Source organism: Cetorhinus maximus, chromosome 16 (genome assembly GCF_964194155.1).
Source record: "Cetorhinus maximus chromosome 16, sCetMax3.hap1.1, whole genome shotgun sequence".
In the NCBI taxonomy this organism is placed as follows: Eukaryota; Metazoa; Chordata; class Chondrichthyes; order Lamniformes; family Cetorhinidae; genus Cetorhinus; species Cetorhinus maximus.
In genome coordinates, this window is record NC_135894.1 from 42,505,491 (window position 1) to 42,627,386 (window position 121,896).

General features: G+C 43.3%; 1 protein-coding gene across 3 annotated transcripts; it reads left to right on the forward strand.

Moving 5' to 3' along the window:
• Nucleotides 1-24,893: 24,893 nt before the first annotated feature.
• On the forward strand, nucleotides 24,894-112,660 carry srpx (sushi-repeat containing protein X-linked). Of its 3 annotated transcripts, none has more exons than XM_078559766.1 (11): nucleotides 24,894-25,161; nucleotides 53,916-53,987; nucleotides 64,381-64,572; nucleotides 65,268-65,444; nucleotides 79,986-80,112; nucleotides 91,411-91,532; nucleotides 94,585-94,764; nucleotides 100,429-100,562; nucleotides 107,633-107,754; nucleotides 111,558-111,787; nucleotides 112,177-112,660. In XM_078559766.1, the coding sequence occupies exons 1-10, from the start codon at nucleotides 25,095-25,097 to the stop codon at nucleotides 111,742-111,744; spliced, it is 1,380 nt and encodes a 459-aa protein (XP_078415892.1). In that variant the 5' UTR covers nucleotides 24,894-25,094; the 3' UTR covers nucleotides 111,745-111,787; nucleotides 112,177-112,660. The 3 variants fall into 3 exon arrangements, with proteins under 3 accessions (XP_078415892.1, XP_078415894.1, XP_078415893.1); XM_078559767.1 differs by having other exon boundaries at nucleotides 24,917-24,978; nucleotides 25,075-25,161; nucleotides 111,558-112,660; XM_078559768.1 differs by lacking the exon at nucleotides 53,916-53,987 and having other exon boundaries at nucleotides 111,558-112,660.
• The last annotated feature ends 9,236 nt before the right edge of the window (nucleotides 112,661-121,896 follow it).

Consider the following 121,896-nt stretch of genomic DNA (forward strand, 5'->3'; position numbering starts at 1 on the left):
TACTACCGTCAAGGGTACTCTCACTGTTTGACCTCTGGAGTGACTTTACATACGCCCCTTGACTTGTATGTCTTCTCCCGTGTAAATTTTCAATTTGTCATTAGTTTTTTCTAAATTCAGCTTACGTTCTCCATGATCCAGGTACTTAAAAGTATGCTCATCCATCACCGTAGTGGCTGCACCAGTATCCAACTCCATTCTGATAGGCTTCGCATTCATTCTCATGGCTGCATAGATAGGTTCTGTTCTTCCCACCTTTATATTATGTAACAAATAGATATCAGGATCTATTACTTCAGGCTTTTCAACGCTGTTTATCTCATTGGGTTTTTTTGTCTGCAAGTTTGCCAGGTCCGGGTGATTTGTGTCCCAGACTGCTGAGGGAGGCAAGGGAGGAGATCGCAGGGGCTCTGACCCGAATTTTTAATTCCTCTCTGGCCACGGGGGAGGTGCTAGAGGACTGGAGAACAGCTAATGTGGTTCCGCTATTTAAGAAAGGTTGTAGAGATAAGCCAGGGAACTACAGGCCAGTGAGTCTCATGTCAGTGGTAGGGAAACTATTGGAGAAATTTCTGAAGGAGAAAATCTATCTCCACTTGGAGAGGCAAGGTTTGATCAGGGATAGTCAGCATAGCTTTGTCAGAGGAAGGTCATGCCTAACAAATTTGATTGAATTTTTTGAGGAGGTGACCAGGTGTGTAGATGACGGTAATGCAGTTGATGCAGTTTATATGGATTTCAGCAAAGCTTTTGACAAGGTCCCACATGGGAGACTTATAAAGAAGGCAAAGGCACATGGGATACAGGGTAATTTGATAAGGTGGATTCAAAATTGGCTTAGTTGTAGGAGGCAGAGGGTGATGACAGAAGGATGCTTTAGTGACTGGAAGCCAGTGTCCAGTGGCATACCACAGGGATCTGTGCTGGGACCCCTATTATTCGTCATTTATATAAATGACATAGATGGCTATGTGGGGGATAGGATTAGTAAGTTTGCGGATGACACAAAGATTGGCCGGGTGATTAACAGTGAGCTTGAGTGTCTTGGGCTACAGGAAGATATAGGTGGGATGGTCAAATGGGCAGATAAGTGGCAGATGGAATTTAACCCTGAAAAGTGTGAGGTGATACACTTTGGAAGGAGTAATTTGACAAGGAAGTATTCAATGAACGGCATGGCACTAGGAAGTTCTGAGGAACAAGGGGACCTTGGCGTGTGTGTCCATAGATCTCTGAAGGCGGAGGGGCATGTTAGTGGGGTGGTGAAAAAGGCATATGGGACACTTGCCTTTACCAATCGAGGCATAGATTACAAAAGTAGGGAGGTCATGTTGGAGTTGTATAGAACCTTGGTGAGGCCACAGCTGGAGTACTGTGTGCAGTTCTGGTCGCCACATTATAGGAAGGATGTGATTGCACTGGAGGGGTTGCAGAGGAGATTCACCAGGATGTTGCCTTGGATGAAACATTTAAGTTATGAAGAGAGGTTGGATAGTCTTGGGTGGTTTTCGTTGGAGCAGAGAAGACTGAGGGGGGACCTGATCGAGGTGTACAAGATTATGAGGGGCATGGACAGGGTGGATAGGGAGCAGCTGTTCCCCTTAGTTGAAGGGTCAGTCACAAGGGGGCATAAGTTCAAGGTCAGGGGCAGGAGGTTTAGGGGGGATATGCGGAAAAACTTTTTTACCCAGAGGGTGGTGATGGTCTGGAATGCACTGCCTGGGAGGGTGGTGGAGGCAGGTTGCCTCACATCCTTTAAAAAGTACCTGGATGAGCACTTGGCACGTCATAACATTCAAGGCTTTGGGCCAAGTACTGGTAAATGGGATTAGGTAGGTAGGTAGGTCAGGTGTTTCTCACGTGTCGGTGCAGACTCGATGGGCCGAAGGGCCTCTTCTGCACTGTGATTCTGTGTGATCCTCTGATTCTATCTTTACAATGTCTCATGAGGTGTCCATATCGATGGCAGAAGACACATTCGATCTTTTTAAACTGTGGCTCATTCCAAGGTTGTCTGCTTCCATCTCTGTTACTATTATGCCATGTTTTTGCTGCTAAGTTATCCCTTTTAATTTGTCTGCTGGTGGTGGCTGCTTCCCGCTTCTGAGTAAAGCTCTGCAATTTAGTGGTTTTTGGTTGAGGCTCCACGCCCAACATGGAGGACGGCGCCTTTTTGCTTTCCTCATATGGCATCTGAGTCTCACACTGCACCTTCTATTGCTAGAGCAATTTCCAATGCCTTCTGAAAATCCAAATTTGTTTCAGCCAGTAATGTGGTCTGAATCGCATTTTCATATATACAACACACCAAACGATCTCTAAGCTTATCATTGATAGATGTACCGAACTTGCAATATTCCGTTAATTGATTCAGACTTGCCACATAACAAGCAACTGCCTCCCCTGAAACTCTAATTCTTGAGTCAAATTTAAACCGTTGCATCTTCACCGACGGCTTGGGCTGGTAATGATTCTTTATGAGGCTCACTAAGCCATCAAAACTTTTTGAGTCTAGGGCACTCAGCGCCAACAGATTTCGAATTAGTCCGTATGTCTTACTCCCACTTGTGGACAGAGGATCACGCACCTCTTCTCCTCCCCAGCAATGTCGTTCACCTGGAAGAAGAACGCGAGGCATTCAACATAGTAAGACCAGTCACCTGAGTTTGGGTCGAAAGGCTCCACTCTTCTAAGTTGCGGCATGCTCCGAGGGGATTACTTTGATCAAGAAGGAAATTTTCTTTTGCTTACAACTACCATGCGAGGTATGGCCTGATTTCAGTTCTTCTGATTTCCTTCGTTCTTCCTCGCTTTTTATCTCATTTTTTTCGTGGCTTTTCATGCTTTTACACTTGTCGCCAGTTTGTTGGATCCAGTGCCCTTTGGTTTAATGAGACTAAAGGATCCAGGTTGCACGCTTGATTCAGGGTGACTGAATTGGTACAGAGACCTCGAACATTGGGAGATCGTTGTTAGAATAAATACATGCTGTTTATTTACAAATGAAACTCAGCAGCTACAGTTGTGTGCTCACAACTCAGAACTCTCTTCAATCTTCAATGTCTAATTCAAGACTCACCCACAGAGGTAGCCTGCACTACTCTGCTATTGGGTATTAAGATCATGTGATCTTACATTACAACACTTGTCTTAAAGGTACTTTACATATCAGATTACTACAATATGCTGAAGCATACTTCATACACTTCTAATATTTGCAGTTTTCTTCTGCATTCTTGGGTTGAAGAGGAAAAATATGAGCAAAGCTCTTACCTGTGATTACTATCCAGCCACTCCTGTTTGAAAGCACATGTCAATGGATAGTTCATTGGGTCTAGCTTTGATGGCTGCAACTAGAAATATGCTGTAAAATAAAAAAAGTGACTAAAAAGCATTTTGTTAATATAGTTACTATTCTTGGGGGAAAAAAAGTATTATAAGTTATTGAAAAAATGTTCTGTGAAATTTATCACAACTCATTTCAGATATCACCCCCCCCCAATTATCTGTCCCATCAATATGTCATTGAATTCCTATCTCTTTCAGAATTCATATTATTGTCTCTTAACCCTATTTTATGGTGTATAGATGTGAATAGTTTTCCTTTCTAGCTTGCACTTTCATTCCTTGCTCCAGTACTAGTTATTTTTCATATATCCACATTATATCCAACTTCTTCACTCAAAGGGTAGTAGAAGTGCAGAACTCTTCCACAAATAGCAATGGATGCTAGCTCAGTTAATAATTTAAGATCTGTGATTGATAGATTTTTGCTAGCTAAGAGTATTAAGGAGTATGGAGCCATGGTGAGTCGATGGAGTTAGGATACAGGACAGGCTTAAGGAGCTGAATGGCCTGTTCCTGTTCCTATGTATTGTGTCTGATGGATATTGGCCTTAGTTGCCTAAAAGATCCAAGTTCTTATGAATTTGGCTGCAATGTCCTCATTATTTACCCAGCCTCCTATTTTTGTATCATCTCTAAACTTTGTTGCCCACAATACCTTAACTCATGGACAGTACGCTGAAATAGGATGGGTCCCATGCTCCCCTGGTCTTGGGGCACCTCCACAATGTTGTTGACTCTTAACTGCTATCTAAAATGGCCTAGCAAGCCACCCATTTGTTACAGAAAAACCAAAAAGGAATAAAACCAGACGAACCACCTGGCATTGACTTATCCACCGGAAACAACAACGGCACAGCCAGCCCTGTAGACCCTGTAAAGTCCCCCTTACTAACATCTAGGGGCTTGTTCCAAAATTGGGAGATTTGTCCCACAGACTAATCAAGCAACAGCCTGACATAGTCATACTCTCAGAATCATACCTCACAGACAATGTCCCAGATACCACCTCACTATCCCTGGGGATGTCAGGTCCCACTGACGAGACAGACCCAGCAGAGAGGGCAGTGCAGTGGTATCCAGTCGAGACGGAGTTCCCTTGGGTGTCCTCAACATTGACTACAGACCTCACGAGGTCTCATGGCATCAGGTCAAACATGGGCAAGGAAACCTCCTACTGATTACCACCTACTCTCCTCCCTCAGCTAATGATCAGGACTCCTCAATGTTGAACACCAATTGGAAGAAGTACTGAGGCTTTCAAGGGTACAAAATGTACTCTGGGTGGGGGACTTCAATGTCAATCACCAAGAGTGTCTCAGTAGCACCACTATTGATCGAGCTGGTCCTGAAGGACATACCAGGCAGAATGGGCATGCAGCAGGTGGTGAGGGAACCAGCAGAAGGGAAAACCTACTAGAGTTTGCCCTCACCAAACCACCTGCCGCAGATGCATCTGTCCTTGACAGTATATGTAGGAGTGACCACAGCACAGTCCTTGTAAAGACGAAGTCCCATCTTCTCACTGAGCATAGCCTCCATTGTGTTGTGTGGCACTGACACTGCTAAATGGGATAGATTCAGAACAGATCTAGCAACTCAAAACTGGGCATTCATGAGGTGCAGTAGGCCACTTTCTGCAGCAGAATTGTATTCGACCACAACCTGTAACCTCATGGCCTGGCATATCCCTCACTCTACCATTACCACCAACTCAAGGGAGCAGTACCAGGTGTACCTAAAAATGAGGTGTCAACCTGGTGAAGCTATAACACAGAATTATTTGCATGCCAAACAGTGGAAGCAGCATAAAATAGACTGAGCTAAGCAATCCCCAACCAACAGATCAGATCAAAGCTCTGCAGTTCCGCCAGGTCCAGTCGTGAATGGTGGTGGACAATTAAACAACTAACCGGAGGAGGAGGCTCCAGAAATAACCCCATTCTCAATGATGAGGGAGCCCAGCACATCAGCACAAAAGACAAGGCTGAAGTATTTTCAAACATCTTCAGCCAGACGTGCCAAGCAGATGATCAATTTCAGCCTCTTCCTGAGATCCTCAGCATCACTGATGCCAATCTTCAATCAATTCCATTCACTCCACATGATATCAAGAAATGGCTGAAGACGCTGGATACTGCAAAGGCTATTTGGCCCTGACAACATCCCAGCAATAGCACTGAAGACTTGTGCTTCAGAACTAGCTGCACCCTAAGCAAAGCTGCTCCAGTACAGCTATAACACTGGCATCCACCTGACAATGTGGAAAATTGCCCAGGTTTGTCCTGTCCACAAAAAGCAGCCAAATACCACCCCATCAGCCTCCTCTCGATCATCAGAAAAGTGATGGAAGGTATCCTTGACAGTGCTATCAAGCAGCACTTACACAGCAGTAACCTGTTTACTGATGCTCAGTTTGGGTGCCACCAGGGCCACTCAGCTCCTGACTTTGTTACAGCCTTAGTCCAAACATGGAAAAGAGCTGAACACAAGGGAGGTAAGAGTGATTGTTCTTGACATTAAGGCAGCATATATCCAAGTGTGCCATCAAGGAACCTTGGCAAAATTGAAGTAATTGGGAATCAGTGGAAAAACTCTCCATTGATTAGAGTCATATCTAGCCTAAAGGAGAATGGTTGCAGTTGTTGGAGGCCAATCATCTCAGTCCCAGGACTTTGATGCAGGAGTTTCTCTGGGAAGTGCCCTTTGCCCAACCATCTTAGGCTGTTTCATCAATGACCTGCCCTCCATCATACTGTCATAAATGGGGATGTTCACTGATGATTGCACAATATTCAGTACTAGAAGCAGTTCATGTCCATACGCAGAAAGACCTGGACAACATTCAGCTTGCTAAGTGACATGTAACACACAAGTTCCAGACAATGACCATCTCCAACTAGAGCGAATCTAACCATTTCTCCATGACATTCAATGGCATTACTGTCACAGGAAATTGTGACTGAGTGAGATCTACCTAAACTTTACCAGCTAACCAAAAACATATTGAACTGTTTAAAGAGGACCTTTTTTTTTAAATACAAGAAAAGACACTGATCAAAGATGGCTACCACCAGTCACCGGATGTTTGACATTGTAAGTTGGCTACTTTTCTGGAAAGTTCCTATGTGGGTGCATTGCAGACTTACCCTGACATGTTGCATGGAATTTCACACCTGAGCAGGTGTCAAAGTCCCGCTTCAAAAAGGGACTCTTGAAATGAAGACATTAAAAATGCAAAGTGTTGCACTTTAATGAGCTATAATTCTGTAAAGACAATGGGAACTGCCAATCAGCCAGATACCTAACAAACAATCAAAGCCCCCTGTGGAGGACGAAATAACTCCGTCTCCTGTTGGTTTCTATTATGTTGAAATGTGTGTAAAAAAAAAAATTTAAAAATTCTGAGATGAACGATCAAAAATCGGATTACATGTTCAAAAACAATGACTGCAAGGCATGTTAATCAAGTTCCTTCTTGGAATATATATACAGGAGGTTTTAGAATTAGTTTTGCCAAGCCAGAAACAGAGAGAAGTAATTTGGAAAAAACTGCTGAAGGAAGCATTAAGGAGTCAGTGACCCTCTCTGTTTCTCTCAAGCTAATATTGTCTCCAGCAAGGTGCAGTTACCAGAACTTCAATTTAACTCCGAGATTTTGAAGGAAACCAGCTAACTTCAAGTAGCCACAACGTTCAACAATCTATGCCTCAAAGGCAAGCAGAGGACTTAATCGTATATTCTTTTAACTTTTATTTGGGCTCTAACTTTTCTTATTTCTGAGATTTATTTGTGAGTGTTGTTGCATTTATTATTATTTTTCTTCTGGTTTAGTAACTAATTAACTTACTCTTTCTTTGATTCAAGAAAACCTGGCTTGATTGGCTCCTTATTAAAAAGTAGATACGTTTGGATTGGAAGAGGCAATTACGGGGATAAGAAATGAAAGAGAAACCTTTGTTGCGACCAACTGAGGGAGCTGAATAAAGGGGAGCCGGTTCACTTCTCCTCACCTGGCCATAACATTACCATCATTGAATCCCCCACTATCAACATCCTGGGGGTTACCATTGACCAGAAACTGAACTCGACCAGCCATTTTAATACAGTGGCTACAAGAGCAGGTCAAATACCGGGAATTATTATGCATGTACCTCACATCCTGATTCCTAAAGCGTGACCACCATCTCCAAGGCACAAGTCAGGAGTGTGATGGATAACTATCCACTCGCCTAGATGAGTGCAGCTCCAACAACATTCAAGGAGCCCAAACATCTAGGACAAAGAAGTCTGCTTGATCGGCACCCCATTCGCCAACATCAACATTCAATCCTTCCACCGCTGACGCACAGTGGAAGCAGTGTGTACCATCTACAAGATGCACTGCAGCAACTTCCCAATGCTCATTCGACAGCTCCTTCCAATCCCTGAACTCTACTACCTAGAAGGACAAGAGCAGCATGGGAACACCACCAACTGCAAGTTCCCCTTTAAGCCATAAAGCATCTTGACTTGGAATTATATCGCCATTTCTTCACTGTCACTGGATCAAAATCCTGGAACTCCCTGCCTAATAACACTGGGTGTGCCTGCAGATGGACTGCTGCAGTTCAAAAAGGAGGCTCACCACCACCTTCTCAAGAGAACTTAGGGATGGGTAACAAAATGCTGGCTTTATCAGCGACATCCGCATTGCATGAAAGACTTTTTTAGAAACCCTGCCTAGAACTGCTTACCAGCCTAAGTAGATCCAATTTATGGCTATCCTTTCTTTCTGGATTTTAAGCCAATTATCCAGCCAATGCCATCATTTTAGCTTTCCTTACCTCAGTTTTTACAAGAACAACTTGTCTTTATTTTGTGCCTGCAACATAGTGAAGCGTCCCAAGTTGTTTCCCAGAATAGTTGTCAAACAAAATTTGATACTGAATTGCATGAGGGAATATTAGGGCAGATGACCAAAAGCTTGGTAAAGAAAGTAGGTCTTAAGGCAAACCTTGTAGAAGGCAAAATAGGTATATAGGCCCAGAGATTTAGGTAGGGAATTCCAGAGTTTAGGGTCTTGGCAGCTGAAAGCACAGCCGCTAACAGTGGAGCAATTAAAATCAGGGATGCGCAAGATATCAGGAAGGCTTTTAGGGTTGGAAGTGGTTACAGAGATAGAGAGGGGAGTGGCCACAGAGGGATGAAAATTTTAAAATCAAGGCATTGCTTAACCAGGAGCCAATGTAGATCAGGAAGCACAGAAGTAATAGGTGTACAGGACTTGATGCAAGTTAGAATATGGGCTGCAGAGATTTGGATGAGCTTAAACTTATGGAGGGTAGAAGATGGAGGCCAGCCAGGAGTATGTTGGAATCGTCAAATCTAGATGTAACAGACATGTTAACAGGCGAATAAGAATGTTAATCAATGTCACCAACAAAACCTGTGGTTAATATTCTTCCCAGATATTAGAAAATATTCATTTGGACTGGAAATAAGTTTACATTTTATTTGATATATCTATTCTTTAATAAACGTATTACCAGCCTCATTAGAAATAATGATTCATGGTGTAATTGCAGATGACACGACTTAAAGGAAATTTCACCAAAGATTCTGAAGCAAAGGAAGTGCACAAGAAAATAAAATCGGAAGTATCAGTCAAAGAAAACTCAACTGGAGATGAAATGAATACTGCAAGTCTGAACAATTCTTCAGAAAATATTGAAGACACCGCTTCATCTAACGTGAACAAAAAAGATTCAATACGGAGTGGTTTTAAAAACAAATATAAATCAATTACTTGTGTGTTGGTGTAAAGACCCAACGGGCAAGGAGCGGTAACAGATTCCTTCTAAACAGTTCACAAGAACAATTTGCACTTTAACTATATGGCATCCCAAAATGTAGCCTTTTTCTACTTATGTACAATCAATAATTATGTGTCTATATAGGCATCAGTGTTACTAGAATCATCGTCTATGGAGACCTGTAATGAAACCTTCGATAGTAAGCAACTTGGTTTTATTCTTACAAGGTTTCAATAATAGTAATGATGTAATGTTTCAATAAATGTTTTGATCAGGATAATGTAAATTGGTATATTTTTATATGATTTGAATGTTTCGGAACTGTGGCTTTAATGGTGCTTTTCTAACTTTGTCACTTGCTAGAAAACTTGCAGTTTTTCAATGTGAATAATTCATAATTTTATGTCAGATGTAAATAGTTTGTCAAATGTTTGAAAATATTGTCCTCAATATAATTTCTTAACAGTACTTTAAAACATTTTATATTAATATTAGATTTTACTTTTTGAATGGAAAACTGTCAAATCAATTTGAGGTCATACATAAAGTGGGATTCTCCACAGTTCTCATGTTTTTCAGAAAGTAAGCAATATAAAGAAATTTAGTATGTGATATTTCAGCAGAATGAAGTGACAAAGTGTCTTTTCACAGTGAAACAATGTTACCATAGATTTCCTGATTTATAGCTGCTGGTTTGAATTTACAATAAGCTGTTAAATATGATAAAATTGTAAGTGCCTTTAAGAACATAAATGTGGAATAAAATGTGAAAAATCACAGTTTTGCTTTTTGTAATACAGCTGCATTTTAGCTGCTTTAGTCTTGTTTTTGCAGCAGTAGTTCCAGCTATAACTGTAATCATATTCTTTTTAGTGAATAGTAATAATTGTGTAGATAGTCAAAATCTTTCACTATATAAAACGCTGGAATTGTGAAACATGTTTTAATGAAGTGGTTCTACTTTATTTGCCATGATTTTTGTACCTCTGTATTTGACTAGTTTGTTACAGCTACATTTCAAACTTCCAAATGCCTAAGCCTGTGGCCATCCATTTACTCCCATAATGCTGCAGCTCCCAGTTTGCTCAACTACTCCCCCACCACTTTTTTGATGACCTTGTCCCCAGCAAAACCTTCACTGTCTTCTACACTGGTCCTTCCCCTGCTTTGGCTTTTAACCTCACTCCCCAAAGCATAAACTTAGACCGTAAGACGTAGGAGCAGAAATAGGCCATTTGGCCCATCGAGACTGCTCCACCATTCAATGAGATCGTGGCTGATCTGATAATCCTCAACTCCACTTTCCTGCCTTTTCTCCATAACCCTTGATTCCCTTACTGATTAAAAATCTGTCTATCTTTGTCATGAATATACTTAACAACCCAGCCTCTATAGCCCTCTGCAGTAAAGAATTCCACAGACTGACTACCCTCCGAGAAAAGAAATTCTCCCACAAGGGGAAACAACCTCTCAGCATCTACCCTGTCAAGCCCCCTATGAATCTTATATGTTTCAATAAGGTCACCATTCATTCTTCTAAACTCCAATGAGTACAGGCTCACCCTCTCCTCATAAGAAAATCCTTCCATACCTGGGATCAACCTATTGAACCTTCTCTGGACTGCCGCCAATGCCAGATAGATAATGCCTAGATAAGGGGACCAAAATTGTTCACAGTATTCTAGGTGTGGTCTAGCTAGTGCTTTGTATAGTTTTAGCAAGACTTCCCTATTTTTATACCCCATTCCCTTTGAAATAAAGGCCAACATTCCATTTGCCTTCCCTATTACCTGTTGAACTTGCATGTTAGCTTTTTGGGATTCATGCACAAGGATCCCAGATCCCTCTGTGCTGCAGACTGCTGCAGTCTTTCTCCATTTAAATAATATTCAGCTCCTCTATTCTTCCTGTCAAAGTGCATAACTTCACATTTTCCCACATTATATTCCATCTGCCAAGTTTTTGCCCACTCACTTAACCTGTCTATATTCCTCTGTAGACTCAGTCATTCTCACCACTTGCCTTCCCACCTATTTTTGTGTCATCTGCAAACTTGGTGATAATACATCTACTTCCCTCCTCTAAGTCATTAATATATATTGTAAATAATTGAGGCCCAGCACTGATCCCTGTGGCACTCCACCAGTTACGGGTTATGTGTATCCAGGGCTGGTATAAGAGTATTAAGCACCTAGGCGAACCTTCAGCCTTGCGTTTCCCCCATCTCCCCCACCCCCCAAACCCACAATTAACATTTGAAAATGAATATTGTGCATTAAAATAATAAATTCTTCACATAATTACAGATTTATTTTACATGAAAAGGGAGAATATTCTGATACCTATTGTACATTCTGGTACACTTTTCACAGGATATGTACTAGAAAAAATGCACATTATAAGTAATATGGCTCATATGATGTAATACCGTTTTCCTCTAATAGTTACTAGGCAATTATATGCACAATTTACCCAATCAATAACCATTCTGATAGAGTGGGCTTGATTAAATTACACTCTTTGATATTGTTTACTGGTTTGCAGTTTTGGAACAGTCATGTATATGTTCAAATTTGTAAAACTGTCACATAAACAGATGAGGAACATAATATGAAATTTCAGGAAAGGCTGCAATGTAAATATATTGAAATCTATATGTATGTCAGCATATGTGGATGGATATCTGTAGATCTAAACCTTTCATTCCTACTGCTGAAGCCTGTATGTTTACTTATGTAGTTTCAAGAATTGTTCATTCAGTTTTTTATCACTCTTGGCGACCGCCTAGTTTGCCTCGACTGGCCCTGAGTGCATCTGGGGAACGAGTGCACCTGGGGAACAAGTGACTTGGCGCCTATCCCTAGATTTAGTAAGATAATTGAGCCGAATTGCCTTCTGCAAAACCCACAAACCCTTGTATCTGGCAAACAAAGATAACCTCCAGGTTATTTTCTTCACCACTCCTTGAACCTGTCTTCCCTACTTCCTCTTAACAGCAAGTGCAAGCAGCTGTTGGACCTCGCTGTTAAGATAGTGAACATCTGTTGAGTTTCCCCTCTCTGATTATCACCTCTAGCTTTCTCTTCCCTTCAACCTGTCATTTGCCAGTAATTCCTTCTGTCATCTAGATCCCATGCTCTCAAATTCCCTCCTTAAATCCCTCCATACCCCTTAAAGCCTACATGGTTACCCCTCTGTTAGAGGATGTTTTTATATTGTTATTCTCAGTACGTCTATGTCGATATTACAAATTGTTAAAGCTATTTTTAAAGACTACAAAAGATAGTGTATAGGGATCACCAGACTTCTCTTGTGGATTGAAACTGCCATGTCTTCACAGAACAAGAGTACATTATTGACTGACTTGACTGGTTGTGGGTCAGATCAAAAGGTAGTCAAAACCCATTACAACCTCATTGATATATGATAGTCAGCCCGTCAAGCACAAAGGCCTTTGGCAGTCTGAAACCACAGGCACAGTCCAGAATGTTTATCGAATTGACCCACCACCTTACTTGAGCAATGACATGGCACTTGTTATGAGGTCATGTCATTAAGGTGGCCATCTTTGCTCCCTGCTTTTAAAATGTAACAGTAGACTTCCAGCAGAATTCCATAAGAGAGTCCACAAAACACCTCAAAGCCATTGGACTGCTGCAGTCTACTAAATAGCCAAGGTACCCAACAGCAATACCTTTGAAAGAGAAAGAAGTATTCTTTTATATTCCGTTCCAAATTCAAGTTCACCTGAGAGATTAACATCACGGCAAGTCAACTACAGAAACCATTGCAGCTACTGGGAAATCTCTGCTTATCAAGACCTTACCTTCAGCCAAAATTTTTTTTAACTCAAGTAACATCAGGCCTATGATGAAAGACAGACTGAGAAATTTCATTTTTATAACTTTTTATCTTCATCTGTATCTAATTTTGTCTGTGTGAGATAGGGTGAATCGAGTGAGTGAGCCCCTCTGGGGCAATTGTGTAAGAAATAAAATAACCTTTGTGTTTAAATGCATAAAAGCCTGCTGCTGATTTATTAAAAATTGAACAAACTACTCTGAAGAGAGAAAACACAGGCAAAAAAAAGGAAACACAAAATATTTGTCCGTGACAATATGCTAAGATGTTGGGGTAGAAAGCACATTTGGCCACAATCCTTGATTCAGGTTCTGTTTACCCCAAAATTGCATTAGTTTTGAACAGTGTTTCTTCAATTCAATTTCCACTTAAATTTATTTCCATATTGCCAAATGCGAAACCTATCATAGCCCAGTGTAGCAGTGTACTTTGGTTCACAGGGAGCTCTGCCAAGCGACCAACACCCTCAGCCAGCCAGTCCCTTAGCTCCATCCAGGTCCTCACCTCAAGCCAAGAGGACACCTCCATTGAAGAGCTGGAAATAAGCAGCCATGAGGACCCGTCACAGCGCTTACCCATAGCCACCACCAGTGCAGGGACACAGATCTTGTTGGGGCCTAGATCTAGAGCAGACTCGAGTTCACAATCTGGTGGTCACTGCACGGACATGTGTCCACAGCAGGAGGAGGCAGATTTAGCTGAGCTCCCCGGCACTTGGAGGACTGCTGGGGAAGAAGCATCTGTGAGGTCCGAGTCAGGTGATGAACCTCTGGTTTAGGCCATACAACTCATCGCAGAGAGTCAGCAGAAGGCGGGGGAACATCACGCAGATCTGCTGGAAGCCCTCAATAGAGTGGCTTGTAAGTCAGAGGAGTGCGTCGCCTGCTCTCTGATGAAGTGGTGCCCACATGTTCACATATGGAGATCTCATGGGGAGGGTGGAGGATGCCATGGAGACCCTGATATCGTAAAATACGGAGATGCGCACAGACCTACAGTCTATCACAGTAGCCATGGGTGAGTTCTTGCAGTGGCAACGTGAGAGGGAAACAGGGCACCTCGAAGTCCCTCCAGGCGCTCTTTCCCATCAACGAGTCAGGCCGGGGCTCTCAGTCACCCGGAGGGAGAAGGAGCGGCAGCTGGACACCCCTGGGTCATCTACTTAGGAATCTCAGAGGCTGCCCATTCCCTTTGAGTCCCCTTTGCCTGTGAGCCCCACAACCTTGTCCTCTGTCACTGCAGAGGGAGCAGCTGGCCCTCGAGTGATTCTGGAGGGAGAAGTGTGTGTGTGTGCGTGTGGCAGGACCTTTCGGAGCCATGTGCAAGCACTCTCCTATGCACACGGATCCTTTCAAATATCACACTCATCTCAGTGTCCTGAGCATTTTGAATGCTGTCTGCTGAGGTTTACTTTCAGCTGTCCATCTGAGCTGACCTGCATCTCCACCCACCCACTGATCACACTCCCATGCAGCACCTGATCTCGCCCACCATGACTCTTATTTCACTTTTGATTTGGACAGCATGGTGCTGATATGGTTTTACTTTCGCACCCCCATCCTTTACCCTCTCCCAGTCACCCATTTCCTTTCCCCTTCCACAGTCACCCATTTCCTTTCTCCCATCATAGTTGACCCCCCCTGGCATCACCTTCCACCTCCCCTCCATGACCTACCAGCCACAACCCTTTTCTTTCGGGGATGTCCAGGTGAATGTGCATGTTCCCTTCCTTCCCAAAAATCTCACCCCCATCCATATTCACCTCCCCGACCTCCTCTTTCCCACCCCCAGAGTCTGTGTCTGCCTCCAAGTCCCACCAACCACTCTTGCCATCCCTTCTACCGCTACCGTCAAACCCTCACCCTCTCACCCTACTGCCTCACTCTGCCCTCGGTCATTCTCATCATTCCCTCGTATCACGCCTACCCTCGGTTTGCTCCCCAGGAGGCAGCCATGGATCTATCAGACCCCTCTATTGCACATTCATCTAGACATCCCCCCCTCCGGATCCCTTCCTCACCCCGGAAGCCCTTGTCACCTCCCCGGCCCCTTCCCCCACTGGAACCCCTCCTGCCTCCGGACCCCTTCCCTCCCAGAACCCCTTCACCCCCGACAGTCATCCCACCCTGTGGGCTCACACCCCGCTTAGTCCCTCCCACTTTCTGACTTCCTCAGACACCCTTACTTCTTCCACCAGCTTTAGTCCTTCCCTCTGACTCCTTTCTCCAGCCTCACCTCTTCCTCCAGCCTCACTTCTTTCTCCAGCCTTACTCCTTCTCCCTTCCCAACTCCTTCCTCCACCTTACCCCTTCCTTTTTATGCACTCCTTCCTCCCCTGGACTCTCTCCCCTCTCTGCACCCCTTCCTCACCCTGGACCCCCGTCTCTCTTAGCACTTTTTCCTCCCCCGAACTCCATCCCCTCTCCGCACTCTTTCCTCCCCCTGGATTCTGTCCCATCTCCACACTCCTTCCTGCCCCTGGTCTCCCTCCTCTCTCTGCACTCCTTCCTCCCCTCTGAACTCCTTCCCTTACACCTTCCACCAACCCCTTGCACCTACCTCCCCAGTTGGCAACTTCTCCCCCCATTACCTCCTCCTCCCCCTACTCCCTCCCCCCGACACCTTCATTCCCTCCTCCCAATCTCATCTCCCTGACATCTTCATTCCCCCGCCAACCTCCCCCCTGACAACTTCATTCCCCCCCTCCCTACCTCACCCCCCCCCACTGACATCTCATCCTCTCCCAGTCGACCCTAGACCTTCCTCTCCCACCCTCTCGACCATCATCCATTGTGAGCATCAATGGTGACTTTCCAATCTTCATGAGCTGCTTTGCAGCAGAGCCATGTCCATGAGAACCCGCTCAGCATGCCATGGACATTCCTCCAGGATCCCGTTGCTGTTGGGTTCCAGCATCATCTGCTTCTTGTATGTCTGCAATGTGAGAAAAGCTCTGGCGGTAAGTCCCGACTTCTGCACGTCGTAGTTGTCAGGACGTGTTCTGCATTGGTGTGTTTTCCCGCCGATGTGGGCGGATGATCCAGCGGGGGCGGGATGAGTCCGGCAGGCTGGCCTTGTAATGATATGCTGATGTATTACAATGGGGTTCCCAACATCCGATGGTGGGGAATGTGGCCCAGCATCGATGGGTTGAGCAGACAATCGTAAACTGGTTTCACTATGTCGTGAAACCAATTTTTGGCCTTCTCGCCATTTTGTCCGCTCACACCAGTGAACACACCCAACACCAGCGGGCACGGATGATTCCGCCCTTTGTGCAGATTGATTTATCACAGCTGAAAATAGGTTTATCACAAAAAAATTAGCATTTTAATCAACTTAATCATAACTCTTATTAATCTTGAAGAAATGTATCTGGTTACTCTTAACTCTTCAGTTCTAGTGAGTGGAGTCCTAATCTCTCAATTCTAACTAAAATCTTTCTGATAAAGTACAAATGAATCTATGCTCTACCATTTCCAATGTTTTTATATCCTTCTAATAGTGGGGTGCCCAAAACTGCACACACTACTTCAACTGAAAGCTGAGGTATTCCACAATTTCATAAATTATCTAAAGAAAATGCTAGAAATACTCAGCAGGTCAGGCAACATCTATGGAGAAAGTGAAAGAGCTAACATTTTAGGGTGATGACCCTTCATCATAACATTGGCACTGTTTCTCTCTCCACAGATGATGCCAGACCTACTGAATATTTCCAGCATTCCTGTTTTTATTTCAGATTTCCAGCACTTCTACTAGTTTGCTCACACATTAACTAGATATAAAACAATGATTCTATTTGTCTTTTTAAAAAATGATCTTAGCTACTTATTATAATATTTTTGACAGCATTTATCTACATAGTTTACTTCACTTATGATCTGTTATGGACGGGATGGGGGTTTAAGTTAAACCGCCCTGATTTTTCCCTTCACCACTCGTCTGTAAAGAGAAAGGTGTTTTCTGGATTTTTTATTTCTCCCCTTTATAAGTGGTGGCGTATTTCCCCAACCCCTCAGTTTTGGAGTGATCCAATCCTCTATTAATAACCCCACAGCAAACTTGACATAGGACAGAATCAGAGGGTTAGTTTATTTTACACAGACTCAAAATGTGGCGAGGGGGTGTTGCTACATAATTCCAGTACACTCACACAATAAAAGTGGAATAAGGGGAAGAAAGAGGTCCAGGGCAAAGACCACAGACAAAATAACAATTATTGTTTCATGTGAGTCCAAAGTCCAATGGTGTATTCTTCCTTCAGAGAGGTTAGCAGGCTGAAGTTGATACAGGTAAATCCACTTTTCCAGTAGCGCTGACTTCCACGATGGGAGAAGCATGTAGGGCTGCATTAGCCTTGGAGTGGACACTGGTACAGAAGTTCCAGTAGAAACAGTGTAGATGAGGCCAAGCAATTTAACCTGGACAGAGCTCTGGTTCTGCTGCTGTTTGGTTGATGGAAGATGGCAGACTGCCTGGATTCAGCCCCACAAAGTAATTTTACAGGTTCTAGCAGATTGTGGAGTGTTGGGGAAGGTGGGGGGATGGGGGGGTCATGTGACATTAATCCCACTTATTCTCCTTGGTTTGGACAGAGGATGTATATTCCTGGTCTGGATTCTTTAGAATCGTTTGCATTTCCTTGGAATTTGATTTCTGTAGTCAGAGGGGCCATCAGCATCTCTTTAGAGATAAAGACATCCCTGCTGTTTTCTGAAGGCTAGAAATTCCTTTTGTGTGAATTGTAGCTAGTCAGGCTTCAGTCAGTGTAAAGCCTTTGTCCATTTAAAAAAATAATTATTTAAAAAAATATATATATGCTCTCCTTCATGTCTTCTGGGCATGACAGGTCATATGTTTTAAATTATATTTTCTTCTATTCATATTTCCAAAATTGTTTCACAATTCTTCTACATTGAACTACATCTGTTACCTATCTGCCCAATCTAATGGCTTTTATTTGTTCCCCTACAGTCTTTCATAATCCTCATCATGATTTCCTATCCCCTCTAATTTGGTGTCCCAGAAAATTTGCATCTTGTTCCCTCAATTTCTGAATCTAAATCATTACATATGCATAATGACTACAGGTGGCCCCAGTTTGAGATGCTTGCTTTTGTCCCAAACTTTGCTTTTTGATCTCTCTCAGTCCCTATCCTCTGACCTTACTATGCACAATTTGTGTTTTCTATATCACAAGAATAAAATAGTACATTGTTTTCTGTAAAGCGCTTTGAGACATCTTGAGGTTGTGAAAGGCACTACGTAAATGCAAGTTATTTCTTTTATCATACTATGCCTATTTCCTAACATATGTTCAACTTTTGTCTGTTTGGGAGACTCAGATGTTTGAATAACTTTGTATATCTGTATTCATAGCACTTGGTTAATGGTGATATGACCACAGAGGCAAATATGCAGTCACAATTGTACCAAACATAAGTGTTGCATTTGGTTGTTACATTTTTGTAACAAATTTATATCTACTCCGTTCTTTCTAACTGAAATTGTAGAGGATTGAGCATACTTTAAGTGAGAAATTTATCATATTTTGAAAATGTTTGTGACATCTGAAGATTCAAAATGGTGGATCTATTACTTAACATTACTTAACATTACTTGACATTACTTAATCCAGAGTGTTATACAGTAAACTAGTCTTACAAGAACAATTGTATGGACAACAAAGTAACATGCAGCTCTCTACACATTTGTCATATTGTGATTCTTACAATCTGTAAATTTTGTTGAGGCACAAAAAATGTATTTGAAAATTCACTGAAATGTTTACAGCCTTTTTATGAAAAATACAATTTTAATTATGAGATTCAGAAAAATTGGATACTATATTTGTTTAAAAAAAACTAACATCACCCTCATTGAAAGTAAATAGGGCTTGACAGATCTGCTTCTTGTCATGTCTGCTTGGTGTCTCTCCTGTAGGTAAATTCTTAATTTTTTTTTGCAAAAATGGTTACCTGTCTCTCCCCCACCCCCACCACCCGCAACCCACCCTCTCACTTCCCCTCTTATATATCATTATTTTACACAGCACTAGTTGTGGTAAGAAAGAAAACTAGTCTAGACATGTGGCTAAACTCATAAGCAATTTCCAAAAATATCCAGCCTGAACGGAACAAACCACTTTAACAAGTTTGGCAAAGATTCAACAGAGTAACTGACAGCAGGATTATATGGTTATGTGGCCTGCCTTCACAAGTGAACTGTTGTAATATTTCACTGCTCTCAAGCATATTTTAGTTACACCATGATGTGGTAGTAGGCATTAATGCTGGTTTTCATGAGAGTAAATGGGATCCTTACATGAATAATCCTAGACCTCTTGTTTTTGTCCTTTTGTTTAGGATGTAACATTTGTGATTTTGTTGTGACTTTAATCTTCCTTCAGGCTAAGGGAGTCAATAAACATAAATTAATTTTATAATAGGTTTTCAGAATAATTGTTGAAGAAAATAGTCATATTGTTCTGCAATCCAGTAATTTAATGATGTCATCAATGATTTTGGAAATAATTTGGAGAAGTTTTGAAGTGTAAACCTAAACATTTAAGTATACTTCACTATACTGATATGTTTGATACATAAGTAATCTTATGTAAACTTTGAAACAATGTAAATATCCATTATGGTCTGCAACGACTTCACTCCTTTTGTTTGTATTTTGGATGCTGCCAATCCTTTTCCTGATTGCTCCCCACTAGTTCCCTTGAAACTCCTCGAAAAGAACATCTTTATGGACCCTCTCAATTCTGTGCAAGTGGTATTTACCTAATTCTTACAAAGTGTTCTTGGGTGTTTATCAACTTTTCCACACTACATCACCTTTGAAAATATTTCACACAATTCTTCAGGCATCTTAAGGTTTTACATTTCCTTTATTTTCTAGAGCTGTACTTCTAATTTTTTTCTTCTTTCTGTTTCGGCTGTGGTCTTTCAGTCCTTCCTGGATTCCCTCATAATAGCCCCTTTTACAATTCAGGAGGTGGAATCGTATTGAGGCATCGGGGTCTCACCTGCCAGCTGGAGAGCTGGCAAGAGATCCGTGGTGCCTCTTTTTGGGAAGGCCTGTTGAACCATATGCCAATCAGGAATGGAATCAAGACCCCAGGGGCAGAAGTCTCGCCTAGCGAGAACTGCCGGCCAATCAAAGGCTGGCAGCTCTTGAGCTCGGCAGTGCCACTGAGGAGGCTGTAGCTGCTGCCAGAAGGACACCCCATCAGAGTCCCAGGATTGTGGAGGATCTAGGCTGCAGGTAAGTAAGGTGGTGGGGGGGTGGAGGGGGTGGTGGGGTGGGGTGGTTCTTGGTGTGGGGGTTGGGGAGGTGAGTGGATAATGGGGGAGTCAGAAGCAAGGGCAGAGGTGTTCCCCCACCCCCTTCCCTATGTCCAGTTCTTTGATCAGGCACTAATTGCCTTTGATTGAGGGTCCTCCTCCCACCCCCTGCAAGGTGACAAGCAGCACACACATTTTCACCTGTCGTGCATGCCACAAGGTGACATGCCCGCTTGAAGGTGGGTTTAATCTCAGTGGACTTGGGATGAGGCCCTTAAGTGGTCATTAATTGGCCACAAAGGCCTCAAATGGTGGAGGGGATGGAAGGTCAACCAAGGGCCTTCCCAGCCAGAGCTTAAATCTGGTGGAGGCAGAAAGGCAGCTGGGTTCAGGTATGTCACCATTCCACCTAAGTAAATGCCCTTCCTGTCTCCAAGCTTGCTACCAGTGAGAGCAGAAGATTCCACCCTGTGTTGTTTTAATCTAATTTACTTTAAGTGTTTGGCTTTCAAATTTTATATCACTCTTATAAGTGAGTCCAAATTCCCTATGCCTATAAGAGTAATTCTATTAGTTTGGAATCTAGTTAAACGTTGTGTGCCCAGGATAATGACAGACCAGTCTTTCTCTTTCTGTTTTTAATTAGTGGAATCATCCTTTACTTCTACAGAACCTCTCTTCAAAAAGCAAAAGAGTATCACAAATTCAGATCTCATTTAAATTATGAGTTTAGTTATGTTTAAATTATTTATCAACTTTATTTTTCAAAAATTAATAAGGAAACAATTGATACGTTTATTTATTTCTATCAAAGTAAAACAACAAACATTACACAATGCAATGCATAGGAGCAGGAGTGGGCCATTCAGCCCTTTGAGCCCGCTCTGCCATTCAATGAGATGGTTATTTTGATAATTCTGAACCAACAAAAAGATTTGAACAGCTTCTTAACACTCCCAGAAAGTATTTGCTTGAACTTCTGCCTTTTTAAAAACCATAGATCTTGAAAATAACTGGCTATACAACAGAAGGAATAATTTTTTTATTCATTCTCAGGATGTGGCATCACTAGCAAGGCCTGCATTCATTGCTGATTCCTATGTGCCTTGAGAAGGTGGTAATGCTGCAGCCATGTGGTGGCTGTCCTACCATAGTACATGCTACAGGATTTTGAGACAGTGACAAGAAAGGAATGGTGATCTATTGCCAAGTCAGGATGGCAGATGACATGAAAGGCAATTTGCAGGTGATGAGACCTTTATTCCACTGCTCTTTTTGATAGATATTTGGTAAAAAGCGCATCTTTTCAGTTTGTAGATAATACAAAAGTTGGAAATGTAATGGGAATACAGCCAGGCTGGCAAAATGGGCAGATGCATGGCAGATGCACTGTATCATTCTATGATTCTGCACACTGCAGCCGTGATGCACTGATGGTGGAGAGAATACTGAGCAATTAGGCTGCTTTGTCTTGGATGCTGCCAAGCTTCTTCATTGTTGCAGCTGCATACATCCAGGCAAGTGGAGAATATTCCACCAGTCTCCAGACATGCCTTGCAGATAGTGGACAGATTTGGCTAAGACATTTGCTGCAGGATACTCAATTTCTGACCTCCTGTAGTAGCCACAGTCTGTTTGCCTGTAAGTGGTTATATCTTCCACTGCCTAGGCCCCACACTGTGGCATTTGTTCTCATCTCACTCTGCCTGCCTGTCCACCTCCAAAACTATCAGAAAAATAACAGCCTATGAAATCCAAGGGCAAGTGGAAAGTTGGATCCAAAATTGGCTTGGTGGCAGGAAGTAAAGGGTAATGGTTGACAGATGCCTTTGTGATTGGAAGGCTGTTTCCAGTGGAGTTTCATAGGACTCAATACTAGGTCTCCTGCTTTTTGTGGTATATGTGAATGATTTAGACTTAAATGTAGGGGGATGTTTCAGGAGTTTGCAGATAATGCAAATATTGGTTCATATTGAGGAAGAAAGCAAGTGCAGAGATACCTAGTTGATGTTCCTCAGCTGTGACCTTCACAACGCGCCCTTGCACACCAGGCCTGGAACACCAAAACTAGCACACAGAGACCAAGGTTGCATTTGGCTTTTAACGCCTTTTCTTATGTATTCTTGGAAGGGAACATGTTTTTCATCCAGAACTGCTTTCTTTTCAACTCACATCATGTCCACAGTCTGGGATATAACTCATAGGAGATGGCTTCTGCTGAGATGGTAATCAGCTTTCCTTATCTCCTCAACCACAGGAGATTTCAGTTCAGTTTTTTCATTGCACCTTTTCCTTTGAAGTGTCTCTGTCTGAAGTAGGCATTAACACCTTTTTAAGTGTGACATTTCATTCTCTGAACTAGTTGGTCGAATGTAATCCACGTAGGAATTTTCCAGCAGATGGTTACTTTACAGTCTCAGCCAGCTTTTGCTTGTATGTCCTTTTTTTTAAAAAAAACACGTCTTACTTAAAAGTTACATATGTCTGTAAGTAATTCAGGCTATGGTCTGCTGTCATGACAATACTGAGAAATGTAGAAGGACACAGGAATTTTGGAGTGCATGCCCACATATCCCTGAAGGTGAGAGGACAGGCAGATAAAGTAGTTATGAAAGCATATGGATACTTTCCTTTATTCGCTGGGGCACAGGATATAAGAGCAGGGAAGTTATACCAGAACTGTATAAAACATGAGTGAAACCACAGTTGGAGTATTGTGTAAAGTTCAGGCCACTGCATTACAGGAAGAATGTATTGTTTACTAGAGAGGATACAGAAAACATTTACCAGGATGTTCCAGGGAATGGCTATTTTTAGATATGGAAAATAACTAGATAGGCTGTGGTTGTTTACTTTGGAAAAAAAGCAGAGATGACTTAACTGGTGTGTATAAAATTATGAGGGTCGTAGATAGACTGGATAGGATAAGTCTATTTCTGTTATCGGGGGTTCGATAACCAGGGGGCATGAATCTAAATTAATTGGTAGATGGATTAGGAGGAAGTTGACGAGAATTTTTTTCACTCAGACGGTGGTGGGGTCTGGAACCCACTGCCTGTAAAGGTGGCGGAGGCAGAAACCCTCATTGCATTTAAAAAAATACTTGGCTATGCACTTGAGGTGCCATAACCTACAGGGCTACGGACCAAGAATAGGAAAGTGAGATTAGGCTGGATTGTTCTTTTTCAGCTGGCACAGACTAGATGGGTCAAATGGCCTCTTTCTGTGCCAGCATTTGTTTTATTCTTTCATGGGATATAGGTATTGCTGGCTAGGCCAGCACTTGTTGCCCATCCCTAAGTGCCCTTGAGAAGGCCTTGGTGAGCTGCCTTCTTGAACCACTGCAGTCCATATGCTATATAGGTACACTGAGTACTGTTAGGAAGGGAATTTTTCTATGTTTCTAAAATCATCTTTAAAATCCACTTTAACCAAGCTTTTGGACACCCCTTGCTATCTGCTTCTTTGGCTCAGCATCCATTTTATTGATGTGATCTGTGATATGCCTTGGGATAGTTTTCTACCTTACAGGGACTATATAAATGCCAGTTGTTGCTAGGAAACATCTCACAACAGGTTAAGGTATAGCTACCTGGGAAGCATTAGGGGGACCAATATCAAGAGCTCCAGTTCTATGCACCAAAATGTATTGGTCATTACTACAATATCTTTCAGAATATTACAGTATGCTACTTTCTGTGGATTCTTTTTTCTTGCAGAATTGGGAAATTTACAATATAGTTCTTTTTGTTACCTCTTAAAACTAGATTCATTACCGATCTGGTTCCAAACATATAACATAAATGTCTACAGATTTTAAAAGCATATTTCATCTTTTGTTTGGTGGTGGCAAGCTGTCTTGTTATTGTTAAAAACAAAAAGCTAAAAGCTACTGCGGATGGTCCTGCCGAAGGGTCGCGAAGGCTCGAAACGTTAACTGATTTCTTCTCCACCGATGCTGCCAGACCTGCTGAGTTTTTCCAGGTAATTCTGTTTTTGTTTTGTCTTGTTATTGTGTTGGTGCTAACATTTCAGTCACAATCAAAAGATATGTGGATAAAAAGATAGCAAATTTAATTGGTACAAGTAACTGCTTGTGGCGAAGTTTATAATGTTTGAGAGAAAGCTGACTAGGCTTGCTGTACCACAAACAAAGTGATGATAAAAAAATAGGAAAATAAATTAATAAATTACAGCTCTTAAGAAGAGTCATACGGACTGGAAATGTTAACTATATCTTTCTCTCCACAGCAGCTGTTAGACCTGCTGAGTTTTTCCAGCATTTTCTGTTTTTGTTTCAGATTTCCAGCATCCGCAGTATTTTGCTTTAAATAAATTACATTATTTAGTTTTATATGTGTATATCCATGCAATTGGAACTTCAGCTATGATTTTTAAAATTGTTTTTCTATTCAATGTTATTTTCTGCATTAAACTGAATCCTTCAACCATAACATCTATATTTTTTAAAATGCAGAAACATATTCCAAACAAGTTTTCCCATTCTTGTTACTCTGGCAGTTACTTTACCATCCAGTTAATACTGGGGTGCCTGTCCCCACCCCCACCCCCCCAGCTCCCAACCCGCCCCCCCCAGCACCCCCAGCTCTCCTCGCTATTACTGCCAGGATGGGGGTTTGATTAGTTGGGTACGGTAGTTGGACATTGTCGGCTGTGATCAGGTAGTTTGGGACTGGCTTGGGGAAGCGGTTTCCGGTAAAGGCGGTGTTTACTCGGAGTGGTTTAATGTAAATCTTTTTTTCTCTTATACGTTGAAGGGGAATTATCCGAGTTCAGGATGGACATTTCTATCAAATGCATTTTTCTGTCCACTCTGTGCATCTTTACAGCGGAGGCATACGGAGGTAGGTCTGAATCCAACTTATGTGTGTACCAGACGGGGTTTTCTTTTGCAAAATTTCTGTTTCTTGTTGAGTATTTTTTGAGTACAAGGTCGGTCTTTATTAATTCATCGCTGGCGTGCGGAACTGCTTCCTGCAGAAAAATGGGGCTGGATGGTGGTTCCAGGGCTGGTTGTATATGTTTTTGAGGGCTGGACCGGTTTGAAGAGAAAAATTAACATTTATAACCCCAAACTTAAACCCCACCACTTTAAGGCGAGTGAACTTGAAGCGAGAGTTTTGTTGAAGTGTCCCGGCTTTCGGTGCTTGCCGCTGAGAGGGAGGGGGCGGGGGACGGAGGAATGGCTCTGAAAAGCTTCAAATAGTTGCTGGTTGTCAGCTTTACTCGCTTGTACAGAGTTAGAAACCCTGCAGGTTGTATTTAGCACTTGGTTTTGAGAGAGAATTGACAGAAATTTAGGATTAACTGTGGAAAGAGAGGCGGTTGTCAATCCTGTGCAGGATGTACCTCAGATCCGCGCGCTCCGGACTAAATGGCATCTCCTTGTGTTCAGCGCGCGCCCCGAGCGGCTCCAGCTCCGCAATTCGCAGCTCAGCAGCCTACTGGCGCGTGGCATTGTTACCCTGCAGAAAGAGGCACTTCAGAAGCATTCACTGTGGGCAACTCACAGCCAGGATCAAATCACCGCGTGTATCCGCTTTCTTGTACCAAAAACAGCTCAAGTTACATTCTTCCACATTTGCAGCCCAGTGAGATAATTTGGACATGTTAAGTGAAAACCTATTGAAATGAGACTCAGCAAGGGCTTCTTCACTGTAAGATGTACGGGAAGATTTTTTGAAAGTGGCCATTGCTGCTGGATAAAATTACATTCTCCGCTGGTCTGTCATAGTTTAGATCTTGCACCAGGTTCTGTTTGTCGACCCTTGCCCCCTGCCTTCTCCCAAATGCACTGAATTTAAAATTCCCAACTTCACATTACAATCTTCCGTGATCATGGGTTCATCTGACCATTGCAAACTCTAGCACTGAATTCCCTTCTGTATGCTTTGGTGCTTTGATTCAGGCCTTCTGAGCAACCTCCCTTCACATTGTTGGTAGACCCTTTTCCCAACTTGGTCACGCTCTAAGCCATTCTTCTCTGCTTCAACCTCACCTCTTGACCAAACTGGTTGTCACCCCCTCCCCACTTAAATTTGAAATAAGACCGTAAGACATAGGAGCAGAAATTAGGCCATTTGGCCCATCGAGTCTGCTCCGCCATTCAATCATGGCTGATAAGTTTCTCAACCCCATTCTCCCGCCTTCTCCCCATAACCTTTGATCCCCATACCAATCAACAACCTACTGCAAATTATCACTGCTACATAATGTCTAAGTGCATTGTTCTGATCTGTAATGATAGCATCCTGACTGTGTTTATGTAAAACATAAGCTGGAGCAGTGATGATTCTTCACCTGCCACCACTAAGCTCAATATCTGTCCCTTCCACTACCAGCACGGTATAACTGCAGTATAAACTACCAACAAGAGGCACTGCAGCAACTCATAAATCTTACTTTGACAGTGGCCCTCAGTTCAGAAGGGGAAAAGCAGCAATGTATGGGAACATCATTACCTACATGCTGTCCTTTAAGTCATGCAGCCTGAAGGATATACATTGCCAAAGGGTGAAATAATGCAGATGCTGGAAATCCAAAATATAAATAGAAACTTCTGGAAATAGCAGGTCAGGCAGTATCTGGGGTGAGAGAAAAACAATTAATACTTCAGATCTGTGACCTGAAAAATGTTACAGATGTAACAGGCTTTAAGCAAGTACAGAGGCGGGGAAAGAAAGGGAAGGTCTGGTGACAGGATGGGTGGCAGCAGTGACTTGCAGGGCAGAAAGGATGATGGTGCAAGGCAAAAAAAGGCTGGCAATGGGACAATCCATTCATGGCAACAAAGAATAAACATAGCACATTTCAAACTTTTCCTTCAGGTACCCAAGCAGTTTTTAAAAAAAAATCATATCATATATTGTGTTTCCAGTGGCAGGTTGGGACAGGCAGCACATCCTGTGATCAGATGACATAATTTGAACTGGAATATTATGCTGACTTGTATTTACTACATGATATTGGGTTTCATTTCATTGTATAATACAAGGGATTATGTTGCAATGCAACCCAAAACTGTGTATCTGTGTGTAACAACAATATATATTATGGTACATCCTTGTAACAATTCACAGAGTTACTCTGTGCCTGATTGAGACATCAATTTCCCCAGCCTAGACTGATCCTCAAACTACTATCTATCAAGCATGGACAAAAATATCTGGCAGACATTTGGCGATTGAAGTAAATGAAGATGTGAAGGCTTTATTCAGAACAGAGGAAGGACCAATAGAGCTTATTCCTTTCTTGTAGCCCTATCCCATCCAACAACATCTTGCATTAATATTGTGCCTTTAAAACAAAAAAATCAAAGCTACTTCACTGAGGCATCAGACAAAAGTAGAGCCAAAGATAGGGATTTTAGGAGTAGTGACAAAGCTTAGCTAAAGTGGCTAGTCTTGAGAAAAGCCTTAAAGAGGATGCAGGTAGATAAGTGAAAAGGCTTAGGGAGAGAATTCCACAGCCTGAAGGCACGGCTGCCAATGGTAGGACAAAAGGAGGAAGGGACTGATGCACAAGAGGTCAGAGTCAAAACAATGCAGAGTTCTTGGGAATTCTATGGCTAGAGATGGCAGAGATAGGGAGGGATGAAACCATGAAAAAGTTTAAACACAAGTATAAATTTGAGGTGCTGGAGGACTGGGAGCCAATTTTGACCAGTAAGAACAGGACTGATGAGTGTGGGATAGGATATGGGCAGCAGAGTTAATGCAGTGTAGTAGCTGCAATAAAAAATCTTTTACAAAGTGTTCTGTGGGATTATGGTTCTGTTTCTAGAAGCAGCATTTGAGATTGTGCAAAACAAATGTGAGCATTTACTAAATTTAAGTTAGCAGTGCAAACAGTAAACAGACAAGAAAAGAAACTATATAAAATGCTGGAAATACTCAGCAAGTTAGGCTACATTTGTGGAGAAAGAAACAGAATTAGAACTAGAAAATGTTAGAAATGTAACAGGATGTAAGCAATTACCAAGGCAGGAAAAAGGGTGGAGGGGAGGAAAGAACAAAAGAAGATCTGTGATTTGGGTAGAAAGTTGGCGAAATTGAATGACAAAAGGGATAATAGTGCAAGTAAAAGGCAAGAGAGAAAAAATGGTATAAAAGATAGGCTTAGAGCAGCTGTTAATGGTAATAACAACCATTTCCAGCACCTGGTGTCTGGAAAAATTGGTTCTGTGGTTATGATCTAAAATTGATGAACCTAGTGTTGAGTCCAGAAGATTTTAAAGCGCTTAACTGAATGATGAGGTGCTGTTTCTCAAGCTTCTGTTGAGCTTCATTGGAACAGTGTATGAGGCCAAGGTCAGGGAGCGAACGTGATGGAGAACTCATGTGACAGGTGACTGGATTTTTTGGAAGCTTTTGGATTGAATGGAGGTTCTCAATCACCTAATCTGCATTTGATCTCCTCAATATAGAGAACATATCATGAACAGCAAATACAGTATATTAAATCGAAAGAAGTACAAATAAATCACTGTTTCACTTGGAAGGAGTGTCTGGGCCCTGGCAGGTGGGCAGAGAGGAGGTGAAAGGGCAAGTGTGCAACTTCAGGCCTGGACAAAATTGCATGTTTGAATCTGGAGTTATACTGAAATCTATTCAAACTCGATGCTGGTGTGTGATTCCCTCCTGGGTGTGGCCTCACACCTCCAAACTTTAGTGCACCCAAAATTACCTGAATTGTAGTGTTATTGTTCTGAAGCTAAAGCTGTTTTAAAAGCTGCCAAAATGAGGAGCTTAGAGGCCGTTAGGCACCAGGGGTGTTCCTGAATTGGGGCCAGGAAGCAGCTTTGAAACAAGCAGAGAGAAATCTGCCAGAGCTGTAGACCACTAAGCAAGAAGACAGTGAAGCTTGAGTTGGGGTGTCCACAATCATGAGGTGCTTGAATAGAGTTAGAGGGTCGCCTGGCTGAATGCTAGTTGAAGGATCCCAAGGAATCTCATTCCTTGGAGAATAGCAGGAACACTGATTAGAATCAAAGTGAATACCTAAAAGCTGTGGCACATCTTGATCTGATCCCAGGAGAAGTGAAAGCATGCCCAAGATCCTGGAAATTACAGGGCACATTCTTGGGAAGAATTATAAATGAAATGAGAAGTGGTCTGTTAAGGTTTTTGTGTTGAAGTAATAAGGGTTTACCAAATATAGTGTTAAATTAGTAGTACTTGCTTTGTTTAATTCTTGTACAGTAAAACATTTTGTTTAAAATGTAAAATATCTTGTGGAGTAATTTTTTTCAGCTAATGACTACGACTTTGAATTTCTTTTTAAAAGTTAACGGTGTCCCTTGAGAATGTAACAGTCCTTACCAGATCTGTTAAGAAGCACCCAAGTTCTTGGCTCATGATAAGAAGGACAGTCCTTGTCAGAGCCTTCTTACACAACCTGACTCACTGCACCACAACATGCTATCCCTGTAACAAAAACAGAAAACGCTGCAAACACTCCACAAGGCGTACACATTATCTCTGGACTGAAATGACAGGTTAACTTACAGGCTTTGTCCTTCACCAGCATCCAATTCTGACAAAGGGCAATGCCTGAAATGTTAACTTGTCACTTCTCTCCACAGATGCTGTGCCTGACTTGCTGAGTGTTTCCATCATTTCCTGTTTTTGTTTCAGATCTCCAGCATCTGCAGGATTTTGTTTATGTTGTCCTTGTGATGGCTGCGGTGATGAAGAGACCATTGTCCACCTTGGCTTAGAATGCACATTTGCAAAGAAAATCTGGAGAGAGACTCAGTGTTTTTTTTAAAGTATACCCCTAGCAGCATCACAATACAGGGTTGTGCAATTTACAGTCTGTTCCCAAAAGGAATATTTTGACACACAAATCAACTTCTGTTTAAAAGCTGCCAATCTAGTGAAAGGTGCCCCTTGGTCTCTCCAAAGCTTGGTGGCTTTTCAGAGCAAAGACATACCTTGAGCATTCCATTGTCCAGAAATATATACTCAAGGATGCACTTAAGTTTAGTGTATGAGCAAAATGTGGAATGACACCACAATGTGACTCTACAAGTACATTAGGTCCTTAATAGACAATTACGTTATTATCAGTAAATATACTTGTGTTGAGAACTGTGTACATATTGCACGTTTTTGAGTTAAATGTTTACATAACAACTGGATGTAATAGTATAATATTCCCTGAAGCTGTGTACTTCACAAAAAGCGCTTTATACTTTATGAATGGCAACATCATTTTATTCTGTTACAAATGTTTTTGGACAGTGTTTTTATATATTTGTTAGGTCAGCAAATAACATTTACTTTTTGGGGGAATAAAGATGATGTTTAATGCACATGTTGAGCACTTTATAAACTTATTTTGAATCATTTTAGTGTTTAGTGCCAGCAGGTATTCCAACCTGCTCTCACCTAATGTTAAAAATTACCTTTGAAGAGCGGAGCATGGCATATAGCTTGGCTATTAAATATTTAGTTGATGCTGAACACTCACTGTTCATAATATATCAAAAAGCGCAGTATGGTTATAATTTTCTTTAATATCTGATATGAATTCAACTTGGAAATAAAGTAGTCTCTAGTTGTATTAGAAAGTTTGAACCTTTACAGTAATCTATTGCACACCCATGATAATGCTACAGAGGGTGATTCATTTTAGCTATTACAGTGTTAGGAATAAAATCTGAGCACATTGGATGTTAAAGCACGAGCAGGCTATCAGTGTGGCACTTGGTTCTACTGTCAAACACAAACAAATATTTTTTGCATGACACATCCAAGCTTTACAATCCTTTTGGAAATGCCCTCCCTGGACCTAAATCAGATCAGTTTGAAAACTGCAATACAATATTTTCATTTTATTGCAAAATTTTTCACTGCCAAACCTATACCTCGCTCATTTTGAAAATGTGTTTGGCTTCAGAGTATCTAGAGTTTGAAATATTTGCTTGCTGTGGATTATCTTAGTGTTGAAAAAAAAGTTCAAAGCATTTTTTGAATGAATTCAGGAATGAGAAATGTTCATAATTATTTGGTAGTTTTCAATTTCTGCATTTAATGGTAGGAATAAGCTGTGAATGTTATCAGCATAACACCAGGACTTTATTCGTTCATCACACGTCACTCCAGAACTGTGGTCGTGTTGTTTATTTTGCATATTTTCATGGTAGTCCAGGACCTTGACAGGAAACTACATCAGGCAGAGTTCAAGTTTGAATAGACTGTCCACATTCATACCTGGCATTTTTTTGCAACACCCACTTGGTCAATTTGTCATCAGTATTTGCCACCAATATTCTTCCCAAATTTTCTTTGTGCTGGGTGGGCTACAAACTCCTGTACCCCTGCAGGATGGGCAGCGGTGTGACCAACTAGGCTTGGAAGGTGGTGGCAGTGGTGATCAGTGCCAGTGCTGCACAGAAGAGGTTGGCCATCCAATGCAGATGGAGGATGAATGATCTCATGATCGTGCATCCAGCATATAGCAACCATCTCATTACTCTAAACTCACACACTCAAGCCCATCACATATTCACTGGCATCTCATTCACTGCCAGCTCAAGGGACATCACCACCCATTCTCAGACACACACCCTCACATGTCCATCTGGCCTCATCTCCTCTGGAGACTGCCTCCTCAGCCCTCACTATATTGAGGCCACTTGTACAGATCAACATGTGCCTCCACACACACCCTAGGATACCCCCCTTCCCCAGTACAGCCCTTTTCCTGGAGCCTCTTCCATTGCCTGAGGCCACTTCACCCATTTTGCCAAGCAAGCTCTAGCCCTGCAGCCATTGAAAAGCCACCCACATATAGCTGATCTGGTAGGTAGACACCTGCCATGAGCCCCACTAAAAGTGACAAGGTGCTGTCTGTGAAGCCTGGCACTGATGACTGCGAGTGGTGACTGAAGCAAGGTAGGCAAACAAACCTTAAAGTCTCGAGTGAAGTGCAGCTCGCCAGGTGCACATTGCTTATGTGCTGTTGTGAAATACGTTGGCGTGTTTTCCTGCTGATGTGGGCGAATGATCCAATGGGTGGGGGGGAATGATTCCGGCCGGCTGGCCTAATAATGATATGCAGATGTATTGCAATGAAGTTGCCGATGTCCGATGGTGGGAAACGCGGCCCGCCATCAGTGTGCTGACTGAACAATTGCACACTGATTTCACGCTGTCATGAAACCGATCTCGCCATACTGTCTGCTCTCGCCACTGAACATGCCCGATGCTGGCGGGCATGGAAAATCCCAGCCCCAGTGTTTACAAGTTGATTTTAACTTCTTTGATCTGGGAAACATACATGATTAAAACCTCCCTGGTTTACTATTCAACTTCAAAGTATTTTCCAAAGATGCCTTGAGGCAAACTGGTTCATCCAGATAGATCCAAAGGAGCCATTATAATCCTAGCTCATCCCAGCAGCACAATAAAACTTCTCCTTTGAACTGTAATTACCCTAGGTCTGTTTGATTTGCACTTATTTCAGAGTTGTTTACCAGTTTCTCAATCAGATGTTTCCATTTATCGTTTAAAATCCAATTCCTAAAACTAAAAGTTATACCTCTAAAACACATGAATTATGAAAATAGATATTATCATAACAATTTAAAGCAAAGGCCACTTGTTAGTGATCAAGAGGAAGAACTCTCATTTCCATTTTCTGAATTCTGAAGTTTTAAAGCTGTTGCCTCTCTGGCTGAAGTGACCTCTTTCACCATAGACTAGGATTAAATTTTGGGATCTCCCTGTTCTGTATGTTTCAGTTTCCTGCTGAGCCATTAGGAAACCATATAGTTAGTCATATTGGTAATACTAAGAACATATCACAGAATATAGTAGTGCAAAAGCAGGTTATTTGCCTCATTAGTGCTGCACCATTGTTCTCCAAAAGCATTTATATCAACTTTAAAGTAAAATGCAAAGATTAGCTGAAGGTATGATCACAAGGAATATTTAAATGAAGAAGACTCTTTGGCCCATTTATTCCCATCCTTGCTGCATACCAACTCATTTTTTCATTAAGAATTTTTGGTTTAACATTTTATCTGCAACACAGCACCTCCAATGCTTCCACAATACTGTATTGAAGGGTTTGGCCTAGATTATATTCTCAAATCCTGCTTTGTAATTTCAGCACTGAGCATCCTGACCCAGAAAAAAAAGATTGTTACCATCCCTGTGCTTGCTGACCCACATTGGTTTCCGGTGCAGCAACTCCTCAATTTTAAAATTCTCATCCTTGGGTTCATCCATGGCTTTACCCCTCCCCTTCACTGTAACCTCCTCTAGTCCCACAGCCCTTCCAAATCTCTGCACTCTCTTGATTCTGGCACCTTGTGCATCCCTGATTTTTTTCCTTTCTATCAGTGGTGGCTGTGCCTTCATCTGCTTGGTCTTTAGCTCTGTAATTACTCCCCCTAAAGCTTTCTGCCTCTCCACCTCTCTCACTCCGTTAAGATTCTCCTTAAAATCTACCTTTTTGCTCCAGCTTTTAGTCATTTGATCTAATGTCTTGGTATGTGGTTCGGTTTAAAATGTTAGATAATCACTCTTGTGAAGCACCTTTGGATGTTTCACTACGGCAAAGGTGCTATATAAATACAAGTTTTTAATATTTTTGGTCAGTGCTTGGATCCTGAAGTCTTTCCATAGAGTCTCTGTGTGATAGCTGCAGTGCCTCCTTCTGGGGGATCTCTTGTGTACTTTTCCAAATGAGTGGGTTGTTATATCTCCTTCTCTGAAAGGAGCCAAGCGGGCTGTCCAACTTTATGTCTCCAGTTGTAGATATTCTGGCGCTCTGATTAATGTGGAAGAATCCCAAATGGAAATTTCCCAGGACACTTCTACAGTAAGATCCAAGTTTTGGAGTGTGCTAAGTTCCAGGAATAGATACTCTGCCAAATGAATATTATCTGGAGATCCTTGTCTCCAACTTATGTAATGATAAGGTGATTACAGCTGAAATTTAATTTTGAATTGCAGTCCCAGATGCAGGGAGCTATTGCATCCCTAACAATAGAATCTGTTGTTTCCAACATGAAATAGAATTTTCAGTGTCACATAGAAGTTTGTGTGGATTGCATTAATGCTTGAAGATCATTTCATCCACCATGAGAACCAGGGTTAGAACTTATTTTAACAATGATAAGGCTTACTTTAACAATGATAAATATAATAATTTATTACTAAACACATTTTTACATTGTTTTGGCCATTGAAGGAAATGCAGCTGCCAGTGTAAATATTTTTAAGTTGGAATCAATACATTAAGTTTGGCGAAACAAGCCGTTTGAATAACAGCTTGTAATGGGTGGCTTTGGACTTGGAATACTGAGCTTAACGGATAAAATGTCTCTTCAGAGAATGACACTGTAAATGAATGCTAACTTTTATATTTCTCAGCTTCTTATCAGCAATTGTTTATATTTGTATTTAAGGACCTAATATGTCTTTACTGTAGATAACTGCGTAGTTCAGGGAACCTACTCCTCAACCCCTAAATTTTTTGGATAGGAGTTATGGTTCCCTCTTCCCCAGCTCCAAATCCTGGAACTATTCCTACTGTGTTTTCTCCTGATCCATGCACATGGCTACACATCTGTTTTATCTAGTGCATTTTGAAATAAGACTATACAGGACAATTGTTTGGCAATAGGTATCAAATATTGTCATAATTCATAAAGTATTCAGATACATTTAAAAAATATCATTTCATTACAGAATCACAGAATCAAAATCAGAAAAGGCACAAAAAGAGGCCATTGGTCCCATTATGTCTGCACTGGCTCTCCAAATGAGCATTATGATCTAGTGCCATTGCCCTGCCTTTTCCCCGTACCCTTGCACATTGCTTCTATTTAAATAGTCACCTGATGCCCTCTTGAATGCCTTGATTGAACCTGCCTCCACCACACTTCCAGGCAGGGCATTTCAGACTCGAACCACTCGTTGTGTGAAAAAGTTTTTTCTCATGTTACACTTGCTTCTTTTGCAAATCTGTGCCCTCTCATTCTTGATCCTTTTATGAGTGGGAACAGCTTCTCCGTACCTACTATGTCCAGCCCCCTCCATGATTTTGAACATCTCTATCAAACCTCCTCTCAGCCTTCTTCTCTCCAAGGAGAACAGCCCCAACCTCTTCAATCTATCTTCATAGCAGAAGTTTTTCATCCCTGGAACCATTTTTGTAAACCTCTTCTGCACTCTCTCCAATGTGTTCACATCCTTCTTATAATATGGTGCCCAGAACTGTACACAATATTCCAGCTGAGGTCTAACGAGTATCTTATATAAATTCAGCATAACCTCCGTGCTCTTGTACTCTATGCCCCTATTAATAAATTAATACTATATGCTTTATTAACTGCTCTCTCCACCTGTCCTGCCACCTTCAATGATCTATACACAAATACACCCTAGTCTTTCTGCTTCTGCACCCCCTTCAAAATTTCGCTCCTTATTTTATATTGTCTGTCCATGTTCTTCCTGCCAAAATGCATGACCTCACACTTCTGTGCATTGAACTTCATCTGCCACCTATCTGCCCACTCCACTAACTTGTCTATGTCCTCTTGAAGTTCCACACCATCCTCCTCGCAGTTTACAACACTCCCAAGCTTTGTATCATCCGTAAACTTGAAATTGTCCTCTGCACACCAAGATCTGGATCATTAATATATATCAGGAAAAGCAAGGGCCCCAATACCCTGAAGTACTCCACTACAAACTTCCCTCCAGTCTGAAAAATATCCATTAACCATTACTCTTTCCTTCCTATTTTTCAGCCAATTTTCTATCCACGTTGCTACTGTCCCTTCTATTCCATGAGCAATAACTTTTTTCACAAGTCGGTTGTGTGGCACTGTGTCAAATGCTTTTTCAAACTCCTTGTACACCACATCAACAGCATTACCCTCATCGACCCTTTCTGATACCTCTTAAAAATTTCCAACAAGTCAGTTGAACATGATTCCCCTTTAGAAATCCATGCTGGCTCTTTCTTATCAACCCATATTTTTCCATGTAACTACTAATTCTATCCTGAATAATTGTTTCTAGAATCTTGCCCATCACTGAAGTTAAACTGACTGGTCTGTAATTGCTGAGCTTATCCTTACAATCTTATTAGAACAAGGGCGTAATGTTTGCAATTCTCCAGTCCTCTGGCACCACCCCTGAGTCTAGGGAAGACTGAAAGATTATGGTCAGTGCCCCTGCAATTTCTACTCCCACTTCCTTCGATATCCTTGGATGCATCTCATCTGGTCCTGGTGCCTTGTCAACTTTAAGTACTGACAGTCTATTCAACACTTCTTCCTTATCAATTTTGAATCCTTCTAGTGACAGAGTTTCCTCGCCTGTCACCATGGCCTGGGTAGTATCTACCTCCTTGGTAAAGACAGATGCAAAGTATTCATTTAATATCTCAGCCATGGCCCTTTGTCCATGTATAAATTCCCTTTTAGGTCCCTAATCAGCCCTCCTCCTTTTACCACCCTTTTACTATTTAGATGCCTATAGAAGACTTTGGGATTCCCCTTTATGTTGGCTGCCAGCCTTTTCTCATAATCCCTCTTCGCTTCTCTAATATGCTTTTTCACCTCCCCTCTGAACCTTCTGTATTCCTCTTGGTTCTCAATTGTATTTTCTACCTGACACCTGTCATAAGTGCACTTTTTCTTCTTTATCTTAATTTTAATGTCCTTTTTCATCCAGGGAGCTCTGGATTTGTTTGTCCTACCTTTCCCTTTCGATGGAATATACCTTGATTGTGCCTGAACCAATTCTTTTTTCAAGGTCGCCCATTGTTCAGTTACAGTTTTCCCTGCCAATCTTTCGTTTAAGTCTATCTGGCCCAGCTCCATTCTTGCCCTATCGAAGTTGGCTCTCGTCCAGTTAATTATTTTTACTCTGGATTGCCTATCGTCCTTTTCTATCATCATCCTAAAATGTATAATACAATGATCACTGTTTCCTAAATGTTCCCCCACTGAACTACATTGGTCTACTTGGCCCGCCTCATTTCCAGGAACCAGGTTCAACTCTTGTTGGATTGGACACATACTGCTGTAGAAACTTCTCCTGAACGTAATCTAGGAACTTTTGCCCCGCTCCGCCCTTTACACTCCCAATGTCCCAGTCTACATACGGATAATTAAAGCCCCCCATTATAACTACTATATAATGCCTGCATCTCTCTGTAATTTCCCTGCAGATTTGTTCTTCTACATCCTTCTCACTATTTGGTGGTCTATAGACTACACCAAGCAATGTAATTGCACCCTTTTCATTCCTTAGCTCTAGCCAAATTGATTCTGTCCTTGAACCCTCTGGGACACCCTCTTTCTCCAGCACGACAATGCTCTCCTTAACCAATACTGCCACTCTTCCTTTCCTTCCTATCTGAACACCTTGAACCCAGGAATATTTAACACCCAGTTCTGCCCTTCCTTGAGGCAGGTCTCTGTTATCGCCGCAACATCATACTTCCACATGGCAATCTGTGCCTATAATTCCCCAGTCTTATATACTATACTCCGTGCATTCACATCCATGCATACCCTGATTTAGATTTTGTTACTTTCTCCCTTACCCCGACTTTACCTATTAACTTACTATCCTCTATACTAGTGCTATCTGTCCCTCCCAGTATTTTGTACATCTTGGTATTCCTCTCTAATATTTTTTCTTGATTCCCACACCCCTGCCAAGTTAGTTTAAAGCCCTCCCAACAAGCACTAGCAAAATGCCCTGCAAGGAACTTGGTCCCAGTTCCGTTCAGATGCAACCCATCCGGCTTGTACAGATGCCATCTTCCCCAGAGCCAGTCTCAGTGTCCCAGGAATCTAAAGCCCTCTCTCCTGCATCATCTTTCTAGCCACGCATTCATCTGCCTTATCCCCCTATTTCTGTATTCACTGGCACGTGACACTGGGAACAATCTGGAGATCACCACATTAGAGGTCCCGATTGCTAATTTTCTACCTAGCTCCCTAAATTCTGATTGCAGGACCACAGCCCCCTTCCTGGTACCAATGTGGACCACGACCTCTGGCTGATCATCCTCCCCCAGAATAATGTCCTGCAGTCGCTTTGTGACATCCTTGACCCTGGCATCAGGGAGGCAACATACAATCCTGGAGTCACGTCTATGGCCACAGAAACACCTGTCTGTTCCCCTAAGCAATGAATCCCCTATCACTATTGCTCTCTCTTCCTTCTTCCTCCCCTCCTGTACAGCCAAGCCGCTCATGGTGCCACAAACTTGGCTGTGACTGCACTCCTCTGAGGAACCAGCGCCCTCACCAACTTCCCAAACGGAAAACTGAGTTGTGAGCGGGATCCCAGGGGAATCCTGCACTACCTGCCTACTTTGCTTGGACTGCCTGGTGGTCACCCATTCCTTCTCTGTCTCCAGGCTCTTAAGCTGTGGTGTGACCACCTCTCTGAACATGCTATCCACATAGCTCTCCGCCTTGTGGATGCGTCACAGTGACTCCAGCCGTTGCTCAAGCTCTGAAACCCAGAGCTTAAGTTTCTACAGCTGACAGCACTTCCTGCACATGTGGTCAGCTAGGACTCCGGTAGCGTCCATGACTTTGCACATCTTACAGGACACACATTCCACTTGACTGAGCTGCCCTGCCATATCTTAACTCTACTTCCCTTTACTTTATTCTACTTTGGATTATTTATATTCCTTTATTACACTGGTCCTAAATTTCCCTTATTCCTGGCACTTCGCAGTTAAATCCAAGTATAGGAACTTTAAAAACATTATACTTTTCTAATTTACTCACCAGTTTTTACTTACCCCTGAAAACCTGATTAAGCCAATTACCTAATTAACTAGTTGCAGCTGCAACCGGAGCCTGTATGAGCCCTGTTTTAAGGCTGGACTAAAACCTTCTTCCAACCCTAACAGCAACTTTTAGTTAATTGCTAAATTAAAGAAAGACAAGACTTTAGATAAAATTTAACCCTTAAAATCCCTCAGTCACCAAACTCCAACTGAAACTCTGTACTGCAGCCAAACATAGCACTCCATGGCAGACGAAGACATTTCATGATTGTATGTTTACTGCATGAACTTCACTGCCAGTAGGTTTTTTAAAAATACAGACTTTATTTCTGCTGATTTACTTTTAGTACTACCTAAAATTCAGAATCCTCCAGTGTAGTACTGAGGGGAGGCTGCACTGTTGGAGTTGCCATCTTTCAGATGAGATTTTAAACTGATGCCTTATCTGGCACTATTTCAAAGAAGAGCAGGGGGAGTTCTGCCTGGTGTCTTGGCCGTATTTATCCTTCAACAAACATCACTTGTACAAAAAAATCATTATTTGGTCATTATCTCATTGCTGTTTGTGAGATCTTACTGTATCTCAAATTGGCCGCCGCATTCCTACATTATTACAGTGACTCACTTCAAAGGTATTTCATTAGCTGTGAAGCACTTGTGGGACATAGTGAGGTTGTGAAAAATGCTGCATAAATGCAAGTCTTTCCTTCCAGTTGGCACAGTCCAGTCTATAATAAGTTACTCATGGAAAGCTTAGATGACAATTATTTGATTCCTAGAAGTCTAATCCTTTGTAAGTTGCAAAAGGATCAGATTTGTTTGTTTCAAACCATTTATCACTAACTTTTAAGAACAAAGTGGATCTCCAGGCATTGCTCAAATTAAGTCAGATGATACACTGTTTTATAAACAACTTGTATTTATATAGCATTGTAAAACATCTCAAGGTGTGCTTCACAGAAGCATCATCAAACAAAATTTGACACCAAACTACATACGGTGATATTGGGACAGATGCGCAATATCTTGGTCAAAGAAGTAGGTTTTAAGGAGTGTCCAAAAGGAGGAAGGGGAGGTTAGAAAGGCAGAGAAGCCAGAATTGGAGAAGTGGAGATAACTTGAAGGATTGTGGAGCTGGCAAAGATTACAGAAATAGGGAGGAAAGAGGCCATGGGAGGATTTGAAAACAAGGATGAGAATTTTAAAACACACACTATAGCATGTAGATCTCAATATTATTCTGCTGCTAAGTAAAACTATCTCTTTAAGGCTGTTCAGACTAATTGCTGTTAAGTAAATGCTGGATGAGATCGGAATTCAAGTGCTTCTCGAGCATCAGGTGGGCATGTGGCTTTTTAAAAATAAAAAGAAAATTGATAGGAACAAAAGTTAAACCATTTAGTTCCTCAAGCCTGATCTGTGACCTAACTCTATATACCTGCCCTTTCCCCATTTCCCTTAATAACATTAGTTCGCACAAATCTATTAATTGATCTGGCATCAATTTCCATTTGCAGAAGAGAGTTCCAAACTTCCCCCACCCCTTCTGTATGGAGATGTTTCCTAATTTCACTCCTGAAAATACTAAAAAAGGAAATCAGGAAGGCAAAAAGAAGACATGAGGTTGCTTTGGCAGATAATGTGAAGGTAAACCCGAAGGGTTTCTACAAGTATATTAAGAGTAAAAGGATAGTAGGGGACACAATTGGTCCCCTTGAAGATCAGAGTGGCCGTCTATGTGTGGAGCCTCACGAGATGGGGGAGATCTTAAACAGTTTTTTTGCATCAGTATTTACTCAGGAAACTGGCATAGCGTATAAGGAAGGAAGGGAAACAAGCAGTAGTTTCATGGAACATATAGAGATTAAAGAGGAGGAGGTGCTTGCTGCCTTACAGCGAATAAAGGTAGATAAATCCCCCGGGCCTGACATGATATTCCCTCGGACCTTGAGGGAGACTAATGTAGAAATTGCAGGGGCCCTGGCAGAAATATTTAAAATGTCCTTAGCCACGGGTGAGGTGCCGGAGGATTGGAGGGTAGCTCATGTTCTTCCGTTGTTTAAAAAAGGCTCCAAAAGTAAACCAGGTAATTACAGGCCAGTGAGCCTGACGTCAGTAGTAGGTAAATTATTGGAAGGTGTTCTGAGAGATCGGATATATAATTATTTGGACAGCCAAGGGCTGATTAAAGATAGTCAGCATGGCTTTGTGCGTGGTAGGTCGTGTTTAATGAACCTTGTAGAGTTTTTCGAGGAGGTTACCAAGAAAGTAGATGAAGGAAAGGCTGTGGATATTGTCTACATGGACTTTAGTAAGGCCTTTGACAAGGTCCCACATGGGAGGTTAGTTCAGAAGGTTCAGACACTTGGTATCCATGGAGAGGTTGTAAGCTGGATTTGAAATTGGCTGTGTGGGAGAAGACAGAGGGTGGTGGTGGATGATTGCTTCTCAGACTGGAAGTCTGTGACTAGTGGTATGCCTCAGGGATCTGTACTGGGACCATTGTTGTTTGTTGTCTATATCAATGATTTGGATGATAATGTGGTGAATTAGATTAGCAAGTTTGCTGATGACACTAAGATTGGAGGTGCTGTGGACAGCGAGGAAGGCTTTCAAAGCTTGCAGAGAGATCTGGACCAACTGGAAAAATGGGCCAGAAAATGGCAGATGGAATTTAATGCGGAAAAGTGTGAGGTGTTACATTTTGGAAGGTCAAACCAAGGTAGGACATACACAGTAAATGGTAGGGCACTGAGGAGTGCGGAGGAACAAAGGGATCTGGGAGTTCAGATACATAATTCCCTGAAAGTGGCGTCACAGGTAGACAAGGTTGTAAAGAAAGCTTTTGTATACTGGCCTTCATAAATCAAAGTATTGAGTATAGGAGCTGGGATGTTATGGTGAGGTTGTATAAGACATTGGTGAGGCCAACTTTGGAGTATTGTGTGCAGTTCTGGTCGCCTAACTACAGGAAGGATATCAGTAAGATTGAGAGAGTGCAGAGAAGATTTACTAGGATGTTGCCGGGTCTTAAGGAGTTGAGTTACAGGGAAAGATTAAAGAGGTTAGGACTTTATTCCTTGGAGCGTAGAAGAATGAGGGGAGATTTGATAGAAGTTTACAAAATTGTGAGGGGTATAGACAGAGTAAATGCGAGTAGGCTCTTTCCACTTAGATTAGGAGAAATAAACACGAGAGGACATGGCTTTAGGGTGAAAGGGGAAAGGTTTAGGGGGAACATTAGGGGGAACTTCTTCACCCAGAGAGTGGTGAGAGTGTGGAACGAGCTACCATCTGACGTAGTAAATGCGGGCTCACTCTTAAGTTTTAAGAATAAATTAGATAGATACATGGATGGGAGAGGTCTGGAGGGTTATGGACTAGGTGCAGGTCAATGGGACTAGCGGAATAATATTTCGGCACAGACTAGAAGGGCCGAATGGCCTGTTTTCTGTGCTGTAGTGTTCTATGGTTCTATGGTTCTAATTAGTGTACCTGTTCATTGTCCCAATGCTGTGTCTCCTAACCAGCTCAATAATTCATCTTCAATTCCATGGGCTTCAATTTCAGCTAACAGTCTCTTATGAGGGACTTTATTAAATGCCTTTTGGAAATCCATATAGATAACATCTCTGTCCTATACTTGAGTCAACTCTTCAAAAAAGTTCAATCAGATTCATCTGGCATGACCTACGCTTTACAAATCCATGCTGACTCTATCTGATCAGCTGAAAATTTTCAGGATGTTCAGTCACTCTGTCCTTAATTATAGTCACTAGTAATTTCCCAACAAGAGGTGTTAGGCCAATTGATCTATTACTCCCTAGTTTCTCTCTTTCTCCCTTTCTTAAAAAGTAGAGTGATGTGCAAAATTTTCTAATCTAACGGTATGGTTCCTGAATTGAGAGAATTTTGGAAGATTATAGTTAGGGCATTGGCAATGTACTCACCTATTCCCTTTAAAACCCTGGAATGGAACCTATCTGATCACTCTATAGTGTCATTAATTTCTTCATTACTGTTATTTTGCTTACCTTAATTTTGATGATTGGTGATTCAATAATAATTTCCTTGGGATGTCTGCCATGCTAACCTCTTCTTCTAGTGTAACTACAAACACATGGTAATTATTTAACCTGTCCACCATTCCCTTATTTTCAATGACAATATCAGTTTTCAAGAAGCCCACATTACTTCTGGCCACCCTCTTTTTCTAATATAATTGTAAAAGTTTTTTTAATGTTGGTTTTGATATCCCTTACCAGTTTCTGATCATACTCCCTTTTTATAGCTCTTTGCGAGCTGCTTTCACACCTTCTGCAGCTCTTTGGACCTTTCCTGTATGTCAAGATCTGTGCTATTTCTTGCATTTTTGTATGTTTTTTCTTTAGTTCATGTTGTCTGTTGACCTCTTTAGTTGCCCATGTCTTTTTTTGGCAAGTTGCTCTTGGTGATGGCAGCCATAGATGACAGACATCCTGACCCCTGTGTCACACAGTAAGTTGAAATATAGTGGATAAGAAATTTTGGGAATAGCTTAGTGTATTGGTTAATCTTATTTGATCAATCGGTATTGATTAAGAATCCTGACTGTTGACTTGGTACAGAGTTTTATTCAGCTGATTATTGTTATTAACAGAAATGTTATTACCAATTGCAAGTAATACACTAAAATATAAATGTTCCTACCAATTACAAGTAACACTTAATGTACAATCTCAATATCTGTGCCTAGGATGCAAAGTCTTCTTCTGATCACTGACACCGGCATCATAAATTGCCACAAGAACTTGATCTGATTGTGGTGCTTGATTTTGCTTACATTGTGCCAAACATGCATTCAAACACAATTCCCCATCCTGCTCCATAATCTTATTTGACTATCATTTTACTGGAGAGTCTGGAGGGATGATGATCCACCATCACTACTGTAATAGAGGAACTTAAGTTCCCCGCTGGTCTGTTCATGGCCAGAGGTTCACTCACCGAGGCTAAAATACATTTCTCTGCTGCATCTGGATCTTATGGTGACCTGCAACTTCACTACCATCTTTCTACCCCGCAACTGATTCTGTACATCTGCTGGACCTTCATTTCCAAAGAAATACCTCCACCAGTGAGTTCTCTGTTATTTTACACCCAGATAGCTTCTGGACTTCACTCACTTGCCACACCTGTCTCTGAACTTGAATAGAAGTTCATGGTACTCCATGCTGACTCCACTTTGTTTACATCAATTTTATTCCACCACAGGACCTCTGACTTTAACTCTGGTATCCTCTCCTATTGCCTCCTATCTATTCCCTGTTTACTGCTAAGTTTTTATTGTATCCTAATAATTGCTGTGTAACCAGACCAATATAACTTGGGTTTACCTTGTGCCCATTCGAAAGTGTGTTTTTGACGTGGTTATTAATCCAAGCCCATCTTTTCTATTTCCAGTATCTTCTTCCCTTTTTTAACTTCTTTTCTCTCTATCCTTCCTAGACCCCGCTCTCCTTTCATTTCTCCCCTCTCAGGTACTCTGCCCTCCCAAAACCAACCCCAAAGGTTCAGTACTCATCAACCTTCCTACTTTCCTGCTGCCGTTCCAGGCTAGACTCCTTGTTAGGGTAGTCTAAAGCTTCGCTCTGTGCCTCTCTTGGCATCCTCTGAAGGGTCCTTCGAAGCACTTGGTGCTGCCTCATTGCAAAAGCAATCCCAACTATTCTATTCTACTCTCTCACCAAACGTCTTCCCCCAGCTCACCCACTGGGAGCTAATCTTGCTAATCTCCTCGCTCATTGACCCTCTGGACTCTACCGGTAGATCTGCTAGTTACGCCCTTCTCTGCATCTCCCTCTAGAATGTCTGTTCGCTTGTGGACAAGGCCCTTGAATTGGTGAGCTCATTGTGAATGATTGCATTGAAATCATGGCCTTGGTGGAAATATTGCTGTGAGGCGATGACAACTTTCCTTTAAATGAAGCCTCTCTGTCTTCCTATACCTTCCACCACTTCCCTTGCCAAGATTGTCATAGTTGAAATGTGGCTCTTGTCACCAAACCACTGTGCCTTTGCACTTCTGGCACTTTTTCTTCCTTTGAGTATCTCACCTTGTTCCATCCACCTGACCTCTCATTTAAAATCCTTGTTCCTGCACTGCCTACCCAAGTGCCATCAAAATGTTTTCACCAAGACACCTTCACTGCTTTCCTCCCTCAGCCTCTGCACTGTATGACTTCTTATCCTCGGTCATTTCAACTCATCGTGCACTATTTCCTCTGAGTTCACTGCCTTCTTTCATTCCTCAATCTCTCCTTCCATTTAAACTACTGAATCCATATTCACAGTCACCCACTTGACTTGCCATCTCATGGGACTTTGCTACCTCAGAGTCATTTCTGATTACTTCCTTGTATCACTCTCCATCCATGACCCCCTCCCAGTGTCCATCCCTGGAAAATCTTTCTCCCAAGCCACTTAAAACTTCTTTCAAAATCCCAAGCCTTTGATTCTCCTTTCACCACAACATTTCTACAGCTACTGATTTGCTTAACTACACTCTCATCTCGACCTTTGATGCCACAGTGCCCACTGAACCCACTACTCTCTTTCAGCCTGACCATTCACCCTGGTACAGCCCTCATCTCTGCTGTGTTAAGTGCAAGTGATGCAGGCTTGAACAGATATGGCAGAGAACTGGTTTAGCCATGCACCAGATCTGGCTGCACCATGTAAAGCACTGTCCTGCTCTTGTCTGCCCAAACAGCTCAGAATTCCAGGGTTATCCTAGAATGCAAAGATAACTTGCCCTCCTTCCTGCTTCTTTTCTCTATTGCAAACGATCTTCTTAAGCTCCTTTTTTTCTGTCTCCTCTGCCCTCACCGCCAACAATTCGTGTAAGGAACTCATGGACTTTTTTCTCACTCAGACTGAGAACATGTGAACAGCTGCCTCTTCCACTTCCCTCGCCTCCCCTTGCCCATATATTGTTAATAGTTCCCTTTCTTCAAGAATTGTTCCTCTTTTCAAATCTGCTGTCATTGCCCCTCTCTTCAAAAAGAACCAACCATTGGCCCCACAGTCCTTGCAAACTACCATCCCATCTCCAATCTCCCCTTCTTCTCCATAGTCCTTGAATGTGTTGTTTTAAATCCACGTCCATGTCTCCCAAAATCCCTCCAATCAAGTTTCCATCCCTGCCACAGCACCTTTTATCACAGTCACAGATGACATCCTATGTGGCTGTGACAAAGAAAAACTTTTCTTCCTCTTCCTCTTCCCTCTCCGTCTTTGACATGGCTGACGGCACCACCTTTCTCCAAAGCCTCTCTGCCATCATCCAGCTGGAATTGCACTTGTCTGGTTCCATGCATTCTTATTTATCTAATTGTAGTCAGAGTATCACTTGCAATGGCTTCTCTTCCTGTTCCCATGCTGCTACCTCTGGTGTCCTCCAAAGATCTATCCATGGCCCTCTGCTATTTCTCATCTGCGTGTTGACCCTTAGTGACATCATTCAAAAGCACAACATTAGTTTTCACAAGTTCTGTTGAAGGGTCATGAGGACTCGAAACCTCAACTTTTTTCTTCTCCGCCGATGCTGCCAGACCTCCTGAATTTTTCCAGGTAATTCTGTTTTTTTATTAGTTTTCACAGGTATGCAGACAGCACCCAGCTGTACCTCATTGCCACCTCTCTCAACTCCCTCAGTGCTTCTAAATTATCAAATTGCTTGTCTGACATTCTGTACTGATGATCAAAAAATTCCTCCAATTAATTATTGGGAAGACCAATGCCATTGTCTGCTGCATACTCTGTTCCCTTGCTACCAACTCTACCCCTCTCCCTGGCAACTATCTGAGACTGAAACTGACTGACTGCAACCTCGGTGTCATATTTCACCCCGAGACGAGATTTCAACCAAATATCTGTGCCATCACTAAGACCATCTATTTCCACCAAATTACAACACCTGACTCTGTTCCTACCTCAGCTCCTCTGCTGCTTTGATTCCTCTAGACTATTGCAAAGCACTCCTGACCAGCCCCTCTCATGCTATCCTCGATAAACTTGAAATCATCTAAAACTCTGCTGCCCATGTCCCATTCATCCAACCCTCCTGTGCTCGTTAACCTGTGTTGACTCCTGGTCAAGCGATTTTAACGTTCTCACCCTTGTTTTCAATCCCTCCATGGCTTCATCGCTTCTATCATTGTAATTTAGAACTATTTAGACTATTTAGAAGCACACTACTGTGTGGGTATTGGCAATTTGGTGCACAGTGGGAATTGAACTGCTAAGTCTTTCTCTTTAATTTCTCTTTAATTTTTGTAAGTTCAGTAGTCTAGTTAAAAGGTTGGTAAGGTAGCTGACTGTGTGACAGTTAACTGTCAATCATCTGAAGTCTGATTAGGGCCTGAATAGGTGTTGATTACTATTTGAAGATTAACTAGTGTGAGTCATCTCAGCTCACCTCAGCTCTATTTAAGAAAGGGACTATTTAGAAGCACATTACAGTGTGCTTGCATATGAACAGGGGAGAGACCTCATCCTGAGTGAGACACAGCCAGAGTGAGTGTGGGTATTGGCAGTTTGGTGCACAGTGGGAAAAGGTGCTCTTTGCATTTTTTCTTTGCTATCCAACTTCTTAAATCTTCAGAGAGTGGTCTTGCCCTACTGCAGCAGTAGAGGCTGCAAGGAAAAGGAATGACTGGTAAGTAGTGGGTAAGGTCGGGTAAGTATTTACTACTTTTATCGCTTATAGTTTAAGGTCTTTTTGTGGTTTATAGTTTGTAGATTCTGTAGTAACGAGGATCAGGAAAGAAGGGCCCTAGAGTAATCGATTTAAAAGGTTTAATTTAAAGGGATAAGTCATGGCAGGAGAGCTTAAAGCCGTGGTGTGCTCCTCGTGCTCCATGTGGGAAGCCGGGAACATTTCCAGTGCCCGGGACCAGCATGTGTGCAGGAAGTGTGTCCAGCTGCAGCTCCTGGAAGCTCGGGTTTCAGAGTTGGAACGGTGGCTGGGGACACTGTTGAGCATCCGCGAGTCTGAGAGCATCGTGGATAGCACGTTTAGAGAGGTAGTCACACCGCAGCTGAAGGGACTTGAGGAAGGAAGGGAATGGGTGACTATCAGGCAGTCCAAGAGAAACAGGCAGGTAGTTCAGGAGTCCCCTGGAGTCCCGCTCACAAACCTGTATTCCATTTTGGAGGCTGATGAGGGTGCTGGTTCCTCCTGGGAGTGCAGACAGAGCCAAGCTCCTGGCATCACAAGCAGCCTGTCTGTACAGGAGGGGAGGAACAGCAATAGTAATAGGGGATTCTATAGTCAGGGGAACAGATAGGTCCTTCTGTGGCCGTCAATGTGACTCCAAGATGGTGTGTTGCCTCCCTGGTGCCAGGGCCCGGGATGTCACTGAACGGCTGCAGGGCATCCTGAGGGGGGAGGGCGATAAGGCAGAGATCATGGTACATGTTGGTACCAATGACATAGGTAGAAAGAGGGATGAGGTCTTGCATCAAGAATTCAGGGAGTTAAGCAGTGGACTAAAAAGCAAGACCTCTCGGGTTGTAATCTCTGGATTACTCGCAGTGCCACGTGCTAGCGAGCTCAGAAATAGGAGAATAGCACAGATGAATACGTGGCTTCAGAGTTGGTGCAGGAGGGAGGGTTTTAGTTTCCTGGATCACTGGGACCGTTCCTGGGGAAGGTGGGACCTGTACAAGCGGGACGGTCTACATCTGAACCAAAGCGGGACTAACATCCTTGCGGGCGGCTTTGCTAATACTATTGGAAGGAGTTTAAACTAATTCGGCAAGGGGAGGGGACACAGAATGTTAGAAGAATAGGGACACATCATAATACAGTAAAACAATCAAGTCAGAGGGAGTACAGCTGCATTAAGTTTCAAGGGAGTAAGGCAAGGTTGGATGGCCTCTATTTTAATGCCGGGAGTATTACAGGTAAAACCGATGAATTAAGGGTGAGGATTGATACGTGGAATTGTGATATAGTAGCCATCACAGAGACGTGGTTGAGGGAGGGGCAGGATTGGTAGCTCAACATTCCGGGATATAGAATCTTCAGGCGAGACAGGGGAGGGGGTAAAAGAGGAGGAGGCATTGCATTATTAGTTAAGGAGTCAGTTACTGCAGTAAGGAGAGATGATATCTTGGAGGGGGCATGCAATGAAGCTTTGTGGGTGGAGCTTAGGAATAAAAAAGGGGCAGCCACATTGTTAGATGTTTATTATAGACCCCCAGATAGTCAGCAGGAAATTGAGGAGCAAATATGTGCACAATTTGCGGAGGTGTGTAAAAACAATAACAATAGGGTAATTATATTAGGTGATTTCAACTTTCCCAACATTAATTGGGATAGACATAATGTTAAGGGCTTGGATGGAGTGGATTTCTTGAAATGTATACAAGAGAACTTTTTAGGTCAATAGGTAGAGGGTCCAACAAGGGACGGCGCAGTGCTGGACCTAATTCTGGGGAATGAAGCCAGACAGGCGGCTGGGTTGGTGGTGGGGGAGCATTTTAGTGATAGCGACCAGAACACGGTACAATTTAAGCTTGTTATGGACAAAGAAATAGACAAGTTGCAAAAAAATGTTTTAGATTGGGGGAGAGCGGATTTTTAGTAAAAGAAGGCAGGATCTGGCCAAGGTAGACTGGGAACAGCTACTTGTGTTGAAATCTACAGAGGAGCAGCGGGGGGTGTTCAAAAAGGGAATGGGGAGGGTACAGGCTCAACATGTTCCCTCTAGGGCGATAGGAAGGAGTAACAAGCCCAGAGAACCATAGATGACCAGAGATATTCAGGATATGATGAGAAGGAAAAGAGAGGCTTTTAGCAGGTACAAGGGAAGCAAATCAGTGGAGGCATTAGTGGAGTAAAGAAAGTGCAGGGTGGAGCTTAAGAAAGCAATTAGGAGAGCAAAGAGGGGATATCAGAAAGCTCTGGCTGGTAAAAGTAGGGAAAATCCCAAAATATTCTATGGGAAGAGGATAACCAGGGAAAGAGTAGGGCCCATTTGGGATCACGGGGGCAATCTATGGGTGGAGCCAGAGGACATTGGTAGAGTGTTGAACGAATACTTCACATCCGTCTTCACCCAAGAGAATGAGGATAAAGGTTTCAAACTCGGGGAGAGAGACTGCGAGGTTCTTGAGCAAATTGATATAGGGAGTGACAAGGTATTGGAGGTGTTGGCAGACTTAAAAGTGGACAAATCTCCAGGTCCGGATGATTTGTGTCCCAGACTGCTGAGGGAGGCAAGGGAGGAGATCGCAGGGGCTCTGACCTGAATTTTTAATTCCTCTCTGGCCACAGGGGAGGTGCTAGAGGACTGGAGAACAGCTAATGTGGTTCCGCTATTTAAGAAGGGTTGTAGAGATGAGCCAGGGAACTACAGGCCAGTGAGTCTCACGTCAGTGGTAGGGAAACTATTGGAGAAAATTCTGAAGGAGAGAATCTATCTCCACTTGGAGAGGCAGGGTTTGATCAGGGATAGTCAGTATGGCTTTGTCAGAGGGAGGTTATGCCTAACAAATTTGATTGAATCTTTTGAGGAGGTGACCAGGTGTGTAGATGAGGGCAGTGCAGTTGATGTAGTTTATATGGATTTCAGCAAAGCCTTTGACAAGGTCCCACATGGGAGACTTATAAAGAAGGCAAATGCATATGGGTAATTTGATAAGGTGGATTCAAAATTGGCTTAGTTGTAGGAGACAGAGGGTGATGACAGAAGGATGCTTTAGTGACTGGAAGCCATTATCCAGTGGAGTACCACAGGGATCTGTGCTGGGTCCCCTATTATCTGTCATTTATATAAACAACATAGATGATTATGTGGGGGGTAGGATTAGTAAGTTTGCAAATGACACAAAGATTGGCTGGGTGGTTAACAGTGAGGTTGAGTGTCTTGGGCTATAGGAAGATATAGATGGGATGATCAAATGGGCAGATAAGTAGCAGATGGAATTTAACCCTAAAAAGTGAGAGGTGATACACTTTGGAAGGAGTAATTTGACAAGGAAGTATTCAATGAACAGCATGGCACTAGGAAGTTCTGAGGAACAAAGGGACCTTGGCGTGTGTGTCCATAGATCTCTGAAGGCGGAGAGGCATGTTCGTGGGGTGGTGAAAAAGGCACATGGGACACTTGCTTTTATCAATCGAGGCATAGATTATAAAAGTAGGGAGATCATGTTGGATTTGTATAGAACCTTGGTGAGGCCACAGCTGGAGTACTGTGTGCAGTTCTGGTCGCCACATTATAGGAAGGATGTGATTGCACTGGAGGGGGTGCAGAGGAGATTCACCAGGATGCTGTCTGGGATGAAACATTTAAGTTATGAAGAGAGGTTGGATAGATTTGGGTTGTTTTCGTTGGAGCAGAGAAGACTGAGGGGGGACCTGATCGAGGTGTACAAGATTATGAGGGGCATGGACAGGGTGGATAGGGAGCAGCTGTTCCCCTTAGTTGAAGGGTCAATCACAAGGGGATGTAAGTTCAAGGTGAGGGGCAGGAGGTTTAGGGGGGGATGTGAGGAAAAACTTTTTTACCCAGAGGGTGGTGATGATCTGGGAAGCACTGCCTGGGAGTGTGGTGGAGGCGGGTTGCCTCACATCCTTTAAAAAGTACCTAGATGAGCACTTGGCACGTCATAACATTCAAGGCTATGGGCCAAGTGCTGGTAAATGGGATTAGGTAGGTAGGTCAGGTATTTCTCACGTGTCGGTGCAGACTCGATGGGCCGAAGGACCTCTTCTGCACTGTGAGATTTTGTGATTCTGTGAATTTCCTCCAACTCCATAATCCTCTGAGATATCTGCGCTTATCTGGTTCTGGGCTCTTAAGCATCGCTGATTTTGGTGGCTGTGCCTTCAGCTGCCTAGGCCTCAAGCTCTGGAATTCCTTCCCTAAGCTTCTCCATCTTTCTTTCCTCCTTAAAGATGGCCTTTAAAACCAAACTCTCTTTACCAAGCTTATGGCCATCACCTTAATATTTCCTTATGTGGCTCAGTGTCAAATTCTACTGCATAACATTCCTGTGAAACATCTTGGAACATTTATTTGCACTAAAGGTGCTATATAAATGCAAGTTGTTGTTGTTGATCTCACCCAGCAATATAGTTGATCCTTACAATTATAAAGCCAACAGTCATGAGATTTACAGAGAGCAGACCTTGAATTGATATCATGCCAGGCATCCCTATCTTCTCGTGCAAACTGCTGGGTTGGGAGTTTGCAATTACAGAACTAGTGGTATTTCAGTTGTTAATACAAAATACTTATTTCTTTCCTAACTTAGCAATTTTTCTGTAGTTGATCCAGTTAGGTTTCTGATCAACTAGATGTTTTTGGCAGTGGATTTAGTGATGGTAATTCCATTGAATGTCAGTGGAAGATGGTTAGATTCTCTTTTGTTGAAAATGGTCATTGCCTGGCAATTGTGCGGCACAAATGTTGACCAGGTCTTCATGCATGTGGTTACAGACTGCAGCATTATCTGAAGAGCTGAGAATTGAACACTCTGCAATCATCAGCGAATATTCCCACTCATTTACTCTTGCTAGAAGCGACATACGTTCATACACAGTTACCCATTAATTGCAAATAAAAGAAATATGTTCATGCTTTGCGTCTTTGTTGAATTACCTGGGAGCTTGGGGACCCTTTGATTCTTCATTGCTTTCCCCATGGCAATGCCTCGGCCAACCAGAGTCAACTTGCCAATCAATCAGCATCCTTTTCTCCTATAGTTTAAATTGTCGTGCTCATTTGAAATTTGGCATTCTTGTGTTTGTCCTGATGTACGCAAAATGAAAAGCTGCAGCAATAATCTGTGATTTTTCAATCTCTTTTCACCAATAATCTGTCATTTGATCTCGTAACTGATAGTCAAACTGTAGGCAGCAGCGCTGTCTTGCAGCAGTGCTTGACAGCATAGAATTGGTTGCCAATGTATAGTAATGCAGACAACATGTAGCTGCAGACAACAATTCGTGCTGCCTAGCTCTCTGATAACAAATGGCCCTAATATTCTGCAGATTTCAAACAACATGCAGTATTCCCCATCCCCAGGGTTCACCTAATTTTCAGACAATACACTTTTGCTTCCCAGTTCTTGGATAACACACCATGGTAGCAATTCCCAGAATTCAAAAAACATAAAAGTACACATACTCAGCTAATTTCAGGTAACAAACAAGCAGTGCAGCGCTTTCCACAGTTCAGACAATGCACGGCACCAAAACTTGAGATGCTTGCAGACAGCTGACCACAGTACATGTGGACTTTGAGCATGAACTTTAGCACCAGTTATGCTTGAGTTATTTGGAAGAACTGCATTACAGTTTAAACTCACTGTGCCGATGTAACGATTTAGTTTTGGACTGCTGAAGTTTAAACAATGTTCAGGTATTTAAAACAGTACTGCATTGTCACTTGGTGCATTTTAATAAAATAACTGACAACAACCTTGACTTATACAAATAAACTTAATAATTCATCCTTTGATTACAGTTCATTATATTGTCATCCTTTTAGTCAACATGTTGACTAAAATTCAGCTCCTTTAAATGGAAAAAGCTGCAGAAGTGGGAGAGAATGTTTGGTTCAGTCCTGCATCAGGTTTGCTTACAATAACTACTTTTCAGAAACAATTCATTGGATATGAAATAATTTGGGATATCCTGGGGACATAAAAGAGACTTTATAAATGATTATTAATTTTTTTGCTTATGCTTGTAACTACGCATACTATTGCTAATAAGGTGGTTTTGTCCAGTTTTAGTTTCTATTTTGTGTTGTAGGATCTGGATACACCCCACTAGAAGATGATGAAGATGTTAATGCAAATGAAGCACGTTACGCTAGATATGAAGGTGAATGGTTTGTTCACATGTTAATAAATAACTTAAAAGGAGTTGAGTCCTTTTCAGTTCACAGCGATCATACTGGTTCTAATGTGCACCGACTGACTTGAATTTGGCTGCTGTCAGTTGAAAAGCTCACCAAATTTCCCTTAACCATTAATGAAAGATCCATTTAATACCATGCCATTGACTTCTAATACAGTATTCAGCTTGCCTTCTTGCAGTCAGTTAACTATGAAGCACAAGACATTTTAGAAATGTCCTTACCTTCCTCTCTGACAGGAACTTGTACTTTCTCTCTCTGTAAATCCTTTCTATACTGGCTCCACTGATTCCCTAATACTGGATTCCTACGGCAATCTTCAGCCTTGTGATAGTTACTTCAGTCACTAACTAAACCTAATACTGAGCAACTCTTCAGCCCATGACAAATGCCCATTGACTGGCAATGTCGTGCAAATGCTAGCTTCCTAGCAAGTGCCTGACTCCTTGCATGTGCTCTCCTGGCATGTGCCCTGCTCCTAACTCTTTAACTCTCCCTCCCTACAACTGCTGCTCCCCCAGTAAGTGTCCTGTGATATGTGCCAACCTTGGCAAGTGCAAAGACCTCAGTGATGCATTCCTATTTTTATACCCTTTTTACAGGTAGCATTGCAGCATTTGGCCCAAGCATGTGCACTTGGGTCAACATAACTAATGACTTCTAACCCAATATTTATAAATCTTTACCAGTGGGAAGAGCGCTCCTAACATCCCCACAATAATCTAACCTTAACTCGTATCTCTTAACTGGAGGTCCATGGAACATTCTCGGCCCAAGACCATTCTTTTAGCCAATCAGCTTTGCAGCCTTGGTGTCCCTTCTAACTGCTAAACTACAACTTGTATGTCTGATCGGAAGCCCTGGATCATCTAGTCCTCAGGTTACCTTCCTGGCCAGCATTGTAGCTTTGGCTTCTTTTTACTATTAAGCTAGACTCGATAGAGCCCAAATGTGCAAACATTTCCTAGCTATAACTTCAGTTCACTCCCAAAGCACCCATGTGTTCTTTCTTAAAGCTACATCACAGTATTTGGCACTTAGAGAGATGCCACTTAAGACTCTCTTTACAGCATACCCCAAAATTCAAGAATCATCCCAATAAGACTTTATCATTAAGCTGATGTACAGTATAATTTGATAAGTTAAGCCATATTAATTACATAAATGTGCCAATGAGGTGAAGTCTAACAATATGTACTGACAAATAAACATAATTTTATAACATAAGTCACAAATTCAGAAGTACATATCACTACAAATTAAATCTTTAACATGGAAACCTTAAATCTCTGAGTAATATTGTTAGCTGCATAAATCATTTTATCCATCAGCTAATCACAGGGTAAGAAAATATTAAAATATTTGTTGTAAAAGAAACAGTTATAAAATTGACTGAAACAATAAACAGCATTTATACTACAATATATAATGTATAAGGGTGCATAGAGATATCCTTAAAATATATTTTAAAAAGTTATTCACCAATATAGAATCATTGAATACACCTTTCTCAAAAAAAGTTTTATCTGAGACCTGACCTCCATAATTCAATGAGATAGCTGTCTGATCCCATTAAACAATGCACTGTAGGGGTTGTATATATTCCAAATAACATGAAGTTGAGAGGTATAATAGTCTTCTGACATCCAAGGTATCTGCATGTTAAAACAATTACTAATTATTTGTGTTAAATTGGACTATACCATTTAGACAATTGGATATCAAGGTAGGCTGATGATGTTGTTGCACACATTGCCAGTATGATTGTTTAAACATTGCCTTTGGAAAATTGCAATGTTTTGACAGCTAATAGCTGTGATAGATTATAGCATGACCATTCAATCAGTGATTAACTTGTTTGGCAGCTTTATGTAGGCAAGCACAAATTAATGTAAAATTACCAATGAAATCTATTTTGGAATGTAGTTTCATTCTAGGAAAATGGGATTTTGAACCTAAGGGATAAGTGGCTTTTTAGGTATAACACTACATTCTGAAATAGCTATTCATATTGTTGATAACACAACTATGCTTTTTTAAAACAAAATGAAGTATTTTGCAAATATACCAAGCTTATTCTGGTAGCACCAGTGGAGCTAATTAATGCACACATCTGCAGTTATGGTTTCTTACCATATAGCTTGGCAGTTCGTCATGCATGCTGTTGCTTAAGTTTCATTTGCTCATGTCAGATTATTGAATTTTATAACCAAACCTCATGTAAAAATAAACCCTGTCTGTGAGCTGCCTCTGATCATGGATGATGCAATATTGGTATCAAATCAATGATTTTTTTCCTTCTCACAGCTAAAAAAGAAACTATTTTAAGGATTAAATAATCAAAATGTCATCACAGTAAACCATGTGACACCTGAACTAATGAAAATTTGTTTGAAGAGAGAGAACAAAGAAAACATTTACATTTTATTGGACCAAGAACACAAGGAGGAACCTCCAGGACGTGGCAACAATTGATTGAGTCAGGTGTTCACATGATAGTTGTGTGAGGCTTAGTACAACCCCATGATTTGATTTCATTCTGCATATTGAAAGTAGTGTACAGACATTACATGCAGAGATATAATTAAAGGTATGAATGTTGGGTGAAACAGATGATCTCTTCCAAAGGTGGTCCTTAAAATTCTGAGTAAGATATTGGCCTAGGATTTGCTGGAGCTAGTCATTCTGAATTGCTGGAATTTGTGGGTTGATACTGTGTCTGGGACGTTGGTGAACGATAGGACCAATAGTCTAGCTCCTTAACCAATTAAATTTAAGCATAGAAGACGAAACAGAGAAGGAAATGGGAGTGAATTGGAGCCAAGTTAGATATAGAAAGAGAAAGAAAGCAAAAGAAAGAAAGATTGGATTGAGAAAGAGATAGGAAAAATAAAAGAAAAATTTCACAGTCCTCTAGGAACAATTTCTACCTGCCGAAATGCGACTCCACAGTTCCAGTTGTCCCCATTCAGGATTTCTGAGATTGAATGGCATTGCAGGAACCATTTATCTCTTGAAAAACCAGCCATAACTTTCTTCAGCAAGTTTAATTTGTAATTATGGAGCAAATCCAGCAATGTTTTGAAATGCATGGGTAGATTAATAGCAAGATTGTTTTTTTTGTAAGGCTAACTTTGGAACAGCGCAAATCATCCAGCAATTATGGCGATTCACAACTTATTACTTCTTTGCTACAAATTGCTTGATTTTTAACACACCAACAATGGTGGGAACCATTGTTATTTTATCCATCAAGTAAAAAAGGCGGTGTGGGGCATGAAAAGCATGTATTGTTTTCATTAAATGAAGTGGCGCGATCCATCAGTGGAAGTGCAGGGTAGTTATGAATCAATTTAGTTCAATTTCTTTGTGCAAATAACCATGCTTATATGGTACCATACCCAGAAGATAGGTTATCACATTTTTACATTTTTGTTAATTATTTTTGACTTTTATGTTCATAATATTAGCCTGGAATTCTGATATAACAGTAATTTTCATATAATCATTGGAAAAATATATTTTTCATATATTTTTCATAATTAAGTAGATTCATATTTGTGAAATATTGCATACATTATTTATAACGAAATTGAAGAGAATGAATCTCCAGCCAATGTTAAAGATTTCACTATTCAAGTTAACTTGCCATGCAACGGAATAAAGGACAGCTGCAAGTAAATTACCATGTATACTCTGTATTGAAAATCTGAGTACTCAGCAGCAATAACATAATTTTGGATTGTGCCTTTAAAGTAATGAAATGACTGAAGTTACTTTGGAGATGGATATAAGAATACTGAGCTGGGAAGAGAAAGATTAGGAGGATTGGCTGAAAGCTTGGTTGAAGAGATGGAACTTGAAAATTGTATCAAAAGGTGGAGAGGCTGAGAAGGGAGTTCCAGGGAATGGGCTTGAGACTGATGGCTTGAAACTCCACATGAAAGGGTTTAGAGGGTTGGATGTATTTCAGCTTCTCTTGGGCATGCAACATAGCCCTGCAAAATTAGACATGTTTGTGCTCCATTTAACGCCTATAAAATGGGTACAACAAGATCTAATTTTTGCCCCAGTTTATGGCCCAGATTTTCTCCAAGAAGGAGAGGCTTTCCATCATGGCAAAAACAGCAGAACCTCCTGAAAATCATAAATTCTGCCCCCGAACACGACACTTCTGATTTTCGCAGGGGTGGGAACAAGCGCATTTTACGGAGGTGGGTGGCCATTTAAATCATCGGCTGCCTCCACTCTCGTTGGATTTTGGTATAAAGTAGACCTGGTAAGAGCAGATCTGAATTTGGTGCATTTCTTTGTATAGCCAGGTGACCTCTTTGAAGAGGTAGCGGATCCCTGTGGAATTTTATTCACAGCCCCAGAAGTGACATAAAACAAATTCTAACTATCTTCCCTTAAACCAAGGGAGTAGGAGGGTAGGATTCCTGGCCTTGCAGGGCAATTAATTTTGCCTCTACTGACTCATGCACCCAGGTGTTTGAAAGAACTTTGTGCTGGAGAAAGACAGCTTTTCATGTAAAGAACATTGAAGAGGGACATGGCACCCTTGCACATAAGGGCCAGTCACCATGAGCAGCCGGAGGCCAGAGGGAGGACAGCAGGTCAGGAGGGAAAGGCTGCTGCCCCCGCACCAGGAAGGAGGAGGAGGAGAGGCAGGACAACCAGCTGTTACCCTGTGGGAAGGGTGTACAGACCTAGGACGTCCTCCCTCTGTATGAAGGAGAACCAATGGCCATCGTGGCTGAGGCTAAACTGTGAGGTGGTGACAGACATATGTTGCATGGTCCAGCAGCAACTTGAGCCACAATCCATTGACCCCCATGCCCTGTCAGTGAAGGTAACCATTGCTGTCAGCTTATATGACTCAGGATCTTTCCAGGGATCATCAGGAGACCTGTCTAGTACATCCCAGTCAGCAGCACACAACTGCATTAAGGCTGCAACTAATGTGCTGTTTGCTCATGTGGGGAATCACATTAAGTTCCCTGTAGCTTTGGCATCTCAGACGCAGAGAGCTATGGCCTTTGTCTAATTAGTAGGCTTCCCGCTGGTGCAGGGTATTATTGATTGCACCCATGTCACCATAATGGCCCCTTTGTCAACTGGAAGTCCTTATACTCACTCAATATACAGGTGATTTGTGACCACAACAAGGTCTTCCTCGTGTGTGTAGCTGCCTTGACTCTTTCATACTAGGGAGTTCTCAACTCTCTCAGCTTTTCAGCCACCAATGCCGATCTGTGGTTGGCTTCTAGGGGACAAGGGTACACGATAAGAACTTTGCTATTGATCCCCTATAGGAGCCCTCAAACTGAGGCAGAGCGCAACTACAACAGCAGCCATGTCATCACCAGGAGTACGATCGAGCAGGCCATTTGCATTTTGAAGATATATTTCAGGTGTCCCAAATGCTCAGGTGGAACTCTGCAATATGCCCCAGCAAGATATTAAGACTTGTAGTGGTGTGCTGCACTATATTGTACAGTGGAAGGGCATACAAATCAATGATGATGAGGCTATGGAGGAGGCGGAAGCCCCTGTCCATTTGGAAGATTCCAAAATGGATAAGGATGAGGAGGTTGCCAATGTCAGAGCAGCTGGGAGGCGTCGCCATGTAGCCAGGACTGACTGTACAGGACGGGATCACCACCAGACGGGTCCTTGTGCAAAGTAGATTCTCATAAGGTCCTCCCATATCACAGTTATCATCAACCAGTCCCTGGTGACATACTTCCACCTAAAGAACCTTGTACATTGACTCCACAATTACTCAAGGGTCTGCCCACCCCCCAAAAGGGAGAGAATCACCATCAATGAGTTGGGCTCAGTCAAATTCATATGGCTGAAACCCCTATCATCGTAACCATGGCCTCATTATATTGCAAAGACACATGGTAATAAGTTATTCACAATTTGGTCCCCTCACATGAATGCCAATGGCTGTAAATGAGGAGCCCATGCTGCCACATTGTCCATAATCAAACCGTGCCCACAATGCTGAGAGTGTCATATCAGAATTCAAACCCTGATGCTGATAGGATTGTATGTTGGAGCACACATGCATGAGGAGCCCATAATTGTGTAACAACAGCTCTTTGAAAGAACTTGAGCACAATCATACGGCAACGGTCCAGTTCCTGACATGGGCAGCACATGCAACATCCCTGACTTCCATAATATCTCTGCTTACTGAACAAAACACATTCTGTGACACCTGTGATGCAAATGCAGCCAAAGTAGTGGGCACAGCAGATGACCAATATTACCTGCACCTCTTTTTGGCCTCTTGAGCTGCAATGCCTACACCTAGGCTAATGTGTAACACTGTGGTGCAGATGAATGTCTTGCACCCAGCACTCATACTTGAGAGGCACCTGCTGCTTAGCATCTCCTTGTGGAGTCTGATCACTGAGCCTCCCTTAAAGTCAAGCTTGGATGGGCAATGAAAGATACAAGGAGCATCTCAGTGCTTGAGCTTTTGAACATTGGAATATTATGTAATACAGCGGAGAAGGAAGAAGCCCTCCAAAGCATCACAAATCAGGCAACAGCCTTGATCCTCTTGATGGCACCTCAAGATGGACCTCAGCATGCTGCACTCATTATTACTGGCAAGAACCACCTTAATAATGTTACCAGCCTTTTTGAGCTCTCTAGTGTACAAACGCACACCAAGTCATGTACATGTAAGTAAAAGAAGTGCTCAAATGTGCTACATACAATGTGAAAAGTGTAACCATGGTGAACCCATTAGTGCTCTAGCTGAGACAACGCCCTTCATACTCCTATGTGTTCCTGTTGACCTGCCTCATTGTGCAGGCATCCATTGGGGTCCTCCTTCAGACTGCAGCCTCTGTCTGGGCAGCTGTGGTCACTGGTACAGGTGCAGCAAACCAGGGTTCTGGCAGAGGGGCTGGGGAGGTGAAGGAAGATGAGGGTGCTGAGGAGCTTTTGGTACCTTCACCCTCCTTAGTGACCTGCATAGTCCTGGGTTAGCCTTCAGGTAGGGTTGATTAGACTGGTTGCTGGTGTGCAGCAGTCATCCATTCCAGCAACCGCTGTGCCAACAGTGTGACTATCCTGTTCCGGCAACACAGCTCCTCATGTATTCCATGGATGTCAGTGCTCATACTGAATGGACTGATCCAGGCTACTAATTGAGCTTTGCTCCCTTTCTTGGCCAAGATGCTGCTCTTGCATCCACTCTGAGTGTTGCTGCACGTGTCTCTCCATGAGATTGGCCAATCTCTTATGGTCAGAACTCATGTTATTGAGTCCCTGGGACAATGTGGAGCTCAAGATAGTGATGGACCCTCCATTTGCAGTTCAAGGGCTCCCACTGCCTCAGGGAACTTGGCAAGATGCCCACACATCTGATGATTATCTAAATACTGTTCCCCAAGAGGTGACTCCTGAGACGCCATGTCCCTGCCCATTGGAGCATCATTGTGACTTTCCTCCCTCCTTCAAGGGGGACTGTGCACAGGTGTCTCTAATTCTGACTCCTCCTCCTGCACTCCAGTGCGGTGACTTTCACCCTGTGCCACTGACTCTGCATGTGCACTACATCCCACGGAGTGTTGGTATCTGTGTTGGCGGAGTGTGGGCTAGGCAGATGTGATGCTGCCTCCTCAGACATCTCTTTCTCCTCTTAATGCCTGAGGGATAATCTGGCCCAGGTGAGTGAGGGAGCAGAGCTGGGTCCTGTGTGACACACAAAAGGAGTTATTTAGGTACAGCCCTTCTCATTGTGAAAACACTTTCTGGTGCTCGCCATTGCCTTAATTAATTCTGGGCTGCTCTCATGATGCAACCACATTGTTGCACACCCTTTCATGCCAATACCCCATTGTGTTCGGTGAACTGATATCATGACCTCCACCATTTCCACGATGTGCCAAGGTGTTTTCAACACCGCCTTTATCACCTGCTAATGGAAATTCACCATTACCAACAGACAGCTGTTCAGGCATTCGGGCAATTTCCATGACCATCCTTTCCATGGGACGAATGTGTCTCAGCTAGGCTGAGCCACCCCAAGTCCGGGCCATCTCCATGGCGTTTTTCGCCCTTTTTGTCTGAAAAGATATGAATTTATGTTAGCTTGATATATAGTGCATGGAGGGATATTGCTCTTTACTGCATCTATGCATCACAGCACTCATTCGTATGTGTTCTGCGTGCACCTACATGAGCTGCTCACACATACAAACCTCAGTGCTGAAATGGAGATATATGTCTCTCACCTTAGCTGCAGCATGAGATGTGACCCTTCCCTTAAGCTCTGTGTGGATGAGCCAAGCTACTCACCTTGCTGGAATGCAACAGGTCATTGAACCTTTTCCTGCACTGAATCCATGAGTGCTGATAGTCTCCTGCTGTGCTCACTGCTATTTGAATCCAGGTCTTCTTGGTTGCTGCAGGGGCATTATGGCGGCCAGCAGGATAGAGGACTGGTCTCCTCTTCTGGACCTCTTCCACCAAAACGTGACAGTCCTGATCGGAAAATCGTGAGACAGCTGGACCCACCCCTTCTCCTCTGTGTGACATTCTATCAATAAAAATGTCAGGCAAAAAGGATCGTGAGCTATTCAGATTACAATGCTCTCATTCACTTTTTGTGTGCTTGCATGCACTATCCATTTTCACCAGATCATCAGTTACCGGTAAGGTTTGGTGGAGATAATAGCCCTCTGCAAATGCTTGGTGCCATGTATGTTGAGGCTGTGACTCCAAGGTAGTATGCTGTGCTCTGCAACTGACAGCCCTACTTGTTTCCTCCCTCTTAGTCACACTGTTATAGCCATGACAGTGTGCAGGTGTGAGGGACCTAGTCAAGAGTCAAGTGTGGGTGCATCCAGACAGATGGGTAGCAAGAGGGCAAGTGGATGGGTTAATGAGCATGGCACTGTTCTTCATTCAGCCACCCACTGAGTCTTGGCAGCTAACTACATGACTACTGAATTTCTGTAGCAGGTCGTGGTGGCAAGATAATGACATCTCCATGGCTGTGTCTTGGGAACCACTTCATGTTTTCAGTGGTTCAGCCAAGAACACTTTTATTAGTGACAATGACATAGGGAAAGCCCATGATGGGCCATCTGTTCCAGGGTCAGCTAACAGTTGGACAATATTAACAGCTTTGACACTCACCTGGCAAGGCAATGGTCTTTCCCCTGAGGCACACGGACTTCACCAGTGATGACCTACCTCTCAAATGGGCCTTTCAGAGGGCTAATTTTTTATCTGCAGCCGAATCACCCAAGCTGTGCTGGGCCTGCCTTCAGCCACTCACTACTTCTGGGGTCACCCACGCCGACTCCTATTCTGGTTTGTCCGCCTGGACTGAAAATCGGAAGTTTGGGCAGCCATTTTTAAAGGTTGGGTTCGCGGAGCCGGAAATTCTCCCATCTCTCCACATCCAACCCAGGAGCGAAAATCTAGGCCTATGTGTTTATTAATCACAATAAAAGATATAGCAGTAAAGAAGAAAGATTGAAGGACTCAGCTGCTGCTTACCCTCTTTCACAGGCGTCTCCAGCTGCTACTCTCACCCTTTACCTCACCTTCTGGCATTTCTCTTGACAAGTCATGTCAGCGCCACACTGTGCCGAACATTAGGTTTGATTCTGCGATTGGACAATATTTGCTAAACAATCTTGAGTGTGCTAAGAATTACACTGACCACCAATTTAAGATTATCAGTCAGGCTGATAGTGTGGCACACTTAGGTGCGCTAGAAGCTACATATGTTATTACACAGGGCCCCGTTCCTTGCAGACAGAAAGAACATGTACACACATTTTCAAATAAACAAAACAGGCAACAGCCATTGTCTGGTTCATTCCCTAGGGCAATGTCTTGACTAATCAGAGTCAACCTGCCTGGTTTGAATTTGAACAAAGCGTGGCAGTTAACTGTCAGTCATCAGTTAACCGGTGCATTTTCCATGGCGATGCCTCTACCAATCACAATCTGCTTGCCAACTAATCAGCACTGGCTTCTCATGAAGTATTGTTGTTCCCTTTACTTTCGGTATTCTTGCGAATTGTCCTGATGAGTGCAAGATGAAAAGCTTCAACAACATGTTTCTTTTTGCAGCAATGCTCAAGTTTTGTGCTACCAAACAACTATTTAAACCTATTATGTCATTAACAGACATCAACAACAGTGTTAATGTGCTTTGTTTATCAATGAGATATGGGAATTGCTGACAATGTTTACTCTTCCATAGTGAAATAGATAGAATTATACATGGCAAGCTGCCTGAAACAGTAAGTATCGAGGGTAGATATGAGCAATACAAGATGTTAGCTGTACATTTACTATTATTGCTGTTTACAGATATTCCCTGGTGCGCTCCTCTAAAGATCAAAAATGGTTATGTCCGTTGCAGAACACCACAAGGTGGATATTACAAAAATGTACAAGGAACAGTGTGTGATATTTCTTGCCGAAAAGGATATGAAATTCATGGAACTGGCCGTGTCCATTGCCTTTCAAGTAAACGCTGGTCACAAACAGTTACTTGCAGAGGTGGGTAATATCAACTTATTTGTTTTTGTTGAGCGAGGGTAATGGAGTGACCTAAGGTGAAATTTTCACAGTTTATTTTCATGGCATAGGGAAGGTGAATAACTGAAACCAGCAGTACAGTGAATCCTCCTTATTACTGTCATGTTTGATGGTATAATGTTCCAAAACATCAGATTACTTTTTTTGTATTTCTTTCTGATTGATTTGGTGACTCATTTAATGCCACAATAAATTATTATGTTAAAACTTTGGAGAAGTTTGAGATGATACAATTGGGAATTCTGCACCTCAACATACTTGGAAACCCCAAAATGCTGAAATAAAATGAATTAAATAATTTAATATAAAATTTTAAATGGTGACTAAATAAATTAATGGAAGTGAAACCCCAGCCAGTGATACCCACATCCCATGAAAGAATACATTAAAAAAATATATAGATATTGGAAATGAGTGCTATAGTTGGTCTTGGTACATTTGGACCAGAAAGGTGAAATATAGTGATTCCAATAGAAAAGTGTACATGTTTGGACATGAATTAGGAGTGGACACAAATAAAAGAAGCTCCTAGGTTGAGGTAATGAAAGACTGCTGGTGCTGAGTGAACCATACTCTGATACAAATTTACCTTCAGGAAGGGAGGGGAAGAAAGGAAGCAGCTTCTCCAACTTATTACGGTTATTTTTCTGTTCTAGAAATACGTTGTCCAAAGTTTTCATTGCCACTCCATGGAGGTGCCAAGTGCTCAGATGGGGCGTATTTTAACTCGAGGTGTGAGTTTTACTGCACACCTGGATACCAAGTTAAGGGGCAAAAAAGTGTGATTTGCATGCACAATAAAAGGTGGAATGGAAAAGAGCCATCTTGCCTTGGTAAGTTTTGTTCATAAAATACTATAAAGTGAGCTAACCAGCTGTTTAACCCGCATAAAACTGTGGAAATATTAGAAATACAAACTAAATTTCCTAATTTAGAAGCCAAAACTATTTCTTACATTACAAATCTTGTGCATGTGTGCACATCCTAAGCACAAACTTAACTTTCTGCTGTCATTTTTTGTCACTTTTATGTCATCATTTAACATTAAAATTTCCTTTGCAATTATTTATAATTATTTCCTATATAAACATTTCATTTTGTTCCATCCTGCTTGACACTCCTCTATAATCCTCGTTCTTTACGCCCCAAGATGTGTAATTCTCTACAAAGCAACTGCAAGTGAAGTTACATTCTCTATTTCAGCATATGTATATGGCCATGCATTTTGTTTGAAGAGACGATTATACTTTCAAGCAATCTATAATATATTAAATGTCTTACATGGAGCATGCATTTTCAAATTGCTACACAGATGTGAAGGGATTGGAGAGAGTGCAGAAAAGATTCATGAGAATGGTTTCAGAGATGAGGAACCGTAGTTACCAAGATAGTTTGGAGAAGTTAAGACTGTTTTCCTTGGAGAAGAGAAGGCTGAGAGGAGGTTTGATAGAGGTATTCAAAATCATGAGGGGTCTGGACAGAGCAGCCAGGGAAAAAATGTTCCCATTGGTGCAAGGATCGAGAACAAAAAGGGCACATATTTAATTAATTGGCCAAAGAAACAATGTCAACATGAGGAAAAACATTTTCATGCAGCGGGTGGTTAGGATCTAGAAATCACTGCCTGAGAGTGTGGTGGAGGCAGGTTCAATTGAGGCATTCAAGAGTAAATTGGATTGTTATCTGAAAAGAAAGAATGTGCAGGGCAATGGGGAGAAGGCAGGGCAGCACCACCTGGTAAAATGCTCCTATGGAGAGCCTGCTCAAACACTACAGGTTGAATGGCCTCCTGTGCTGTAACAATTCTGTGATTCTGTAACTTATTTCCTGGAACATTGTACTTTGGCCTTGACAGTTCATTGCCTGGCTCAAAATAAACAGCAGAAAATCTGATTTGAAGAGGTAAAAACATAAGAAACAAGTGAAGAGAGCACTTCGTAGAGCACATACCTCTGCCAAGTAGCATTAACACAACATTATTACAATTACACAGCTCTTCCTCAAGGTTTTTCCCTCCCTGGTTGATACTCTGTGACTACAAAGCTGGGAAAATAATTTTTTTTATTGAGAGCTTCCATCTCACTGAGGAGGTTTCAGGCTAACCCACATCCAACAACTGCTCTGAAAACTCTGCTCACTTTTTGACAGCTGTAACAAATTTTGTTGAAGTCCGTCCACAAGTTTTTCAGATACATTGTTTATAGACAAATAAACAGGGGCGAAAACATTACCTCCGCCCACCTTCCAGAGGTAACAAAAGTGAGGAAAGAGGCAAGAAAACAGATTTAGAGCCCAGTTTTAACTCTCTCAAAATCTATTCACTTAACACAGAGTTAAAATTGGGCCCTTAGGGAGGGATTTCCAGAAATTTAGGGCCCAGATGGCATGGCTGCCAATGGTGTGTGTGATGCACAAAAGGCCAGATTTGTAGGAATACAAACCTTAAGGAGGCTTCTTGAGGGGTAAGGCCATGAAAAGAGTTGAACACAAAGCTGAGAATCTTAAATGGGGAAATGTTGGGAACCAATGTAGGTCACTGAGCATATGGGTGACGGGTGGGTGGGACTTAGGATACGGACAGCAACATTTTGGATGAGCAGAAGTTTATACAGAATGTAAGATTGCTAGGAAAGCATTAGAATAGTCATGTCTAGAGATGATGAAAGCATGGAGGAGGGTTTTGGCAGGAGTAGCCAGAGGCAGGCATTGTTCAAGTTACAAGTAAGTGGTCTTTGTGGTGGTGAGGATATGAGGTTGGAAGCATAGCTCTGGGTCAAATAGGATGTCAAGGCTGTAAACAGTCAGCTTCAACTTTTTTTCAAGTTTGTTTTTTGATTTTGAAAGAGCCCTTATCTTGTTTATTGTACATGAAGAGAAAAGAATTCATGCAACAATGCGTAATATTTGTATTACCTCTTTGAATGGGGTTCTCTATTATGATCCCTGGATTATGCTGTCATTTATCTGGATATCAGGCAGAAGATGATGTACTCAGGCGAAGTGAAGACTGGTTGTTCAGTCATGTGGAACCCGAGAGAGTTTATCCAGTATAAAAAAGCTGAAAAATTGGGACAGCTGGCTGTGCCTTCATAGAAATACAATTGCCACCCACGACTACAAAGGAAGCCCAATGCAATCACACATGATTACCACATGGTGGTAGTATAGATACAGTTTATCTGGGTCAATTTACCTTATGTTTTTAAAAATCATTTGTATTTGAGAGGAAATTATGTTCCTTTGTTGAGATTGTTCTGAGAATGATAAAATGTATGCACGCATTAGCGACAGTTAAATAATGCTGAATAATCATGGAAAAAGATAACATAAAACAGTTTTTCATGAACTGAGAAGAGGATGCATCTTTGAGAGAACAGATAATAAAGCAAAACTTTATTATGAGATCTAAAGGTTTGTTTTACATTTAGCTGTGAGTGGGGTGGAGGGGAACTCTCACAACGTCCACCTTAAGTCCCTTCTGAGAGGCCTAAACTATTGTAAGGGCTGGACCTAGTATCAGTGTTGCAGACAGCTGCAAGCACTGGTCCAGTGCTCACAGGCAGCGGGCTGATCACGGGATGATGTGGGAGGGCAGGGTACACTTTTGTATGCCAATAAGAAGAATAGAAATTCGCTTAGCTCTGATGCACCCTTGGTGTACTGGAACAGTTCTGGTCTCCGTTTTATAAGAAGGGAATAAGACAGATTTATTAGAATGATACCAGAATTGAGAGGTAATATGATAGTATAACCTATGGGAAAGATTGAACGTGCTTTGGCTCTTTCCTCTGGAAAAAGAAAGACTGAAGGGGTAACCTGATCAAGGTCATCAAGATTGTGAAAGGGTTTGATAGGAGAGACTGAGAGAAGACATTTTGAATTGCAGGTAAAATCAGAACTAGGGGCCATAAATATAAGATAATCACTAAAAAATCCAGTAGGGAGTTTAGGAGAATATGGATAAAAGCAAAATACTGCAGATGCTGGAAATAGGAAACAAAAACAGAAAATGCTGGAAAAAGCTCAGCAGGTCTGACAGCATCTGTGGAGAGAGAAACGGAGTTGACGTTTCAAGTCCACATGACCCTTGTTCAGAGCTCTGAAGAAGGGTCATACGGATTCGAAGCGTTAACTCTGTTTCTCTCTCCACAGATGCTGTCAGGCCCGCTGGGCTTTTCCAGCATTTTCTGTTTTTGTCTTCGAATGTGGAACTTGCTTAAGTTCAGGTGGAAAGCATAGATGCATTCAAGAAACTGGTAAGCATAGGAGGGAGAAAGGAATAAAACATATTGATGGGAAGATGGAGGCTACTATTAACAATAAATACCAGCATGGGCTTTTTGGGTGAGTGAAATGGCATTTTTTTATGCTGCAAATATTTTGTAATCACTCAACCATTGTCGAACTGTCTAGTTTTAATTCCATTGATCCATAAACATTCTGATATCTTTCTTTTTTTTATTCATTCACGGGATGTGGGCGTCACTGGCTGGGCCAGCATTTATTGCCCATCCCTAATTGCACTTGAGAAGGTGGTGGTGAGCTGCCTTCTTGAAATGCTGCAGTCCATGTGGTGTAGGGACACTCATTGTGCTGCTAGAGAGGGAGTTCCAGGATTTTGACTCAGCAACAGTGAAGGAATGGTGATATATTTCCAAGTCAGGATAGTGAGTGGCTTGGAGGGGAACTTGGAACCATAGAACCATAGAAAAGTTACAGCACAGAAGGAGGCCATATGGCCCGTCTTGTCCATGCCTGCACAAGGACACCCAGGTGTCCTTTCTAATCGCACCTTCCTGCACCCGGCCCATACCCCTGCAACTTACAGCACCTAAGGTGCAGATCCAGGTGCTTTTTAAAAGAGTTTAGAGTTTCTGCCTCTACCACCAACTTGGGCAGCGAATTCCAGGCACCCACTACCCTCTGTGTAAAAATGTTCTTCCTCATGTCCCCCCTACACCTTCTGCCATTTATCTTGAATCTATGTCCCCCGTTTCTAGAATTCCCCACCAAGAGAAACAATTTTATCCTGTCCACTCTATCTATTCTCCTTATAATTTTGTACACCTCAGTCAAGTCACCTCTCAGCCTTCTTTGTTCTAAGGAAAATAACCCCAACCTATCCAATCTCTCCTTGTAGCTACACTCTTCTAACCCTGGCAACATTCTTGTAAACCTCCTCTGCACTCTCTCCAGAGCTATTATGTCCTTCCTGTAATGTGGTGACCAGAACTGCACACAATACTCCAGTTGTGGCCTCACCTGTGTTTTATACAATTCCAACATTATATCCTTACTTTTATATTCAATACCTCTGCCAATGAAGGAGAGCATTCCATATGCCTTCTTTACAAACTTGTCTACTTGAACTGCTGCCTTCAGGGACCTGTGTACATGTACGCCAAGATCTCTCCCTTCATCTACCCCTCTTAGTAGATTCCCATTTATTGTGTAATCCCTGTAACTGTTTGACCTCCCTAAATGTATGACCTCACACTTCTCCATGTTAAAATCCATCTGCCACTCCACCAACCCATCTATATCATTTTGGAGATTATGGCTCTCCTCTACACTATCCACTACTTGGCCAATCTTTGTGTCATCTGCAAATTTCCCAATCGTGCCCCCCATATTCACGTCCAAATCGTTAATATATAACACAAACAGCAAGGGTCCCAACACCGAGCCCTGTGGAACACCACTTGAGACAACATTCCATTCGCAAGGGCATCCATCGACCATTACCCTTTGTTTCCTGTTACAAAGCCAACCTTTTATCCAGTTTGCCACATTACCTTGAATCCCATAGGCTTTTACTTTCCTGACCAATCTGCCATGTGGGACCTTGTCAAATGCCTTGCTAAAATCCATGTACACAACACCCACTGCACTACCTTCATCAATCCTTCTTGTCACTTCCTCAAAGAATTCAATCAAATTTGTGAGGCAAGACCTTCCTTTAACAAATCCATGCTGACCATCCCTGACTAGTCCATGCTTTCCACATGACAGTTAATCCTATCTCTTAGGATTGATTCTACTAATTTGCTCACCACCGATGAAAGATTAACTGGCCTATAATTGTTTGGCATTTCCTTTGATCACTTTTTAAACAATGGAACTATGTTTGCATTTTTCCCGTCCTCCGGTATCTCCCCTGTATCTAGTGAAGATTGGAAAATCCTCCTCGAAGCACCTATCTCCTCCCTGACTTCCTTCAGCAGCCTCGGAAACAATCCATCTGGCCCTGGTGACTTATCAACTTTCAAGGATTTCGAGTATTTCCTCTCTTTTTATGACTATCCCGTCCAATATCTCGCAGTGTTCCTCCTGGACTACTATATTTACATCCTCCCATTCCTCTGTAAACACGGAGACAAAATATTCATTCAAAACCCTTCCCACAGCCTCTGCATCTACACACAAGTTTCCATCTTCATCTCAGATAGGTCCCACTTTTTTCTTAACTAACCTTTTAGCATTATTGTATTGGTAAAACATCTTTGGGTTATCTTTAACTTTACTTGCTAATCTTTTTTCATGCCCTCTCTTTGATTTCCTTATTTCCTTTATTACTTCGTCCCTGCACTTCCTATATTTGTCTAGGCTACCTGCAGTGCTTAGTTCTTTGTGCCTATCGTATGCTTTCTTTTTCTATTTGATCTTCCCCTGTATTCCTCTAGACGACCAAGGAAGTCTAGATTTGGCAGTACCACTCTTATTTTTGTAGGGGACATGTCTACTTTGTACAATTAGGATCTCGCTTTTTAGTGCTTCCCACTAGTTTTCCATTGTTTTATCCTCCAGCAGTGCTGTCCAGTCCACCTCAGCCAAGTCCCTTCTCATTTCTGCAAGATTTGCCTCCCCCCAGTTCAAGACTTTTACTCCTGCCTTATCTTTGTCCTTTTCCATGGTAATGCTAAATCTAACTGAATTGTGATCACTGTCCCCGATATGGTCGCCAACTGTTACTTCACACTTCCAGGTGGTGGTGTTCCCATGTGCCTGCTGCCCATGCTCTTCTAGATGGTGGTGGTCGTGGGTTTGGAAAGTTCTGTGTAAGGAGCCTTGGTGAGTTCCTGCAGTGCATCTTGTAGATGGTACACACTGCTGCCACTGTGCGTCGGTGGTGGAGGGAGTGAATGTTTGTAGATGGGGTGCCAATCAAGTGGGCTGCTTTTTCCTGGATATTGTCAAGCTTCTGAAGTGTTGCTGGAGCTGTACTCACTGTCTGAGCCATTTAGTCTCTACAGTTTCTTTTATCTGGAACCACAACTCTTTGCTCTATGTAAAATGTTTTCAATATTGTAGCAATGTTATGACATGGCAGATGATGTGTGCCAGGTGGACCAAATCCACGAGGGAAACTTGGTCGCAATATCACAACAGTTTTTCAAGTTGTATTTGTTATGAAATGTGTGGACTGAATTCAGAATACATCCACCAAGACTTTTACAGATTTTTGAAAATTAAATTAAAATATTTATTTAAAAAAAGATTTCAAACACATACGCAAGACTACAAATTTCTTACGATTATAATGACTCCTAAAATTCCTAATTAACCTGACCCTGAGTTACACTCCCTTTAAGGCAATGGTCCAAAAATAGATTTAAAATTTTAAACAGATCCAGCAAATTAACACGATACCTTGGACAGTGGAATTCCAAATGACTTTTCTCCAGCTTCAGTTTTGGCAGACAGCAGACTTATGCACAGATACTGGAGGCTTCATTAAGGCTATTTCACACACTTCTGTTAGATCTTACATGGTCTTCTCCTCTTACATAGCCCTTCATCCTCCTTTATGTATGTTTCCCTTTTTTTAATATGTAAATTCTGTTTTCCCATATGTCTTTGAAACTGTATCTCCCTCATAATATAAAAACTTTCATCGTGTCAATATTGCCAGTAATGTTTGGTTAAAGTAAACACATTCCTTAGCCTTGCTTATCTGGCTAGTTGGAAACAGACTGGGATCTCTTTAAAATCCAAATATCCCTTCATTTATTTAAAAATGCAGATTCCCTTCACACCTTACATGCTAAGCCAGCATCCATGTTTACTCATTAGCATGTCAAGCACCTAGCTTCTTTTGATGAGTTGAAGCTTGCAGTCTACTTGACTCCAAATGTAATTAAATCACACAGACAGACCCAACTATACTTACCCCCATAAACCTAATTCACAATAAACCAGAAAATATTATGAAAATTATTATACTTTCATGACAAGCAAGCTTTAGTTTCTGATTTTTAATCACTAACTGAATTTTAAAATGCCCACATTCTCATCTCGGTCAACAATATTCATGCTTGTAAAAGGAAGGGATAAAAATGTAAGAGAAATGAGTTTCAGAAAGCTTTTATCCATGCTTACCATGACCAAATATTTCCTTTTAATTCATTGTTGATTATTATACTTTACGGTTAATCCTCTAAGTGTTATTGCAATTGTACATCAAAACATATACTGCAGTGGCTTTGATGAATCATGGTGACTGCTGACACAAACTTAGTTACAGATAATAATGTACCATGTGATTTCTTGTGGCATTAAGAACATAAGAAACAGGAGTTGGAGTAGACCATTTAGCCCTTCGAGCCTGCTCCACCATTCAACAAGGTCACAGCTGACCTACTTCAACTCCACCTTCCCACACTATCTCCATATTCTTTAATTCCCTTAGTTTTCAAAAATCTGTCAACTTCTGTCTTGAGTATACTCAATGGGTGGAATCATCCAGTCCCGTTGGTGCCGGGTGTGAGTGGACAATATGGCGAGAAGGCCAGAAATCGGTTTTGTACTGTCGTGAAACCAGTTTGTGATTGTCCGCTCCACCCGTCAGTGGCGGGCCTCGTTTCCCGCCGTCCAACATCGGGAACTTAATTTTAATACATTTGCATTTCATCATTGTGCCCTCATGCCAGAGTCATTCCCCCATGTCAGATTTCTCTCCGACGTCAGTGTGACTTCAGAACGGCATGATTTTTGACAGCCTTTAAAAGGTGTGCACCTGGCAAGCTGAACTTCGAGGGGAACTCGGAGGTGTGTGCACACAATGTTGCGTAGTGCTCGCAAGGATCACTCATAGGAATTCGAGGCAGAGGTGCCGCGCATTCATTGGGGGGCACTGGCAATTCACTTGTTCCACACTGGTTTTCAGTGCGCTGCCAGGGCAAGGGCTCCAGTGCAGGTGAGGCCACAGGGTGGGGTGGGGTGCGGGGGTTGGTTGCGGGGGGTGGGGGTGGTCCCAGAGGGTGGGGGTTTGATGAGGGGCAAGGCAGCACAGACTGAAGGAAGTACACAAGCACATGCTGGGCGTGGGGGTGTGTTGTGAGGGAAGCAGCCACACACTTGAAAAAGCTTGTCAAAAGTGAGCATTCTTCCGCAGCTGAGACCGTTCAGCAGCAGCTCCATTGACATGCTTGGAGTCGGGCTTCTCAAGCTTTACTGCCCACTCAAGCAAAGCAAAAGCATGAAAGTGCCACCAAATGCTCCAGAACTTTTCACCCCTTGGGCGCAGACTGCAAATTAATGTGTGTTTTAGGGGGCAGCAGAACAATTGGACGACTGGCCAAGTTGTAGAATCCCCTTGTGAGAGGTGGCCATGGTGCAGTCTGGTGGAGGCGCTCACAGCCCCTTGCAATGTCTTTAAGGTTTGGGCCAGTATCCATCATGTTTCAAGCTAACAGTGCAGCCTTGCAGTGCGGGTTAGGAGAATGCCTGCGTATGAGCACAACAAGCAGTTTAGTGGTCGAAGTCGCTGCCAATCTGTTAAGTGGAATGGGGTGGAGAAGGGTGAGGTTTCGGACAGCCATGAAGTGCACTACACACTGGTGATCCAAGTGGTGGCCAGCACTCTCTGACATGTGTGAAGAGGCTTTCAGACTTAATCAAGAGAGCTTCTTAGGACACATCTGCTGACCCATGTGTCTCTCTCTTTGATCCTGCAGGAGGAGAACATCAGGATCATGGAGCCTGGTGATTTAGCGGTATGCCTCATGACTTATAGGGAGCAGAGAAGAAGAAGAGTGTGTTGGAAATGCCTGGCTCGGCAAAGGGAGGAGCACCTACCTGAAGATGAAGGGGCTGCACACAGCTGAAGATCCACAGAGAGCCGTCGCTCATAGACGCCTTCAGTAGGCGGCACCTGTCATTCCTGCAGATGACCGAGAACCAGAGTCGCTGAGGATTATGCATGTTTAGGTAACTGGTTGGTCACATATGCCACCTGTTGCAGAGTTTGGTGACATGGGGACATGTGGCCATGAAAGTGACCACTGCGCTCAATTTTTACGCCAGTGGCTATTTCCAGGGCTCCACGGGTGACCTGTGCAGGATCTCGCAGGCCTCCACACACAACTGTACCCAATAATTCACGGATGCAATCTTCCCGAAGGCACAGAACTTTATGCATTTTTCCCAGGATCAGGAAAGCCAGGAAGCAAGAGCGCTGGGATTTGCATAGATCTCAGGTTTTCCACAGGTGCAGGGTGCCATTGACTGCACTCATGTGGTGTTTAGATCTCCATGTCAACAAACAGTCAACTATGTCAACCGCAAGGGTTTCTGCTTGCTGAATGTTCAGCTGGTATGCGACCACCACAAATGGTTTCTACAGGTCTGCGCACAATTTCCAGGGAACATCTACAACTCCTACATCCTTAGCAGGTCTCAGATCCCTGGCATCTTCCAGGGTCCACAAAGGCTGCAGGGTTGGCTCCTCAGGGATGAGGGTTATCCACAGAGGATGTAGCTGATGATGCCCATGCAGTGGCCTCAGACTGCAGCAGAGCGGTGATATAACGAGGCTGATGCTGCGACCTGGACTTTGCTTTTGCAAACGGTAGGCATTTTGAAAATGAGGTTCCAATGCCTTGACAACTCCGGTAGAGCACTGCAAGATAGTCACCAGAGGATGTCGCGCATCATTGTAGCTTGCTGCATACTGCACAACCTGGTGCTGCAATGGTGGGAGGACCTGGCTGAGGAGGAGATGATGAGGAGGCTGTCGAATGAGGTGATGGTGATGAGGCCCTCGAAGGTGAGGATACCGGTAATGAGGCCATTGCACTGGCCAGATGAGGAAGGTGTGCTTGGGAGGCCCTCATAGCCGCAAGATCCATGGAGGATCGTGGTGAGATGCAGTGAGGATAGTCCTGACATCCTCACCTTGCATCTGTGAACGTTTGACCCTTGTGAGGCTGACGGCAGCACATATACCCCCAGTGCTCTGGCTCAAGTCATGGAGACGCAGTGGAGGCCCTAATAGTCACTAGATTCCAGGAGGATGATGATGACATGCAGTGCGGACACTCCATTGATCTTCACATAGCCTCTGTGAATGACTGACTTCTGTCTGGCCGAGGGCAGCTCGCTTGCACACTCTGATCAGGGTCATATCATGGAGATGCAGCCGTGAAACTTTAATGCACCTGGTCCTTTGTCAGCCTTCAGCACCTGTCCATTTCAGGAGCACAACATCACCGACACAGATGCTGAAGAGATGAGGGGCCAGCCCCACCTCAAAAGGTGCTGAGAGCACACAGAGGGAACGACGGAACTCTGTGATGCCCGCCCGCAACATTCTGGCAGCAATGACAAGCCCCATCGAGGTGCAGGCATCAATAATGTGTCCAGTGAGTGTGAAACTGGACCATCACTTTACTCTGAAGGTTACACACTGCACAGGGAAGAGGCCCTGGACTGGGACACCTGCCTTTATTTTGTGCAGGAACCAAGGTTTCACATCTGAGTGACATGAACACTATTCATCATAACAAGGAGGCATAGACAAGGAGACATTCTTAGGAGTATATTTACAATAGTGAACATTATGTACAAGTGATTAACACCCGTGCCCAGGCTGTGCAACCACATCTTCTGAACCTCCCTAATACTGCCCTACACCTTGGTGCTCCCCGACATCTACAGCAGAGATAGGGGCAGCCTGTTGACTGCTACACTCTGTCTGTGATGACTTCAGTGTGCGTCCTCTGGATGGCCAAGACATGGAGGGCCTCGGCCTGCTTTGGGTGTCCTGCTGTGGGCCAGCTGAACCCTCCTCAGCCTGTGGAGCTGCAGCTGCATGGGTCACAGGAAGAGAGGATTGGGATTGGCCTGACAATCCCAGTGTCACCTGGGTGGATGGCCCTGGAGTGTTGAGCTGCTGATTCTCCTCCCTGTCAGTGCCCGTTGGCCCCTGGCTGACTCCTTGAGGAGAAGGGGAAACTGGAGTGAGATCAAGCTGCGCCTCACCCCTCTTGCGTTGATTCTGTTGGAGGCCAACTATGGCATCAGCGATGGAGTTCAGCCTGCGCAGCAGTGCAGAACTGCTGTCCTGGACCAAGGTCTCCGTGGTGGCTGCCATCCTGTCAGTATTGAACTTGGTGCTTCAACCTGTCAGCGCTATCACCTCGGACTGAAGGCGGACGAAGTATGGAGTACATTGTCCCTTGCAATCTGAGGATGCACCAGACATCCCTTCCTTATGTTCCCGTGATTGTCTTTGCAGCTCCAACAACTGATTTATGAGCAAGTCCAGAGGCTCATCATCTGACTTGGGCTCAGCAGATCCCTTGCCTTCAGCATTCCTCTGAATGCTGACAGTCTTGGATGTCCCTGCCTTCGCCTGCTGTGGAATAGATTGTGTGCTGTGCTCACCAGTTTGTGATCTCAAGGCTGCTCTACACCTAGGTCTCACCGAGGTGTGTATCGCTGCACTGGTGGAGGGTGTGGGTGACACTATGACAGGTCTTCATCGGTGATGCCTTCAGGGTTCTCAGTGCTGGGGCCAGGATCAAGGTTCCCTGAGGGTGACGTGGCAGATGTGCCTAGGACAGAAAGTGGCGATTATTAGTGCTTGGCAGCCACGTTGAACACAGAACAGTGGACTCAGAGTAGCACTGAGAGAGGGATGATGTGGTGCAGGATCCTCATGTGGATGCTCGCCGCTGATATCACTGTCGCTGCAGGAATAGCCCACGTCCTCTGCGGCCAGCTCCAACATGTGACTCTCCCCCCCCCCCCCCCCCTCCACACACACACACACACACACACCCCCCCCCCCCACCCACGTCTGGGACCTTTCCTGTTGATTGTTCGTGATCTTGTTCTGCATAAAGCACATGGAGAGAGTGTGAGCAAGTCGCATGCCAGGCCAAATGAGAAGGATGCCAGGCATGTGTGTGTGCTGATTAAAGCAAGGGACGTGATGAGGAGGTGATCTCCAGAGGAAATGAGGCCAGATGGAGATGTTCTTATGCTCCAATCCCTCTGTAATAAAGGTTAACATACCATTTGTTTTCCTAATTGCTTGCTGTACCAGCATGTTAACTTTCTGTGATTCACATACAATGACACCTAGGTCCCTCCTCACCACTTACTTTCCCACCCAGCTTTGTATTGCATTGTTCAAAGTGGGCATTTTTCAAAAAGTAAATGTAAAATTAATTTCAGAAAGATTTTCTTTTTCCAGAATTTAGTCTACTTTGCTTTATTTTATAGAAAATGTGTTCTACCACATTTACAGTGAAAACAAAATAAATGAGCTTTAATTCAATATATCTGATCTTGGAGGGAAAATGTTTTTGAAACATTAACAAACTATGTGATTGTTTATGAGCTCTGAGACTGAGACCAATTGTTACCGTTTCATGACCGTGCTTCCTTTAACAATTTTTTCCTTATTGATTATCATGAACTATTTTTCTATATCCTCCATGTGCATAAATAAACTACATGGCCATAACACAAATCACCAATTTATATGTAATTTTAAAGAAAGGAACAGGAAGAGAAGAATTTTTGATAACACTAAATCACATAATATTTTGAACTGTAGGGGCTATGGGCTGCTCCAGTGTGTTGAGTGGAATAATTCAGTTGTATACATATAATATGTGGATGACAGCTAATTGAATTGTGTATGAAAGACAAATGGAAGCATTTTGTTATGTTGTTAGGAAGTGATTCCAGTGTGGTCTAGCAATTGACAGTTGTATCCTAATATAGAAATATGGTCTCATTTTGGGCTGTTTATGCTGGCTCTTTGGAGCAATCCAAAGCTCACCCCAATGCCCCATTCTTTCCCAAGCCTTGTATTTTCCACTGCTTCAAATATTCAAACATTCTTCTAAGGGGTTGCTCATTTAAGACGGAGCCAAGGAGAATTTTTTTCTCTCAGATGGTCATGAGTCTGTGGAAGTCTTCCTCAAAAGGCAGTGGAAGCAGAGTCTTTGAATATTTTTAAGGCAGAGGTAGATAGATTCTTGATCAACAAAGTGGTGAAAGTTTACTGGGGGTAGGCAGGAATGTGGAGTGGAGGTTATAATCAGATCAGCCATGATCTTATTGAATGACGGAGCAGGCTTGAGGGGCTGAGTGGTATGTTTGTAAATTTGCAATGTATATCTGAAGAATAAACCATTTTTGAAGGCATCCTTTTTATAACAATTAATAATGTACCGTGTATGTAATCTATAGCTAGCTCCTCTTCTATCAGGCAGTATATTACATATTTTGGTATCCAGTAATGTTATAGTCACACACCAACACGTAGAAAAAGGTTTGTTCTTAGACTGTTAGGTTACCAATGTGACTTGGCAATTTGAGTGCATACTTTGATGTATTTAATATGAGTTTCTATATCTTTGGAATAGCTATCTGCATTGGTAGCAACCACAATTTAATGTGAAATTAGAAAATTTGAAGCATGGGTGGCTTCATTGACATTACAATAAGTAGGAAATTCTGTTGGAAACGGAGATAAAGAATGAAAGATTGGTTGTTGCTATGATGTTTGAAAAGCATCAAATCCTGTATTTATATAGTAGTTCAGGATTATTATTTTAGTAAACCCATTGCGCTTTTTTACAATATCTTAGAGTAATCACACTTATGGTGTACGCAAACTGAATTAATTTCTTTATACATGGAGTAGTGAGAATGTTGCTGAAAAGTTTGAAGCAGATAGCAATAACACATGTCAGGGGAGGATTAAGGAATTACTTGAGGGAGAAGCGAATAAGGGTAGGGTGGGAAGGTGGGAAGAGGCAATTAGAGAGGGAGGAGGCCTGTGTTGAATATAAATCCCAGTATGATCCAGTTGGGCCAACTGGCCATTCATTGAAACAATTTACACTTTCCAAAATACAAGTTTGGCCTAAATCTGGTTTAATTGCATTTAATCTTGCAAAGAAACTGGTTTAAATATGACTTAAAATAAAAATTGCAATCTTAAAGTCTCTGAGTTGTGATAGTTTGATATTATTGAAGCACATGCCACAAGTACACATTTTCAATATCTCCAGATTGACAATAAGTGATGTTACTGGATCCCTTAAATATCTCTTTCTACCTTTGCTTTATAGATTTAGACCCACCAAAAATAAGGTGCCCCAGCTTCAAGGAGAAGACAGCTGAACCTGAGAAGCTGACAGTACGAGTGAACTGGGATACTCCTGAAGGAAAAGACACAGCAGATGGCATTTTGACAAAGTAATTGCTATTTCTGAAGTGAGGGGAATGACATGCAGAGACAATGACTCAGAACCATTGTTGGGTTAACCATTGAAAATTCTGTGGTAAAGTAAGGTTGATGCCTATGTTGGAGCTGTAAAAGCTGATTTCTTCTTTAAATAATAATTCTTCATGTAGTTTGCATTGTGTGCTTTCAAATTATGGAAATAAGAAATAGAACAGAATTTTAGAAAATCTATTGTTTCAATTTCACCATATTGTAAGAATTATTTTATACTATCGATAGTAAAATACATTATGAATTACAATATTTACCAGAAATAGTCAACATATTCCAAGTGTGTTTTGATGTCAAGTATAAATTTCTATCACTTAAAAATTTACGGACATATGAACAAGGAGCAGGAAGAGGCCATTCAGCCCTCGAGCCTGCTCCGCCATTTAATAAAATCATGGCTGATCTGATAGTAACCTCAAATCTGCATCACACCTAGTGCCGATAACCCCTTGCTTACCAGGAATCTATCCACCTCTGCCTTAAAAATATTCAAAGACCACCACCTTTTCAGGAAGAGAGTTCCAAAGACTGACTGAGAGAAAATTTTTTGCCTCATCTCTGCTTTAAATGGGTGACCCTTATTTTTAAACAGTGACCACTAGTTCTAGATTCTTCCACCAGAGGGAACATCCTCTCCACATCCACCCTGTCAATACCCCTCACAATCTTATATCCAGCATTTATTGCCCATTCCTAACTGCCCTTGGGGCAGAGGGCATTTAAGAGTCAACCATATTGCTGTGGGTCTGGAGTCACATGTAGGCCAGACCAGGTAAGGACAGCAGATTTATTTCCCTAAAGGGCATTAGTGAACCAGATGGGTTTTTACAACAATCAGCAATGGTTTCACAGTCATCATCAGACTTTTAATTCTAGATTTTTACTGAATTTCACCATCTGCTGTGGTGTGATTTGAACCTGAGACCCCAGATCATTACCCTGTGTCTCTGGAATACTAGTCAGTGACAATACTAGTACACCACCACCTCCCCTGGTGCTGGTGTTTATACTTCCTATCAGTTTCCCTCCATTCTAATTGCCTCCTGCCATCCTGTCCCCATGCCCCACTATTTCTTTTTCTGTCATGCACGCTCCAAACCTTCCCTTACTCACTGTTATCTGCCTCAATCACGCCGTGTGGTATTAAGTTCCATGTTCTCACCACTCTTTGTGTAAAGCAATTCCTCTTAAATTCTTTATTTAATCTGTTAGTGGCTCGTATTTATGCCTCATAGTTTTGAACTCACCCACAAGGCAGTTTTCCAACATCATCCTATCCAACTTCTCCATAATTTTAAATGGCTGAATTGATACTAACATGAGAAAATAGAAAGAAATAAAGTTATTAAAGTTATTGAAAAGGCAGAAAATGTGAATAGCTGAGGCAATGTACCAGAACCAAAGAATACTGGCAAAATGGAGACAGGATCCGACTGCGTCAAGAAGACAAGAAGCTTGCTGATATTAATAGCTGGATTTTACCAGTCCTCAGAGGTTGTTTTCGGAGGTGGAAGGTGACATGTAAAATGGCAAGGGAAGATGGTGGGGGGTGGGGGTTTGAGTGGTGAAGTGCCCATTGTCTTCCCAACGCTGTTGGCATTTCACCTGTGGCAGGTGGGCCCTCCACTGCCTGGGTAGATTATCAGGTGAACCCTGCCAGCCTCCCTGCAGGTTCAGGGACGGCTGGCATTCTCTTCTTCCAAGTGCAGTTGCAGTAGTGGCCACCCCTCCTGATGGCGCTGCTGAGCAACCCTCTGAGTAGCTGGTAGCTCCTGCGGACAGGTTCTTTAAAGGAATGGCAGCCTAACAGTGACCAATTAGTTGCCTGCTCCTTGTAAAATGCGGCCATTGGTTCTGCAAATCGCTGAGGCGGGGTCTCTGCTGGCCCCTGCCACAAGAATAAAATTCCTGCCTAAAGGTGCAGACTTCCCTGCCAATACAACGCTCTGATAGAGGCTTCCCATCTTAAGTGTTCAACAACCACACTTCCCCTACCCGCACCCCCACAAACCTCCATCACCTCACCCCACCCACTAATTGCTAACCCAAAAATGCTGAAGCGCACAACCCACATGGCAAACATCTCCTGCCATAAAGAAAACAGGACCTATTGTTAAGGCAGAAGGTTATTAAAGTCAATAATAAGGTCAAAATGCTGTAAAAACAGAATAATAAATAATAGAATGATAAGATGCCGCTCCTTGGATTTGCAATCAGCTTCATTGGATCAAAGCATGAGACCAAATATGGGAAGGTTAAATTGGGAATGGGAAGTGACCAATGACAGGGTAGCTCAGGTTCACAATAATAGACGGAATGGAGATATTGGGTAAAAGATTCATTTAATTATATTTACTCTCTCCAGAGTAGAGCGTCGCAGCAGGTAAAATATATGCTAGGTTAGGGCAAGTACATGTAAATAGTTGTCTAATGGAACCAGCGTTTGAGCTGGATGAGGAGTGAACTGGGGTGATATAGAAGGAGCAGTCCCTTTAGAATGCAGGGAGGGAAGGGGAGGATATGTTTGGTGGGATCATATTGGATGTACCAGAAAACAAACATGGAGCACAAGGGGGACACTATCACAGTCTGAGACAGATGGGAAGGAATGACAATAGAAAAATAGGGCAGATGTAGTTGAGGATCCTGCTTACCATAGAGGAGGTCTGTCTTGGCTGAGGAAAAAGGAGAACATTTCAGAAACTTTGGTGTGGACGGATCCATCATAACAGCCTACAAGAAGTAAGATGGGAAGGAATATAATCTAGGTAGGTTTGGGAGTCACTGGGCCTGTAATAGATGTCAATTAATATCATTCCCAGAGATGAAGAGAGTGAGGTCCATGAAGGAAAGGGGAGTGAAAGGAAGACCTAAAGATGGTTTACGTAAAGAGTGGAATAAGTGGAAATTTGAGGAATAGTTCATGAAATCCCTAGATCAGGAAAGAGCAGGAAGCCACTGAAAAAAGGCTAGAGAGGAGGCTGAAGTAGAACTGGAACAAAGAGTGTTCAACCTATTCTACAGCCATGCGTAGTCAGAAACCAGGCAGGTTCCCATGGCAACACTTTTTTTTTACCTGGAGGAGATGAAGGAAATTAAGAGTTTCCATGGTGAGAACAAGCTTAGGTAGACAGAGGAAGATATTGGTGGATGGAAAATGGTTAGTCCACTGAGGAAGAAGTGAAGGGACCACTAGTAAAGGATAAAAGTGTATAAAAATGGAGTGGCCATGGTGAAAAAGTGACAGTGGGGCTGGAAAAATGGAATTCATTGAAGAGGCAGAAGGGTATGGGTGAGGCTGGGGGGTGGGGGTTGGGGCCTGGGTAAGTAATCACAAAATTTGAACCAGAAATGAAGCCAGGATTAAAAAGAGTCTGAACCCTTGGTGTTGTCTTCCATTTTATCTTTGAGGCTGTTGGTTTCTGTTCCAATTTTGCAGGTTTCTCCCGTTTCCATTTCTGACCAGCATGCCGTCCTTAGTTCTCTGTGTCTCTTAGATTTCTTTTATTAAGCTTCCTATTCGATCATATTATTATCACTTAGGCCACTTAACCATCTCCTGTTTTCATTTTAAGAACTTAAAGTGTCAGCTTGTGCCTACTTCCTTGGTCGTATGTATGCTTCATTTTGTTTTGTGATGAAAGCAGCAGGAAATTTCAAAGAGCAAATATTAATCCGGAATAATTAAGGCAGAGAATGCTCCCGGCTGTGCCAATGAATTTGTTCCCTCCTTGGGTCAGTAAACTAATTCTGTGGGAAGTAGTCCCTGAAACTTGCTTCGCTTACCACTTTAGAAGATTCCTGATCAAAGAAAGGTAATTAATATAAATCTTTTGCTAATTAAATTTGCATTAAGTTGGGAGAGACAGTGGAGTAGTGGTAATGTCACTGGACTCGTAATCCAGAGGCCCATGTTAATACTCTGGAGACATTGGTTCAAATCCCATCATGCCAGCTGATGGAATTTGAATTCAGTTAATTAATCTGATCTTGTCTCATTAATGGCGACCATGAAACTATCATCGATTGCTGTAAAAAAACTATCTGGTTCACCAGTGTCCTTTAGGGAAGGAAATCTGCCATCCTTATCTTGCCTGGCCTACATGTGAGTCTGGACCCACAGCAAAACAGTTGGTTCTTTATTGCCTTTTGAAATGGCTTGTCAAGTCTCTCAGTTCAAGGGCAATTAGGGATGGGAAGCAAATGTTGGCCTTGCCATGGAAGAATTAAAAAAAAATAAGTACAGAAGCCAATTCGTTTATGCTCCTCCCATATCTTTGAATGATTTTTCAGAACTGGAAATCTGCACTTAAGAGTGTCATTATGCTGCAGCACCAGTACTTGTAGAGTGGAATGCCCAACACGTGTCCTTTCTGCCTATGAGTGATTCTGTTAGTTTTATGTATGGGGTCATGTTTAGTATGTATGGGGGTCAGTCTGTCTTTACTTTCAGGAGTGTCTTCTCTTTGTGGGAATGGAGAGGTCTGATTTTTTTATTAATGGACAGTATTGCTGTTTTGAGTACTGGAGTCTGGTTTCATGGGGATGGTTGCAATTTTTGTGCATTGATGGTGCCACTTCTGTGTATATGAGAAGTCTTAATTCATTTTTGTGTATTCGTGATTGGAATCTTTGGGCTGAATGATATGCTCTGGCACAGGGAGCAGGTTCCACACCCGGAAGTTGGTGGCCTTCCGACTTCTGGGCTCGCCACTGAAACGCGCCCAGTGAAGTGCTAATTGGAGCAATTGACTTCGCAGGGCGGGTTTGAGGCCTTCATCCCGCCCAATCAGTGGGGAGGGTGGGATGGCCAGCCTCCGAAGTTCATGGCTGTGACCCAGAACGAGGTCACGGCCAAAAAGAACCCCCTGGTCAGGGACAATGTCAGGGGACCCAGGAAATGCCGGCATTCATCAGAGTTGTGAGGCCAATTGGGACTCCAGAGATTTGCAGGCTTTTTTTTGAGTTCTGATGTGTCCAACCTTTGCCACTGAGCAGAGGAGGCTTAATTTTTGAACCTGAACCAGTTTTCCACACCTTTGCATAGAGGAGTTGTCTAGTTGTTGCATGTTTCCCGCCAGAGATGTCAGAGCCATTGGAACGAGGGGAGAAGCAGGGAAGAAAGGCCAAACCAGGCCCTCGATTTAATGATGATCCCCTGAGAGCCCTCCTCCGTGCAGTGTCGAACTGATATGAGCAGCTTACGCCATCTGGTAGGAAAATGAGAAACCCGACCAAAGCACCTGCTGCCTGGGAGGAGGCATCTGAGGAGGTCAACAGTGTTGGGCTGGTGAGGAGAACCTGGTCTTAAAGCCAGAAGTGGCTCAGTGACCTCATGAGGGCAGCCAGGGTGAGTAAGTCCTCAGTTTGTGTAATTTTGTGCCAGTATGCTACAGGGTGCCATCGCGATTGCAGGAGAAATGTGAGGTTGGCTGGAGCTCCAGGGCGGCGCAGTGCAACAAAGACATTGATGTCAGTGTGCTCTTAAAGTTTTGGTCCGGTTGGAGGGTGGGGGGTTGACAGACAGTGCTGATGAGGGATGTGCACAGCATTTAGGCTGCCAGGCACTTTGCTAATAATGCATCAGTGGCATGCCGTTAAATAAGCTGACAGTGCCAATTGTGCAATCTTACACATCTTTTCAGGAGAAACGTGCTGGCAATGCCCGAGAACGAGGCTGGACTGGTGGACTGCACAAACCGATGGAAAAGGGGAGAGGGCAAGTGGGAGGTGAATGGAGATTTGCATCTGCATAGTCTCATCTCTTGTGTTGGGCATGAGTAATGCTGCTAAGCTTTGTGACTTTACTCAAATGTGGGAAGGTCTGCGTTGACCACTAACCCCCTTACTTATGTCTCTTTGTCACAGGTGAAGTTGCCTCTGGATGTCATGCCACCACTCTCCTCAGAGGACGACAAACCCTCGGAGGATGCAGCATCAAATCCTCTCTCAGTCCCAAGCACCATCACAGATACTGCCACCTTGGCATGGATTTACGCATTGGAACGGGGGCAGGCAGGCATAGTCTGGTGAAGACACTTCACATTTGCACGTTCAGTGCCAGAGAGTGTGGTGGAGCAAGCCTCAGGCAGTCGGAGGAGCGTCTGGGGCGATCCAGAGACTGATTCCGAGTCGGAAGATGAGCCAATGAAGTCGGCCGTAAGGCAGCAGATGCTGGATGTCCAGCGCGAAGCCCGTGAAGATTTGGCGTGTATACTAGAGGGGCTGTGTGCTTTGGCCTAGACTGTGGAGGTGTGCATCCAGGCCATGTTCCCTGCAATCACCCACTCTTAAGTGTGCCAAGCTTCCTCCATGGACAGACTGGTGACTGTCCTGGAGAGGCACACCGAGCGTATTGCAGACACAGTTGTGGGTATGCACTTTGACCTGCACACCATCACCCTGAGCTCAGGGGCCCAGAGCCAGGGGGACTGGGAGCTTGGGAAGAGACCCAGCTCCTGGGACCTCACTGGAAGGCAGGGAGGACCAAACGGCCTGAGTGGTGGAGGACGAACAGTAGCTGCCACCATCTAGAAGCACCTCTCAGGGCACTTCTGATGGGGACAGCATCTCCTCCGTCCATCCACCATTGACACAGTCTTTGTGCATTGCCACAGTGACAGAAGGTCCTCTTGCCTCTCAGCAGGAGCCTTCTAACGTGGCAGGCTGCTCGAGGCCACAGCCACACAGAGGACGCCCACTGAAGTCATCCAGGGCAAGGGAGGTAGCAGATCAGCAGCCTCTCTCCAGTGCGGCAGCAAGTGAGGTGGTAGGGAAGCACTGCACCGAAGCACATGTAAACGCATCAAAAAAACTCCTTAGTAGTCACCAAGAGGGACACATGGATGAGCAGCTTATTCCTGGGAATTTAGCTACTCATTGTAAGTTTGTAAATAAACCCAGACCTCATAGTCCCTCATGCTGATGTTTTAATGCTATGCTGTGGATGTGGACTTGCCTTGGGAGATAGATGAAAGCTTTATAATTTCCATGCAGGGCAGGATACCTCATGTGTTAATGTTTGGAAAGAGTAATTGTGTTGACGTGGCAGTGACATGAGTCGCATATGGAAGTAGGTTTGGACACATTGTGTCACACGTCTCTGAGGCTGGGACTTTTGAGTCTGGTGAACCTTCTGCCTTGTTAACGTATCCATGTGATCACGGCCAGGGCCTCCAACCTGAACGTCGCCATGCCTCACCTCATCCTTGCCCTCATCCTCTGATGAATGTCCCCTATCTGCTGTGCCCTCATCCTCCAAGGCATCCCCTCTGGATAACGAGGTCATGGAGGGCGCAGTACACCAAGACCATGAGAGACACGTGAGGGAGTGTACTGCCCCTCCTGACCTGTCAAGTCAACTGAACCTCATTTTCAAGAGGATGATGATCTGCTTGACGATGGCCCTGATGCTTCCGTGGCTGTCACTGTAGCTCCTCTCTGCTTCTCTTCTGGACACCCTCACAGGCGTCATTAGCCAGCTCAACAATGGGTAACCATTCTCACCTATAAGCCATCCATCCAGGGCTTCAGGGCCCCTGAATAGGTCTGACACCTGTAGTTTCGAAGAACACCTGGCACATACCTACATGATACGTCGATGATGATCACAGTCCAGCTAGATGTTCAATGAGTGGAGGTCCTTCCTATTGATGAAGGTGCTGGGCTGTCCAGCAGGAGCCTTTATGGCAACATGGGTACAATCAATGGCTTCCTGCAACTTGGGGACACCTGCAATCATCACAAACCCTCTGGCTCTATCCAGTTGTCTCTGCTTGTCCAGTGTGAAGGAGATGTAACTCCTTGCCCTTCTAAACATTGCATCAGTGAATACTTTGATACAGCAGTGTGCAGCAGGCTGCGTTATGCCACTGAGGTCTCCACATGCTGCCTGATAGGAGCCTGTTGCGAAGATGTTGAGTGCGACAGTGACCTTCAGAGCTACAGGCATTGGGTGCCCCCCAACGCAGTTGGAGGAGACCTCTCCTGCAAGCATGTCACAGAGTGATGTGACTGTGGCTCATGATAGCCTGAATCTTCTCTTGCACTGAGTCTCTGACGCTTGCAGATAGCTCAGTCTCTGCCTGTATACTTGAGGTGCTGCATAAGACCTTCTGCGCCTCCACTGAGGATGTATGACAGCTTCATCTCCCTCAAGGTCTGGCGCAGCTCTGGCCCCTTCATGCACCACCAGCTCCTGATCTGCCCTTCTTCCTCTCACTCTCTTCCTCTCACTCTCCTCCTCCTCACCGGAGGTTGTGTCTCCTACTGATATCACTATGCCATTTTTCTCAGCTACTTTAAAGTCTGAGGTAAAAGCAAAATACTGTGGATGCTGGAAATCTAGAACAAAAACAAAAATACCTGGAAAAACTCAGCAGGTCTGACAGCATCTGCGGAGAAGGATACAGTTGACGTTTCGAGTCCATATGACCCTTCATGAGAACTAAGAGATATAGAAATGAGATGAAATATAAGCTGGTAGAGGGAGGTGCGTGGGACAGGTAGAGCTCGATAGGGGGCCAGTGATAGGCCGAGAAGAGACTGCCAAAGATGTCATAGACAAAAGATCAAAGGGGTGTTGACGGTGGTGAATTATCTAAAGGATGTGCTAATGGGGACATTAAGGGTAGAAAGCAGGATGAGCAAATGGTAGATGGCCCTAGTGGGGGTGGGGTGGGGGGAAGGGATCGAAATGGGCTAAAAGGTGGAGATGAAACAATAGATGGAAATAAATTTAAAAATAGGAGGGAAAAGAAAAATATATTTGTAAAAAAATTATAAATTATTGGAAAAGTCGGTGGGGGGGTGGGATCGGAAAGGGGGTGGGGATGGAGAAGAGTTCATGATCTGAAATTGTTGAACTCAATATTAAGTCCGGAAGACTGTAAAGTGCCTAGTCGGAAGATGAGGTGCTGTTCCTCTAGTTTGCGTTGAGCTTCACTGGTGTGAGGTGATGGAAAAGGACTAAATAGAGCACTCAGCAGGTGGATAAAAGGCCTTTAATTAATATAAGTTTTAAATGGAAACTCTGTTCCTTGAATGAAGGGTAAAAAAAATTAGAAGCCTGTTCACCAACTGCACTGGAATCTCGCCAACAGAAACAGATGTTTGCAGCACAGAAAGAGACCACTTGATGCATTGTCGCTGTTCCAGCTCCTTGTTAGAGCAATTCTAATCTAATCCCATGAATCTGCTTTTACCCATAGTCCAGTATCACCCTCTACTTCAAATATTTGTCCAATTTTCTGCCTCAACAATTTCCTGTAGCAATGTATTTCATACTCGAACAACTCACTGCAAAGAACTTTTCCTCTAACCTGTCTCCTTGCTGAGTTACAATTTTAATGATAATTTCCTTCTCATTATTTCTCCAAAATAAAGTCCTTCACTCTATCAAAAACTTTCAGAATTTTAAATTTCTTATTTGCCTTCTAACTCCAGTCCGATTCCCAATTTCATCTTGCTGAGTCTGTTTTGTACTCTCTCTATGGCTTTAATGTTCTTTCTATAATGGTATGCCAAAAACTGCACACACAAATCTTGTCCTTTGCCTGGAAACAAACTAGTGACCAAAGGATGCTTTGATGCAAACAATTGTAACACATAATAGGATATTAACAATGACTTGGAAAAATCTTTGCTTTACTTCCAGCCTTCAATACCAATATAACAATTATAGCTCACATATTAAGTTTTAAAATCCTTACATGACCACAGGGAGTGCTTTTCAGAAGGTAAAATGCTAGACTAGGATTATCTGTCAGGAAGAGAGGCTTTAAAGCAAAATAATACATTTATTATAAATCTCATTAGTTTGTTGAGTAGCAAACATTCTAACATCCTGGGCTGTGCTGTTTCTTTAAGTAAGAGCAGGGTTTAATATAAACATGAAAGAACCATATGGCCAGTAATCATTTAACACTGTACAGTGTCTCTAATTAAACCTTTTGCTAGGAAACTAGTTACCTGGAGCTGTTAGCTCCATTCATGCATAAGGATAGGTTGATCTAAAATCTTCAGTGAATTATGATTCAGCCTATAACATTAGCCATCTTTGAAAATTAATGATTAATTTACAGTGCACTATTGGCAGGTATTATCAGATTGGAAGCTGTGGGCATTCATTATTCAGTTGGTAACTTTCAAGGATTCATTTTCCCCAAGGATTCATTTTCATCTGCTGAAACTTGTTTAATTTGTTCATATCTCTTTCTAAAATATCATGCAGGACAATATTAAAAAATATAACTAATGCAAAGTGAAAAGTAATTAACTTAAGTACCAAAATTTCACAATGTTGCTTTGTTAACTTTTTATCCTGATAAATTCTATTATAGTTTGGTTATTTTGCTACTTAATTTCCATTTCAGTCATGAAAAATTCTGAAATGATGTTCTTAGTTGTAACAGTGTGCAGCAGTGGGTTAACAAAAGAAACTAAAGTTTCTGCCATTTTGATGTTGCAAGAAGGTTCCTTAAAGTGAGGCGCTGATTGACATCCCAGCAAAGAGAGAGAAAAAATCAGAAGATAAATCACCCCAGCCTCTATTGAACAGATTTATGATTGTATTGGTCAAGGGATGGGAAAAAAAATTCTCTCCCTGTTTTCTCGATCAGGGTATAGTGTGGGATAGTAGGGTGGCGGGTTGGGGAGCGTGGACAGAGCAGGGAGGGAGAAACAAAAAGAGTGAAAAAAGTCAATTAGTCCCATAGTACTTAGGAGCAGTAATTCGTATAATAATTTGTTATCTGATTAGCATCCTCTATTTCAATGTATTCAATTCCATAAACTCCACATCGATTAGTGCAACATACAGCGACCATTGAGAAAGGATCCATCACATCATCCACAATGTGGAGGTGGAAAGCTGCAGATGTAAAATAAAGACATAATTGAAAATAATATGGTAAAAATTTTGAATAACCTTTTTATTCCAAAGTAATGGTTTCGCATGAGTCTATACAAGTTCTAAGAGGAGCTGTGTTGGCCACATGCACAAGGAATCCCTCAAAACAGCAGTTTGAGTGTTATTCCAGTTCTACAGCTTACATAGTGCAGTACTGCAGATTCCAGATTGATAACAGCAATAAGGTGTTTTCAGTATTTTGCTCACTACTAGCCTGGAGGTGATGAACACATTATCTGAGTAAACTTATACTGCATTATGCATCTTTTCATTTGAATTAAGTTGAATTTGAAAATGTTGTGGTAAAATGAAACAAAATTCAGTATTAACACATTTTTTTATGTTTTAGCGTTATATTAAAAGGCCCCCCTCCTCGCTCAGAATTTCCTGAGGGTCAACATAAAATTCAGTATACTGTTTTTGACAGGGCTGGAAACAAGGCTTCATGCAGCTTTACAATTAAAGTGCAGGGTAAGTCTTTTTTGATAATTCTATATGCATTTTTACTAATTGAGGGTTACTGTGTTGTAACTAAAAATAGTACAAACGTAATACTTTTATTTTCTAGATTTTTTTCTTTTGCAACCTTTGTTGCCACTTTTAAGGTGGTAATTGTCTTATCCTCCTGAAAGGCATCAATTTAGGCATTTATAACAGGTCTTTGCACAGAACTTTGCGGTCCTCCAGTTCTGGCCCCTTGTGCATCATAGATTTCCTCGGCCTCACCATTGACAGCCATGACTTCAGCTGTCATGGGCACTAAGTTCTGGAATTACCTCCCTACTCCTCTCTGCTTCTCTACCTCTCTGTCCTTCCAAATGCTCTTTAAAACCTACCTCTTTGAACAAGCTTTTGGTCACTTGTCCTAATATGTGGCTCGGAGTCAAATTTTGCCTGATAATGCTTTTGTGAAGCCGCTTGGGATGTTTAACCACATTGGATGGGCTATATAAATGTGAGTTCTTGTTGTAATTTACAAAGAAATTTTTTTCCCAATCTGGAAGATTTTTCACTCTGGTTACCAAAGAGAAATGCTGAGACTTGTAAAGAAAAAATTAACTTCAAAAATGGATGTGCGACATCAGATATGCATTACTTTTTGCAGCCATTTTCTAATTTTCCTTTACATGTGATTCCCCTAAGTGTGGGAAAGGCCGGCAGATGAATGGTCTCTGGGTTTCTGCCAATACCAGTCTGAGAGGAGTTACAGAAGAGCAGTGCACAGTCATTCTCACTCACTGCTATTGGAAGCACCTAGCTTTTCTGTGACAGACTTACTACAATTGGTAATTCACTGTTCAAATGATCTGGACACAGCAGTCAGTTCCTGCCAATCTGTAGAAGCTCGCTGCTTCCTCCTTGAATGAAGGTCCAACCAGTTTTCATCACTGACCACCTTTCTCCATCTGGCCAAACTTGTTCTCTCATTGAACAACTTCAGACCAGGTAAGGATGGCAGATTTCTTCCCTTAAAGGATATTGGTGAACCAGATGGGTTTTTACAACAATCGGCAATGGTTTCATGATTATCATTAGACTTTTAATTCCAGATTTTTATTGAATTCAAATTTCACCATCTGCAGTGGTGGGATTCAAACCTGGGTCCCCAGAGCATTACCCTGAGTGTCTCTGGAATACCAGTCCAGTGACAATATCACTATGCCTCTGACTCAGACCTCACAGATGCCTCTTCCCCAGCAGTCCTCTGAGTGCCAGGGAGCTCGTCTGAACCTGCCTCCTGCTGCAGACATGTGTCTGTGCAGTGACCACCAGATTGTGAACCAGAGCCTGCTCTAGATCTAGGTACCATTGAGGTGGTGTGTCTCTGCGCTGGTGGAGGGTATGGGTAAACGCTGTGATGGGCCTTTCAGGCTGCTTATTTCCAGCTCTTCAATGGAGGAGGTGTCCTTTTGGCTGGAGGTGAGGACCTGGATGGAGCTGAGGGACTGGCTGGCTGAGGGTATCGTTCACTTGACAGAGCTCCCTGTGAACCAAAGTACAGATAATATACTATTCATGGTAGCAGAGTCAAAAGCAGGAGAGGGAGCACTCACATTTGTGTTGAGAGAGGGAGGATGTGGTGCAGGATACTCACGAGGGTGTTTGCTGCCGACCCCACTATCACCACAGGCATGGTCCATGTCCTCACCAGCTAGCGTGATGGCACGCTCCTCAAAGTGAGTAAGGAGCCTAATGTGGGTCACTCCATCCCCAGTCTGTGACATCTCCTTGCTGTTGTGAGCAGGCTTTTCCTGCATGAAAACAGATGGAGAGTGTGAGCAAGACCCATGGCTCTGCATGGAATGTTTGTGTGGTGAGTGGAGCCATGGACGGGATGAGGATGCGAGCCCGAGAGGATATGAGCCTGATGGAGATGTGAGGGTGTGTGTGAGAGTTAGTGGTGTTGTCCCTTGAGGTGTGAGATCCCTGTGGATGTGTGATGGGTTTGTGAGTGTGCGAGTCGAGAGTGATGAGAAGAGTGACTTACCTTGGTGAAGCAGATGAGACCATTTGTCCTCTTGTGGCACTGGGCGGTCATCCTATTTTATAGGGCATTGGAACTGACCACCGCTGCCACTGGTCCCATGTTGGATTAGTGATGCTGCTGCCCATCCTGCGGCCAGAGCTGAGGTAGAGGATATCACAGTGGCCCTCCACTCCATCCAAAAGGCACTTGAGAGACACGTCATTAAACCGGGGGAGCTCCAGTCTTCTTGCCTTTCAGGGCCATGAGTTCTTTGCAGCAATCGTGGTCTGGAGGCAATGAGAGATGTGCACACAGCTGCACTTTAAATATGGTGCACGGCGTGATGAGGCAGTGAGGTGATGGCATGGCGGGCAAATGAGAACCTGTCCGCCATCGAAACGGCATGTTTCCCGGGAATGCGGTGGGATTGGGATGATATGGCGTCAGAAGCCGCCATTGCAGCCGGTGGGTAAAATGTCATTTCTCCTGCTCACTACTTCACTTAGTGCAAATCTGGGATGATTCTGCCCCGAGTATGACACCAAACCATAAGAAGATATTAGGCCAGATGACCAAAAGTTTGGTCAAAGAAGTAGGTTTTAAGGAATGTCTTAAAGGTGGAAAGCACGGTAGAGAAAGGAGTTGGGCACCTGACTCACATTGAGCCCAAAACATTCAGATAGCCAAGGGGGAAGTGAAAAGATGCATAGTTCACCTACATTGTTGTAACCCTTCATTATTTTAAAAATACCTCTTTTTATAAAGCTTCCCAATGGAACTGAACAGTGTCAACCACCTGTGAATATGAATAGCAGGTTTGATCACAGTTCAAATATTCACATCCTAATTTGACTTCAAAACTGAGAAGCAGAAGTCTATGAAATAAATCATGGCAAAGTATACTTACATCGTTAATGCAACACAGTTTTGTTTACAGAAGTTGAAATGCTGCAAATAAGTTGTTCATATAGTTATTTTGTATTCTAAAGATTCTAAAAGCAGCTAAATGTAATGTATTTCTATGAAAACTGTACTTTGAATTATGTTTGTTATCAGTTAGACGCTGTGGGAAGCTCACTCCACCAGATAATGGCTCCATGAGATGCTCCAGTGATGGGGATAACTATGGGGCAACCTGTGAATTTTCTTGCATGGGTGGCTATGAACTGCGAGGAAGCAAAGCAAGCGTTTGTCAGTACAACAGTATCTGGTCAGTGCCTGTACCAGTCTGTGCACGTAAGTGTGTTTGAGAGATGCATTTTACATTATTAAAGTTCTTGTAGGAATCAACATTGTAACTGGGGTGGGGTGTGTGTGTGTGTACTTTTACCTGTCTAGAACAATAATAAGAACAATACATTACACTGCTAAGCAATCTTAAGATGCTATGTGCTTATAAACTTTTCATTAAACTTGGCCACGTTCCAACCTTCAGAGCTCCTTCACCAAACAATCATTAAAATGAGACTGATCTTTGAGCCTGTATTTACTAAATAATATTTATCCTTTAACAAGAAGAGAAGTATCTCCATTTGATTGACAGTTGATCCAAACATTTGTTTCAATTATGTCGTAGCTTTAAAGGAATATATACTGTGCATTAGAAGCCAAATAAAACATTGAACGCAGTGCATAGCATAATGCTTCTGCACTTATAAAATAACACAACCTCTTAATTATGTGAGCAATACTAGAGCTGATCCATTAGCAATATATTAAAATCTGTCCGCAATGCTCTGGTACCACACTGTGATGACATCACAATTTTAATTGATTAAAATAAGTAGTCAAGTCACAGTTCTATCTATGCAGACTCAAAATGAATTTTCATATTCTTCCAGCTGTAATTTTTCTCAAAAACTAGAAACTGTTCAAAATGTTCAAACTATGGCTTTGCAGGTAATGGCAGATAAGCATACAAAACAGAAGAACAACTTGCTTTGAATTAATGACTTGTGTTGCCATGGGCTATCACAAAGCAGTCCACAGCCAATGAATTATTTTTGAAGTGTCCTCAGTCTATTTCAGTAGAATGAGAGCCAGTTTATGAACAAGCAGGCCTTGCAAATGAAATAACTTGTTCATCTATTTTTTGGTGGTATAGGCCAGGGCAGCATATGATTAAAATTAATGATTAAATTTTATTTTTAAAAATCAACCTTTGGGTTATTTTTATTAGGATTTGGAAGGTTAGAAGCCTGGGCATGCAGTTGATACTTTCCCTGCAGTTATGATTCTGTGCCTCTCTTTTCCTGGACGTGTGCAGACTGTAGAATTTCACAACATGCACCAGGATAAAAAGAAAGACCTTGCATTTGTATTTCCTTAGAGATGTCTCTCCTTATGCTGCAACAGGATTTCTGAGGTTTAATAATGCTTCACATATTCAGTTGCTTTATTCAGGTGAACTTTCACAAACTATTATAGTGCTAATGGGCTGGATTTTACAGCCCTCTGCAGGTGTGTTTGAAGGCAGGGTGGGGCTCATAAAATGGATCACATGGCCTGCCTGCTGCATTCCTGCCCGCCCCCTGACCTTTCTCCCATTTTTACGGGGGAGGTGGAGGTATCAGGTGCCCGCTTGCCCTTGAGCCTATTGAGGCCCTTAAGTGGCCAATTGATGGCCACTTAAGTGCCTCATCCTGTGCCTGCTGGTATTTTACCAGCTGAAGGTGGAGACCAAGCAGGTAGCTCAGCAGCTTTTACTGGGTGAGCTGGTGTCAGGCAAGAAGCGGGGTGGACCTCCTTTGGCATCCCCCCAACAAGGTCATACCCCGCCCTTTAACCCTGCCCTTGCCCCCGCCTCCGCCCCTCAAACCCAGTGCCCCGCCTCCCTTACTCCACTGACTGGGACCTGCCAGTCAGCTCCCCCGATACCCCAGGCTTGCCTTCAGTCTGGCTTCCTTAAGCTCCTCTACTTCAGGTTATGGGTGTAGTCCCAGCAATGGCCACAGCTTGAACCTGGCGCTGCTGGGACTACAGAGCTGCCGGTCAATCGGATTGGCTGGCAGCTGTTTAAGGTGGGGCTTCTTTTCCAGGTGAGGGTGGAAATCTCGCCCCGAGCCAATTAACATCCCTTCAAGCATAAAATGGCTATGGTGCAGCCGGCTTTTTTGTGGGTGGGCTCTCAACTGACTTTTTAGTTGGGGGATTGGGTTGAGGAACGTAGCGTCCTATAAAATCCAGCTCAATGTTTACTTCAAAGAGAGGAAGGGAATAGGCTTAAAAGCTTAGGTGAAATTCCAGATTTATACTTTGAGCAAATTTTATCATTTTAACTTCAAAGTTCTCACATAATTGCTTTGTATGATGGGTTGTGAATATATCAAGGTTCCTTTTGCTAAAATAGCTGGATGTTTATATGCTGTGAATGATCCTCGAAAATAATTAAATTATTTTAAGGCAACTGAAAAACTCCAGTGTCCCTTGTGGAGATCTCCTGTTGGAGAATTGCGCATGTTACACCCCTATTCAAAAAAGGATGTAATGATAAGCCCGGCAACTACAGGTCAGTCAGTTTAATCTCGGTGGTGGAGAAGCTTCTAGAAACAATAGTTTGGGACCAAATTAATAGTCACTTTTCAAATGTCGATTAATTAAGGAAAACCAGCATGGGTTTGTTAAGGGTAAATTTTGTTTAACTAACTTGCTGTTGATGTGGTAGACATGAATTTTCAAAAGACGTTTGATAAGGTGTCGTGCAACAGACTTGTGAGCAAAATTAGAGCTCATGGGAAAAAAAGGGACAGTAGCAACATGGATACAAAATTGGTGAAGTGACAGGAATACAAGGAATGGTGGTAAACAGTTGTCTTTTAGTCTGGGGGAAGGTTTATAGTGGAATTCCCCAGTGCTTGGTATTAGGATTCCTGCTTTTCCTGATGCATATTAGTGACCTTGACCTTGGTGTAAGGGCACAATTTCAAAATTTGCAAATGATACAAAACTTGCAAGTATGGTGAACCACGAGGAGGATAGTATAGAGCTTCAAAAGGACACAGACAGATTGATGGAATGGGTGCAAAAGTGCAGATGAAATTTAATGCAGAGAAGAGTGAAGTGATTCATTTTGGTAGGAAGAACTGGGACCGGGATTGGCACTAGCTGAATTGCTCATTCAGAGAGCTGGTGCAGACACAACAGGCTGAATGGCCTCTTTCTGTGCTGCAACAATTCTGTGAAAGCAGAGAGAAAATAAAAAATAAAGGTTACAATTCTAAAGGGGGTGCAAGAGCAGAGGGTCCTGGGTATATACATGCGTAAATCATTGAAGGTGGCAGGACAGATTGAGAGGGCGGTTAATAAAGCATACGGCACCTGGCCCGTTATCAATAGGGGCATGGAGCAGAAAAACAAGGAAGTTATGTTAAACCTGTATAAAACACTGTTTTGGTCTCAACTGGAATATTGTGTCCAGTTCTGGGTACCATAATTTAGGAAGGATATGGAAGCATTAGAGAGGGGTGCAGAAAAGATTCCCGAGAATTGACATGACGAGCCGGATGGCTTCCTTCTGTGCTGCAACCGTGCTATATTTCATTGCAAATTCTTTTTCCACCAGTGCTTCCCCCGCACTACATTCTGCCAAATTCTGAAAATCCTGCATTTACCTGCCTAATGCTGTCAAATGGCATCACTGCCTCCTGCTCCAAGCTGCTACAGCTCATCCTCTCCTGAGATACCAAACCACAAGATTCCCAAACACTGCAGAGCCTCAGCCTCACCTGTTTAGCAATCAAGACTACCCCAGAAATTCAAATCTCGATTCTGCAATACTGGCAAACTCCAGGAGTTCTCTCCCAAATGTCAACAAAGCTAAGCTAAGGAACTTTCCTCCTGCACTGCTAAATCTCAGAACATTTCGCCCTGCTACTCAACAATAGCAATGGCAACAACTTGCATTTTTATAAAGTCTCTGATGGAGAAAAGGGCTTCCTTTCCAAAGGACTTCATAGCATTGAGATCAAAAGAATGGATGCTGTGCCAATGATGAGGAGATTAGGAGGGGAGATGAAAATTTAGTCAAAGAGGCATGGTTTAAGGAAGATTTTAAAGGAGGAAAGTGAAGTAGCAGGTGGGAGGCTTTAGGGAGGGAATTCCAGAGCATATCAGCTGGAGTGGCTGAATGCACTCTAAAAGATGAGTGAAGCAGTGCAGAATCAGCGGCCACAGGAAGCAAGCAGAAAGCTGCAATACAGTGATCATTCAGTAGCTTTGGAGCAGAATCCAAAGCAGGGTAGGATTGTTAAACATGAATAAGCAATAAGCATGATTAGATCAGAGCTAGCTCAGTATAGTGAAGTGGAGGTGCATAGATTGAGGCCTTAGAGGAGGCCACGGGGAAAATGGAGGCAGTCCAACAGAAAACAGTCTCAGTACAAAACAGAGGCCCAGCTGGAGGTGAAAGTGTAGCAGACAGTACAGCAGAGATATAAACTTAAGCCCAGGAGAACATGAATTTTTTGCCCAGGACTGAACAGCAAAGTACAGTAGCACAGTATAAGTTGAGAAGCCAATGATGCATGAAAGCAATTCAGTAACAGCAGGTGGGCAAGCTGTGGAATTAATGTTTTGGCTACACCCCTTTGTAAAAACACTCAATGTTAATTCTTCTGGCCTTTCCACAAATGCTGCTTTACCTTCTGAGGTTGTCTAGCATTTTCAATTTTTGTTTGAATTCCTGTATCTGATTCTGTTACTTTGAATGGAAGAGATTTAGTGGCAGGCAGAGTTATAGCCTCTTAGACTTTCACGTCATCCAGAAGAACAGCACATTCTTGATGGCAGAAGCATGCACAATATCAAATATGAATGAAGTTCCAGCCGTTGAAAAGAGCATTATAAAAACAGACAAAAGAACAGGCTAGTGAATGGGCAGCGCGCTTTGTGCAAGTCGCTTATAGGTTGAACACATAAATTGAGCCGAAATGTAGTCATTATTCAAAGCAACTAGGGGTCTTAAGCTGTGACAGGAAGTAGGGTGAAGGGCAAAGGTTGGGGCAATGGATGGAGATGGAAAGGAGTGGGAACTACCTTCAATCTAGAACCAGCCCACACCATTCTTTGCTCCTGAATATTCCTACCCTCACTGCTACTGCTGCTAAATGCTAAGTACCTATCTCTATGATACTTGGGCTGGATTTTACACTCTCCTGCCAGCAGGTCTGAAGACAGTGGGGAGCATGTAAAATCCAGCCTTTCCCCTACCCATCCACACTGACCTGTTTGAAATTCTCTGGGGGGTAGCGGGAGAGCCATCAAGCAGCCTGCCCGCCCTTGTGCCTATTAAGGCTCTTGAGTGGCTACTCATTTCACCTCCGCTGATATTTACCCATAGGGGGCATGGGTGGGTGGACAGTGGGCAGGAGTCCTTCTTTTCAGGACCCCTTGGCTCATTAGAGGCATCAATCTAAAGGTGATCCCGCCTTTAACCCTCCCCCCAGCCACTTGAACCTGGTCCCCCACCTCCCTCAACAAGACCTCTGACCCTGGACTTAGCTACAATCCTCAGTATAGTGGGACTGCCTGTAGTCCCAGCGGTGGCCACAACTCCTGGGGCTGGCGCAACTGAGGCTATAAAGCTGCCAACCATCTGATTGGCTGGGAGCTCTCTAAGGCAGGATTTCCTCCTGAGCCAGGGGCAGAAGTCTCTCCTTAAAGTGGTTAACATTGCTTCAAGTGCTATTATTTGCTGCAGGGCAGCCTTGGGTTTGGGGCCGGGAGCTCCCCCCCCACCACCAACATTACTATTACCGTAAAGTAGACCCTTGATAACAAATGCTTGATATTTATTTACTATATTGTGCCTTATAAAATACTGATACACAAACCCATGTAACAGGTGGGTTGTTTTTGTAGTTCACCTTCAAATCTTATGCATGGTTCCTCTTGACATTTTAGCCATGAACATTAATGTGGGTGTTACTACGGCAACAGCACTTTTGGAACAGTTCTATGAGAAGCGTCGATTGCTGATCATATCTACTCCTTCTGGTGCCAATCACTACTACAGATTTCAGCTCGGGATAATTCAGGTAATGTTCTCCTAAAACCAGCAATATCAGAACTACCAGCAATTACAGTGACTAAGAACATCACAAAAGTATGACCGCTGTTTGGAGGAATTTTTCGGTTCAATTTATGTATTGTTAACATGTTAGTATGTTTCTCCCTTTTTACCCATCCCCTAATGCCACATACCATGTTTCCAGCTTTCAACTAATGCTGTCCTGTAAGCAGCCATTGAGCATTTTGAGTGTATCCCTCAACTCCACTGTGCAGGCTGACATCAGGAGCTCACTGTCTTGCCAACTGCAGGCCTGGATCTTTGTCCCATCATTTGGAGACACTGTTGCGAGACACTGTTACTGTTCTTCTGTGTACTATCCATCATCAACAACGGGCTTTCAAAATTTGACATTGATTTGACCAATGTATTCAATTGTTTGCTTGAAAATTCCACATCAGCATTCTTAAACTTGTGTAAATACAAATGTTTGGCATACAAGCAAAGATTTTATTACTTTGTTAACATGCTACTTCACCTTCCCCCTCATGTCACAATTTTGTTCTTGTGAAATTGATTAGCTCCATTGAGAAGAGAAAGTAAATCTCCTTTAAGCAGAGCCCTCCATGTTTATGGCACTTTTGTTATCTTTGTGCATTACAGTACCGCAGATGCCGCAAGGAATACTTGAGTCAGTAGACTTTCATTGACAATAAATTCTTATTGCAATATTGAATGATATTAAATGTGCAAACGCATTCAGAGTGTGTGTCAGTAATCATTAGGTACAAGACTCAGACACTGGGCTCAATTTCCCCCTCAGTGCACCAAATGCGCCTGTGGGCATGAAAAACAGCGTTTTAGCCAATGGCTGCAATGGCAGGTTTTCATGCCGTATCGTCTGCTTCCCCCCGCGTTAATTATGCACACACAGGAAACACGCCAGATCATGGGCGGGTGGCCTCTGATTCGTTCGCCCCACCGTGAGCAAACCGCTTCCACACTCCAGGCACCACATTTAAAAAGCACCCGTGCACAGTTTTCTTAACGTCTGCAGCCCAGGACTGCTCCGCAGAAGACATGACTCCCAAAGGGAAGAAGCGCGCTGCTCTGAAATTCAGTGATGCCTTACTGGAACGCCTGCTGGACACAGTTGAGGCCCGCCGCGATGTCCTCCACCCCCGTGATGGCTGGAGAAGGTCCACCAACCTCACCAGTCTGGCTTGGGAGGTGGTGGCAGCGGTGGTCAGTGCCAATGCAGCACAGAAGCGATCAGCCACCCAGTGCAAAAAGAGAATGAATGATCTCATCCACACCGCCAGGGTAAGTCAACCATCTCATCATTCTCAACTCACACAACTCACAAGCCTATCAGACATTCACAGGGATCTCACACACTAACAGCTCAAGGGACATTACCATTCACTCCCTCATACATACCTTCATATCTCCATCTGGGCTCATCTCCTCTGGAGCTTGTGTCTTCATCCCATCCATTGCTCCACTCACCACCCACACGTGCCAGACATCCTTATCGTCTGCCCTGGCATGTGCCCTGCTCACTCTCTGCATCTGTCTTTATGCAAGGCATGATTGTACACAATCGGAGGGAGAGGTCCGAGACCAGGGGTGAAATGCCAGAACTCAAGGTTCTCACTGCCTTCAAGAACAGTGGCAGTGAGCTGGCTGGAGAGGATGTGGACCATGCGTGTGGTGACGGTGAGATCAGTAGCAAACACCCACGTGAGGACCTTGCACCAGCTCATCCCTCAGACAGCGATACTGTGAGTGCATTGTCCTGTTTTACGGCTGTCTGCCATGCACTAATGATCTCTACTTTCTTTTGTAGGCACCTCTGCCAAGCACCCAAGGCCCTCAACCAGCCAGGCCCTGAGTTTGAGCCCCAATAACACTTCAGATGAGGAACCTGAGGACAGCACTGTTCAAGACCAGTCACAGCGCTTACCGATACCCTCCACCAGCACAGAGACACACACCTCGGTGGGTCCTAGTTCTAGAGCAGCCCCTGGGTCACAACCTGGTGAGCACAGCACACAATTGAGACCACAGCAGGTGGAGGCAGGGACATCCGAGGTCACCGGCACTCAGAGGATCATTGGAGGCCCGGAATCTGCAGAGCACGAGTCAGATGACGAGCCTTCGGACTCAGTCCTAAATCAGTTGGTGAAGCTGCAGTGACAGACATGGGAATATCAGGATAGGATGTCAGCTCCATTCCTCAGATTGCATCAGGTTATGGAGGAGTCTGTCTGCCTTCAGTCTGAGGTGATAGCACCTGCATGCCAACGCACCGAGGTCAATTCTGGTAGAATGGCAGACAGCATCGAGATCTTGGTCCAGGACATCATGGCCGAGCGCCATGCATCCTCTATGGAGAGAGTGGCGACTCTCGTGGAGAGGCTCCTCCAGGAAACCAATCAGGGCTTCCTGGGGATGCACTCTGACCAGCAAACCCTCACATCAGCATTGACCTCAGCTGGTCTTTGCCAATGTGGGAGATGGTCTGGGCACCAAGTTTCCTAGCTTGGTGCCCATCCATCCATGGTGAGCAGGAAGGGCCGAAGCGACCTCACGCCGGCGCAGCAGCTGCCTATCATCTCTGTGGGCACCTCTCAGGGCGCTCCGGATGAGGGCGGCAGCTCCTCTGCCAGTGACCGTTGCATCTGGTGAGGCTGCAACGACTGGGGAGATGCCGGCTGTGGAACTGGCAGCTCCCTCCCAGGCGGGGCCAGGCACCAATATTTGACAGAGCAGACTCGTGACCCCTCTTATCCTGCCCGTGGATGAGGTTTATACAAATGTGTCCTACCCGCCTGCCCGTTGCACCCATGCGCCGATCCGAAGATCACACAGGCGCCAAAAAATCGCCATCGATTGTCACCTCAAGGGCCTTAAGTGGCCAGTTAATTAATGGCGGGCGCACATCGGAGATCAACGCACGCCTGCCCAACGAAATATCGCGATAGCACGCGGTGATGTTGGGATGCTCGCCCATCGTCACCGCGTGTCATTTTACGTGTGGATGTGTGGGGCCCGCCCCTGCACGCCAACAGGAAAATTGTGCCCATGAGTTCAAATACAGCTCTAAGTTTTAACTAGAAAGTGAATAGTGTGGGATGTATTTTGTCAACGTGATCTGTTAGTGAGCTTGTTGTTTCTAGAGCAGTAACTTTTGAGGCCAGGGGAAGAAAGCGTTGCCATCGCTGGTCTTGACAAAGAATTCTGCTTGCTGAAAATAAATTCTGGTTTATGTCTGTTCTTGGCAGGTACTGCTCATTCTTGCCAACCAAACTTGTACTGTACCACTGATGAGCAGTAGTTATCTCTCCATCTAATGCTAGAAGGACACTTAAAGGTTTGCTGTGACCAAAGGTGATAAGAGGGAGGCATATAATGGAGAAAACTAGCACATACTATAAGACAGTCAGTTCAGTGTGTTGGGTTGCATTGGCAGGACAAGAGGTCAATGAGCAGGAAGCAAAATACATGGAAAAGTAATGAGGAGGTACATGACAATATTTGTATTTTTTTCAGTGGTTTTTCCCCACATTTGGTTTTCAGAAATCAGACATTACAATCAAATATTGCAAGTAGAAACAAGTAAACCAGCAACATTTAACAATTAATGGTCTAGTATGAACACTTTTTAATTTAAATTTTAACTTTTGTTTTAGCCAAAAGAGAAAAAAAAGTCCTTTTTTTTTAATACTGATGTAGTACTGGCGTATAAGCTCATTTGGTATTTACGGAAGGATACATTGCTATAGTGCAGTGATTCAACACACTTCAAGTCTGAGGCAGAGATGGGGTTAGATTGAGCATGTGGACTCTTCAACCCCTTCCAGGTAAATGGGTCACTCTTTAGTGTAAATCATCTAAAAGGGTATGTTATGGGGTTTAAGAGACAAAGGGAACCTTCTGTATAGATTTCCAGGGGAATTCTTTCTTGGTTCTGGATGGACCCTTGCATCATTACAGTGTTGGACTTTGAAACGTGAATTTTGATTTTAATTTATAGAATGTAGGACCATTGACGAGGCCGGCATTTATTGTCCATCCCTAATTGTCCTTGAGAGGGTGATGGCGAGCTGCCTTCTTGAACCGTGTAGTCCACGTGGTGTAGGTACACCCACAGTGCTGTGAGGAAGGGAATTCCTAGGGTTTTAATTCTGGGCTAGGAGTCATGTGAGCAGAGGTTAAGACAGATGTCAAACTATCTGGACATAAACACAGTGAGACCTGGGAGATTTTCACTGGCAGGTGCCAGCTGTATAGTTTCCCATCCAAATAGGGAAGTTGAGCAGAAGTGGGAATCTGCCTGTGGGAACCCAAAGGAACAACCTCCTGCACTCATGGTTGGCAGAGGAGTTAGGAGGGCTTCTTAGTCAGGAGAAGAGAAGCTTGGGTCGGGAGAGTCCCAAGTTTCCTTGTGGGACTTGGATAAGCATGTTATGCTGCTCCTTGTCCACAAGGAAACTAAAAGAAACAATATCCATTTACCTTTTTGGTGGCCTGTACTCCTCTTGGTGATAGGTTGGCCAAGTTGGAAACCACAATGTCTTCCCCACACAGGTCTTTGCCCTGATGACATAATTGGAGCCAGAACTGTATATTTAATGAGTACTCCACCTACCCATCTGACAGGTCTCCCTCTTTCCTCTTCAGAAGACCAGTTTAGGATTGCAAGCCACAGGATGGCAGCAGCGTTAGTGTGACCAAGCTGCATTAGCCATTTTAACTGCCTGCCCACCTGGTTCTTGCTGGGTTGCAATTAGTCAGGACATCACATGATCAAGCCTCCAGGAATACCTCCAAGAATTGGCAACCCCATTCCACCAGTACATCAGATACTGATGAGCTGCTAACAGGCCCCTACCCACACGCCAGTTATTCAAATATTAGCAGTTGCAGTACACAGAAGGAGGGTTCCTAGACAGTGGACTGCAGGACATTAATCCCTGCAACTAAAGCAAAGTACTGTTTTGCAGACACTGGAATCTGAAATAAAAACAGAAAATTTTGGTCAAGCAGCATCTGTGGAGAGAAACAGAGTTAATCACCCAGATTTTTGTGGAGTCAGGCCAAGTTGGAAGGGCATTAAAAATGGTGTGAGGGACCCGATTCCAGGATTCCTTCACTCATTTCCATTTTTGTCACTGAGAGATAAGGGTGTGGATAAAGAGCCCACATGCAGCACTCCGATCTTTGCTGGCATCATTGCAGGAGTGAGCATTTCAAGCCCCCCACAGTTTTGATGTAGTCGGGCCCATTTTGTTAGGAGATGTGGCTCATGGTGAACCATGAGGGAACCCTATTCTTGAGTCGGAAAACAAGAAAATTAGGCATTTGACATTCCCTTTGAAAAATGTTGCCTGTCTTACCTTCTCATAAAGCTGTCAATCAATCAATCAATTACAGGCAGTGAAAGTCCCGTTGGAAGAAATCTTCAATCCACTTCACACCTCTTAATCGTTCTAAATAAACACACAGACATTGAAAAAAGTTCTTGGAAGAAATATCAGATTATTACAAGGTAATAAAGATATCAATCACACAAGGATAGCACTCCTCTTCAAGCTGTGTAAAAAGACTCCTGCTGAGCTCAGTCTATTAGCCATTCTTGGAGCTCAGACTAAACATTCATAATGAGGCCCTCTGACAACTGTATCAGCAAAAGCAGGTAAAGCATTTGGCCAAACATCTGTTTTTCCAGATTGCTCATAATGAGGGAGCATGGGAAATATGAGGGAACATGAAACGGACATGGGAGAAATGAGGAGGCATGGAGGGTTCAAATGGTGTAAGGGGGATGGGGGTTAAGCAGTGAATGGGGTAAGGTGTAGGGGCTAGAAGGCCTAACAGTCATGAATACAAATGGGCCAGTTTCTCCGTAAATGGAGGCGAGCCTTCCAGCCTACCAGGCTCAGCATCCGCCTGCCTCCATTGCCACCTCGCTAGCCTCCATAGGTGGAAGCTTAGTCTGTACCCCCTTCATGCCTTGCCGACATGAAAATAAGGCGGGCAGGCTCCTCCAAAATGGAGAAGGGCTTGTGGAGTTGGGAAAATTCCCAACTCCCTATTCCAGTCTCCTTGGACAAAATCCAGTCCAATGTTTTGTTGGGGGAGAGATCAAGTGCACTCATCAGGACTGATTCGCAAGAATACCAAATCTCAAAGGGAACATGGATTTATACTGCATGGGAGGGCGGAAAATGAAATGGAAGGATATCCCTTTCTCCATGGAAAAGGACCCTGGGATGGTAATGAACTAAAAAAACCAATAAACAGTAAATGAATTGAAATCACATGGTGGTGGCAGGGCTGCAGAATTAGGCACAATTCCTGGTGAGGGTGAAGAAAGGAAGGAACACTGCAGGTGATCCTGCTAATCCTGGGATAGTTAACTCAATAGTCATTTTGAAGATATAAACACCTGTAAATAAAGGGTAACTGATGAAAGTCCCTAAGGTGTCCCTAATTTACAGCCTTCTCTGTACTATAATCTGGACCAGCTAGGAGCTGCTGTTATATTTTTAACATTTATGCATCAACCATGATAATGTTTCACTTAGGAATGTTTTATAAGACAATTGACCTTTGAAATGAATAAATAACTTGAAACTGTTGCATTTTACATCAAAATATATTTGGTCTCGGGATGTGGGTGAAGCTGGAAATACCACAACATTTGCCTTCCTAATCACTTGATGTACTTGCACACTAACTTTTTTGTGAATCGTGAACCAGGATACTCGGATTCCTCTGACGCATCGAATTCTGCGATCTCTCTCCATTTAAATAGTACATTGCTTTTTTATTTTTCCTGCCCAAGTGGACAAGTTCACATTTCCCCATATTAAACTCCATCTGCCAAATTTCTGCCTATTCACTTAACCTGTCTCTAACCCTTTGCAGGCTCTCTACCTCCTCCTGACAACTTACTTTCCTTGTTACCCTGAGAGGGTGGCAGTAGATTGCTCTCTTGAAAAAATGAACTTGTGAGCATAAACATATTAGAATTTCAAGATGAATTTTGAGTTGTATATATTGAAACATACTTCATATGATTCTTTGCAGCAAGCTATATGTGGCTTTGACTTGAGACATGTGACAGTCATAGAACTAGTTGGTGTTTACCCCGTGCTAGTAGGGAGAATAAGAGAAAGATTCTTGTCACCGTTACTTGTTTTGCAGCTGAGGTAAGACACAATTGCAAAGTTGTTTCTGTACTTTTTGAATAAAGTTGTGTGCCAAGTTTAAAATAGTTGCCTAATCTGAAGAACGCTTGAAATATATGATGCTGCTCTTGCAAACTTTAAACAACACAGCGACTTGATGTTTAAGAAATGCCACAAGTTAAGGAAGGGCAAGAAAAAAATTCAGGCTTTATTCTTGGACAGTTATATAAATATAATGCTTTTTCTATTAAGACCATAAAGAAGTAGGAGCAGAGGTAGGCCATTTGGCCCATCGAGTCTGCTCTGCTATTCAATGAGATCATGGCTGATCTGATAATCCTCAACCATGTTTCAATAAGGTCGCCTCTCATTCTTCTAAAATCCAATGAGTACAAGCTCAACCAACTCAACCTCCCCTCATAAGAAAATCCCTCCATACCAGGGATCAACCTACTGAACCTTCTCTGGACTGCCTTCAACGCCACTATATCTTTCTTTAGATAAGGGGACCAAAACTCAGGCTACCCTAGGTGTGGTCTAATTAGTGCCTTGTATAGTTTTAGCAACACTTCCCTATTTTTATACTCCATTCTCTTTGAAATAAAGGTCAACATTCCATTTGGTTCCCCATTACCTACTGAACTTTCTGGGATTCATGCACGAGGACCCCCAAATCCTTCTGTGATGCAGCTTTCTACAGTCTTTCTCCATTTAAATAATATTCAGCTCCTCTATTCTTGCTGCCAAAGTGCATAAACTCACATTTTCCCACATTATATTCCACCTGCCAAGTTTTTGCCCACTTACTTAACCTGTCTATATCTCTCTGTAGACTCTTTGTGTCATCCCCACCACTTGCCTTCCCACCTATTTTTGCGTCACCCTCAAACTTGGCGATAGTATATTCACTTCCCTTATCCAATTTATTAATATACATTGTAAATAATTGTGGCCCTAGCACCGATCCCTGTGGCACTCCACTAATAGGTTGCCATCCTGAAAATACCCCCCTTATCCTAACTCTCTGTCTTTTATTAGTTAGCCAATCCTCTATCCATGCTAATATACTACCCCCAACACCATGGACTCTTATTGGAAATCCAAATATATTACATCTACTGGTTTCTCCTTATCTACCATGCTTGTTACCCCCTCAAAGAATTCTAATAAATTTGTCAGGCATGATTTCCCCTTCATGAAGCCATGCTGAGTCTTCTTGAGTGTATTATGCATTTCTAAATGCTCTGCTATGACATCCTTTACAATAGACTCTAACATTTTCCCAAAACGGATGTTAAGCTAACTGGCCTATAGTTACCTGTTTTTTTTTGTCTCCCTCCCTTTTTGAATAAGGGCGTTACATTGGCAGTTTTCCAATCCTCCAGGATTTCTCCAGAATCTAAGGATTCTTGGAAGATTATTACCATTGCATCCACTATCTGTGCAGCTACTTCCTTTAATATCCTAGGATGCAACCCATCAGGCCCAGGGGACTTAACGGTCTTTAGCCCCATTAGTTTCCCTAGTACTTTTTTCTCTAGTGATAGTTATTGTATTTATTTCCTCCCTCACTTTTGTCACCTAATTATTTAGTATTTTTGGAATGCTATTAGTGTCTCTACTGTGAAGACTGATGCAAAGTGTTTATTCAACCCCTCTGCCATTTCCTGGTTCCCCATTATTATTTCCCCAGCCTAATTCTCTGAGGGGCCTATGTTCACTTTGGCCTCTCGCTTCCTTTTTTATATATTTAAAGAAGCTCTTCCTCTCCGTTTTTATGTTACTTGCTAGTTTACCCTCAAAGTTTATTTTCTCCCTCTTTATTATCTTTTTGGTCATCTTTTGTTGGTTTTTAAAACATTCCCAATCCTCCGGTTTACCACTAATCTTTGCCATGTTGTATGTTTTTTCTTTCAATTTAATACTATCCTAACTTGCTTGGTTAATCGTGGTTGGTATACCCCTTCCTCGAATCCATCTTCCTCACTGGGATATATGTTTGTTGTGAGTCGTGAACAATTTTCATAAACGTCTTCCGTTGTTTATTAACTGTCTTTTCTGCTAAACTCCTTTCCCAGTCCGCTCCAGCCAACTCTGCCCTCATTCCTTTGTAATTACCCTTATTTAAATTTAGCACAGTTGTTTCTGACCCAAGTTTCTCACTCTCAAACTAAATGCTAAATTGTACCATGTTATGGTCACTGTTTCCTAGGGGATCTTTTACCCTGAGATCATTTATTAAACCTGCCTCATTACATATTATCAGAACCAAAATAGCCTGATCCCTGGTTGGATCCACAATATATTGTTCTAGGAAACTGTCCTGAATACACTCTATGAATTCTTACTTGTGGCTACCTCTGCCAATTTAATTTTCTCAATCTACATGAAGATTAAAATGACCATGATTAATGTACTGCCTTTTTTACATGCCCTCATTATCTCCTGATTTATTCTCTGTCCTACAGTATAGCCACTGTTAGGGAGCCAATAGACTACTCCCACCAGTGTCGTCTTCCCCTTGTTATTTCTTACCTCTACCCATATGAATTCCACATCTTCCGATCCAAGATAATTTCTTGCTATCGTAGTTATTCCATCTCGTACTAATAAAGCTATCCCACCACCCTTTCCTTCCTGCCTGTCCTTTCAAAAAGTCATATACACCTGAATATTAAGTTCCCAGCTTTGATCACATTGTAAGCATAATGGCTAGAAGATCATACCCATCAACCTCTATTTGTGCCATTAATTCATTTATTTTGTTCTGAATACTGCGTGCATTTAAGTAAAGAGCCATTCATTTTACCTTTTCACCATTTTTTTTCTCCTTTGATGCTTTTGCTGCTGTTTTTTTATGTTTGTACGCTCTGTCCCTTCCTGTCACACTTTGGGTACCATTACCGAAATAGCTGCCCTGCAATGCTGCCATATCCTTTTGCTTTGTAAGCCTATGTATCCCCTCTCCATAACCCTACCCCTGCTCTATTTGCTTTAAAGCCCTATCTATAGCCTTAGTTTATTTAGTTGTAATAAATGTGTTTGTTCCACATTTGTTATGTACACTCCTAAGAGGGCACACATACTTCTTTCATCTTTTCCCCTCTTGTCTCCAAGAGTCAGGGAAGTGTGTGCTCCCGGACTGTTATCCATGCTGCTGCTGGCTGATTTCTAGGAGCTACTCAATTACACTCCATAAAAAAAAACTCTAACCATGCCAACTTTATGACTCCTCTTCTTCCTTACTTTCTACAATATGGAGACCAGAACCATGTGCAGCATTCTAAGCACGATCCAACTAAGTCTCCACACAAGTCCAACATGATATTCCCACTCCCCAACTCCATCCTTTTAGAAATGAATCCCAGTGCACGGTCAGTTTTTCCCATGGCCTCCTTAACTTCTGTCACAACTCCCAGTGACCTACATATGAACAAACCTAAATATGAATTCCGAGCAGGAGTATGCCACTCGGCCCTTTGAGCCTGTACTGCCTTTCAATGAGATCATGACTGATCTGATTGTAATCTCAACTCCACATTCCCGCCTACCAACTCCACATTCCCGCCTACCCCTGATAACCTTGCTTATCAAGAACCTCTGCCTTAAAAATATTCAAAAACCCTCCTTCCACCTGAGAACCAAAAGTAAGTCTGTCAATGCCTCCAGACTAAAGTTGCTTCTTCAGGATCCTGCCAAAGGTCCTGCCAAACCTGCTGAGATATTTCCATTTTTTTTTGTTTTAAGGCAGGCATATGTGAATACTTGTACTTTCATTTTCTCGATCAGGCTTTTCTTTGATGCATTTTATTATTGGTTGGCAGGCTGCTGCTTCGGATTTCACAGTCGAACTTCAACATGGTTCTTGTTGACAAGTATGGTATGGACAAGGAGCGCTATCCTTTCCCAGTCACTGCTGCTGAGCTCTTCACATTGATTGACACATTTTCCTTGAGAAAAGAAGAAGTCAAGTTGCAGGCTGCAAGTGGTCAGTCATGCAATTCATCCTAAAGCTCAAGATGACTCTTCAGTGGAACAACTGCAGTTTTCTAAGGTCCATCTTCAAGCTATAATCTGAAATATTGAAAGTGCTATTAATATATAAAAAGTAACATGTTCTGAAACTTTTCTGTTTAGTTTCTGAGACCTTTGCTAAAGTGCAGCACATAGTTTTATTATGATAAATATGTAAAGTATTGTGCATGATGTAATTTATACCCCTCTTACATTAAACTGTACCACAGGAGCAGAGTTTGAAAATAGTATACCTGGAAAGATGTACCTAGGTTTGGAAATACGCCAGAATTGTTCATCCTATTGTTTTCACATACTTCAAAAATAATAGATTGTATGTTAGTGCAATAATGAGCATTTAATATTGTTGTTATTGCCAACAAATGCCACTTCTTCTTTGTCACTCTCAATCCTTTCTGTATTCGTCAGGTCAATCCAATGCCTTCGATCAAAAAGATGTACTGTTGATATGAGGATCTATTTTCTAAATGTTGGTCATTTTATGCTGACATATCATCATACAGAAAATGGAGATCCAGATTTTCTGGGTACTTTGGGTGGTTTTAAAGCCAGGTGACATAATTCAATGTAGGCTTAAGACAAGTATAATTATTTTATGCTGGGTGTTGGAGGGAAGGAATAAATATAATGAGCACATGAACTGCAAGTCTGAATTTTAAAATGGCAGATGCCTGTTGCTAAACAATCCAATACAACTTTTTACAGACAAATCTTATTGTATTGCATTATATTAGTTCTTTCTTCTGCATGTGCACATTAGAAATGGATGCAAATGCAATATTTATATGGGAGAAATAATATGTTGTAATTGGCACAAATCTAGTCACATTCTATGTATGTGTGTATGTATGTGTAGAAGTATCCATTCAATAAAAGAATTATAAATTGACAATTTTCTCGAAATTGTTGCAGTTGTACTTGGAAAGTTCACAATTCACAAGCTCAAGGTTCATACTTCAAGGGTTCAAATATATATGAAACAGAATTGAAGACCTAGCTTGGAAAGAGAATATTCACTTATCTAATGTACTGTCTGTTGTGCTTGTGTGGATCCTTCACAGAATTGTACTTTAGATCAAAGTCATGAAAGGACTAGACACTTGTCCAAAATTCCCTAGAGAAAAGCCTTCATGGTGCTCATGGAGGCTTTGAACAGTGATGTACTGGAGCTGTATGGAGCAGAATTGCTGGTATTGCATTAGTGTCGTAAGCAACTTGACTTGGCCAACACCATATTCCATTAAAATGCCTGATCTAACTGAATGATATTATGTCCTAAGATGAATCATCTTCAGCTGCTTTATCAATGACATTCCTCCATCTTCAGATCAGAAATGTGGATGTTTGCAAATGATTGCATCATGTTCAGTACCATTTCCGACTTTTCAGATCATAGAGGGTCTTAACTTCCAAGCTCCCCAGCGTCGTATTGGGGGAGTACCCCAAAGATGCGCTGGGCAATCTCCTTCGGAAGTTCACAGGTAAGGTTTGCACGGCAATTGCTCAGAAGTGCCCACGGGACTCTTCCGTCCCCCGCCCCCCCAGGCCCGACACTCACCCCCACTCCCTCCCAGGCCCAACACAACCCAAACCAAGGCTTGATCCTACCACCCACCCTGTAACTGAGGCCTGACGCTCCCCCCAGGCCTGATCTAACCCGAGGCTCGACTCACATTGCGAGGCCCAACATCATCCCACCCAGGCCCGACATGACCTGACTCAAGGCGCAAAACCCTCCCCCTCTCCTCCCACCATCCCCTGAGCCCTGACTCGACCTGAGGCCCAGCCCTGCTCTGACCCCATAGCAACCGACCTCTGACCCAGCGATCACTGACCACCCGACCTCTGATCCCCTGACCTCCGAATCCCCCCATCTCCGAAGCCTATCCACTTACTTTAGACACTTAGCTTCTCCCTGACCTGTCAAGGACCTTTAAATTTCAATGGACCTTTAAACCTACCTGGTTTTTGGCAGCTAGTGCCATAAAAAAGGGGGGCATGACCTCCTTCCCTCCCACTCAGCTGCACTTTGACACTGGGCCCCGGGGACACACTGCACTGCTTGGATCTCTTCTGGCCTGAGTTGGAAGGTTGGGTGAGACAGGCTGGGAAAATATTCAGGTAAGAAATTGGGGACGGAGTGGCAATCCGATGCTGATTGCCACTCTGAGGAAGTTCAGGTCCAGAACCACTGAAACACAGAACTGTTACAGCACAAAAGAAGGTGATTCAGCCTGTTGTGTCTGCACTGGCTCTCCGAAAGATAAATTCTCCCACCTTCTCCCTGTAGCCCTCTACGTTAGTTCTTTTCAGATAATAATCCAATTTCCTCTTCAATGGCTCGATTGAACCTGCCTCCACCACGCACTCAGACAATGCATTCCATATACTAACCACTCGCTGTGTGAAAAAGTTTCTCCTCATGTTTCCATTGTTTCATTTGCCAATAACCTTAACTCTATGCCCTTATTCTCGATCCTTCCCAATAGGAACAGTTTTTCCCTATCTGTTCAGACCCTTCATGATTTTGAATACCTCTATCAATCCTCTCTCAACCTTATCTTCTCCAAGGAAAAGAACTTCGCTTTCTACATAACAGAAGCAGCCTATGTCCAAATGCAGCAAGACCTGGACAATATCTAGGCTTGGGCTGACAAGCGGCAAGTAACATTTGTGCCACACAAGTGCCAGGCAATAATCATCTCCAACAAGGGAGAATCTAACCATCTCCCCTTGACACTCAATGGCATTACCATCACTGAATCCCCCACTATTAACATCTTGGGTGAGGGCACCATTGAAACTGAACTGGACCAGCCATATAAATACTGTGACTACAAAACAGGTGAGAAGCTGGGAATTCTGTAGCATGTAACTCACCTCCTGACTCCCCAATGCCTGTTTGCCATCTACAAGGCACAAGTGAGCTGTGTGATGGAATACGTTCCACTTGCCTGGATGAGTGCAGCTCCGACAACACACAAGAAGCTAGACACCATGCAGGACAAAGCAGCCGCTTTGTTTGGCACCTCATCCACCACCTTAAACATTCACGCCCTCCACCACCAGAGTATCGTTGCAGCAATTTGTACCATAGACAAGCCTCTACTCTCTAGAAGGACAAAGGCAGCAGACACATGGGAATAGCATCACCTGCAAGTTCCCCTCCAAGCCACACAGCAACCTGATTTTGAACTATATCATCCTTCATTGTTACTGGGTCAAAAGCATGGATCGCATGTCCTTGCAGTAGTCTAGTTATACCTACACCACATGGACTACAGTGATTCAAGATGCCGGCTCACCACCACCTTTTCAAGGACAATTAGAGATGGGTAACAAATGCTGGCCTTGTCAGCGATGCCAACATCCCATAAAAGAATTTTAAAAAATGATTTTTGCTTAAAATGTTATTAAGAAGAGTTGAATTTGGCTTGAAATGTTAACTCTGTTTCTCTTTCCATAGATGCTGCCAGACGTGCTGAGTATTTCCAGCACTTTCTGTTTTTATTTATGGTAGAATTTATATCCTTTCAAACCACATCACTGAGGATTAGATTAATAATTTATGCAGCAGTAGGAAAAAGGAGGCAAAGTACGAATGTATTAATCACACTAATCACTATGAAAAGAGTGCCACCCATTATGTTTTTGATTTATTTGTATGAATAAAATGTATATCATCTTACTAGTAAAATGTGTGTCCATGGTTGCCACAGGGCTGTCCTGTCTGTGACCTTTGGCCTCTGCAGGATTTGGCATGATGGTGGGTTCTTCTTACCTAATTTGAATATCTTTTACTGGCTTTGTGGCAATCCAAGTTGTTTAATCAAATCAGTTTTGTGGTCAAACATCAGTCATGATGAATGTAGATTCTGGTTTTGCAGTGACAAGGCACTGCAGTACTTAAAGGGTTAAAATGGTGTATTTTTCTATTGTGCTAGCTGAACTGTTTATTCCCTGTTCAGATGATAAAACAGAATCAATATATTGCACTTTTTTCTTAAACTTGGATGGAGTGTCTTACCTGCTTCTGACCAGAAGATTACTTGTCACTTCAATACACCACCCTAGGTTGAGCGTTTTACAATTTGTTAGCGCGCTATTAGATGAAAGTGGTGATACATGGACAGGAAGCTTACACTCTGGCTTGACATTCATCTTTCTGACACCAAAGTAGCATTTATGCACAGAGAGCTGTAGTTTGGACTGTGTGGACTGGACTGACTTAGCTGGCTGAGACTAAATTAATATGCTCCTTGGATCAAAAATAATGGGTGTCAGTGATTTAAGGAAGCTCAAAGCAGAAATCTTTATGGTTTGCTTTCTTTACTCTACATGTGCAATGCAAAGTCAGCTACTAACATGCAGTGAGGTTGGTATTGCTAGGAAATATTGCAAATTCAGCTCGAGCCTGTGGTTACTATTTCTAAATCACAGATTTGTATGTTTTTTGTGTTGGTTTATTAATGAACATAAAGGATTGTGACTTCTTGTTTACATTTGTAAATGATCTGCACCTTCTATTCTGTTCACAAGCTGACCAATTACTGTGTAAATATACACTTGGATATTTTATTGCTGTTCCCTGTCTTTACATTAATATTAAGCATGTTTATTCTTATTATTGGAATTAGGTGCATTAAAATTAACGTAGTACTTTTGTCATACTCTTAATTTATAATTCTTTTAAAAGTTAAGACTCTTGTGTAGAATGGCAAAGACATTACAATGCTAGTTACTTAACTTTCCTTATAGCTTTACATGTATTTTCAACATTTGCCTGGAATGATTTAAATGGTATCTGATTATCTGATTTATTGGTACTGCTGTATTGATTTCAAACTAATCATACAGAGAGTTATTTATCATTTGAAGATGGCCTGGAGTTTCTGCTATGGGTGCAATCAGTGATCCAGGTGCAAACTGTGCTCAAAATTGCACTAGCTTTAATGTTTTCTTGAGTCAAGCTTCCATCCAAACTCATTTGCATATATCCGAATACGCAAGTTTCCATGAATTCTAGGGGCAGAATTTTCCGCTCGTCAGGCAGGTGCGAGCTGGAGCCCAACGAGCGTAAAATGAAGCGCGATGACGTTGGGTGAGCGCCTCAACGTGCACTCGTGTGATATTTCGGTCAGCGGGCACTTGTGGGAGTTGGAGCCGTGCTCGCCATTCATTAAGAGGCCAGTTAAGGCCCTTGACCCCCAATTGAAGCTGATTTTACGTAGCCCATGCAATTTTTCGCTCATTGAATGGGCAAAATGGGCAGGCGGGCAGGCCATAATTTGCAAAACCTCATCCACGGGCAGGATAAAAAGGGTCAGCAGCATTGCCAGAGTGAGTAGTGAGGAGTTTTGGAGATAGTTTGCTGCTGGTTGCTTATTGGCACTTGGCAGCTTAATCTCTGATCGGGGCTTTATTCTTAGCATTTCCAGGCTTCCTTTCAGGACTCACTGGTGCCTCCAAGGCCCCCTGAGGATTCAAACCGTGTGGACCCTTCCAGGTATCAGACCACATTCCATTACCCTGGTAGTGGGGATTGTGGTCTCTGTTGGAGGCACTTCCTCTGAGGAGGAACAGAGGGGCAGAAGGGAGAGGAGGCCATGTGTCCTGATACAGCTTCCAGGGTAGGGACCTGTGGGAGGATAGGCACAAGCACAAGGGGAGCAGAGCCAGCAGGAAGTCCAAGGCAAAAGGGGCCGCAGAAGACGCCACTATCCTGCTGCCAGGGTTCACAGGCGGCGATGTAGCTACCTCAATATGTCCGACGTGCAATGCTGAAGGAGGGTCCATCTCTCCAGGGAGACAGTGACCTCTATTTGTCAGATGATTGGCCCTGAGATCAGCTCCGACTGTGTGGGTGGACACCCCATGTCAGTGGCTCTGAAGGTCACAGTGGCCTTCAACTTCTATGCCTCCAGCTCTTTCCAGGGGTCAGTGGGGGATCTGCGTGGAGTCTCCCAAAAAGCTGTCCGCTGTTGTGTGAAGCTTGTGAGAGAAGCTCTGTGCAGGTGGGTATTGACTTTCCTTCATTTCTGTATTGACGAAGCCAGCCAGATGGAGTGAGCCAGAGGCTTTGCAGCGATTGCTGGGTTCCCCCACGTCCAGGGTCTAATCAACCACACGTGTGGCCATCAAGGTGCCAGCAGGTCAGCCCGGTGCTTTCATCAACAGGAAGGGATTTCACTCCATGAACGTGCAGATAGTGTGTGATCACAGGATGCTGATTCTACAAGTCTGTGCAAGGTACCCTGGAAGCTCCCATGATGCTTACATCCTGAGACACTCCCAGGTGCTGAGACTCTTCAGTGCTCCAGCCCAACTGGATGGATGGCTGCTGGGTGACAAGCGCTATCCCCTGAGAAGGTGGCTCATGACACTTCTCTGCCACCCAAGAACAGAGGCCGAGCAGTGTTACAACAGGAGTCATGCCTCCACAGAGCAGAGGTAGAGAGAACCATAGGTCTTCTCAAGACTTCCGATGCCTGGATTGCTCAGAGAGTGCACTACAATACCCCCCACAGCGGGTGTTACTGATAGTGGTTGCATGCTGCACTCTCCACAATCTGGCACTGGCAAGGGGGGACCCGCTGGAGGAAGAGGATCTTGACGAAGCTCCACAGGCAACAGATGATGAGTCCAGCAGTCAGTCAGAAGAGGAGCATGATGAGGAGAATGATGAGGGCATGGAGCTAGACCTCAGTAACCTCCAGGGAGGCAGGGACGCCTTGATCCAACGCTCCTTCAGCTAGGCTGCCAAATAAGCACCACCACCTCATGCCAGGGCTGCCACCACTATCCTGGATCTCAGAAATGATCCCTTCCTTTTCCCTCAAGAAACATTCAGTGCCTGTGCAATAATGTTTCGAGCCACCCATGTCCAGCATTACACACAGGCCTACCTGCACCTACAAAGCAGATGAAGCATACTCAGACCAATAAAACAAAAGCAAATGTAATTTAATGTTGGAACTCTCAGATTATTGAACAGAACAAAATCAGGTGTTGGTGGTCACACCATTAAAAAAGTAAAAAAAAATGGGAGAACAAAAGATTACCCGTGATCAGTCCCTCTTGTACTTATGGTGCTTTAAACTTACAGTTCCGAGTGCTACGTCTAGGTGCTCCCCCCTTGCTGACACCTGGCATAGGAGACAGCCTGTAGACTCTGGTGTCCTGTTGGCTTCGATGACCTTGGCGGTTGGCCTCTTGCCAGTGGAGCCTGTCTTAGAACCTGGGATGGAGCGGCTAGTGCCACGGCTGGCATCTCCCCAGTCACCGCAGCTTCATCAGATGCCACGGTCACCGGCAGAGGGGTGGAGGAGCTGCTGCCATCATCCAGAGCGCCCTGAGAGGAGCCCACAGAGACGACAAGCAGCTTGTGCGTTAATGTGAGGTCGCTGTAGACCTCCCTCCTCGCCATTGATGGATGGGCACCTAGCTGGGATACTGGGTGCCCAATCCATCTCGCATACAGACACTGACCACCTGAGGTCAGTGCCTGTGTGAGGGCTTGCAGGTCCGAGAGCAACCCCAGGAACCCCTCATTCTGTTCCTGGAGCAGCCTCTCTGTGAGAATCGCCACTCATTCAATGGAGGAGGCATTGCACTCGGCCATGAGGGTCAACGCAGTGCTCACACTCTGCAGGGTTTCCTCCACAACGGAGACCATGGCACACAGACCCTCATGGATCTCTGCCAGATCTTCCCGCACACCCCGCTGGACATCCAGCATCTGCTGCCTAATGGACGACTCCAGAAACTCATCGTCAGCCTTCGACTGAGCATCGCCCTGGCTTCCAGCAGTCCTCCGACTGCTGGTGCTCTGGGTACTCTCTGCCTCCGCCTGCACCTCAAGCGAGTGTGAAGTGCCCTCACCAATGTGCACCGAGATACTAGCCACCGATCTAATGCCCACCGAGGTGCTGGTATCTGCGCTGGTGCCTGGTTCAGAGAGTGTGTGTGAGGCAGATGCTCCTGGAGCCTGGTGGTTCTCCGGTGTCAGGGGTAGCTCCTGGAGGTCCTGTGCTTGGCTGCTTGGTGGCAGGTCTAAGAGAGAAAAAGGATATGTCATTAATTAAAGCCATCACACTGTCACTGTGCAGTGAGACCCTGTTGAGACAATGGAAATCTGCATCATGGTGCCATCTTTCAATGATCAATGAGGAATCCAATCTGGAGGCTCCCGTCAATGGTGAGACTGCACAAGATTGTTTGCAGCATCCGAAACTCTCACCTCAGTGCTCTGCACTCTTAGCTTCGTCTGACACCCCAGCCGCTCAGCGGCCAGTTGACCGAGATGCATGGCACCTCTTGAGCTTGAAGGCCTCCTGCTCGTACCTGGAGAGCATGTGGAGGTGTGGGGTCCTCTGCCAGTCCGCGACCTCTCAATATTGTTATGGGATGTATCTCCTGAAAGGACAGAGGAGCATTGATTAGTTCACTCTGTACCTGGAGCACTATTGCAGCCTGGCCAGCCCCACCTGAGGAGCACCTCCCAGGGCACACCCAAGTTGTGGCCCCCAAGGCACAAGGCACTCAGTCAAAGCAGCCAGGGCTCAGCCCCTTGGCCAGCTTGGGCATCATTGACAGCTGGCACTCAGATTCTAACACCCCTGAGCTCCACGGGGGGATGGCCAGCCCAAAATACTTCAACACACTGACCCATGCCAACACGGTACTCACCTTTCCTGAGCGCAGCAGGTCATTGAAGCGCTTCCGGCACTGCACCCATGTGTGCCACACCATGTCATGGCTGCTCACCCGGGCTGCCACCTCCTCCCATGCCCTTTTTGTGAGGTGCGATGCCATCCTCCTCCCATTTCTGGGGACAAGGGTGACCTCCCTGGCAGCCACCTCTTCCAGGAGGGTGGCGAGGCACTCATCGGAAAAACTGGGGGCAGAGTGCCCACCTGACGTGCCCTCCCTCCTAGCCTCTGCATCTGCGTTTGCAGCCATGTCCTTGCAGCAACTCCAATGTGGGCAGCCTCCCGGGGGCTGCCTACGCCGTTTATAAACCGGCTGCCGGGTCACCATTGGCCAACAGACCCCTGCCCCCGCCCATCCCTTCTTGGATGTTCTGCAGCTGGCGGTCACGCTAGCCGGGCATTAATTGGCCCGCCAGCGTGAAATCACTGCTGCGGCCCGATCGCGGGCAGCACTCAGCTTCCCGGCTGCTCCCACGCGCCCCTCGCTGAGCAAGCCCAACGAGGGCAAAATCCTGCCCGTGCAATCAGGCAGTGATTTAGAATGTAACTTTAAAAAAAATATATATTAAATATTTAATGAAAACATTTAAGTGTGGTAACTTGATTCCGTTTTATCAATACAGCTGAAAATGGGTCCATCAAAAACAAAGCATTTTAAATCAGTGTGTATTTTCCCACATGTCAGCAGCCCAGTTTCAAATAACTCAAATGACTTGTAAAAAAAAAACCTCGAACCCTTTACCAGTTACATTGATGCAGTCAGTTTCTTAGTAAATTAAAAGTATTTAAAAGCTTTTGAAACGTGCCTGTTAGCGTGCCCATGAGCCTAAAGGCTACTTTAATTTTAAGCGCCTCATCAGGACCTGCAAGCGAGCAAAAAGTCACACTGGTGATTTATTCAGTCTGGGGGATGTGGTCAGTTTAGTGGGCAGTGCTGGCTTCCTAGCTCAGTGTTTTTTAAACCAGCGCAATTTGAGCTCGAAATTCCCTGATCTTTTGTGCTTTGGCCATACTGCGCTGAAAACCAGCACAACCTCATAGAAACTCAAGGCCAATAACTTTGGTCGAAATAACTTTTTTAATGTTTTGCACATTGATACACTAGACCATTTCCAATTTGATCTGTCTTAGAAAATGTACCTTTTGTACGAATCCTTTATTAAAAATAACTATATCATTTAAAATACTTATAAGTTTTACATAGAATATATTTATTAGTTTTGTGCACAGAGGATCCTAATTGTGGAATCATAGATTGGTTACAGCACGTAAGGAAGTTATTTAGCCCATCTCATCTGTGCCGGCTCTCTGCAAGAGATTCCCATGACCTGCCTGTATCCCGTAGCCGTGCAAATTATTTCTCTCCAGATTATTATCCAATTTCCTTTTGAAAGCCTTGATTGAATTTGCCTCCACT

Coding starts and splice junctions, on each gene's coding strand:
- srpx (XM_078559766.1), top strand. CDS start 25,095: ATGGACATTTCTATCAAATGCATTTTTCTGTCCACTCTGTGCATCTTT. Junction 64,573..65,267: donor ACAAACAGTTACTTGCAGAG/GTGGGTAATATC, acceptor TTTCTGTTCTAG/AAATACGTTGTCCAAAGTTT. Junction 80,113..91,410: donor GCAGATGGCATTTTGACAAA/GTAATTGCTATT, acceptor TTTATGTTTTAG/CGTTATATTAAAAGGCCCCC.